At 32.7% G+C, this 144,179-nt stretch overlaps 8 protein-coding genes and 1 pseudogene across 8 annotated transcripts in view; 2 read left to right on the top strand and 7 right to left on the bottom strand.

Moving 5' to 3' along the window:
- Positions 1 to 16,007: 16,007 nt before the first annotated feature.
- On the bottom strand, positions 16,008 to 25,075 carry LOC128172467 (uncharacterized). The gene is made up of 6 exons (XM_052838264.1): positions 25,034 to 25,075; positions 24,854 to 24,945; positions 23,935 to 24,076; positions 16,750 to 16,893; positions 16,330 to 16,476; positions 16,008 to 16,079 (listed from the first exon to the last, which is right to left on the bottom strand). Exons 2-6 carry the CDS (start codon positions 24,899 to 24,901, stop codon positions 16,045 to 16,047), a joined length of 516 nt encoding a protein of 171 aa, XP_052694224.1. The 5' UTR covers positions 24,902 to 24,945; positions 25,034 to 25,075; the 3' UTR covers positions 16,008 to 16,044.
- Positions 25,076 to 40,526: 15,451 nt separating this feature from the next.
- Positions 40,527 to 46,324, top strand: LOC128172475 (uncharacterized). Its single transcript, XM_052838270.1, has 5 exons — positions 40,527 to 40,750; positions 40,927 to 41,163; positions 43,796 to 43,882; positions 44,899 to 44,998; positions 46,107 to 46,324. Exons 2-5 carry the CDS (start codon positions 40,974 to 40,976, stop codon positions 46,195 to 46,197), a joined length of 468 nt encoding a protein of 155 aa, XP_052694230.1. The 5' UTR covers positions 40,527 to 40,750; positions 40,927 to 40,973; the 3' UTR covers positions 46,198 to 46,324.
- A 1,664-nt stretch (positions 46,325 to 47,988) lies between these two features.
- LOC128172481 (uncharacterized) lies at positions 47,989 to 49,719 on the bottom strand. The gene is made up of 4 exons (XM_052838274.1): positions 49,536 to 49,719; positions 49,185 to 49,271; positions 48,370 to 48,469; positions 47,989 to 48,193 (listed from the first exon to the last, which is right to left on the bottom strand). The coding sequence occupies exons 1-4, from the start codon at positions 49,717 to 49,719 to the stop codon at positions 48,106 to 48,108; spliced, it is 459 nt and encodes a 152-aa protein (XP_052694234.1). The 3' UTR covers positions 47,989 to 48,105.
- A 3,649-nt stretch (positions 49,720 to 53,368) lies between these two features.
- On the top strand, positions 53,369 to 57,669 carry LOC128172388 (uncharacterized; annotated as a pseudogene).
- Positions 57,357 to 59,612, bottom strand: LOC128172442 (P2X purinoceptor 7-like). The gene is made up of 5 exons (XM_052838239.1): positions 59,340 to 59,612; positions 58,413 to 58,643; positions 58,028 to 58,276; positions 57,677 to 57,941; positions 57,357 to 57,496 (listed from the first exon to the last, which is right to left on the bottom strand). The coding sequence occupies exons 1-4, from the start codon at positions 59,352 to 59,354 to the stop codon at positions 57,678 to 57,680; spliced, it is 759 nt and encodes a 252-aa protein (XP_052694199.1). The 5' UTR covers positions 59,355 to 59,612; the 3' UTR covers positions 57,357 to 57,496; position 57,677.
- A 1,947-nt stretch (positions 59,613 to 61,559) lies between these two features.
- LOC128172441 (uncharacterized) lies at positions 61,560 to 79,443 on the bottom strand. The gene is made up of 3 exons (XM_052838238.1): positions 79,367 to 79,443; positions 62,497 to 62,665; positions 61,560 to 62,193 (listed from the first exon to the last, which is right to left on the bottom strand). The coding sequence occupies exons 1-3, from the start codon at positions 79,415 to 79,417 to the stop codon at positions 61,652 to 61,654; spliced, it is 762 nt and encodes a 253-aa protein (XP_052694198.1). The 5' UTR covers positions 79,418 to 79,443; the 3' UTR covers positions 61,560 to 61,651.
- A 7,272-nt stretch (positions 79,444 to 86,715) lies between these two features.
- On the bottom strand, positions 86,716 to 103,463 carry LOC128172440 (deoxyribonuclease-2-alpha-like). Its single transcript, XM_052838237.1, has 6 exons — positions 103,365 to 103,463; positions 102,213 to 102,381; positions 98,030 to 98,114; positions 97,765 to 97,932; positions 87,068 to 87,226; positions 86,716 to 86,818 (listed from the first exon to the last, which is right to left on the bottom strand). Exons 1-6 carry the CDS (start codon positions 103,460 to 103,462, stop codon positions 86,724 to 86,726), a joined length of 774 nt encoding a protein of 257 aa, XP_052694197.1. The 5' UTR covers position 103,463; the 3' UTR covers positions 86,716 to 86,723.
- Positions 103,464 to 105,215: 1,752 nt separating this feature from the next.
- LOC128174335 (multiple epidermal growth factor-like domains protein 10) lies at positions 105,216 to 118,892 on the bottom strand. The gene is made up of 8 exons (XM_052839907.1): positions 118,770 to 118,892; positions 117,580 to 117,717; positions 116,525 to 116,662; positions 116,251 to 116,388; positions 115,872 to 116,009; positions 115,590 to 115,727; positions 112,456 to 112,561; positions 105,216 to 105,306 (listed from the first exon to the last, which is right to left on the bottom strand). The coding sequence occupies exons 1-8, from the start codon at positions 118,867 to 118,869 to the stop codon at positions 105,216 to 105,218; spliced, it is 987 nt and encodes a 328-aa protein (XP_052695867.1). The 5' UTR covers positions 118,870 to 118,892.
- A 21,694-nt stretch (positions 118,893 to 140,586) lies between these two features.
- The window catches only part of LOC128172426 (uncharacterized), a 4,885-nt gene continuing 1,292 nt past the window's right edge, over positions 140,587 to 144,179 (bottom strand). Inside the window, exons 2-6 of the mRNA XM_052838226.1 lie at positions 143,987 to 144,179; positions 143,258 to 143,512; positions 142,271 to 142,369; positions 141,290 to 141,407; positions 140,587 to 141,186 (exon numbers count right to left, since the gene is read on the bottom strand). The exon at positions 143,987 to 144,179 is cut by the window's right edge and continues 41 nt beyond it. Of these exons, the coding sequence (XP_052694186.1) occupies positions 141,015 to 141,186; positions 141,290 to 141,407; positions 142,271 to 142,369; positions 143,258 to 143,512; positions 143,987 to 144,179 (837 nt within the window). The 3' untranslated portion in view covers positions 140,587 to 141,014. The remainder of the gene's footprint in view (positions 141,187 to 141,289; positions 141,408 to 142,270; positions 142,370 to 143,257; positions 143,513 to 143,986) is intronic.

Consider the following 144,179-nt stretch of genomic DNA (forward strand, 5'->3'; position numbering starts at 1 on the left):
AAAACCAAAAAATAATGTGTAAGTTATTGCACATATCAAAAACTTGGTGGCAACTGCTTGATAAATGTCTAGTTGCAATGTTCTGCAATACTGGCATTTTTAAAAATTAAACCATAAAATGTGGAACTGTCTCTCTCAACTAAATTGTACATATGTTTATCTCCAAAAACATCAAGAATTACTTTACAAATTTCTTGAGCTATACAGAAAGACCAATTGGAAATTTTTCTACAATGTCTTCTGCGATAAATAAAACCTGACAATTAGCAACAATCTTTTGACTATTTCTTTTGTTAAACCATGAACCACTTGAGGATTAATAATTCCACTTGTTCTGTCAAATAATGAAAACTGTAACGATTCCAACTTTTGGTTCAGCAAAAGCATTTCTTCAGATAATATTCAGAACAGAGTTATCGTTCGTGTTCAACCACGTGCAGATTGGTAGAAAATATAAACACTGGGTTGTTTAATCAAATCATAGCCATGTTTGATGCTTATGGTGTGCAATATCATGTTTTTAGAAAAATAATGGGTGTCTGTTTTGCATAAAACTTAGTATATCGAGCCATTTTCAAGGAACATTCTGCATAAAATAGTATAGTTTGTTTCACTATTGATGCTATTACTATGTCGGGCGCGGATCAAAAATTAATCCTCGAGGGGGGGGGATCTCTACAAGCATGTTAATTGTTGCAACAGAAACAACAAAAACTATTTTTTGTAGTGTCGCATTTATTTCTAGAACACATTTTATCCACCAATTAATGAAGATAAATTTAAAATCAATAAACCGCTAGTTTTTATATTTGACTACAAGCACCTAGTACCTAGAGTCTATGAAATAGACTATTAACACGAGGAATGATTTTTACAGCGAAACTTAAAGGGTCAAATAAAATCACGTGGTCTGAAATTTAATTGACAATAACATTCGCAGGGGTGTTTTGGTGTTGTCGTAACGTGTATCACCGTGGACTTGGGGCTCTGGTGATAATGAATGCTATACAACCTGAAACACAGGACAGGAGACATGCAATGTAAAATTTAGATGTTTATTGGTTGATGTCCGGCGCGAAATGTGATCTCAAGTATAATTATAATAAAAGATAAAAAAAAAAACAATGCTACACTGCAAAATCAAAATGAAAGTGCATAATGATGCCTCAGATTCATGTTCATGTGTTAATTAAACGCGCAATTCATTTCACATGTACAATAACATGTCTACTATACATCTTTATTATAAAAATAATCAAATTCAAAATGTGTAATTACATTTGAATGGGGTAAATTAGCTAATAATATATTTGCTTGGCTAGAGAGGGACTTGAAAGAAACAGACCAAAAATAGAAAATGCACGTGTGATTGTTTACAACTCAGAATGAGTGACTACCGGTTTCACAAAAAGGGGGAGGGGGAGCTGGCTTACAGAGAGCAACAATACAAAACCCTAACTTCCGGTTATATCCAAAAAAAAGGGGGGCTAACGAAAATGACAAACATCATTGTAAAATCTAATCTACTATAAATACAAATACTGACTATGATGAAGCTTAACACACCTACATCTCAACTCGTACTTTCTGAATGTTGAGCATAAATGCACAGGTACTCATATAATTCCTCAATTTACAATCAATATAATACAAGTAAAGCATGATCAGATTTTCATTTCACTTCCATTGATACTTTCTCCGTGTTTCTTCTTGTAACGAATAAAAAGGAAAACAGCAAGATTGACTGCGCCATTGCACGAAGCGTAGTGATTTCATAGCTAATTGTAAAACCTGTATATGACAGATATACAATATCCGAAAAGTGCTTCAACTTAAAAATCAGTTTCTAATCAAAAATATGTACAGTAAGCTAAATAGAAAAAACGTTGTTATTTGATTCTTACACATTACCTAAGTGAGATAAACCTTACTGGTAATTTAAAAATAATACAGCTAATTGCAAAATTCTAAAATGTGACAAAAATTAAAAAAACAAAGTACAAACTAAATCTACATACTTGAAACACAGAACAGGAGATAATGTAAAACAAGGGCACCGCTAGCGGAGCATCCCCTCGCGACATGAGTTATTGTGTGCATGGATGCATTAATTAGCAATATTTAGTTATGTCAATGAGAAGACCACATTCTACTAACCCTCCATTACTGCAAAAACTACATTTTCTTTACCTATACTAGATCTAAATCCAAAAAATATCAAGTTGTTGATTTGAACTGCTTACTTTCATTTTGGTTTGAAAGAAGTGAAGCGGAACTTTGATAACTTTTACTCAGAAATTTCGATTGATAACTCGTATACAACATTGATTATGACATTGATTAAATGACATACTAATTTGTAATAGTATTAATAGTTTGGAAAGGCACATGCATTTTTTATTTGTTATTTCAAAGAAGTGTGCAATCTATGATAAATATTTTTAGTTTTGAACGAATTTTGTCATAATGTATGCCCCCCCCCCCCCCCCCCCCCCGTTTACAATGGTGTAATTTTATCTAAGTTTTTGCTTAAAATTTGACCAGTTAATATGACATTGCATTTGTTTTAATCTTTTACAATGAGGCATATTTGTGCAAAGGTTGAGGAATTTCTATTGGAAGGTTTTTTATTAATTTACTAGAAAATTGAAATGGAGTGCACACACACACATACATACATACACACACAAATTCGAACACACACACGCACGGTAGCGATGCTATATCCCCTTCGCAACAAGTTGCGCGAGGGGTTAATTAACATCTTTATTCGTTGATGTCCGGCGCAAAAGTGATCGGACAAAAACCTTCTAGCATTCCCTGCCCCGGTGTTGAGTTATTATTGCCATTACCATTAATTGTTCCAAAAATCCGTGAGAGAAAATAAACTCTTTCTCGACATAAAAGAAACGGATTGACACGAGGCTTTGTATTACAATGACTATTACGTAATAAAGAAAACGGGATTCTTTCGACCGATGAATCTAAATAACTTAGTTTTGATTATTTGAAATGGCACTAAATGATTTTACAACTTTTTACGAAAAAAAGTTTTTTCTCTAGGCCATCATTAAAAATATCTATGTTTCCCCTAACCCTACCCTAAATTTTGAAGTTGGGTAGGTAGGTGGGGCACAATATAAATTACATTATAAATCAAAAATGAAAATAAAAATCAATTTTTAATTAATTACAAAACTAAAAAAATATGACAAGTTGTGAACAAATTTTTAAACTTGTGCTGATGGAATGTTCAACAAATTTAATGTCGGCTTTACAATTTGATATTGTTCATCTAAAATTTTAACATGTTTGATTCAATGACTAGGTGTGCATGAATATATTCATTATCATTTGTATGTTGATGTACACCTATATTTAAATACCATTTTAGTGATCATAATGTACCTCCTTCGAAGTATCGATTATTTTTTCAAAATTTGGTATATAAAATGTCTAAAAGTAAGTCGATAATATTTAATAAACTTAAGGTAATGTAATAAATGTAAATATTTGTGAAGTCATAGTCAATGATTCGACAACAGTAAGGTTACACAAAATCACTACACTTGCTGAGAATGTTCTTCTTTGACAAAGAAAATTTGAAACATAATGCTAGGGAAGAAAAAAAATTTAGATACTAAAGATTTTTGTAAATTCACCTGCATGTTATTTCATTTTAATTATACATGAAGTCATAACCAAAACCAACTCTTTTGTATCTGTTGATTTGAAATTTAACGAAGTTCTGAGAAATTTTTCAAAACGTAAAGAGTCTTTTAATTCATACAGGTACAAACCTTATTTATGGGAGATTTATTTCTCACTAACAGAAAAGTAGGGAGAAGTTTGACATAAGGGAGACTGTCAATATTTTATACAGCATAACCTACAGGAACGATGGTATACACAGATCCAACCTTGCTTAAAATTGGATTAAACTTTAAGCAAGTTAATAAAAATAAAACAACTTCTTAAAGTTTTAAAAATTTATCCAATCTATTAAATTTAATTTTTTATGTATTTATACATTTTATTGGTGAAATGTTTTGTAATTGTGTCAGCTAAAGGACAAATAAATTAGTCTCTGTACGTCTGTGTATTTGGAGGCATTATTCCAACCTTTTGACCCAATGACAACCATTTTGTAGAGAATCATTTTAATTTTTAAGACAACTGTATGGGCAGATGGTTTTATGTTATTTTAGCACTAATTTTGGTAGAGTTATTAACTAATTACAAGTTTCCAACTATTTCTAATATCAACACTAGAAGTAATAATCATCGTTTGTAATTTTCAATGCAGAGTAGACTACATGTTGCATCACTTGTTTTTAAACCCATACAAGATAAGACAATCGATTAATCACAACAGTGGTTAACTGAGGCTGTGGAAACGCCTATTGAATTAAGTGATTATCATTTTAACGTCTCTGGGGTTTATTTACACGATCGTGAACTCAGAACACATTCTCTTTCGGAGGAAATTCCGGTTAAGTTACCGATACTAAAGCAAGTATTTCGCCCATGTTAATGATCGAGGCTTTCAAAATATTTTGAAAACGAAAAAGATGTGGGTCTTCTTAAAACGATTTTGGGTAAAATCGGGCTTCTTTGTAAAAAATAAATTGTATTTTCAATGTGGTGAAAAAAATATTTCAGTCGGCGGAATTTAATTGGGTCGGTCGCGTTAGGGGAAACATAAATATTTTTTTAATTTTGGCCCTATGTATATCTGCGTTGACACGATTTGCAAATAATATATCTAATCTGGTCAATATAATTAAATGTAACCCATTATTTCATTTGACAAAAATAGGAGTGTGCAAGGAGCGCAACTCAAGTTGTTCGCTAGATGGCGTGACTTGAGTTTTCGTAATAAGATTAGCGAAGGGTTAAAGGGGAGCAAAGTGGACCTAAAACCCTAAGCTAGCAAACATAAGTGATGTTTTTAAAATAATTACAGAAAAAATGAATCTGAAATAAATTTATGATTTATGATATCGGTGTTTTATATCTTAGTTTTAAAAAGAAGATAAATTCAAGAAAAAGAGAATATAAAAGAGAAGTGTGACCCATGTAAGCAATTTTGCTGATGTGCTTTATGTTTTGGGCTGTTCTGTCCCCTAAAAGCCAGCATGAAATCCTTGTCTGCAAACAGTAACATGCTCATCATCTTCAGACGTTCCGATGATGGAAATCAGGGTTCCCTCAATGGCACCAACTACTTTGGAGAGGTTTGCCATCCTCAAGAAATTTTCTTTGGTCTAAAGAATTTCCTCTTGCTCCATCGGAAAGGTGATATTGTCAGGGTGGATGTCATCAGCTTCAGACTGGTAGTCTCCTTTGGAAAGATATCTCAGAGTGGCCAACACCTGTAAAAAATAATTTTCATGTGTTGATGTTATACTTAATTGGTACGTATTTAGTTTACGTCTACGAACTTCAGTAAATACAGGTACAGAATCGTAAGATTCAAACAGCGGGTGCTGCTGTTTCTCTATCAAAACAAACTTTTATTCGTAATTGTGATTTCCGAAATAAGTCGAATTATTTTGTATTAAATTTCGTCAGCAGAAGTATCTGCGAAACGTATAAAGTCATAGACAGCCGTTTTGAAACCAATATAAACAAAGCATGGGAAGATAACTCTTGTACTGACTTTGTATTAAAAATGTTTCTCGAACAAATAAGCAGGAGGTTACATATACAATATCAAAGAAATAATAAAAACATGAGTATGAGACGTTCGATCGAGACTGAACTGTTGGTAAATCTGGGGGTTGGTTTCCATGGATTTAGCAGTGTTAACTTTCATCAATTTCTTATACAATTTGTGTAGGTGCATACATCATTTCAGAGACTTGAAATGTATCAAGACATTGCGACCGAGCTAAGGGGGCCGACTTTAATTTTAATTGCGCATGTTTTTGAGCACAAGGTCTAAGAGTCGACGCTAGCACGATAAAAAGTATTATTTAGCTATTGACATGAAGTTCCATATGAAGTCTTAACCAAGCGTCTTCGCGAACGCTTCTCTGCACTAAGCAATTGAAATCAGGCTGGAGAGTGATAAATTTTGTAGTTTGTGAACGTGTTCAATTTATTATCCATGGTTATAAAAAAAAAACAAATCATATAAAAAAAACCTTATGAGAAACCTTCATTTCTACAGAGACATACTGACTTCTTTTACATGTAGTAGCCCTTACAAAGGGTGCGTAGGTTCACACAGTCATTCCTTACAAACATTTGTCATCAGTTTGTCAAAATCTTCAGCATATTGAAGCAAGTCGTACGAGATCATAAAACTTATATAAAGTTAGAATGTTCTCTTGAATAGGTCATAACCGAACAAATGTCAAAAAAGGATTTGACTAAAATGTTCGATCTGCTAAATTAACCCACAGCCGATCCCATTCAGTAAAATTAATGTGCCTACAAATTTACAATGTGTTACAGGGTTGTCTCTAAAAATTGAAGTAGAAGGGAGAAATAAGAAAGTAGAAGGGGATCTGAAGGTCTAGCTTATAACTAGATTGTGTTTGAAATGCAATAATAGCCGGGTAATTACGTCACTTTAGGCAGGGGAATTCCCCGCCTCCCGGGTCTTAGAGACAACCCTGTGTTAATACTGCATAGGCGTCAAAACCATGGGGGAGGGCTAGGGTGGGCTTAGCCCCCCCCCCCCCCCCCCCCTTTTCACTTTTCTTTTATAGTTATAGTTTTATTTCCTTTCAGAATATTTTGCATCGTCTGTGGAAAGTGTGTCATGAGAAAAAGGCAAAATCTAGGTTTTGATTCTGAGGTCCTCTAGAACTTGAAGTAATTCTTGAAACCCATGATCTACATCCATGACGACTTCTTCCTTGACTAACTGGTATATTATACTGTATCCGTATTTTTCTCCCCATTAAAAAGTTTTTGTCGATTTTCTTATTCTTCTTATTAAGGTCTTCCGTTTCAAACGATCTACATCTATGAGTATGTCGTCTTCTTTCTTGACTGTTATATTATACTGTATCCGTACTTTGTTCGTCTTGGTGTCTTCAAGTAAAGTTTGCTCCTAAAATGGTGAGGAATCACCATAGGCTTTACAAAAGGACGACCTTTGTGCTTGCTGTAAGTCCGCCTTTGTATGTGAAAGCTGTCGTTCTTTTATATGTAAATAAAGGTTCCATAAATGACAGGAATGGACCCGGGGTCCCAATGGTCCCCAGACGATAACTGTGCAAAAGGCCTTGTATGGTCAGAAATGTCAGACTACCTTGCTATGGAGTTAAACCAAAGTGTATAGGCACTAATGTGGTCATCCGGGCAATTCGTTTATAAGATTTTGCTGGGCACAAACCTCATTTTTAAATTGTATAATTAAGTTGCCATGGTTTAATTGGGTAGGCCAGATTTCATCTTTAGAAGAAACATAATGTCCTGATCCTTCTTGCAGGTGAGTTTTTGCATGATTTGTGGTTTACGCGGGGGTGTTAAGGAAGCATATGGATTCTGAGTTACATGTAATTTCGTGATATCACAAATCTTAGTTATTATGTACATATTCAATTATCTAAGCAACGAAACGTAGACCAAAAGCAAATAAAAATACTGAAGTCAATTTTTTTTCAGAAATCAGTTTGTATTACGTAGATTTATACATTGATGACGTCATGACTAAAAGTTGAATGTCGTGTGAATTTGATCGGAAAGTAATCTAAGAACTCTAATAAAATATTGTGATGTGATTTATTGAGAATGGGACATAAGAATACTATAGGATAGATGTTAGTTTCATCAATCATTCGCTAAAAGGTATGTAAATTTGCTTTTATTTCTCGGCCAGGCTTTCCTCTGTCGTTGTTTACGATATAAAAATCCGACTAGAACAACACTACCCCGCATATATTGAACTTTGAATTTTATATGTATCGTTAGTTTGATCAATGCTTAAAATGAAAAATGCTGCTAGAATCCCATGCTGTGTGTTGTTTTGATGCAACTTGCCGTTTTCCGTGCAAACTTTATAAAAGTTGGGAAGGTTTTACGAGAACTGGATGAATAACTATTGAATTAAGAAAAACATTGGATTCTAGCAGCAGTTTTGATTAAACTGAGATGTTTTGCCTTCACTTGGTTTATTTATTTTATTTTGTAAACCGCGGGGTAGTGTTGTTCTATCTCATTTTATGTAAAGGAATATAATGTGGCAGTAATGTACTACCCGATTTTTTTGCACTTACATCTATTTCAAAGGATAATACTTAGGTTTTGATCGTATTCAAAATAGTTATTTAATTTCACGATTTTGAATATAACAGTCAAATTAAGACGCTAAATTGCCCATATGCTTCCTTAACACCCCCGCGTATATTGACAGAGGAACGCACAATAAATCTGGTTCAGTCATACATTTGTATTCTGATAATCTTCATCTAACAGTTCTCCGTCAATGTAAATAATTTTGAGGAGTACTTTTATTGATTAGGTACATTTAAAAAGCATCTGTCTATTCTATTTTGCTAGAGAAGAAAAAGCAATCGCTTTTACAGTCCTATGATTAAAACCATACTCATTATAATTCAGTTAAACATTCATTTTTTGCACCTTTGAAGGGTTAAGATTAAGGTGCTGCACGACCATACTAAATAATAACGTCCCGTTGGGATGGGAGCAGAAGACATATGAATGCATGGTTACTAGCAGTTCCTCATTTAAATGGATAATTGTCATCCAATTAGCACGCGACTTGCAAGAGGCATCATAACTGTTTATTAAATATAGACGAATTTTCATTTTTACAACGTTTTTTCGGCGGGCTTTCCATTAGTGGAAAGTAAAAGTTGCCGTTACCTTTGGGTATCCAAGGACGTGCTAACAGATGCCGAAGGGAATCGGTTTGTTTGGAGAAAAGTGTCAAGGCATTTCCATCTCTTTATCCGGGCATTTGCATACCCCACTACCCATCGCCCCTTTCAACTAAAACATTAAAATACAACTGTATATCATTATACAATATTTAACACGTTTTAAGGACAAAAAATAATAACTAAACAAAAAATATTTGGATGGATTAATATGAGTGGAAATTTACAAAAGTAGGAATTATAATACTATTAATCTAATTAGTGCGTATATAAACATTTAAAACTTTAGCTAACTTACTAACAAAACGACTAGCATTAGCATCCTGTTATTTATCACTTAGTTTTATAAAGCATGGTATTTCTGTTTTATTCCAATCTCCTTCTGTAGACCTATAGCATCTCGAAAACCCCAGTTTGATATCTTCCAAGTTTGACTTTAACGTATGGGTAATGATGTTTGCATCATTGTTCTTATTGTCTGCGAGGTAGAGTTCAACCGCTGATACGAAATGGCCTGTGGACGTAACAGCCACCATTGCTTTCACTAACGGCCTTCTTTGTGGACAGTGTAAGAATTTCTCTGGGAATGGAAATTGTTACTTTTTGGATGGAAATGTAAATACCGTCTTATACTAGAATTAGCTCTCAGTTCGTATGCATTTCAATGACCTCTTCTTGTGAGATATGCTGGAGTGGATTTTTTGTTCAAGCTTCATCATAAAAAAGTTTTACAACTTTAAAAAAATAAATATTTGACAGAACACTTGTAATGAATGGAATAGGGCCTAATAACTACCATTACTACATAAGATCAAATATCAACAAAATATTGTTGTTCTCAATCAAAACTAAGAAAAAAAAATAAAACAATTCAATACACTTATAAATTGAGGCATTTTGTAAATAAACTACAAAATGCTTGCACCAGAGTACTTGCGTACACCATTGATATTTCAACAAATGTTAGATGATGTCTGTAAGGTATAATTGAATTTTAACTCGTAAGTTATTATTGTGAACTTAATAAAAAAAAACTACTTTTATTTTCGATAAACAAACCTGAAATAGCGAAAAATAATAGTAAGGTGGTGGACACGCTTTGGCGGATCCAAGTCATGGATAGTCTCGATCAAAATGTATACTGTACTTGCAATGAAATAATATTGAATGATTACGTAAAGAATGAATATATGTACTGGGCGCCTCTGGTGAGGGAATGGGATAGAACTTTCCAAAACGGGGTAACCAATAACGCGGATGGACTAATTAACGATAAGTGTAGGAAGAGTTCATCATCCATCGCGGGCAGATACCTTAGATTTCACCTCGAGTGATACCAAAAGGTCAGGCACGTAGCATCAGGGGGGGCCTGGCCCCCCCACTTTTTCTCGCAGCAGCCAATTTTTTAAAATTTACATATAAAAAATTGAATTATCATGGAGTTGGCCCCCCCACTTTTTTGGGAGTATGTAAAAAATTGATATGAAAATAAGGAAATGAGGAGTGAAATTGAAGTTATATACTTCGCCAGCCCCCCCCCCCCCGTTTAGGATTTTGAAGATTTTGAAAAAGTTTAAATTTCCCTTTTGTTGTTGTTTTTTTTTTTTTTTTGCTTGTCAAGAATTTTTTGGATGAGTCTGGCCCCCCCCCCCCCCCCCACTTTCAAAAACGATGCTACGTGCCTGAAGGTTATAAATAAATGGAACAATTAATTTTGACATCAGGGCGGAAAGTAAAGGGCGTGTTAACCATCAGGCAATACTTTGAATCTGACAATTTTGGTTTCAAATATGCATGCAAATGGATAATAATGCATTACCTAGCTTGTTTTATTTAGGTCTTCCGTTTCCAACGGAAGACCTTATTGTTATTGCTTTGTTTCTTCTTCCCTATTATTATTATTTTTTTTCTTACAAATTTTGTGCATGCCATTTCTCAGCAATGGCTCATTTAATATTTATGAAACTTTTAGATCTAATAGGTATTGATCTGAACCTTGTTGCAAATTTTTTTCATTGATGACGTCACTTCCGTTTTTGAAATATCGTCGATTTTATGATTTTTATAGGGGTATTTTGTCGGTGGAACTCCTCTTTAACTATTGCAGATATAAAGTTAAAATTTTCAGAGATGGTAGACAATAGACTGAGGTTATGCATGAAGGTCTTAAATCATTTTTATCTCGAATAGCGCCGACGCTCGCCTGGACCCGAAAATTGAAATTAAAAAAACATCGTGAATTTTCGTGCTTTTCTTTCTTTATCTCTTTTCTGGAAAATATTTTATTAAGACATGTAAAGTAAAAAAGGTTTATATTTACGAGACCTTTCAGCTGATATTAGGAAAAAGGGGCTGGCCCCTCAAATTAGGGACCTAGAAGACTCTAAAGTCTTTTACCCATAGCGCTTCACTGAGGGATATTTTGAAATAGATTATAGAAGCAAATATGTTTATCTTACAGTTATGAATCCCAGCAGTATAACGATTTTCTCATATGTTACGTAATTAAGGGTTTTTAGGGGTCAAAAGTCCAAAACTTTGATCACCTATATTTCAAAAAGGAAAAATAATTTGAAATGCAGTATAAAAGAAAAGATGCTCAAAATGATGTACTTAACAACATGAAACCTTAAAATTTTGGCTCAGTGGCCCCACTAAGGAGATAAGGGACCGGCCCCTAAAACATTCTTTCTCAGATATCTCAAGAACGGTAACAAATTTCTAAACACTTGTTGAACAAAATGTCATTATAATCAAACGACCTTTCATTCGATACCAAGAAAAAGGGGCTGGCCCCTAATATTAGGGACCTAGAGGGCTCTAAAGTCTTTTGCCTATAGCTCTTTACCGAAGGATATTTTGTAATAGATTATAGAAGCAAATATGTTTATCTTACAGTTATGAATCCCAGCAGTATAACGATTTTCTCATATGTTACGTAATTAAGGGTTTTTAGGGGTCAAAAGTCCAAAACTTTGATCACCTATATTTCAAAAAGGAAAAATATTTTGAAATGCAGTATAAAAGAAAAGATGCTCAAAATGATGTACTTAACAACATGAAACCTTAAAATTTTTGGCTCAGTGGCCCCAATAAGGAGATAAGGGACCGGCCCCTAAAACATTCTTTCTCAGATATCTCAAGAACGGTAACAAATTTCTAAACATTTGTTGAACAAAATGTCATTATAATCAAACGACCTTTCATTCGATACCAAGAAAAAGGGGCTGGTCCCTAATATTAGGGACCTAGAGGGCTCTAAAGTCTTTTTGCTATAGCTCTTTACCGAAGGATATTTTGTAATAGATTATAGAAGCAAATATGTTTATCTTACAGTTATGAATCCCAGCAGTATAACGATTTTCTCATATGTTACGTAATTAGGGGTTTTTAGGGGTCACAAGTCCGAAACTTTGATCACCTATATCTCAAAAAGGAAAAATATTTTGAAATGCAGTATAAAAGAAAAGATGCTCAAAATGATGTACTTAACAACATGCAACCTTAAAAATTTGGTTCAGCGGCCCCAATAAGGAGATAAGGGACCAGCCCCTAAAACATTCTTTCTCAGATATCTCAAGAACGGTAACGAATTTCTGAACACTTGTTGAACAAAATATCTTTATAATCAAATGACCTTTCATTTGATATCAAGAAAAAGGGACTGGCCACTAATATTAGGGACCTAGGGGGCTCTAAATTCTTTTTCCTATAGTTCTTTACCGAGGGATATTTCGGAATAGATTATGGAAGCAGATATGTTTATCTAACAGTTATGTAGCTTAACATTATAATGATTTTCTCATGTGTTCCAAAACTTTGCTCACCTATATCTCAAAAAGGAAAAATATTTTGAAATGCAGTATAAAAGAAAAGATGCTCAAAATGATGTACTTAACAACATGCAACCTTAAAAGTTTGGTTCAGTGGCCCCAAAATGGAGATAAGGTCCGGCCCCTAAAATATTTTTTTATAAAATATCTCAAGAATTTCTGAACACTTGTTGAACAAAGCTCTTACACCTGAAACAAAATAGTATCTGGCCCTTAAAATGTAGGCCCTCTTTTCCTGTTTTAAATCATGTTTAGCTGTTAAATAGCAAAATCAAGATCGAACATAAATCTCAATTTCTAAAATCAGACGGAAGACCTCCTCGTTGCTCGCAACGAGATCGTGTCTAGTTTTCATACTTTTTTATACCACGACAAATTGGTTGTAATCCTTAGACATTAATTTGAAGAAAAAAATTAATGAATAAATGGTGTTCGTATGCATAAGATGAGAAGTTTCATTGGAATGCCCCACCCTCTCCTGATTGTTTTTCAAAATAGTCTTATTAAGGTCTTCCGTTTCCAACGGAAGACCTTATTGTTTTTCTTCGGTTTCTTCTTCCCATTATTATTATTTTTGTTTTTTTTTCTTACAAATTTTGTGCACGCGAGTTCTCGGAAATGGCTCGGCCGATTTTCATGAAACTTTCAGATCTAATAGATATTGATCTGAACCTTATTGGAAATTTTTTATTTTGATGACGTCACTTCCGTTTCAGAGATATTGACGTTTTAGCGATTTTTAGAGGGTCAGCTTGTCCGTCGAACTCCTCCTGAACGATAAAAGATATCAAATTCAAATTTTCAGGAATTGTAGACGAATGATTGTAGTTTTGTCTAAAGTGAGCCATTTATGTTTGGCGCAAAAGGCGCCGAAGCTCGCCTGGACCCGAAAATTGAGATATAAAAAATGTAGTGATTTTTCTTGGTTTTCTATAATTATCTCTTTTCTCGAAAATATTTTGATAAGACATGTAGAGCAATTAAAATTTATTTTTACAAGAGCTTTAATTTGAGATCAAGAAAAAGGGGCTGGCCCTTCAAATTAGGGGCTGATAAGGCTCTAAAGTCTTTTGATGATAACTTTTTAATGTGAAATATTTTGTGATACGTTATAGAAGCAATTATGTTTATTCTAACGTTATTCACCTATACATGGCAATCATTTACTCCTATATTACGTAATTAGGGATTTTAAGGGGCAAGAAGTCCAACACTTTGATGCTCAATATCTCTAAATGGAGAAACATTTTGACAAGCAATATTGAACAAAAGATGCTCAAAATATTGAGCTTATTAATCTGCAACAATAATTTCTTTGTTATGCGGTCCCTGAAGGGAGTAACAGGGTCGGCCCCTAAAACGACCCTCTCCAGATATCTCCAGAACAGTACATAATTTCTAAACACTTGTTGAACAAAATGTGTTTGAATTGACACGAGCTTTCATTTAAGATCAAGAAAAAGGGGCTGGCCCTTCAAATTAGGGGCCGATAAGGCTCTAAAGTCTTTTGATGATAACTTTTTACTGTAAAATATTTTGTGATACCTTACAAAAACAATTATGTTTATTCTAACGTTATTCACCTATACATGGCAATCATTTAATCCTATATTACGCAATAAGGGATTATAAGGGGCCAAAAGTCCAACACTTTGATGCTCAATATCTCTAAATGGAGAAACATTTTGATAAGCAATATTGAGCAAAAGATGCTAAAAAATTAAGCTTAACAATATGCAACCATATTTTATGTGTGATACGGTCCTTAAAAGGAGTACAGGGTCGGCCCCTAAATCGACCCCCTCCAGATATCTACAGAACGGTACAGAATTTCAAACACTTGTTGAACAAAATGTGTTTGAATTGACAAACACATTCTTATGAAATCATAAAAAAGGGGCTGGCCCTTCAAATAAGGGGCTGAGAGGGCTCTAAAGACTTTTAATGATAAATATTTACTGTGAAATATTTTTTGATCCGTTATAGAGGCAATTATGTTTATTCTAACGTTATTTACTTAAACATGGCAATGATCATTTACTCCTACGTTACGTAATTAGGGATTTTAAGGGACCAGAAGTCCAAAACTCTGATCCTCTTTATCTCAAAAGGGAGGACATTCCGAAAAGCAGTATTTAACAAAAGATACTCAAAATAATGTGCTTAACAATGTACAACCATATATTGTTTGTTATCTTGACCCTTAAAAGGAGTTTAGGACCAGATATTGAAACGATTTTCCACATATATCTCAAAAACGATAACCAATTTCTAAACACTTATTAGCAGTACACAAAAATACCTTTTAACTAAAATGAATGAAAAGGAGCTGATCCCTTAAAAAAGGGACACAAAAGGGGTAGATAGTCTTTTACCCATTACTCTTAGACCCCGCTTCCATTTCCAGATACGTTTCGTTGACGAAGATCAAGAGCAAGGTCATTCCGTATTCTAAAAATCGGACGGAAGACCTCCTCGTTGCTCGCAACGAGATCGTGTCTAGTCTGAAATTCTTATTTGGGACAAAAATTTACCTAAATAACCAAATTTAGAGAGAGCGACACTTAATACGCAGTCACCGGTTTAAAATAAAAACAATAAAAAAGTTTTTTTGGTCAGCTGCAACAAATAGGATAAAGGACACGTACATGTATATATTATCCATTTCAGTTTAGATGAATCATTCTGCCAGCTCCTCCAAATGTCCAACAGATAAGGAAAAAAATCGGAAAAAGTATATACTAAATGAACGAAAAATGGTTCAGAATATTAAGCATTATATCACGATAATGTGTAATTAATAATTTCCGCGCTCGCGCGGGCTGTCATTAAGTGTGTAATAGAAAAGTTTTTATTACGCAAGCATTGTAAAGCTACTATTGTTTATTCAAAAGTTAAGTGGTTTCTCCAGATTTTCGACCTAAACACACCCATCGAACAAACTAAAAGTGTGCAATATTCATGCTTTTGTTAATTCTCTTTAAAATGGCATTTTTTTTAGACTTGTTTTAAATAATTTTGAAGAAAACACCCATGTTTACGAGTCACAACATTTAAATTTCTATTAATAATACAAATCTAAAGTTTCCTATCTCTCAGGAGACTACATTTAAGGATCAATACTGTTTGTGTATAATAGTGCCAAACAGTTTGACTACGCAAGTCCTCGTAACAACAGCACATAATCTGAAGAACCATTGAAAGCAATTAGGACATAATAATGTGTGGAAGTGCATATTACGAGATTAGTTCAAACTGTGAAGATGTGCACATTAAATAAAAATGTGCTAAATGATATTTTGAGTAATAACAACCATTTGTTTTTAATTTAACATTTATTCATATCAGTACATTTACCACTGTGGGTAGTTTCCATAAAATCGTGGCCCTGCAAAAAGTAAATGTTTAAAAAGCATGAACAGATCCTACTTGTGTAACAATTTAAGATATAGCTTGCATTTGATTAATTTGGGTGAAAAATTCACATTTTTATTTTACATTTTTAAATCAAGTATAAAATATAACTGCAGAGATATACATCACTACAAATGTAATTGTTTAGAGAAACAAAACATGTTAAGAACTTAAAACGTTATTTTGATATAAAAATGTTGATAATAGAAGTTTAAATGCCTTACGTCTATTTCTACAGCACACTGCGTATCTATCAGTAGGATGGATGTTACAGGAATACCCACGTGGGCAATCTTGTCTGTTTGGACCACGCCCACAGAATACATTTGGCAGAGGGACACCAATTTGGCACTTTGGTTCGTTTGCGATATCTGAATTTTTACATTTAAGAAATTTTTTGAATTGTATGAAAAAAAAAACCCGAAGAATTTAGACATAGTTTTGAAACCTCATTCAACAGTTACTTTATCGAAATAGTTGTGAAAGTATTTGATTTTTTGTATTTGATATTTGAAAAGTATTTGATCAAAATAAACACTTAATTACATATGCATGTAGTTGTACAGTGGATGCAGAAGTTTTACGTTAATCATAAGTAATTATCAGTAAAAATAAGGATATGCTAATACACAATCAATACTCACTTGTTTTACAGCAAATGGCGAACCTATCGACCGGGTCTATTTTACAAAAATAGCCACTTGGACAGTCCTGTCTGTTAGGACCACGCCCACAAAACACATTGGGTAAAGGTTTACCTATGTCACATGTTGCGATCGGTGGAGCCCCTAAAATAGAAAACGTAATATTCAGATTGCATAGCATTATTAAATTTTAATATATATTCTTACCTAAATTACGCAAATTTAGACACGGATAACGAATTTAAAACATACTTCTGGGAAATTCCTTCTTTACAACTTTTAATGCAATCGTTCATAGAGTCCCTTAAATACGAAGGAAAATTCGGGAATTATTTTGTCTAAGCCATGTTTTGATGTGATCCTATGGAAAAATAGTGTCGTGAGACCTGCAAGAAATCTATTATTTTACACCAGCAAAAATAAATTCTGCTAACACAATAACATTTATATTAAATATATGTGTACAGTTTTACAGAATTCTGTTGCTATATGAAAAAGTTATGAACGTTTATTAAAACCATGGTGCTCGTGATGGCCTCTGATTTAAGAAAATTTGTTAAAAGTTATACGATACGTAATTTCACGGCGTGTTAATTTTGAATGATTTTTGGGGTTTTTATTTCTGCAAATATGCACAATGTAAACTGGTTAATATCATAACGACCCGAAGATATATACATGTACAAGTTTAGTGAATACTGCCTTTTGTGGGAGGGGTTGAAAAACTGTCGTTATATCATTCAATTTTAAAGAATTGGCGTGCATTTTCATCGAAATTAGCAATATCTGGTTCTATTGAAACTAATACGGGTGCTGCTAAATTAAAATTTCACTTTAATATTGCCGTTTTCGCGGCATTATTTATAATTTCTGAATACCATACAAACGTCTATAATACTTATTTTACAAAAAAATCGTATTGCATAGAAGTGTTTTGGTTAAAGACCAGAAAGCCAATTCGGTCAGGGAAAATTTCGATCTAAAAATAGACAAAAAAACCAAAGAATTTGAATGTCAAGTAAAAGAAGTGTCAGATGGTTTCAATCTGGATTTCGACACTTTACGCGAAAAATTACATGAACAGAATAAGGAACTCAGATCTTTGAAAGAAACTATTAAAGAGTGCGAAGAAATTTCAGTAGACGCCTTAAAACTGGCGAACCAAAACCTCCAATATTCCCAGAAAAATAACATAAAGTTCATGGGTTGGAAAGAACAAAAAGACGAAAATCTTAGGATGGATCTATGTACCATTCTGAAAGAATAGGCCGGTGTAGCTCTAGACCCCAACGATGTGCTGGAGATACACAGATTGCCTCAAGGGAATCGCGGTGGAATAAGACCGGTGATTGCAAAATTTAGGTCCACAGAAGTTAAGGTCAAAGTCATCAAAAACCGATCAAAAGAAGAAATCAAAAAATGTTTCACCATGTACGACCACATAACCCCAATGAACGCAAAACTTATTCACGATTTGAACAAGAACCCACAAATTCAATCCGCATGGTTGTACAATGGAAAAGTTTTCGCTCTTGATAAAGACAATAAAAGGCATTGATTTGACATATTTGACAATGTGAACATGAAGGTGAAGCATAAAATATCAGCGATGTGCCAGCGGAGCCTTGTGTGAAGACATTTCGATCGGGATCGATTTTGGGTGACCGGGATCGGAATGCACATAAAATCTTGTAACTTTCGTTTTTGCGTGTGTAACTTTCGTTTTTGTGTATGGAAGTGTGTGAAATGGCGATGTGTGAGTTTGGGTGAAAGAATAATTTTTGAAAAGGTACTTAGGATATGTTGTTGTTTACATAAGTTATCTTATTACTTTTTATTTCTTTTTGATGTAACAATAAATGGCTGATTTGATAAAAATAGCATCAGTGAATTGTCAAGGTTTACATACATCTTCGAAAAGGCAAGACGTACTAAATTTTTACAAGAAACAAGGGTATTCAATATTATGCTTACAGGATACACACTTTACATCTGAAATTGAACCATTTATTGAAACGCAGTGGGGATATAAATGTATATTCAATTCATTTCGGTCGAACTCAAGAGGTGTCTGTCTTCATTTTAACAATAATTTTGAATTTAAAATACACAATGAAATTAAAGATAATGAAGGAAATCTTTTAGCGATTGATATAACCATCGAGGAAAATCGTGTTACTATTATTAACATATATGGTCCAAATTATGACAGTCCATGTTTTTACGAAGAAGTCCGTGATATTTTTTTGAACCTAGATAATGACTATTTTATACTTTGTGGAGATTTTAACCTTGCTTTAAATCCTGTGTTGGATACAGAAAACTATATCAATGTTAATAACCCAAAAGCAAGGGACAAGGTTCTTGAACTGATGAAGGATTTACAATTAGTTGATTACTACAGGATTCTAAATCCAAGCAAAAAAATATTTACTTGGAGAAAAAGAAATCCTCTAAAACAAGGCCGACTTGATTATATACTAATATCTGAAAGCCTGTCAAACATGGTAGAAACAATTTCTATTAAACCTGGTTATAGATCAGATCACTCTGCAGTACTTTTAGAGTTAAAATTCAATAAATTTGTAAGAGGCCGTGGGCTATGGAAGTTTAATAACAGTCTTCTGACAGATAAAACTTACATTGAAAAGGTTAAACAAACTATTCATAAAGTCCAAGATCAATATCTACATGATGATGATATAAATCACAGTATTTTTCTGGAAGTTTTACTTATGGAGATCCGTAGTATTACAATTTCATATTCTTCATTTAAGAAGAAAGAAAGAGATAAAATTGAAATTACCTTACTGAAAGATATTGAGAATATTGAGTAACAGTCTGATATTGATTTTGAGCTTTTGCATGAAAAAAAGTCTGAACTTGAAAAAGTTCGAAAAGAAAAGTTACAAGGTCATATTATAAGATCCCGGGCTAAGTGGGTAGAAGAAGGAGAGAAACCAAGCAAATATTTTTGCTCACTAGAGTCTCGAAACTTTCTAAATAAAACTATTAAAAAAGTTGAAACACACAACAATAACACTATATATGATCAAAGCAGTATCCTTCATCAGGTCAAAACTTTTTATGAATCTCTTTTTTCTTGTAAAGACTCAGATCTTCTAGATATTAATCTTGAAGATATAATAAAAACTGACATTCCAAGGTTAGATACATCCACTTCAATATCCCTTGAAGGCGATATATCGGAAAGTGAGATTTATAATGTGTTGAAAAATATGAAAAATAACAAATCTCCAGGGAGTGATGGTTTTACTGTTGAATTTTTTAAGTTTTTCTGGAAGGATTTCAAACATTACATTGTGTCTGCGGTTAACCATATTTTTGTTAAAAAAGAGCTCCCTATATCTCAAAGGCTAGGAATTATTACATGTCTACCAAAAGGGGACAAACCCAGACAATATTTGAAAAACTGGCGTCCAATTACCTTGTTGAATGTACTATACAAATTAATATCAGGATGTCTCAGTTATAGAATTAAAACTGTTTTAAATTATTTGATATCAGAAACTCAATCTGGTTTCATAAAAGGTCGTTATATAGGAGAAAATACCAGATTTGTTTATGATCTAATGTCTTTTACTGAAACAAAAAATTTACCTGGTTTACTTGTGCTTATAGACTTTGAGAAAGCTTTTGATTCCATATCTTGGAAGTTTATAAAGTTTTAGAATATTTGGGTTTTAGGGAAAATATGATTACATGGATTAACATTTTAAATACACGGATCAAAGCATCAATCTTGCAGTGTGGTTTCCTTTCAGAACAAATTGATATAAATAGAGGATGTAGACAGGGGGATCCTATTGCTCCATATTTATTTATTCTATGTGCAGAAATTTTAGCAATTCTAATAAAACAAAATACAAATATCAAAGGTATTGTGGTTAATAGTAAGGAACATAAGATTATCCAATATGCAGATGACACAACTTTAGTACTTGATGGTTCACCAAATTCACTTTTTGCTGCACTTGACACTGTAGATTTTTTTTCTACTTTCTCAGGACTAAATATCAACAGCTTGAAAACAAAAATTGTTTGGATTGGTGCTAAAAAATTTTCTAAGCAAGTATATCACCATACTAGATGGAAACTAGTGTGGGGATGTACAACATTTAGTTTATTGGGAATAGAATTTTCTGTAGATTTGGAAAAAATAGTTAACTTAAATTATGATATCCAAATACCAAAAATTAAAGCTATGATACAACAGTGGAACAGGAGAATACTCACTCCCATTGGTCGAGTCACTGTAGCCAAAACATTACTTTATCCAAAGCTTAATCATCTTTTTATATCTCTCCGGATAAAGAAACATTATCTTTTTTAAGTAATCTTTTCTATGAATATATATGGAATTCAAAGATTGACAAAGTGAAGAGACAAATTATCACCCAAGATTATTTAAAAGGGGATTTAAAATGCTAGAAATTAACAATTTTTTAAAGTCATTAAAATGCTCCTGGATTAGGAGACTTTTTAAAGATAAGAAACCATGGATGGACATCTTTTTTGAAATCCATGGCAATGAGGTTACAAAAAATATGCTTGATTTTGGTGACAAATATATGCATAATATTGTGAAACATAGTAATGTTTTCTGGAAAGATGTATTTCAGTCATACTTAACAATATTTCAAGCTTCGGATAACATAATATTTAAGCAAAAATTCTTTTCTATGCCAGTTTGGTACAATACAAATATATGTGTTGGTAATGAAACAATTTATGTCAAATTGTGGTATGAACATGGTGTAAAAATAGTTAGTGACTTTTTGAATAATGATGGAACTTTTTTATCACAACATGATTTTGAAAAGCAATTTAGCTTGACAAATATTTGTACCATGCAATTTAATAGTGTTATCAGTGCAATATCTAAGTTTCTCAAGACCATGTCAGTTAATAGATCTGATGTGAGTAAAGATTTTTCACCATTTATTCCTTTTTATTTTGAATATATACTGTTGAATGAAAAATGTTCCAAAGTTTTGTATCAACTCATTAATAGTAAAGATATTGTTCCAAAGGCAATTCAAAAATGGAACACTGAAATATCACTTCACTTAGATATAAATGATTCTGTGAAAGATTTTTTTTAAAATTTGTTTTAAGACAACAACTGATACTTCAATACAGTTGCTACAATACAGAATTCTTCACAGAATTCTTCCAACAAACTATTATTTAAAAAAGATTAATGTTATTTCATATGATGTATGTACTTTTTGTAAGGAAAATGTGGAAACAATTCAGCACGTATTTATGACATGTTTAGAAATACTTCCTATATGGAATAATCTTAGTATGTACATTTATAGGAAAACTTCAAATAGAATTGGCTTTAATGTTAAAAATGTACTATTTGGTGAACTTCCTTTCAATGGTTACAACAAAGTAGTTAATTTTATAATTCTGTACTCCAAGCAATACATTTTTAATTGTTCAAAAGCAGACAAAAAACCTGACATTGTTGGAATGTTACATCATCTGTCATTCAAATATAAAGTTGAAAAATATATAGCTATCAAATCATGTGAGATTACAAAATTTAATAAACTCTGGGTAAATTGGAAAAACATATTTGAGATATAATTTTTAAACATGGTAAACAACTGTACTATTTATATTTGTATATGTGCGTTTATATATATATATATCCTTTATGTTTGCTCTTGAAGAGAAGGTAGTATGTAAGAGAGGGAAAGAGTGTGAAAGTGAGAATGCCAAAAAAAATTCTTATATATATTACCTTCTTTATGAAATCATATATGATTGTGAAAATGAAAACAAAAAAATTAATTATAAAAAAAAAAAAAAGAAAGCCAACTTTCTGAATAAGCTGTTTTTTCATTTTTTTTTTTTCATTCATGTTTTGTATTTTTTCGAGGCAGTTTGAACGGCCCCTTAAACTATAAGCGGGTCGCTGTTAGATGTTCTACGAGATTTCTGGGCTAATTTTGTATGCGCCATTGACAGCAAAATAAGAGAGGTGTCGGCCACAATGGCCCATTGTTGGCAATTTCTAATATACACACATCTATAGAACGCCAAAACACTCCATTTCATGTCTTAAAACATATAACAATTTTCCTTCATGTTGCACAGCGCTGTTAATTTTTACCATATATTCCTACCAAAATGACACGCATAGGGAGTTTTAGAAAAATCCCTCTTTATAAATTACAACTTGTTAAAACGATTGTTCCCAACCAATTTAGTAGCAAAAACACAAAGCCATCCACAAAGGCACGAAAATCTGTTGACATTAAAGTTACGCATGTGCTTGAAAATCATGTCCGAGCCTTTTCACCTCCTGCCGAAACAAGTGGCATTAAAAATATTTTTTACAAAAAATATTTTTATAAAAGGGGGAAATCGCGCATTTTACACGTTGTTTTTTATCTCAGAGAAAAATACAGCCCCTATCGCTCGCGGAAATCCACCAAAAAATGAAGGGAAATTCAGGAATTACTTTGCCTCAGCTATGTTTTGACGTGAACCTTCGGAAAAATATGCTGTGAGATCAATAAGGTTTCCGAGCTTTATGTATTGTATCCAGTTATTTTTGACGTTAGCATTTTCCTGATTTGATAAAGGGCGTAAACCTTGATAATTTCATCCTGACCGAGTAAGTGATATACGTCTACACAGGTGAGACCTCTACAGCGAAATACAACCTGTAAGAGGTCTGCAGCTTATATAGGGGTTGTAGGGATAACGGTGGTGAAAAAGAAATATGGCGGACAGTGCCTATTTAAGAGCAGTGTTCAGTTTTAAAAATCACCAATCAAAATTGGGTATCACAATCCATGACGTAGATAAGGTTTATAAATCATTTGAAATGACGACGTTGATGTTTACAAGACATTGCTTAGGCATCATCGAAGGGCTTGCCATACCTACCTACAGTGCTGCCATCGTGAGAGTTAACAAGGATACGCTAAGATGCAAGATACATTTTTACTGCAATCAGATTTCCGTAATAAATTTCAGGGTGAATTTACAAACCGAAATCAACGTCACAATACTTTTAATACTTGTAGTTGAGTATACAGGATATGAAAGGATTGTTTTGTCAACTTTCAAGATAGCAGCATTGTATATACCCAATCACGACCATTTATTTCGACTTTGTAATAATAGTTTATGCCAAATTACTTTCTGGACAGCAGACGGCGAACCGGTCTGTAGGATCTATGTTACAGAAGTAGCCACTCGGACAGTCTTGTCTTGAAGGGCCCCGTCCACAAAATACATTAGGCAGTGGTTGTCCGTTATCACACTGTTGACTGAAAACAACCTGAAATAAACCCCCATATATTTGATCTGAAAAAAGTAATCTAGTTAATATAACAATAATTGGTGATTTTTTATGTATTAAGTATTATTTTACTCCCCAGTGTCTTTGTATATGATAACACTAAATACCGACTTTGTAAGAGATAGTCAAAAACATTTCATCAAAATCAATTTTTATATGTAATCATACTATCGTTGAAAATTGTAGAAATATAAGAAATAAGGTATCTTTCTTTGAATATCCTGAGATTGGAGATGATCAAATGTATCCATCATGAAGCTCTCGAGCCTTGTTGGATTTGATCATCTGTACAATATTCGATCATCTCATATATACATGTATAATACTCAAAGTATGACCTCGAATTTCTTAAATATTTAAAATTTATGTATTTCAGATTTTAAAAAGGAATAAAATATAACTCTGAAACGATCAAAGAGGTAAGACACAATCATGTACATGTACAATAAACAGAATGATGTCATTGATTTATTTTTGTTTACAATTTTAAAAAATAGCATCGCTCGCTTCAGTATACAGGTACCAAAACAAATGATCATGAACTCGCTTTGCAACTAAAATTAAATTCACATGCATTGTTTAAAGCCTTTAATAAACATATTAATAGTTATGTTTATTTTAGTTTAAACCATGGTATAAAGTGTTAAATGTACAAATTGTTTTGATACCTAAAATATATTTTAGGAGATTAATCCCGTAGTTCTTTAAAAGGATCTAGATTATACGGTATAAACGGAAATAAAAAAAAAAACTTACTATAAATGATCCAAAGAGGCAAACGGCACAGTAAAGTGTACGCTCCATATCGGTGAAATTCCAAAATACTTCAACACCTTCCACACAGACTACTACAATTAAAAGACAGTACTAAAATAAGAGGAAAAACAAACTCATTACATATTTATATTAATCTGACAAATTTGTGTTTTTGCATACATCATTGTTCCATGCGTAAATATCAAAGCAGTAATTTATTGCGGCTAACAAGTGAATAATAATCCGTTGAAAGGTAGCCACAGGTGTTACACTGCTCGAGGATCACGACCTATGAATTAGTCATTCTGTGTGCGTATATTACACACGGATGTCCCGTTTATAGGTCGGTTCTAAATACAAATAACCCCAAGTATTTCAAAGCCAAATTAAATTTATGAATTTTTTAGTGCATTACCTACGGTCATATTTATTTTTCTGTTTTTGTTTTTCTAGTGCATCGCTCATTTGCACGTAATGAATTAACAATGATGACTGTTTTCTACATACACCTATACAGGACTTCACTAATTAGGTTGTCAAGACAATATGTATAATACATGTGTCACAACCTTTGTTTAGCGTAATATTAAAGGAACACAATAATAAAGTTGAAGTATTGTATTTCGTTGAATGGCCAAATCAAAAACAGAGGTAATGAAAATATCCTCGCTTTCTTAGAAAATGCACTCGTACTATTCACATTAATTTTGTTACTCGGAATTGTCCAGAGTTAAAAGACTTAGTTATTTCTTTGATGACGGAAAATCTAAGTCCATCTAAATCACGTCCTGGAATCTCCACGGTGGAGCTTAAACTGACTCTTTCACACAACGCGCATCTTTCACTCAAACATTCAATTAACACAATTAAGGAATTATAACACCGGTGACTCTTTGATGGAAGGAATGACACTAATCTTAAGCAAAACAAACAACACCTATACTGTTTAGCTTTGTCCTCGGCCCTCGAGGGATCTGAAGTAATTTTTTTTAATTAACAAAGAATTAGAGAAAAAATAAAATGTCATGTTGGAAATTCAGATTTTCATTAAATTTACAATGTGACAATTCCTCCCCTCTCCGAGTAAGACTCTGACCCCGAGTCTAAGAAAACTTGGATATACGTACTATTAATGGTATACACACATTTAAGATAAAACAGCAAATAAAACGAGGACGATATTACTGCCTGAGAAGTACATGTAACAATTTTCAAAATAGCGCATAATAACCGGAAGTTTGGAACATCTGGGGACTCTGGTATATGGGAACTGTATGTGGACTGGGCCGCGGATGTTTCTGCGATCTGTATGACTTGGACGCGAATGACTGTCTCGATACGTTAACACGTGCATTTCATTGTTGATTTGCGGATGATCGGGTGTGGTGGTTCTGTCCTTCATGTGTTCGTTGTGTCTTTGTCTCTGTTTGAGATGACACCTCCGTTAAATGTAGAGTTTCTGTGTTGGTCTCCACACTCCTTTTCCGAATGGGAATTGGTACAAAAGGGGGCGCAAATCCCAGCATGTTTATTTGTCCTTCCTTGTTCCTCAGACGATCCATAAGCGATTAAATCTCACTTTCCAGTTTAAAAATGTCGACATCCTTTCTTGAGATTTTCTTTTCAAGGGCCTTATTTTTCGTCCGCGCATCTTCAAGTTTTTCTTCCAGCGTAAGAACTTGTGTTTGTTTTCTGGCCATGTTTTCTTTGTTCTTCTTCCATGACATTGAGAGCTTTTGTTCGAATATTTCAATATTTCTCTGCTGCTTATTGTTTAGTTCCCTCAGTGCTAAAATTTTCTTTCCAACTGTAGTTCACTTTTTCTGGTCCGGAACTGTCGGTCTTGACACTTTCAAGAAAGAAATAAGTTCTGCGTCAGAAACATTAAAGAATGAGAATTTTATGGCGGTCTCATGTCGAGCCATGAACATGGTCCAGCGTTTTTGGTCGCGCTCTTTCTTTTGAGTTGATTTCTTTTTGACAACCATTACTTTCACTGTTACGATACAAGAATTCCGGCACTGTGTTGAAAGATGGCCGATTTTCTGGCATTACTCAAAGCTTTACACTTTGTCAGGTGTCTTTTGTAGAATACACCTCCGCAACGGTAGCAAGCTGTGTCGGACATGGTGCGCGGTATTAGGGGAATTAACTGCTTGCACAGTGGTAGAACTGAGGTACTGGGATCTGGGTATTACACAGGAAATGCAATACCCCCGGGTTAATTACCATTAGGATTCTCCACCAATTGTGACCGCGTAGATTTTACGGTGCTAGGGAAATTCTTCTGGTTCTGCATCCGCCGTGTGCAGTACGAACGTGGTGAGTAAATGTTGGCGTAAAAGGAACAAGTTATAAGGTTGAGGCGCGCTGTGGGCCGTAAGTTAAAAACAAAGGTTATGCACAGTTGTATGCCATATTCCCAAGGGTCCACCAATATGCAATTCAAGAGAAGTAGAACGAAGTGATGAAGGATTCCGTATTTATTATCAATCGAATTTAAAAGATGAACAATAACAAACAAATAAGCGACACAGACGGAAGTGGCCGGTAATGCGTCAGGCCTCCGAACTGAAGATTGACAAATACAATTCAGTATATATAAGAATCTAAACAATGAGTAAAAGTGACAATTTGATGACATCAAATGACTTGAGTGAAAGATTCACAGGTATTAGGTAATTAGATTAACTCAATGAGTCTTTGATGGCCGAGACATGAAAGGCATATAATTACACAATGTTGTTTCAAGAGATTAGCAGTTCTTGGGAGAAACATCTGTCTGATTTGTAATAACAATTAAATAAAGAGTCTGCCGAGTGTCAATGGCTAATTCACTTTGTAAACATTAAATTCTAAGAATATATGACAAAATAAATGTTGTATTAGTAAAGTCCGAAATAAAGATAATTATAGAACAGTCAATTTTGCACTGTGATACATGTATGTGTGCAACAACGTTTTACACATAAAGAAGGTAGGTTGGCGTAGTAGATTTTTACCAATCCTAGCAGTCACTGTATTAGTTCAAATTCAAAAAAAAAAATCAGTATTAGGGGTGTACTAATTTGCAGACATATAAATACACTACTTTAATTGTATACGGCTTTGGTTGTGAAAATATGACATGACATGGGAAGCAAACTGTTTTTCTGTTATGATACCACATCTTTCTAACTGCTTATCTAAAGAATAAAAAAACGCAATATGATATAGTGTAGACATTTTTTCATAATTGAGATGGTCCACTTATTACAATGCTTCTTAAAATGCCTTTTGTTCTTTACTTTTTTCCGACCACAAATACAACTTGGTTCATTTTTAAGATATAATTCATGATATAGCAGAATCTGAGTGAAGAAATTATCAAGGCAGATTTCATGAATATTTTGATAAAAATGAAGTTTTCAAAGTGACCTGCGCCCTTTTATCAAATACAAACTAGACGATCGCGAAACTATATTGAAACTATCTGCAGAAGAAAAATTATTAAGTATTCACAGAGGGAATGAACTAGTAAAACTTTTCTTGAAAATACATACAATTATACATGTCTTTGCTCGTTTCTTGTCAGAGAAAAACTCCCTACTACAAGGTAATTTACAATTACATGTATTCAGTATTCTTTAGTTTTTGTAATTGTTGTTGTTTTTTTTGTTGTTGTTTTTTTTTGCTATATCCATTTTGTTTTCTGTTGTCAACACAAACACCTGTGATTATATTACTTGTACAATAATTTGCACTATCATTCAATATAAACAATGGCCAACACCTTGTGTAAAGTAAATACATGTACCCATAAACATTTAATCCTTCATCTACAATTAAAATCAATTGTATATGTGTAACTGTGTGACCGTTGGACCCGGTGCAGATTTAGTTAAAACAGAGTTAGTCTACTGATTCTTGACAAGTAATCAGCTAGGATCATCATATGATTATCGTTTCGAATATAAAGTAACAAAAGTTGGTTTATCAAATTGTTTTGAGCAATAACTTCTTTTGAAAATTGTGTATTCAGTCTACATCACTACGTCGGTTACGCACACCAAATGGCAGCCAAAGAAAGTGATTCTTATCCCTTTGTTTATGTTTATGAATAAAACTCTGATTTGTTCAAAGATTAAGAATTAGATAGCTACCTGTGTGTAATTTATTCTTAATTTAGAAATATCAAAAGGAAGAACAAGCTGTATGAATTCTTTAATAAAAGTGATATGTATAGTATACAAATAAACACCACGTCCGAGGTTCGATGAATTTATTTTTTTTAAACCCTGTAAATATCAATAACAATAATGAACATAATGAATACAATATTATTGATTAACATATAAATTGACTTCTTTAAAACATTAAGTGATAAACCGAGAATTTCACAATTGTTGTAAGAATTGCTTCCCTTACATCATAATATTTTATACATGCGCATCCGAGAACATTACTGATTTACAAACACATTTATAGAATAAATATGTACATTCGCTAGAATATGAATACATATACATGTGTACCTGATTATGGACCCAGGGTTCGTACACTTGGTCTGGCCCAATACAAACTACGAACTTGATAATATACACTTAAGTAATATTTCATAAGTATAATTCAAATACGCATTAATCTTGATTTTTTTTTTTACACATTTGAAATCGGTATGTTACACTTGAAAATGATATAAAAAAATTAATAGAAAAAAAAGAAATAAAATTCATCCTACAGTCGATATTGTCGATGTATTCATCAGTATCGTCAAATTGTCATCAGACAATTTGATGAATTATATGTATAAAAAGGAAAGTTTTCTTATTTATTAACATTTTCCTGCACAATGAAGGGTCATGTTGTTAGCATTTTCTTGATGTGTTCTTTTAAGTATCTCTCTTTGGAAGAAACTTGTTTCCACAAGTTTTGGATGTTTCAGCTGGTTGTCTTAACATTTTGCAGCACTTTGTTTCATAATTCTTAAGTCGACGGAAAACACACCACAGTATTTGCAAATTGCCTTTTCTCTTTTTAAATCTCTTATCACATCTTGAAACATAAGAAGCCTTCGTTAAGATGTTCCTTTTTTTTTAGGTCGCTCAAAGCGCAAGTATTGGTATACATGTACATTGTGGCATCGCAAATTAGGCTGAGGTAACTGTAACGAAAAACAAAGGAAAAAAAATCACTCAACATGTTAAAAAACCATAAACACATAACAGTCAAATATCTCGTTTTATATACATGTATGTATACGTCATGACAATCAATATGATATTTGTTTGTAAATAAATTCTTTTTTTGAGCAAACTTATAGTAAAAAGTCCACTAAAATCACTTAAGAACTTTAATTGTAAAGAATAAGGTACAATTTTAGCAAAGCTTTAAAGTTCAAAATGTGTTAAATCTTTAAAAGAAAATTAATATTGAAAATTGAGCAAGCCTGAGTACTTAAGCTTTTCTCTTTTTTAAAAGGGAATATAAGCTTAGAACGATATTCTATAATCTTAAATATAGTGATATTCTTTTTAACAAAATCGAAGTAAAATGGTCTATAATTTTTGACGGATTTCTACTTTTTTAATTTAATATTGCATGATAAAGCTACAGTTCATTGTGGGCTATTGCTACAGACAGTTTGATTAAGTTGAATACTTCATCGAGCTATGATGTCTTATAGGACCCGTGCTTATTTCCAGGTTTCGAGGTGCTATGCAATAGAGATTTGCCTTCCTCGGTATCCAGATACATCACTCTTTTTTAATTTGTTTTTTGATATTTTCATGTTTTACACTCGCGTTCCATCTACTACTTCAAGATAAGTGTTTCATTTTACGACAACTCAGCCGATCGAAAGATCGAAAGAACTATTTTATTATCAGTGAAATAACACATTGCCGTTTTAGAAGAAATACAACTCGGGTGAATATAAATGTTGGCAGAAATAGTTTCGTATGTGCTGTTGTCTGGTTTCCGTCTATCTGTTTGTCGAAAACCATTTTATACAAGCATCCATTATGTAACATTGTATATTTTTTTGTATGACTCCTTCCGCGGACTTAGTAGTGGCTATTGTTCCTCAGGCGAGCGATGTGACCAACAAATCTCTTGTTTAGTTTGAAATTAAACATGCCAATAATACGATATGTTTTGCGTCAATACATACAGAATATTGTGCTTCTTAAAGTATATTTGCAAAAAATATCGGTTAATATATGTTCTTTGATGTTTTATCAGGTAAAAATTCCCCTACTTTGGACACTATTATGCATGCACTAACATATAAAAATGCATGTACCCTTCATAAAACACTACGACACTTTGATGTTAAATAGTTGTTCGTTTTTATCAACATTATAATTTATTTCAAACCCCCCCCCCCCGCCTCGTACCTATGTACAAGTTTTAATAATTAAAATCTAAAATCAGAAAACAACTATGTAGTTCGAAGAAATGGAACTGCCAATAAATCGTCGGCAGAGATGAATAACGAATCTGACAATTTGAAATTTATCCACATATCGTTTGACAACAACGCAATTACGTAAAACACATAATTTTATTTAGTTCTTGACAATATCGATTTGTTGGTTACTTAATTAAACATAATGGTGAGTTAAAAGTATATTGAATATTTTAGCGGACAGTTCCAATTTTATATGTCAACATAGTATATAAGAGGAAAACTTGGACAGGATTCAGGAGAGACTTAGACAGATCTTGCCAATACTAATCAACATATTGAAAGCTACATATCTAAAACTTTATGAAAAAAAATGTGAATTGACATACGACATGCAACCCCGATTTCAAGACTACAGCTCTTAAGCTTTGTTTCATCCTAAACCTGTTTTACCAGGACTGAGTCTTTAAAGCGATCCTGCTGTGTCCTTCTACGTGAACAAAACAGTGGTTTCTTCTTTGGTATCGGCATGGTCGTCTAGAACGCACTTTGGGCATGCATGGAGTTCGTGCTTAGCCTCTGGGTTCTAATTACACACATAGTGAAAAACAAAGGTAGGATCGTCGTTATAGTGTTGTGAGGTTACAAGCAGCCCGACTAGAGCTCCGCTGGTGCGATCAAGTAGCGCTTATAAACATCGACTTACCCTTTAATAAATAAATTTATCCAATTCTTCGAATACTTAGTTTTTCATAGCATGCCTATGGAAATTCCCAGATATGAAGATAAGATATGAAATCAAACAAATGATTTAGTCTGATTACAAACACCGGATATATTAAATGAGATGTTGGTTAATCCTTCTATGATCAGACAGATAAATAATGATCATGCCTAATGGATATTATTTATGTAAAATAACAACGAAGAAATATGTTACATGTATTCTATCCTACTGTGAAATGTTTTTCGTGCTATCTGCCTATGGTGAATAGTCAACGAAAATATTAGAAACGGAATTCGGTTTCCTTTGTTTTTAAACTCTGTCAGAGAACACATCTGTCAACTTTCGAGTCGCTGCATTAAATTCAAAGTCTAATAAAAATTATTTGTTTTTCTAAAAAAATAACTGCATCGCCGATGAAAAAAGTTTTCTTTGGAATAATAAATTCTTCTTCAGTGACTATTCGGACGATAGCAAATTTATTGTCCCCTGCGACAGGAACTAGTTCTGCGACTTCGGCCCTTGATGTAGTTGCTGATTCTGGGGATAATAAACTTGCTATCGTCCTCATAGCCAGTAAATAGGTATACATGTATACTATTGTTACATGTATTGATCGAAAAACAAAAAGAAAACCGTTAAAGTTTCTGAGAAAATTCATATTTCGCTCCTGCCACGACATCTGGCAATGATTTTCTCAGGGGTATTCACCTCAACTTATGCATATTTTTTTGATATTGATAATAGCGCAATTGTTTTCCGATCTATTGCACTTTACTGTATTATCATTAACGTCACAGAATATACGGACTGACGTCAAACCTCCATAACTTGTAACGTATCCTTCAATTTATGGAACAAATTGCTGTTTTTTTGTAACCTATTAATCGAGATTACCGATAAGTACATTGGTGTTTTTGCATAATTTTGCATCAATCGTATCTGTAATGATGACAGAACGTTTGTTGATTAACTCGTATGTTTATTTTATGTATGTGTTTATCCTTAAGTGTTTGTTTTTCTTTTAAGAAATAAAATACATGAGTGACTGAATATCTGGTTCTTTACAAAGTGAAAATTAATTTCAAGAAATGGAACATGTTTTTTTTTTAATTGTTTTGGTTTTTCTCATTGCCATTTTTTGTTTTCAGATATTTGTAGTATAAATACGTTGTAAAGGAAATAAGTCATTTTAAAAATCGAGAGATAATAATTACGTTCATGCATACATTGTGCCTTAAAATGAATTGATGCTTCAAAATTTATTTCAAATTTACTTTGGGTACGCTTAATGTTTTGCTCAGTTAAGAACAAAAAAAAAGGACTTGACTCAAAATAGACAAGTAACGGTAGAAAAAAATAATAAAAAGCTAAATTAAAAATGTTGATTTTGAGAATAAAACCAAAAAATTACTTTACAAACTTTAAACAATATTTTGATTGTCATCAAACAGAAATAGCTTCTAGACATTTGCAACGTTAAACATTATCTTTAAGCTTACCATAATCTGCTTATAAACATGGGCCTAAAAATGTACAGCATGCACATACTGAATGACAATTTCAACAGTTTTTGGAGGGGGATTTGTGTGCACTTTCCAGTTCCGGTTTCTTACACACATCTATAGCTCACCTTTGTTCGCAATTTTTGTTGCTAAATTTGCAATTCATTGCACTAAATTTCAAATTTTGACAAATGTTCGTTAAGGATAATTTTTATCAATCAATCTTGTTCGAAATCCAACTTATCAGATAAAACGTTTTCCACATCGATCAATCACATTCGGGTTGAATGTACCCCATGTCTTCATTTCTATCTATTTTAAAATTGTCATTCATCTACTTATCAAAAATACATGTTTTAATATAATGTTTTTTTACATGCACTATTAAGAACAACATGATTAGAAATACGATTCATAAACCAATTTCACTGGTGTTAGATGATTTGTCAACGTAACTTGAAATGTTCAATCAATTTAACACCTTCCTCAGCAGTGTTTCAAGTCTTGAACAAACCTATTAACTTTTCAAATGTTCTACAAAGTATATGTAAATTATGTTGAAAATAAAAAGCAACTTTAAGACGAAAACACTATTGACAGTTCATGACTGGTGCTCATAATCCTTTGTTGGAAATAACATACTTGTATGACTCATGATGCATATCAGCTTTCTTTAATTCCAATGTCAATATATGGAATTTACACTATATTACATGGCATTCTGAAAAATCTGTAAATAAATACAATTATGTATATGGTATAACGTTTTGATTCATTTTCAAATCTTGTTTTGAACTAGATCAAATTATAGATCAAATACTTGCACTACAATTCATTTATATCTGCACCTTAAATAGGTATACACAAAGTGTATTTGAAAGTATACTTTAAATTCAAATTGTGTTAAGAAATTCTCATTAGTTTGATTTAAAAACAAAAACACGATTATTCAAGTGAAAACAAGATGCCTTTTCACAAGTTGTGAAAACATATGAAATTAATACGTCTAAGTACTATGTGTATTCTTATCATGATATTAAAAATATAATATGTGGTATGAAAAGCATTCCTTAAATATTCTTGATTTTTTATTGAGGAAAAATATTTAATCAAAATCTATATCCATGGTAATCAGAGTGATTGTGTGGAATATAAAGGGTTTACATTTAAAAGAGCAGAAACAGGTGCAATTACAATATGCTCTGATTTTGTTATTAGCCGCAGATCAAAGGAAAAGAATCGACTAGTGTTCAATTTTTTGAGAGATATCAATACCGTAGATACCGAATTATTGCTTAAATACAAAAAAGGAAAATAATGCTACTAAACAATCACAGTTATGTAAATGTAAAGCTCGGCCCGGTTTTTCGAAAGGTTGCTAAATTTAACACAGTGTTTAGGATAACGACTTGTTTAATCCTAATCAAGCGATTAGCTAACGCAGTGGTTAAATTCTGTTGAAGCAATTTAACGCAATGGTTAGCTAACACTGTGTAAACTGAGTTATCCACTTGGTTACCCATAATGCATTCGTACTTCCTATGTAAACATGGAGGCTTTAGATGTCTGCTCCAAGCCCAAGAGGGCAAGAAGTCAAAATTTTAGCATTATGGAGATGAATATCATCCATAATGAGCTGAAAGCCAACCCTGTTTTGGAGAGTTAAGTTTTCAAATATCATTACAAATCAAAAGAAACAATCTATTTGGCCGGATATTACTGAAAAGGTAAATGCTGTTGGCAATACAAAGAGAACAATAATGAGGTCAGGGACAAATGGAGAAAAATGTGTAGGGATGCCAAGGACAAATTTGCAGGGCATCGGAGAGAGACAAAAAGGACCGGAGGGGTCACCGCCTACACCACTATCACAGTCGGTTACAGACATTGTGGATAGGTATAAAGACTGCAGCTCTTTAATGGGAATTCCTGGAGGAATGGAGACCCCAATCTTCAGTGAGACAGATGTGATATTGAATAACTTATACATGACACATGAAAAAAAATGATGAAAAATTATTTAACTAAAAAAGTTTGATTGTAAGTAACCCCTATGTCTGATTCAAATTAACCCATTTAATCACTTTGTCTACCTTTATCCAATGAAAATTACAAAAACTGATCTGTTTCAGAAATGAAACATGATTCACATTATCACAAATTAAAAAAAAATAAACAATCACTTTAATATCCATCGTCGTACATTATTGCCTATTGAGCTATAAAATTTATATGTGCAAGTAGAAAAATCTCGTCTGCTAACGTTTTCAAAACCGTTCCATTTATAGGCGATTCAACTGAATATTAATTCATTGATTTCTTTCAATAATATCAATTATATTAAGTTAAAAGAAGTTTTAAGCTGATATACATAATTATTTTGCAATTCAATTTGATTGCACAGCAAAACTAAAATGTTTTTATTAAGAACAACCTTGACCCTTTGACACCCTTTTTAAAACGAAAGAAGCTGCATTTTAAAAAAATAAATTTTAAGGAAGACAATGGCTCCACCTTCGCGTTTACTACCTATAGAACGTACTTAAAAGACTCTTAATGAATAGTGTAGAGATACACATTACCTTTCAGTAGTTCTTAATATCAAAAATAAAATCCCATCATCACCCATGGCGCCATGTACGTTTCCCGCAATGTAGGTGCGTCTGATTGCATTAACGCATGAAAGAATGGCAGAGAATGATATAAAATAGGATTCTTTTGCAAAATGATTCTTTTAAATCAAAAAGTTTTGTCTCATTAAAACTTTGTAGCAACGAGTATTCATCATTATGGTTAAGGGATCCCCCGTATTATCATGGAAAAGGCTTCAGACTTAGTGTGGTTTAGTACACCGCAAATATGAGAACTTAACACACGCCTAGATAACTCGTTCGTAAAATATAGTACAATCTACGATATTTTTGAAACACATTGATTTTGCAAATATTCATGTCATGCATGTCTACACACAGATGATATGTGAAAGAGAGAGAGAGAGAGAGACCTTTGCGGATCTCGAATTTTTACCACCCGACCCCCTGGAAAATTCATTTTTTTAGTAAATACATATTAAAACTAACCAAAATATGCCATGGACCCACTTGCACTATGGCAAATTTATATATTCTTCAGATCCCACCATCTTCGAAATTTTGCTGTTTTTATTTTAATCTATATAGTATTACATGCTTTAAATCTTAATTTAAAATTAAAATATATAATTCGAAGGATAATTACCCCTGAGTGTAGGACGTGGAATCTTCTTTTAGGACGTCCAAATGCTTTTTCAATTTGGCTTCTTGTCTGTCCATGGGCTCTATTGTACCTCTCTTGTGCATCATCCTGGGGATTTGGGTAAAGTGTCAATAGGAATGGGCGGACGGCATAGCCACTCTCCCCGAGGAGAACACCATGCTGAAAGCACCTAGCTTGGTATCCTTCTTTCATATATGTCCTTACCTGTTGAATCGATGCCTTGAACATATTACCGGTATACCATGACAAAGTGACCTACCTATTTTAGAACTAGGCCCAAATAGGCAGTTCTTAAGCATGCAGTTTTCATATTATAGGACAGAGTTCTTAAACAGTTCAAAGCAGTTAGGGTTTTAGTGGCAGGTCAAATTTCTTTGCAGTATTTGAAGTATTAGAAATTATAGATTAGTACTGTCACACCTCACACTTGGGACTTGCATCATTCTAGAATTCATTTCCAACCAGTTAAAAACCTGGGTCATTGGCCACTGCCATATAAACTCATGATCACTCAGAATCAAGATCAGAGATAAAAATGCACATGCAGAGTAGATTCAAGTTGGCTTAAATTAATCTACTGACTCAGTTTCATTTGGAATCAAATGGTATGTGTATATATATATATATTTTTGTGTTGTAATTTATTCTTTTAAACTTAATTATTTAAAACTCACTATTGGAATCCAATTGCTAAGAAAAGTACAAATGTATATGGAGAGCTAAGGAACTGCGACAAAAATTTGTAGATTACAAAAACTGGTACTGCTAATTTATGGAACTGTCAGAAACTGTCCTCCACTTTGGCATGGGATGTATATAATTTATACTGTTGCACATACATTGTGAGAAATAAATTTATTGGTTTTTAGTTATAAGGGTGGGCATATAAAATAAAATGCATAAAAATTAATAAAGTATTTTAAAATTAAATTATGAAAATATATAATAAAAGCAATTATTAACTACTCACATCTATTCCTATATTCTACCAATAATGTGCAGAACACACCAAAATGAGGAATATATATTTTGGATTATATCAAAATAACATGAATGACACATAATGCACGATTACAATAGCATGCATATGATCATGCAGAATTATTTATGAATCTGGATTAATATACCTGTGATGTTCTTAGTATGTGAGCATCGTGAACAGATCCAGTCCAGGAAACATTGACATTAGTAAATCTTCCTGTAACATATTTTTTTCCATTAATTTATGAATACATGTACTTGCAAGTAAATTAATTTACATTTAAATCTGCAACTCTTTTTGTATAAATATATATGTAAAGTTAAAATTTCATAAGCAATATAAATACATATATATAAGCTGCTGTCTACTGACTTTCATGCCTGTACATATTTGATTATATACTTTATTGAAATGACAGTGAATTAATTAATATAAGAATGCATAAAAAAGTGTTTATATAATTCAAATCTTATTTCATAAAGAGTACTAATATTTTTTTTTTAAATACCAGTAACCTAGTACATCAATAGATAGAATGGGCACTGACTTATAATGAATTTTCACCTGCTGTAGCTTATTTTCACATTATAATTATTGGTGTTTTACAGTTTCAGTACATAGCCCGTTTTCATAATATATAATTAGATCAATCACTGCATTTCACAAAGGAGAATAAATCTTTCGTTCTATAATATCATTAATAAATATTCTACAAAAGTGGTAATTTACCCTTCTGTTATCCATTTTTAGGTTGGTTTTATTAATTCGTTCACAAAACTAAACAGAGCTACTAAAAATGACTCGAAAAAATAATATTTTCCACTAGAAACGTGAAACGTTTTAGAGTGATGTAAGGGGTACTGCATACAAGGTCAAGGCCCATTTATTTACCATCGTGATCGCAGACTGCTTGCACATTGATGCTGTGGAAGCCTTTCCTATTAACAATTACATATGCGTTTTCATCTGTTGATAGTGCTACAATATGGACATGTGTTCCGTCGATGTTCCCGATTACATTTGGAAATCGGGCCTGCAGATAAAAACCATTCTTGATGGCAGCCCTTGCGCCTGATGTTACTGGCCACTTGATGAACTCTCCGGCCCTTGCAACGATAGCATCCGTCACATCCTTGACAGTTTTGGATACGGTGCTCTTCTCAAATCCTAAGATTTTCAAAGGTGGGGGAGTTAAAACTTAGAATTTAAACCAGACTATGTTGAATATACTTTAGATTAAAAAATCCCCACAGTTTTCGGTCAACCTATTGCCCGATAAGCAGAAGAGTACTACATGTATAACTCACAGTAATTAAGACAAAGAATTTAATATTAATTGAATTTCTTTAACCAATTAAGTGTACATACCTAAAGTGTCCCCAATAAATTGTAGAAAACTTCCATTGCTATAGAACCTTAACGCTATTAGTATTTGATGTGTGACTGATATGGCATGGCTTCTTCTTTTTGGCCTCTGAAAGTCATTTACCAACAATTCTTTTAAAAATTTAGCCCCCGCTACCAATTCTATACCGTTTCCGCAATTCTTCATCTGACCCGCCTTGAAGGGGGTGAGCAGCTGCTCGAAAGCTTCTTTTTTGTCTTCAGGTGGCTGAAGTGCCAAGCGAACGGTTATTTTGAAATCACTGCGTTAGTAGTTAACCATTTCTAACACACTTTGGAAAAACGTTTAACCATGTGATTAACTTTAACACCGAGTTTAACACAGAGTTAACACGGTGTTAGAGTTAACCACCTTTCGAAAAACCGGGCCCTGATCTGTAAACTTAGAAACACTTTCAATTTAGCATTCTGACAGAAAAGCGTTATCGGAGACATGTTTACATTGCATTGTTTGATTTCTTTTGTTTGTTTTATTTTAATATGTTATAAGCAAAGGACATAGTTCACTAAAGCAACTGAAAATTTTGAGAAGAGGTAAAAACCATTTTTGTAATTGCGAAGTTTTACAATCAATAAAAGCATTTCGAAAAAAAGTTTTGAAGTTTTGGTGCTACACAATTACGTTAGTTACATATACTCAGTTCAGTATAATTTTTATTCCAGTTGGCTTCACATATTTCTTTATGTAGGATCATTTAACGAAAGCCCGGTTAATTGACTTCATCTGTATTAATTTTTTTAACAAGTTTACTGTTAAATGTAATAAGTGAATGAAGTGACATGCTCACAGCTGATGTTAGCTCTGAACATGTGCTTGGTTTTTCTATAACGTATTTTTCAGTATGTGCTCATGTATGTTTATGATTGGAAATGTATTTATCATTTTTCTCATTGATACAAACTTGTAAACAACAAAACAAAACACTTGTAACAACGGGGGGGGGGGGGGGGGGGGGCAAAAAAAACAACAACAACACAAAACAAACAAAAACAAAAAGCCAAAATAAAAATTAATTATTAAAAAAAAAGCAAAGGAAAAAAAAACCAACAAAAAAAACAAATATTTTTTCACAAAAATGAGAAACAGACTATTTAAACGAATCTGTTTATGTATAAAAGTATTTTCATTACGATTTTATGCGAGAAAAATTGTGTAGAAAGAATTGTCTTAAACTGGTTTTGGTAATCATAAAGTAACACATGGAATCTAAGTGCATTTTATTATTTATTTTTATCGTGAAAACAAGCGCGCATTGGTCTTCCTTAACGTGCAGGCATTCAAAACAAATAGTTTTGCAAATTTAATTTTGTATCAATCATAAATCGCGTGGTGTCATTTGGCAATTTGTTTTCTAATTTTGAACTAGAAATGCTGTCAACTGATGGTTGAATTATAAAAAAACACATACGTAAAGTGCGCTCTTTGAAGACATAAGGTCTTTGAATTCTTATTGCACGCTACACCTGAAAATTAATAAATTCGATCTATATCGATCAATCTAACCACGTTTGGAATTTCATTGGCTTGTAGAAAGGCATTCATTTATGTTTTTTAAGACATTTAGATGTTGACCTATATTTGAGGATATGTATAAATACATAACGTTTTCGACAAGTAGAATTTAAAATCGAATGAAAGGTAAGAGAAACTATTGATTAACTATTTAGAAATCATGTATTTCGATGAAACTTATCTTCACTGATCTTATTTACCTCAGATAAATATTTTTATTTTTCCATCAACTAGCAAACATTTGACTCGGATGTTTTAAAGTAACCGTCTTAAACAGGTTCAGACTTATTTTTTTTTTTCAGATTGAATCAAGAAAAAAAAATTGATTTGTTTTCCCGAAAGTATCAGGATGATTTCTTGCGTTCTACAACATGTCATATTTCTGGTAGCCCTGATATCAGTGATTGTCGCTCAGACGGAGTTCAGACGAGTCTGCCGTAGTTACCAGTTAGACGTGGGCATCCGGCGCTGGCCGGGCGACCTTGAGGCTACACACACGTGTGTCCCTGGCCCACGTAATGGGAGATGCTTTATACAAGGTTTGTGTTGTCGATTTACTTAGGAAGTGTACATACACGGGTGTCCCTGGCCCACGTAATGGGATTACTTTATACAAGGTTTGTGTTGTCGATTTACTTAGGAAGTGTACACACACGTGTGTCCCTGGCCCACGTAGTGGGAGATGCTTTATACAAGGTTTGTGTTGTCTATTTACTAAGGAAGTGTACATACACGTGTGTCCCTGGCCCACGTAATGGGAGATGCTTTATACAAGGTTTGTGTTGTCGATTTACTTAGGAAGTGTGCACACACGTGTGTCCCTGACCCACGTAATGGGAGATGCTTTTTACAGGTTTGTGTTGTCTATTTACTTAGGAAGTGTACACACACGTGTGTCTCTGGCCCACGTAATTGGAGATGCTTTATACAAGGTTTGGGTTGTCTATTTACTTAGGAAGTGTGCACACACGTGTGTCCCTGGCCCACGTAATGGGAGATGCTTTATACAAGGTTTGTGTTGTCTATTTACTTAGGAAGTGTGCACACACGTGTGTCCCTGGCCCACGTAATGGGAGATGCTTTATACAAGGTGTGTGTTGTCTATATATTTAGGAAGTGTACACACACGTGTGTCCCTGTCCCACGTACATATATAATGGGAGATGCTTTATACAAGGTTTGTGTTGTCTATTTACTTAGGAAGTGTTCATCTGTTTTGGGAGTTTTTTCTGGTGATTATATAGATGCAATATTTATGTTTGAGCATATAATATATGACAAGGTTCATCGAAGAAACTGTTAACACATTTACTATACAGCATAGGTTTGTTTTAGTTAGTGTTTGCAATCATTTTTTTTATAATAAACAATGGCAGATATAATTTCTGCGTACACAAATTGAATAATTGGTTAAAAAAGATATCAAAATAAATAACAAAGACTATTAACGTCTTCGAAGTTCGTAACTATATAGCAAAACTAAACAGTATCAATGCGTTTGTTTCATGCTAAAAGTGTGTCGGTACATGAAAACCCTGTGATAAAAACTGAACAGAGGCCTTTAAAATCTTAACAAATGCTGCTATTCAAACAAGACATAAAAATGGACCGTCATGAAAAATGCATTAAAATTTATCTTTGGCCACATAACGTTTAGTTATAATTAAATACAAAACTAGCGCATATTAAACAATCAGTTGACGCGACTACACAAAATGAAAATTAACAATTTGTCAAACACGGAGTTTAAACTAGTTTTCTTATAACTGTATAATGATCAATTTTATTTATGTAGACCGTTCATCATAAATCTAACTTTGTAACCATTGCATGTTTTATATGTCATATAATCATCTGAGTTTGCAGGTGAAGTGTGACATTTATAAATCCTAAATGACACCTAAATGTCAGCGAAGAATAACATTCATTTCAAACAAGGACCACCTAGTAGGTATAAAAACCCCGCTTCACTGAGAGATGACACAGTGGCTTGATTTTAAAAAAATGTGCCAGATCTTCATAACTTGTTTTAAAAGTAGAAATATTGGAACAAGATATGTATTGATAATTATTGGTCATTATTAATTTTTTTTAAAATTCTGTAGTAAATGCATATCAAATGAGGCGGAAACAAGAATACAATTAACAATTAGATACATGTACATGTTTCTTTTTTAAACGACGTTTAATTCTTATGCAATTCGGTGAATTTATCCTTTGTTAATTTATTTTTATCGGCAAAAAGACTCAATTTCACGACGACAATTTATTCGAACAAAAAAAAATTGTTTAAGTCGAATTGAATGTAATTCGTAGAATATAAAATAGGCAACATACATCGATCAGTGCGAATTTCAAATTTTTTTTACAGCACCTATACAATAACCAATCAATCTTATCAACTAACATGACCCATGGATTTAAAAAAAAAATAAGGAAATGTTTGGATATATATTTTTGATGTGGGGAATCCGTCACTAAAAGTGAATATATTTACTCAAAAAGACAATATATTAAGCAATGTGTAACGGTATACAATCAAAACAATGTATTTTTTTGCATAATGATTGTGCTATATAACGTACCCATTTTACAACTAATAATTACCAGCATTTGTGCAATGTTGAGTGCTTTGGTTTGTTCGAAGTTATTGAATTTTCACAGATGGACGATTTTTACATGCAAAATACATACCTCTAAAACAAAGAAAAAGTTACACCGATAAAAGGAAAATTATCCAAGATATTTTTGTTGACAGATGATTATTTCTTTTTGGGAAAAAATAACAAGATAAAGAAATATCATACTGAGATTAAAATGATGATTGTTTTACATCTTTTCTTACTCAGTATACAGCAGAACTTTTTTAACGTTATCATCCGGGTACTTTCAACGTATGTTGCAGAGTAATATCCCGTAGACATCATATCTTAGCCGTGCATATAATCTTGATAAGCAAAAGGGGCGTTTTTCAAAAGAGAAATCTTGTTATTTTTTAGTACCTTTGAATGAATGCATTTAAACGACGAGTATTTGGGAATATCTTAATCGACGGTACATGTTTTTAAGACATATTTAAAATAAGGGTGTCTTTGGGCAAACTAAAAGATCAAAGCAGTCCAACGCTTATAGATAAATTTTCTAGATAATACGAACTCTTTCTTGTCGCAGATGCAAGCATGGGGTTCAATTGTACTGGAAACTTTCAACTTCAGGGAGGACTGGAAAATCGACGATCTCTTTGCTGTGAAAAAGCAGGTAAGGCATATCAAGAAAAAAGTCGGTGATTCGCATGTTCAAAAATAAGCATTTATCAAATATCTTAATGTCAAATTACATTTTATCTCATATCAAAGATATCTATTTATATTTTCTCAATTAAAATCAAAAAGCGTAATATGTCAGTGCAAATCCCTTTTTGTCGTGATAAATTAATGTCAAATACCACCTGTATGTCATTCATTTACGAATGTCGTAAGTTCAAAATCAATCTATAATAAACATTGTGCCGGATAATTATGCCAGTGCCAAGGTGGCATTTTTGCACCCGCTTAAGCTGCATATATCGAAAAATTCAAATATGCCATATGGTAGACCATTGCTTAAAGAGTTAACAACCACCTTTGTTATCAGTGTATCTCACCTAGCTGTCAGGTAAGATATTTACCTTTTAAAAATAAATTCCTGTAGGAAAATAATTTTTCCCATAGGAAAATCGATATTCCTATAGGTAATTTGAAATTTCCTATCGGAATACAAGAACTTCCGATAGGAATTTTAATTCCGATAGGATTTGATAAAATCCGATAGGAAAACTTAATATCCTATAGGAAAACTATATGTCTGAATCAAATTCCTACAGGAATTACCATTCTCCTATAGGATATATAATTCCTACAGGACTTTAAAAAAATCCTATAGGATTGTCAATATTTCCTGTAGGAGAGTCAATTCTCTAATGGGAATTATCATTTTCCGATGGGATATTAATCTTTAAAGGTAAATATCTCACCTGTCAGGTAAAACACACTAAAAACAAAAGTGGTTATATACTCTCTAGACAATGGTCTATCATTTGGTATACATGGATTTTTCCGAAACTGCATCTTAAGCGGGTGCAAAAATGCCACCTTGGCACTGGCATAATTATCCGGCACAGTGTTCATATTGCTAACATTTTTGGTAGTGGCTACGTGTATATTCTTACTGAATAACACATCTAAAGGCATATTAAAAATGAAACTGATGTTCCCATTCTGATAAATCTTGCGCAGGGTTTGATCTAGTTGGATGCTACATACCCAGGAGACTATTTTCATTCAGAGACGGTTTCAACATTCAACGTACACGCACTGTTCTCCGCAGCATCGTCAGGTGATTATTTCGTTACAGTATTCGATTTTAATGTTCGTTGGCATCGATATAAATATTCGTAGACAGTAGTACTTGTAGAACCACGGTTCAAAATAGGTCTACTGTTGAGTTTTTGTGGATTCTGGTTTTATGTGTATTCGCGGGGATGAAATTTTGTAGATGCGTTCGTTTTCAGTTTCATTAAAACAAAAACTCCTCTAGATTTCTTTTCGTTGAGGATGTGAATTCGTAGCGGAGGGCTACGAATACCACAAAAACTGATCCGCCACTAATTCTAATGATTCTACACTATAAATAATCTAATATATTTCTCAACGACCCCATTAATACAAAACCATACAACGTATCGTGCTTCAGTGCAAACGATTTGAGACAGCCAACAATACAATAAAATACAAGCAAATTGTTTTTCGTTATATATTGATTAAACAACAGCACACTGTAGTAACAATTTATCTAGAAAACAAATAACATGAATAATCTAAAAATTTAGCAAATGTAAATGTAAAGCCTGTGTTGACAATATATCTGGTCGTCGTTGTTTGAACAAAGAATAACTCGTAAATTGCAAATGTACAAAGCGTTACGAGTTAAGCGTATTTTATTTTGTTGTTAAAATATACATGTATGTACAGTTCATCGCTTGAAAAGCATATCGGAATTTAAGCGGGACACGAATTTGACGGTAGAATGCAAATGCAAACATTTGATAATGAATTAAAACAGCCAAGTATGAGATTTTTTTATTTGTAAATGAAATCAACAATTTGTAATTTTGTTTTCCAGCTAACGGTTTTGGATTTAATCTGTACAATGCACATGATAAAAAATATTTCTTAAGATGACAATTACATCTTCAATGTATAAAAACCGTTGTAGATACAGAATAACATTCTATGGAATAAGCTCGATTTTTTGCAACAACTATCCAGTTGAATAGAACAGGTGTATGAATTTATTTTCTCAAATGAATCTATCGAACAAATGACCTTACAATCCCTTTTACAAATAAATGTGTTTTTTTTTTGTTTCAAATTACATGTTAACTTTTCTGTGTGAAAGGTACAGGACATATGTTATTATACTTTATGCTTTCATTTCTTTTCAGCAATCCCACTCAAAATGATGAAACAACGTTTGTAGTGGAACTTTGTTTTCTTCGCAGAAGATTATATGATTTTTATCCGAAATATTTGTAATTCTCCCAGTTTTGAAGGAAAAAACGCAAGCCCGAAAAAGTGTTATCTACGCTGTTCTTGTTTCATTTTTTTTTTACATTTGTATTCTTTTTTTATGATACTGTACAAATAAATATTAATAAATTATGTCAATTTCTTATCATATTTCACTTCATAGCAATGCGTGCTTTATTATTTATCATTCAGCCGATATTATCGAGCGCTCAGAGAAATGCTTTGAAATTTATCGAGTAATATGTTTTCTAGCAATACATTAAACTAAATATTAAGAGAGAATTTCACATTCATTACACCAAACAAAAAAGTGCGCAACTTTAAATAATCAGTTGTAAGCCAGCGACACACATGTATAAGTAAATTAGATGTTATTAGAACATTCAAATAACACACTGAATATTAAAAAAAAAACTACAGTTACATGTAGTATCGGTACATAAACTATCAGGTTATTATTCAGTTATCTAAATTTAAGTAAATATATTAAGCTGTCTATGCGTTACTGATTACTTTTCACCTGCTAAAGAATAGTCGCAGCCATAGGGGTTTCAATGTGTTAAATACTTTGTGAAGTGATGGTACATAAACGATTTTTTTCTAACGCACCTTTAACCTGATATATCCTTAATATGTTCATTGTTTAAATGAAAATAATTCATCTTACTGAGCTTAATACATAAAACATAAAATGATTTATCATTTGTTTAAATCCCTTGTATACTATCTATGACGTGTATAATCTTAGGAAGCTTAAAGCTTGTTGCAAGATCTATGTTCGCTTTCGTACAAATTATATTCAAATTTTTAAAAATCAACTATATAAACAAAAAAAATCTTAACTTTGTTAAATTGGTTTTTATAATTGTACTAGTGTATAAATAATTTCTTCTGTTACTTTTATTAATATAAAGTTTGATAAAGATAAGGCTGACCTAGACCAGGCATTTTTTCTAATTTCTGAATTTAAGGTATTCGATGTATAACGACCACATTTTGTACCTAACAAATGAATGGTCCGATATTCTTCACCACAATATCGTTTTGAGGTTGATATCAAATAAAAATACTCCACCAAAGGAATTTTCAAAATTGTGATTATGGTCCAACTTATTACACCTTGAATTTTGCACTGAAGTATATGGGAAACATGTTTTTTGGAGATATTGTTTTAAGTACATGTAACTTAAAATTCGTAAAACTGTCTTGGTTAATACATGCATAAACCTTCTCTTTATTTAAATACGAAATAAAATGAATCGTTTACCGAAGATTTTTTGACGAAATTAATTTTTTTCTTTTTTTCTCATCTAAGGGAGATAACTTTTTCAATAAATTTAGGGTGAAAACGACCGGCTTCTTATATGTTGTCAGTCATGTGAATAAGGTCATTTCACTTTCATTGTTATCTAGCAATACATGTCTAACTAGTTTAAAATGATACAAAATTGTTCAATATCCCTTCAATATACATTGAAAACCTTAACTCTCTTGTGTAAAGTTAGTATATTGGTCAATAAATGTACGTGCACAAGTAAAATGCTAAACAAAAATTTGAATAAAAGGAATTCATTCGATCAAACACAAAAAAAGAATCCTTATATCAAATTGTAGTATTATTTTTATTGGTCTTTGTCGAACTTCTAAAACGTTGAAAGTTTAAAAAAAACATGTTTTGAAGCAAGAGTCATCTTTACTTAAAAACACAAGCCATAACAATAGGAATTATATATGAATAGATAGTACAAGATCGAGGCATATCCAAGAATTTCTTTAAAAAAACATTTTTTTTTTGCCATTACTGATGTATTTTATGATCAAACATTTCCAAAAAGTTTTGCTGATTTTGATATTGGTCGTCACACTTCACTGGTTTCAGAGTTGTTTAAAAACAATTCAGTATGCTTTGGCTGTTCACTTCTTCAAAAACGGGTCATATGCTGGAGGGAAAAGACTACAAATCTCTACCCGAAATGCCGTTATATCACTCTGTGTTGGGCTCCTGAAATACAGAACTGAAACTATAAACCTTACTTTACAAACAGTAAAGCCCTGAACAAGCTTCCATTTTGTCAATTATAATAAAGAGCATACAAAAGTCTAAAGTCGAGTTCAATTGAATAAATTTATGTTAAGCCTCTAAAAGCTTTTAATATGACAGTATACGAAAGTACGTACGGTTTGATGCTTCTAATTACTTTGGTTCCAAGTTGAATGTCAAAGCCCCGTTGAAAAGAGAAAGATCTTAAAGGCAGTGTACACCCGACCAATTGGTGATCTACAAGAAAAATAACCGATTGATAGGGAAACAAATCACCTTACTGATAAATCACGTTCCTTGATTCTTAACAAAATGCATATAACAATGTTCTAGTTTACCTACTTTGAGAAAGTTTTTACTAATGGTTGATGTGAAGAAATTCATTTTTTAAAAAGAAATAACAAGCTTCCTTGTAGAATTGGATTATTTCACATAAAAATATTACTAACGCCACAATTATCTAACGAAAAAAACTTAACAGCCCATCAGAGGTAAAGTTTTAAAGTTGTACAAAGTCAAACGAACGTTTTTTTTAAACAATTAATAGCAACGTAAAAAATATAAGGACAGATTCAAATAGCTTATCATTGTATACTACTGTAATTTGGTTGGAGTGTTTGGAGTAGTTTACGCTTTTGCGATTTACAAAGCGTATATTTTTTGTAACAACTTCTATTTTAGTGTTAATAATATAATAATTTAAGTCATTCTTAAATTAAACAAGATATCCCATGCAAGTTGTTTTTATTGAAGTACATCACATTGTCCAAATATATTGTACATAAATGAAAGCCTTACATTGTGTCTTTTTTAAATATATTGTGCAGGACACCCTTATTTATAATATGACATGTTACATGTAATTTATTATTGGGCTTTAAGTGGATCAACGCGATGACCCCCCCCCCCCCCCCCCCCCCCCACCAAAAAGTGGAAGTTTTTCGACACTTACTCAATCTGTTACAGCACATGCTGCGTTGATGAGGCAATCCACCCTGCAGATGAAAATCGCCTGTGCAGTTGAAACCATCAGTACCCACTAGAAAAAATATCAAACTAGTGTTATCAGTTACTCTAGTGAATAAAAAACACAATGTACAAATCACAAGTAAATGTTTAAGTCTATACTATCTGAATTATGTCAAAAAAAAATTAAGCTTAATTTATCCTGTTACATTCAAATACATTAAGCGATAAAATTATCAATTTGTTTTAATTTGCAAATAGACAACTTCATATATGTACTGCATTTAAAAAACTTTATTGTTAAAACATTGTGTTTCTCTGAAATTCCATAGCTCACCAATTGCAAAACATTCATGTGTTCGAGGGCCAGGTACACACGTATGGATCGCAACAGGTTCCCATGATGCCTTGCGAATTCCAACATCTACCTCGTTTGAATGGCATATACGGCGATGTGTTTCAAACGCTTCAAGTCCGCTTGATGTCATTACCAATAAAATCAAAGCCAGAAGAAGGTCCATTGTGATACTAATTTATCTCAAGATTATGATCAAAAATATTTGGTCTTGCAAATGATGCTGAAATATAAAATAAATGATTCATACCATATTGATCTATGTGATTCAATTTATACTTTCGCAGTCTAATAAATGTTATTATTTTTTTGGGGGTGGAGGGGGGGGGGGGGGGGGGGGGGTCACAATATCCTAGATTTTATCTCAAGTCAACACATTATTAAAATAATTTTGAAGATTTTGAGTTTAACTAAACATTTGAACGTAATAAAATGCGAATAAAAAAGTAGACGTTAATAGTTCGGTTTTTACTACTTTTTTGAACATATTTTTATAAACTAACAGTTTACAAACATTAAAAGACTATTTAAACGTCACTTATTTTCGATTCGTTATTACTTACATTTCTATTTCACAATAGGCAATCCTTTATCTTCCTTGCCAGTGTTCTTTATTTATATAGGAGGAAAAAAGGATGATTTGTATAATTACCTCTAATTAATCTAGAAAAATTGTAATTTGTTTAATCAAAAACAAAAGTACAAATGTACGTATCCTTAAAAGTTCAAGCTTAAAGCAATGGGGAAAACCATCATTTTTTCGGTTTTTTTTTCTTTCAGTTATTCTCTATTTCAACACCTCATTACTGTCTGATGCAAATATCTTATGCACTTTTACCATTCTCATCAAAAACTGATTCTATACATATATTTGTATCGAGTACAACTGTGAAAAAAAACACATTTGATTTGTGCAACATGTACAAGCTTTATCATTCTGAATTAAGTGAAAAACATTTGCATGCTGTTTTTTAGTTTCTATTTTTTTTTCATACTTATTTTTCATCAATATTGGGAATAAATTTTTTTATATATAAACACTTTAAAAAAAATCATATTTCATAGTCAACATTTTATTCTTAATCTGTTTTCTTAACTTGCATACAGCATTCTTTTCGTGAATTAGGAAAAAGGTAAAACACGATAATCAGTCATTATTTATTTTTAGATTTCTCGTAGTCTGTCAATCATTTGTGGAATGTGGCTTGGTATCAAAATCGTACATTTATAGTGCACGAGAGGATCACCTGATCAAAGTGTAATGGCACTCTGAAGAGGGGATTTATATAAATTATTAATAAGAAGTAAAGTTCTTGACACGTGTTAATAATTTTTTATTAATTTTTTTTTATTTATTGCTTCATTTTATTTATTTTCTAGTAAAGAATTAATAAAAATATACCTATATTTTTTTTTAAAGCAGTCACGTTAACAATAGATCGATACAAACAAAATGAAGGAAAAATTTAAGACAATGAAAGAATGTAAAAATATAATTGCAATCGGTGCCGTATACTTAGAACGCGCCGTTTTTTTTTTCATCTTGCTTTACACGTAATTTTTCGTACAAATTTAAATATTTTTAAGGGCTTTGCATCAGTTTATGGATAAATACATCAATAATATTTGAACCTGTTTTTTTAAAAAACTCAATTGCGTTAAAATTCACTCTGCTCTGCTCAATTTATCATCTCATATATGTTCTACTTGGACATCGACTGTCAGCAAGTATCGTAATTAACTTATAACTTGTGTAAGGTTTTTATGTAATATTATGTGTGTATGTAAGTTATGTTGTTATGCCTATATATTATACAAACACTAATCAGCTATCATATACGTTAAGGGGTGTTGGGCTGCCTACCAGAGCGTCTTGCCATGGAAGGTATGTGGCATAGACCAGTGAATCTGGCTGGTGGTGTTGGTAAAAAATTTGAGGTGTGACATCGTTCATGGAGTTCAGGGGTATTTGAATAGACCCATTTCTCTATAAAACAATCTTTTGCATAAAACATATTGTACAGGTCTAAAGCTTTTTTCTTTTGTTTTTTTTTAATAGATCCCCTGAAGGGTGGTGGATGAGGCAGCAATGTTTTGCAGCTAAATATGTCAGAGGCCCCTTTTTAATGTTTAAGATGATCTTGAATGAAAATGAATGTATTTCCCTATCAAATCAGCAAAGCTTAATTCATACTGATCGCATTCTACTTTTTGGTGTAAAATCCTTGCCGTCCTCCTTATGGAAAGGGATAGTGTACTCGTGGTTTCAATATTGAGTTCCGACCGGTCAAAGTACAGCTTCGCCAGCAATTCATGTTTAATCATTAAAATCGGTGCAATAATTCAAATAAACAATGATAGAAATATTTAGAGTAATATTTGAGCTCGTTCATCTTCTGATGCCAGTCTCGGCCATTTCCGCCCCCTCGTTTAAAGGTACATCTTCTCTACACACAATACGTTATATAATACAAAAACGTTTACCTGAGGAATATAAATGGTGAGCGAAAATTTTGTCATGTTGTCAGTTGTCAGTCGTCAAGTTCAAACCGAGATACAGGGTCCCAAATGTTATATAAATAATGCTCGTTTACACTATGAAAAAAAAAGTTGACAAATACGCAATGTCAAAATATTGGTGTTATAAAATATAAATTACAGATATCATTGTTGACCATTATTCAGAAAAAAATGACATGCATATTTTTTATACTCCTACGCAATTAGTTGCAGCACTTGCTGCGTTAGTTTGGTTATCCACATTGCAGGCTAAAACACCTGTGCATCTGAAACCATATGTGGCTAGAACAAAGATGTCAAACTTGAGTCATGAAAACCTTTTGTTACAAACTATATCAAATCAATATGCAATGTTATATTTGTATCAAAACTTGATATGATAACAAAAGTTAATGGTTATGCTCTTTTTATTGTATTTACAAATATTCAAAATATAATTATTCATTATGGAAATACGTTAAATGATAAACATGTGTACATAATAATGCATTTTGATAAACTGCAGCTCTCTAAAACGTGTTTCTCTTAAATTTAAAATGTACTTTTAGAAAAAACAAAAACAAAACAAACATTCATGACAGTTAGGTTTGTTTAAACGTTTTACGGTTCTATAATAAGATTTATTTTCATTGTTACTTTTTTGACATTCAACATCCTGAATGTATATATTAAAAAAACGAAGAATGAACTCCAAGCATCAGTCATGCTGATTTAATTTAAGATTTTTACCTAGTTTGTCAATCACTTGTGGAATGGAGCTCCTTTTGCTGAATCATACAACTACAGTACACAGGGAAAGACAATTAGAAGAGCATCTGTTTAAAGTGTATGAGCACTCTATTCAAGGCATTTTTTTTCCAAAAAGTACACAATGACAAAGATAAAATCGCATCTTCAAATTATGACAATACAACTGGGCCGTAGAATCCTTATTTATAAAAGAACTTTATTTTGTGATTCCAGCGTTTTTTAATCGTATTGCGAGGTAATGAATCACGAGCACCAATATTTATTCAATATTCCTATTGTTCTAAAATGTAAAAAAAAAAACAACCGCGAGTAGAGCTTTTCTCAAACTCACATGGACGTTTGATTAAGAATCTACAGTAGGTCTTCATAAGTGCACTAATTAAGACTGCACTTAACAAGTTTCCCCTTTTCAATGTCGTTCAAGCTTTAAGAATAAAATGTTAATTGATTTGTATACTACTTGGTCCTCTCCATTGTTAGTTAGTATGGTGGCTTGGTAAATTGCTAGGCATGGCATACTGACTTTAAAATCAGTTAAAGGGATAGTCTCTAAGGTTATATGAAAAAAATAAGATTCATTTTTTTGCATTTGGATTAATAGTCCATGTCTAAAAACACTGATATGTCATGGCCTGCACCAAAAATATTACCTCTATCTTTTTTAATTCAATAAACAAAGTGCCGGATTGAATTTTTGTCATCCACACAAAAATTCGGCATTTATCTATGCTCTATTCACTGAGACCCCTGCTGACCCTGCTCGTAGAACACAGTGCGCAACACTGACCGCCGGTCATTTAGATGAAGATGTCAGAGGAGAAGAGATCAACACGTGGGAGAAAGCGAACTTTAACCGATTCAGCCAGAAAACGACACAGGAGCCTGGTTGTTTCGAAATATAATCAAGGAAGAATAGCTATAGGTGAGCAGTATGATCGGTGGATGGAACTTAAGGAGACTTTGCAGCTAAAATCACATGCTGATGTTGCAGAGTACTTGCTTGATCGGTAAGTTTGAAAAACCAAATTTCCACAAAATTGTTGAATAGATACTTATCTGTGAGCAAGGAATTAAGACTTGGAAAGCATCTTTATCTCCCATTTTTATCTATGAGTGCAATTATTAAGAGTCTAAGAGGATTAACAAATGAAAACAAACTGTAAACACATCGGAGATAGCGAATACAGTTGAAGCTGATTGAAAGGGGCCCATAGAGGGTAATCGCTAATAATAATCCAAGGAGAGAGAATATGTCTGTAAATAAATTTTAAGTGCATTTTATACATGAACCAACAAACACATCTTTTACTTAAAACTCTAAATGCTCAATCTGTCTGTGTTATTATTTTTTTTTGGGGGGGGGGGGGGGGTTGGTTGTATGGTTTGGGTATTTTAATGGAAGGGGTGGGAGTGGGGTGAGTGTGGTTTCATAAATTCATTATACAAATTAAAAGTTTATGAATTATGATTTTAGAAATGAAAACTTTGCAGTAGAAAACTCTGCAAAGAAAATGAAAATCCAGTTGAATGCTAAAACATCAACTCCAGGACCTAGAGCTACAATTTTTTCACCAAATTTCTCAGATGTTTCTGAAATTTCTTCAGACCAGGAAAAGAACAGGTACAGATATGATGAACTAGATAGTTGTTTTCCCCCCAATAACAATTCGTAAAGACAATCTTGAAATAATGATTTTGATTTTTTTTTCAGAAATTCAGATTTATCCGGTGTTGAAGAATTCAACAGAATTGATAAAATACAGAAAACTTTAAACAGTTTTTTAAATCCTTCAGAGTAAGTATATATAATGCAGAATGAGTCAATTTTCTGTCTTGTAGTGATATAAATAACAAAATTATTTTTTTTTTGTAGTCTTTCAATTTGCTGGACAGAAAACTTCACTAGTGAAGATTCTGAGGATTCCTCTGACGAAGAATATGAACCGAGCTACATTATGACAATAAGGTGTGTTTTGGCAAAAGTTATCATGACATTTTCAAAATGATAATAATCTTTTCAATCATATTTATAATAAATTTTATTACTAATTTTAGAGAGGACACACAAACTGAGGCCATGATTGAGGAATCAGAGGATGAGGAAGGTTTTGATGAGGAATCACTTGATTTTGATGTTCAACCAGGTCCAGGTGTTAGTAAAATTTTATCACAAGAGGATGTTGAAGACGCCAAAGAAGATCAACCCTTCATTGTTTATCTGTCACAAATACTGACACTGGCTAAAATGCATTACCTGCAAAATTGTCAAATTAAATCGTGCAATAAACAAGTGTCTGTGGAAAAAGCTATTGTGGGATCAGCACTCTATTTAAAATGGGTATGCATAAAATACTTTATACAGTAGTATCATGGTTTAAATGTGTTTAATTTCTGACATACATGTATTAATTTGCATTAAAATTTTTGTAGGTTTGTGCTGAAGGACACCAAGTACAACAATGGTGCTCACAGCCTGTCCTAAATAGAGGAATGCATCTAGGAGATTTTATGCTCTCTTCTTCAATTTTACTTTCCGGAAGCAATTTTCAGAAAGTTTCAATGATGGCCAAATTCATGAAATTTCCTTTTATCAGCAAAAATTCTTTTTACAAAATACAGAGAACCTACTTGATTCCAGCTGTTGATGAATTTTGGACAGAGCATCAAGAAACGGTCTTTGACCAGTTTCGCGGAAGAGATATAGTTATCTTAGGTAAATATGTGCGTTACCTTTTAAGGTACCTCACTACACTTATACTTTTTGAGACACTACATCACAAGATGGCGATTTACACGGTTAAACTGTTTATATCGTTCAATTGGGTAGTATATAGTTGTAGCTCAGTGGTTAAAGTATTGGGCTTTTGAACCGCAGATAATGAGTTCGAATCCTCATGGAGCTTTTGGTCATGTTAACTAAATGAAAATTTTAAAAATGTAATTTTTCATCCAAAATTGCACATTTTTTGCCGAATAGACTAATATACTCCTTATCCATTATGATATCTATCATAATCAAGTAATTTTCTTCTGATTTGAGAAAATATTTCACGGTGTAGTGACCCACCTTAAAGAAAATTATAGGTACATTTAAACACTTTATTATTATTCAAATGCATTTTTAATTTTCTTTGCATTGTAATCATTAAAGGGGATGGTAGAATGGATAGCCCTGGTCACACAGCTCAATATTGTTCATACACTTTTATGGAGTATGATACAAAGACCATATTATACATTCTCACCATGGACAAGCGTGCTACAGAGAAGAAAAGCACAAATCTTGAGAAGGCTTGCTTTGTTCAAGGTTTGCGCTTTCTTCTCGATGAGGGACTACGGATTGTTGAGGTTGTGACTGATGCACATGTCCAAGTGGCCTCAGTAATGAGTAAGTTGTCATATTATTATGTGTCATATTTATTGTAAGATTAAAGTTTCATGAACCTACGGTACTTTATTATGCATTAAAAAAAAATATATACCTTATATTTTTCAGAAAAAGACTTCCCAAACATAAGACATTCTTTTGATATTTGGCATGGGACAAAAAACTTGGGAAAAAAAATCATCAAGGTAGTTATATTATTCAATGTACTATACTTTCTATTGTTTATTGAATAATACTTTTCATCAGAATTTTTTAAAACTTCTTTTTGCAGTGTTTGAATACTTTAAATACCTTTTAGGTTGGCCAAGAAAAAAGCAAGAAAGATCTACTGTCATGGACAAAGGATGTTGTCAACCATTATTGGTTCACAGCTAGCATCTCCAACACAAAGGAAGAGTTTATTGTAAGTTTTCAGGTACATTGTATTAAATTTGATGACTTTTAGAAACATAATTTAAAATTTGGTCTTAATTAATTGACTAGAATTTTTTTTGAAGGGGAACTGGATAGGAATCCTACACCATACAGTAAATGTTCATAGCTGGGTTTTGTCCTACAGCAACATTAATGAGTGCAGTCATGGACCACTGACTGAAGAGCGGACAAAAGGATGGTTAGAAAAAGATTCTCCAGCTCATGTGGCCCTTCGCGAGATTGTTTTAGATAAACGTCTCCAGAACAATGTAACCTACTATCTAAACTGCAGGTTAGTTTTCTAATATCTCTTGATTAAGTTTTGAAATTTGCTGGCAAAACTAGTACTTATGCAATTTCTTTATTACAGAAGCACAGCAGAACTGGAAAATTTTCAGAATCTTGTGAATGCATATGCCTCCAAGCGACATTCTTATAACCCACCCACATATAGATGCAGGAATCGACTTGCTGCCCTGGACCATAACCACCATATCAACAGAAACATTCTTGTTAAAAAAGATGGCTCAACACAGTAAGCTACTTGTAAACACATATGCTCAGTATTTTATTATTGGTTTAAGATTGTAATCACTTTTTCATACACTAAAATAAAAATCAAAGCCAGATAATTTTTATACATATGTTTAGATTTCAGAGGAGTTACAACAAAAAAGTGGCAGGTGGGCGGTTCACCCTGTAAAGGAGAAGAAAGCTTTTGAATATATGCCATCACTGCTTAAAAAGATTCTTCTGTCCAGGGTATCAGATGAGATGGGGATGAACCAGCCAGTGGTACTGGAAGCAGATGATCCAAGAAGGTTGTCCTCTCACCTGGCTCCACTCCCACCACCACCAACAGATCAGCTTGCTTTAGAACAGAAGTCAAGATTCATTTAATGACTAGACATTAATATTGGAGAAACATAAGATATAAAGGGCTACATGTCAATTTAACATTATTGTATGATTACTTTATTTTTAGTTTTAAAAAAATGAATAAATTTGTACTGATCACATGTGTAAGTTATTGCATATTTAGATTGCTTACTTTATCCTAGTCTGCCCCCAATAAATCCTCTATACTGACTAAAAGTATCAGGAAATTTGTCCCTGATTCTCCAGACACAACAGCTGGGAATTACCCTACGGTTTCTTGCACCTAAATGGCCATGGTGCCAAAGGATAAACTGCCTATATGCTGCATGTCTATTCCCTCTGTTCAAATCTGCATCAGGGGCTGCAGCTATGATGTCTTCTCTATAGCGTCTTGCTACAAGTAAGACAAGGTCATCAAGGACAACCCTTTGAAAATCCTGAAAACATGATAAACATTGTTTAGTACAGAGTTTAATTAAGTTCAGTATATTCAATCTATGGTACATAAGTTTTAAGATCTTACAGGAACTATTGAAAAGCAGTTTGTTGGAGTTTGTCCACAACAGAGTTTCTCAATTTCTGAGGGCATCTCTCGACAGTGGTTGCAGGTGCACCAGCTCGGAACACCATCTGATGGTTGGGGGTGGTATCCTTGTCGTCTTTCATTCTGTGAGGCCTCATTTAAAACATCAAAAACAAAAGTTGGGTCCCGTTCACATATCCTTCCAACAAGGTTCCTCAGAGTTTGTTCTTCAAGTGTGGCAATAGTTGCCTAAAGATAACAATAGAAGTGTGAGAATTGTACAAGCAATAAAAGATGGCATCTCTTTAATGCTTTTGACATTTATGTGTATTATAAAATCAGAATTAAGGTGAAAGATTGCCTTATATCTTCGACTTCAACACACCCTGAGCTGAATATCTCTCTGCTCCCTAGCAGCAGCAACTCTTTCAGCAGCGGCTTCTTGATTAATTCGTCTTCGAGCACCCACTCCCCTTACACCCCGCACACCTCTTCCTCTAACACCTCCAGGGCGTCTTCCTCTTCGGCGCCCTCTGCCACGCCCCCTTATCCTCCTAAAATCTGAGGAAGAAGAGGACTCTGGGGAGGAAGACCTCTGGGATGATGCATTGAAATTCTAAAAGAAATTGTTTATATATTCTTTGGATATAAAAAATACTACTGGGTAATATATACATGTATATAAAAATGTACATGTCTACTCTACAATGTCATTATTGATTGCATACATCTTTTGATTTAATCACCAACTTTACATGTTATATCAATTAACACACACATACTTTATATCCATGCACATATATAATATCATAATGTATATATCAAGTATTTTGTAATACTTTCAGAAATATTGTCCCTTTTTTAGTTTTATTATGTAGAGTAATTGTTAAATTGATTTTTAATAAATAACGAGAATTTAAATATAATACATCAGCTTTTCAATCCATTATTTATCACAGAGTAATGTTTAGATTTTTAAAATATAGCAGTAATGCAAAATTACTCAAAAATTTACCATACTATCATGATCACAATCTTATATTTATCATGTGTATTAATTTGAAATGTAGCAGGAATGTAAAATTATCAAAACTTTGCTGAAATTGTATGTTAAAAACCCACAAGCATTGTATTTAAATTTTGTAAACATTGATGTATTCATTCAGTTCACCCTTGTGAGGCCCCTCACATATTTAAATTAATCGAGGTCACCAAGTTCAGAAAGAGTTGTGTTTTAACAGATATAAACCGTTGTTTAAGGTTTATTTTATAAAGTTTAGACTTGAATAAACTTTTATAACAAATTTCTTACCTCTTCTGTCTCCATTTTGGGCTTCTCAGCAACGAAAGTGCAAATGATAACATCACTTTGTCGGGGGTCAGCATCTTCACGCGAAGTCGGCTATCTTCGGAAATCATGCCGAGCGATAATGAGGTTTAAACAACTTCACACACGGGTGATAGTATTTACTTAATTCTACTAATTAACAAACATCTTTTGATGTAACTGTCAATAAATTGTGTCCTAATTATGCATTCTACACATGAAGTTTCTATTTTCTTGCCTTAAAAAAATACACCTAGAACTTAGAGACTATCCCTTTAAATGAGAATATTTTTGTGTATTGATGTACCTTAAACTGTTTTTGATATATATTGAACTTTTCGACTTTACCATTGTAGGTAAGAAAAATCCTCAGCTCTGCTGATTAAAAAAAAAATTCTTAAACAGATTAAGAAACGAATTCATAATTTCAAGAAGAAAATGCATATTAAATTTCAGTTATATATTGCGCATGTCATAATTCATAATTCCAGGATAAATTAAACTTCGAATTTCTTGTTAGCATATATCTATCACTCAAGGAAACTTATAAAAGTGAAGTTGTCTTCGTAATGCTTATATTCATAAAACATATTTCATTTTCAGAGTTAAAACAAAATTCAGTTGACTCATCATCATCTTACTGTTGTATGCAAATAAACATCAACATGTATTAATATTCGCATTTATGGACTGTATTTTTGATAATTTAATGAATTCTTTTTTTTTTATACTATTGACGTTGTGCCTAGCTTTTTTTCCATATCATATCAGAACTATTTTGTTTTCTTATTATCTGATAAAACTGATTATACATTTGCAAAATTTCGTACTAATTATCTGGGATTTGAACATGGTTATTGTAACAGTTACTTGTAATATCTGAACCCCTCCACAACATGATATTATGCATTTAAATTTTGTCTATCAACTTGTTAGGAATGTATAGAAGGTTTTTATTCAATGGGTTTGATTTTCTTTCTAAGTACTGACTTGTTCATTTTTTATTTGTTGTTGTTTGATCAATAAAAGTACTTTACTTGTTTATTTCAAGTTCGAATAATTCTGTTCAGAAATGTTTACAAAAAATAGTCGAAAGAAAGAGTATAAGTTATTTAATCCATACAAAATTAAAATTCCTGAAAGAGGGGGGGGGGGGATGTCATGCAACCCAAACGAAGGGGGGCTTTTTCATGCTATAAGGTTTAAGGAGAATTCTTTTTTAGGGAAATGCTGGTAAATACAAGATTGCATTGACAAGTCTTTAACTCCTTTTATCAAACTTTGTTCAAGTATCTTGACCAGGTTGAAAGTGTACAGTTTAAAGTCTAATGATAATTTTTTTTTTATTTAGCTTCTGAATCATTATTTTGATGAGGTTTCAGTTTTATGGTAGTTCATTTAATTAATGGTTGTTTATTTCTAAAAGTAATATATTTTCTGCACTGAATTACTGATAGGATCTTGCAAAATTCAATTTATTTGAAGTGTAAGTATATACAGATATCGTGCCTTTTGTACAATTGCATCAACAGGGGTTATAAATATATTCACAGCTTGTATTAAAAAATATAATTTCATCATGTTTTTGTACTTTGTGAACCTGTCAATTTAAGATAATGTACGTGTAATATATACTCGTATATATCGCGATTAATCAAAACTGCACTGGACAAGTCATTTTTTCATAGCAGTTGTTTCAGATCAGTTCACGAATTGCAAAACAATGCATGGAATAATTAACTTTGTTTTCTATGTAATGCACTGGTCATTAAAACCATTAGCTTTATTTTACTTCTTTTACATCAATATTTAACGAAACTGCCAAAGAGAAATGTAAGTGTTATATCAAATTACTTCTTTATAGTATTGTTTCAAGGGCTATGATGGTAGCGAATGTTAAACCCTCATAAATGGGGTTTGGGAGGGTTTAGTGTCAAGAGTGGATGGGCATGTTTTTTTCCCCACAATCCTGGCTAACATGTTGATGTCCTTTCAAACGCTATTAAGAATATTTTGTTGCTGAAAAATAACACTCTGATATTGTATGAACTTTGCACAATTTAATGTATTTTTGTTATCCAACAGAATATTGGTCTTTAATTAGAAATATTTATCTTTTGACAATTGCCGATTTGCCCATAAAAACAAATGCACTACTTTTTACAGATTTGATCACCGTAACCATCGTATGAATTACTCTGCGTAATCCGTTCAATTTTATTAAAATGCAATGTACATTCAAATCATGCAACTTTAATACAAAATGCTTTATGTCGATACAAAAAACTCCATACTCTTTATATAATTCGGTATTTTGATTGAGCAGATGCACTTCCAGAAGCATTTTGCATCATCGGCCACGTCATCAGTGAATATTCAAGTTTCTTGATGACCACTAAGTCTGCGTTCATCGCCTTTTGATCGAAATCAATGGAGGCGTACCTGTCAAAAACCTCACCTGAACTGTAGGGGGATGTATCTTGTACTATTCTCATTCCAGCTCCGAAATCTCTCTCCATTTTCAAAGAAAAGAGACTGAACGCACGGAATGCACGGATTTTTGGTTTGATGTCAATGGCGTATCGTATTCCTTTAGGAACTGGGTAGCTGTAGATCATATAACTGACCGAATTATCAAGCGTCGTTGGCCTAGTGTTGATATTCAAAGGGAGGTAATCCAATTTAATCGAAAATAACAGCGATTCGTTTCCATAAACCAAATCGAGTCCAACGTCTTGGATAGCAGAACTGTTGAAAACTTGCACAGAGGCATGGTAAAGGTTATCGCTCCCTGCTTGTTTCTCAAATGGTCTGGCCACCAGATTTTCAGCTAATGGAACTATATTACATGTTTTAGAAGAAGAAAAAAATCAATGTAATTTGCTTATAATTGTATAATATGTGTTAATATTTAATTTCTTCAATATTTGGACATTTAAAGAAATTTTTCATTAACACCATAGTTTGTGTCAACATATTGTGCAACAAGTTTTCATTATTAAATAAAAGAATCGGAAATATAAGTGTTTCTTTTTATTTCCCTTGCAGTTTTTGATTGAAATACGTAAATCCTCCACTAACTCCGTAACGTAAATAAAATGTGTTAAGTTATTAAAGCATTTAAAAGTCATTAAATAATTACAAAACAAAATTCTGCCATTGAAGGTTTCTCCAGGTTCTGCTTTTATCTTGATTACAGCTGTGACAATGTAGTCGGCACCACCCGCGTAAAGAGGAAGTGCCTTTTTGATAGATTGGATACGAAACACACTTGGCGAATGTTTCCGTATAAGAGATGCCGATGTGTAACCCTGAAACAAAATAAAACAACTTATAAAATAGAACAGAAATTAAATTTCAAATTGATAAAGATGAACTTAAAAATATTGTAATCCCCAATAAGTATTTCGTAGTTTAGACTTTAATCCATATTTTGGTTTTCGGCATGAAGTATGGAGAGGATACCATGATTGCCGGTGTGGTGTTATAATGATTTAAAAATGGTTTTTGATTGTCGCAATGAAACAAAGAATTGTTAATGCTATACATGTAGGCTAACAATACTTTAAATATAAATCATTTGATTTGGTACTGATTGGAAGGAGTACAGAACATCCTTAACAAAATTCTTTATATTCAAAAGAACGTGTATTGCTAGCACAGGTAAAACTATTAGCATCATCAAATAGGATATCGTAATGTTTTTATTTGTAATGCATATCATTTTACGTTTTAAAACTAAATATGTCATGTGTACGACAAAATTACCTTAAGGATGTTAGATGCCAATAACACTGCCCAGAAGATTAAAACGTTCATCATTTCACGTGTACACTTCAGCAACACAGTATGTTGTGAAACGAATAATGCAAAGGCGATTTATATAGAATGCAATATACTATAGAAGAGCGTAACAGTAATGATTTTGTAATGCTGCTTTAAAACATCTGTCCCTTCTTTGACTAATAGCTTATCACTGAAAATGCTCTTCAAAGCATTCGTTGATTTATTATCAAATTAAATGCACTGTATGTGTCAATTAATGTTATCAATCTATAAATTATGGTGAACATATATGGGGCAGATGGTGATTTGAAATTAAGTAATCATGACAATTACTTGTACTCATTCAAATTTATGAAATAAAACTTATTGCCTGTCTACAAGTCCGTCCTTCCGTCCGTTCTACTGTGTGACCAGCCGACCATGATTACATACATTTTTTATTTTTGTTTTAATTTTAATCTAGATTGTAGGAGCTATTTAAATTAAGTTTAGTAAATATTAATGTACAGCCAATATCTGTTCTGTCGTAAAACATTTCGTTAGTTTCACTCAAATTTTTTGCTTATATGCAACATAAATTCTAACTTCATCCATTGCAAAAACTGTACTTATTCAACATGTGGGGAGATTAAAACAGTATTCATACATAACATATTTAAACTACCGATTATCCTTTTTTTGCGTTTAACACACTTGAGCTCCAAGTAAGATTTTTTGAAAAACTTTTATTTCGGCCACAGTCCTACTCTTTGCGAAGAGTTTCTCATAATCCTTGGCATGTATTGTTTTGAGTTAATCCTAACGTGAAAAAAAATTTATATGTGGGACTATTTTATTCCTATATAATTGTAACTAGCTCTTTCTGTACGGTGTAAAGATTTATGTGTAAATGTTAATAAGAATAAATGTATACATTTTCAAAGGGGACGCGTAATTCTAAACACTTTTATACCCCCGGATTTCTGAACTTACACGATAAGCTTCTCTCTATTTTAGCTTATCATGTTAAATAATGAAATAAAATATCGTCTATTTTTATTCACACCATAATTACTTTTATGCCTCCTCATTCTCCTATCTACACATTTAACAAACTCACAAATGTGTTGAAAATTTTATTGATAAGAATATGATTATATACTGATCAAAACACATAAACATTGATGTACATCATATCTAGTACATACCAATAATTGAAGTAGAACAAAAATCAAAATACTTTAACTGTAAAAACATATGTTAAAACCAACTGCAACATATTTAATATGTAGAGCAGAATATTATAAAAGGTAAACTAGCATTCAAACACATAAATAAATTATTTATAATACAAACTGATGGCAGAAGGTAGGGGACTTTAAAAATGATGTAGAAATGTGCACCGTCACAATTGTAGTTATAATTTAAGTGTGTCAAAACTTGTTTATCCTCGAGTTCACTTGACTAATTTGGAACGAAAGTGCGTCTTAAAATTCAGGTTTCACATCTTTATCATTTTTCTATGAATCTGGTCATCAGCTTATAACTTCGTATTAACTTCTTTTAACTTGAAACTGAACTTCCGGAGAGTCTCGAGGACAGATTCTCTAAGGGCTTCATATTTTGGGTCCTTTTCTTCTATCAAATATGATTCAAACATGTATGTAAAGTTGTAATATGTTTGATATATTAAACAATGTTTCAATAATATGTTGAATAAATAATTTTCGTACAGCAAGTCTAGAATTTCACAACTTACATGCAAAAGCTTCTCTATATCTTAGCTTATTATGTGAAATAACGAAGATAAATTATCGACTATTATTAATTATATCATAATTACGTAAAATATTAAAAACAGAAAAATATGCATAAAAACAATCGTAATATAGTTATGATTCAAGTGTGTCAATATAATAAGCTTTGGGGAAAGGGTGGAATCAAATGGATGGGACTGTAAAAAAAAAATCACACTCTGGTTTGGACCCTTTTGTTGTCAGTAAAATGTCAGTAATTCATGTTACGCCGAATATAATATTAGGGAGAACAAAAATATAATTCATTCAACTGACAAGCATTAATTCTTAAAGAGAATTTGTCATGTTTTGTTGGAATATTTCTTATTCTTTTTTAAAGGAAAGTTCTCGTAATACATTTTGAATAGGAAACCAGAATTTGAGTGTCAATAGTAGAGTTCTATGCAAGCTACAAAGCTCACAATTCTTTGTTATGTAAACAAGACTCGTGCCATGTTTTTGTTGACTGTTAAAAATATTCATTCGAAGATGAAAATAAATGACCGAAGTTATGATCATGCCCCTTTGAAATATATACATTTAAACCGTATGGAACAAAAGGAAGAAGCATGCTCAATCTTGTGTCTTTCAAAAACGCTATTCGCTAAACTACCACTTACGGTAGCTCTCCTCTTATATCTAAACATACGGGGAATGAGTTGTATTATCATAGACACACAGTGTACGGAAAAGAGTAAATTAAGAATACAAATGCAGTTGCCATACGCTGAATATTCTTAACTTATATAATGTGCTTAATGATAAAAAAAGATAAAAGTTCAAATACAAATTTATTCACACTTCTTTCTTTTGAAGATTGAGTTTTCATATAATAACTCAACAGAACAAAATAAGTGTCTCAATATATTAAAAAAACGAAAATATACAACACATTAAAAAAAAACTTATTCTGATGATCTAGAACAAAAGATATATTAGGATTTTAAGACGAGTCCAGGAGAAAGGTAAGACTTGCAATAAGAAACGCAATTAAAATCAGTACAATTTGAAGGTCTTCTGCTGGAAACAGTAGAACTTCAAATTTGCATTACAAAATTATACATCAAAGGATTTTTTTCGAATTTCTCTTTCTCAACACATGTAGTGTATCTCTAATAGGAATGTAAACAATTTTGTTTTAAACATATTTAAAAAGATTTTTTATACATATTTAATGTATATAGCCATTCATATATTGTTACAGAGACTCTGATTGCCTTTTGAACCCGTTACCTTTGGCATGTCTATCCAACACTCTAACGATGGAACTCAATGGTTAACCACTAGCCACAGCTTATGGAAATACCATATATACTCTACTCAATCACACTGGATCAAAAAAAGATGAATCAAAATCAACTGTGAATTTGAAAATTTGCCAGAAAGTATCAAAAATCGAATTTATGAAAGTTAATTGTAACAGTTTAAACCAAGCCTCTAGCATTCGTGTTGATATATGATGGCTATCCTATTTCCATATATTCGATATTGCACCCATTGTTGTGGAAAACATCAAAAGTGTCGTTATACACAGCTGGAACCATTTCCTTATTTTGCTGTTGTCTTGCGTTGTTTCTCGCTATTGATATCCTTTGTTTAAAAATATATGTTTCAAGGTAACAATCATTTGCAATAATGTATAGGAATGTAACAGCGCTTATAAAAAAAAATCCACATTCTATTTTCGAATCTTACCTTGTCAGTACAATATATAAGATCAGAACTCCAATGATGATAACCAAGAAACATACATGTACTACACCGATCAGGCCATATAGAGAAGAAATCGCCATGACTTTTTCGTTATCAACTGTTAGTGAAATAGAGGACATACGTAAAAAAAGAGAATCTGTAAAACAATATAATAATACTAAAGAGCAATGAAACATTTTTTTTAAATATATATTATTTGAAATAAGAATAATTTTAATTAAATTTGCATTACAACTTTTTTTTGGCCTCACAAAACCATTTATTTAATTGGTAAAATACATCTTTGAATATCTTACGAAGAAAATTATTTTGATGTAAAAAAAAAGAAAAAGATAATCAATAGCTTAAGGTAGTACAAAACAGATAGCGTAAATTTTCCCCATAATTCATTCTCATTAAAAATTGCACCAAATGTTAATCATATTGAACTGTATACGTATACAAAGTTTTTAAAAAATTCCACCATTAGTTTTCTCGTAATCCAGGTCTTAACTACGCCTTCCGACACCCTGTTTTGTCTTAATTTGCAAATAAACAACTTCATATATGTACTGCATTTAAATTACTATATTGTTAAAATATTGTGTTTCTCTGAAATTTCATAGCTCACCAATTGCAAAACATTCATGTGTTCGTGGGCCAAGTACACACGTATGGATCGCAACAGGTTCCCATGATGCCTTGCGAATTCCCACATCTACCTCGTTTGAATGGCATATGCGGTGATGTGTTTCAAACGCTTCAAGTCCGCTCAATGTCATTACCAATGAAATCAAAGCCAGAAGAAGGTTCATTGTGATACTCATTTATCTCAGGATTATGATCAAAAATATTTGGTCTCGCAAATGATGCTGAAATAAAGAACAGAAAACTCATACTATGTTGATCTATGTATTCGAAGTCTAATAAATGTTGTTTTTTTTTTGTTTTTTTTTTTTTTGGGGGGGGGGGGGCAATACCCTAGATTTTATCGCAAGTCAACACATTATTTAAATAATTTTGAAGATTTTGAGTTTAACTAAACATTTGAACGTAATAAGATGCGTATAGTAGAAGTTTATAGCTCGGTTTCTACTACTTTTTTAACATATTATTATAAACTAAGAGTTTCCAAACATTAAAAGACTATTTAAACGTCACTTATTTTCGATTCATTATTACTTACATTTCTATTTCACAATAGGCAATCCTTTATCTTCCTTGCAAGCGTTCTTTATTTATATAGGGAGAAAAAAAGGATGGTTTGTATAATAACCTCTAATTAATCTACAAAAACTGTAATTTGTTTAATAAAAAACAAAAGTACAAATGTACGTATCCTTAAAAGTTCAAGTATAAAGCAATGGGGAAAACCATCATTTTTTGTTTTTTTTCTTTTAGTTATTCTCTATTTCAACACCTTATTGCTCTCTGATGCAAATATCTTATGCACTTTTACCATTATCATCAAAAACTGATTCTATTTTCATATATTTATATCGAGTGCAACTGTGAAAAATAAAAAAAAAAAACATTTGCATTTGTGCAACATGTACAAGCTTTATCATTCTAAATTAAATTGAAAAAAAATCTGCATGCTGTGCTTAGTTTCTATTTCTTTCATACTTATTTTTCATCAATATGTGAAATGCATATTGGGAATAAACTTTGTTATATATAAACACTTTAAAAAATCATATTTGATAGTCTAAATTTTATTCTTAATTTGTTTTCTTAACTTGCATTCAGCATTTTTTTTTTGTGAAGTAGGACAAAGGAAAATGACGATAATCCGTCATTATTTATTTTTAGATTTTTCGTAGTCTGTCAATCATTTGTGGAATGTGGCTCGGTTTCAAAATCGTACAGTTATAGTGCACGAGAGGATCACCTGTTCAAAGTGTAATGGCACTCTGAAGAGGGGATTTATATAAATTATTAATAAGAAGTAAAGTTCTGGACACGTGTTAATGATTTTTTTTTTTATTTATTGCTTAAAGAAAAATAAAGTTTGTCAAATGATTTACGGACAAATGTGTAGCTTTTTTTTTTTTTTTTTTTTTTACTTTTTTGGCTTAATATATTTGCCTAGGATATATACTGGCTTAAAAATCAATAATATAATGATATGTTCAAACATTCTGATTATTTTTATTAAAGAATTTATATATATATATATATATATATATATATATATATATATATATATATATATATATATATATATATATATATATATATAATAAAAGAAAAAAAGCAACACTAACTGCAAAACATAAGCGCTTTCATTGTTAAAAATCTTCAGACACTGAGAAAATACTTTTGTGATTTGGATATATATATATATATATATATATATATATATATATATATATATATATATCTATATATATATATATATATATATATATATATATATATATATATATATATATATATATATATATATATATATATATATATATAAAAGCAGTGACGTTAACAATAGATCGATACAAACAAAATGAAGGAATAATTTAAGACAATGAAAGAATGTAAAACTGGAATTGCAATTGGTGCCGTGTACTAAGAACGCGGCGTTTTGTTTTCTTGCTTTACAAGTAATTTTTCTTACAAATTTTAATATTTTCAAGGTCTTTGCATCAGTTTCTCCTGCTGAAATATCGTTTATGGATAAATACTTCCTCATAATATTTGAACCTATTTTTTTTTTAAACTCAATTGCGTTAAAATTCACTCTGCTTTGCTCAATTCAGTGTGTACTAAGTATTTCATTTCAATTGAAATCGTTTCAATGCAATTTGATACTTAATCTTCACAAAAATAGGCAAAATATAGTGAATTGCATTAAACTATGATACTAAATACACTATCTAAAGAATTTGTACCTAAGTATGTTATAGGAAAGTTTGGGCAGATGCACTTTATAAACCAATAAACGTAAACATAAAGTCAAGTAACACCTTATAACCAACGTCAAAATCCAATGTATTCCGTATAACTTAATTTGTAGAACCAAATAATTCTTGAAGTAATATCTTTATTGTTTTCAATTGTAAACGATATCAAAGCAAAAAAGAACATATTAAAACGAAACAAGGAGAGGTTGCTATATAAACATTTTGTGTTTAGATGCTGGGCCAAAATAAACGTGCCATTATTATCAAACACTGATCATATGACTATTATCTTTGATGTGCTTACTCTATTATGACGTCATAATTAATTTGATTGTATGATGTCATTAACCGATTGTGGCGTCATTCAGGATTTGATAGATCTTTTTCCCGTACTTAACTACTCAAAAGTAGTCATTGTCACAACATAAATTGGGGGAAATTTAACACTTTTAATTTTAGAATTGTAAATGTGGTTAATATAATCAGATATATTATGATAATGATCTGTTCATGTTGATTGATAACTCAAAATAATGCATTACCTTTTCGATGGTTCAAGATTTTGTCACTAAAAGTCATAATTTCAGAAAAAACCGGTAGGGGTGATTCCTATTGTAGTATATCTCTTGAATGCCAAGAAAGTTGCTGATTTATGCAATATTTTGATTAAATTATGATATTGCTATGTAAAGAAACTAGTCTTGTAAATAATTTTGAAATTTGTTTCCATTCGTAAAATTAAAGATATAATTTTTAAATAGATTCCATAAAAAAAATAATTATTGCAGAAAATTGAAATTGTTAATTAAATTTATATTGCAAGAAAAGGGATATAATTTCTTTCAAAAGATTTATCTGTAGTGGTCATCACTGTAGATATGTTTAAAAAGCAAATAAAAAAAAAACAAAATAAAAAAAAAAAAAAAAAAACCGAAAAAAGCATTGACAAATAATTTTACACTGCAACGTCCTCTTCCCCCTTAACTCCTAACTCCTATCAGAAGACCCGTTCTTGTGTCCAGGCATGTGCTTTTTGTGGCGAATTTCAAAACCAGCATCATTCATGAAAATGAGCTGAACACGATTTGCTGCATTAGCAAACACACCCTCTTCTGCATGATACCACTAAGGAATATCTCTCTCCACAAATTTGATCTGACTGACTCAGGGGACATGAACAATACTGACGACATTCCGTTTTTGATACCTGTAAAATCAATACACATCTACATATTTACGCGAATCCAGAAAAAAATATATGTATGTATGTTGGTATATATCATTTGATATGTTTTGATTTACGTAAAATTACTGTTCAATCATTTTACATGTAGATCTTGGAGATGATATTCAAATGATCTGCTCAGGTATTCATTGCCCATAAAATAATTGGTTCCATTTGCAATGCTTAAACAAAGAAGACGATGGTATTCCAGATGAGGAGTTTTACTGTTCAGATGACTGTAGAATGCACACTTTATATAAATACTGCAGCTGCCATGTAAATATGAACCAATGGGGGGGGGGGGGGGGTTGTGACAATCAGCAATGCAAGACTGAATGTTTCATTTAAAATTAGATGGCAAGATGCCCAACGTTCATCAACTGTTTATAACTGTAATATGTTTTAACTGAAACAGTTCTGTTTCGTCAGCTATTTAGAATTTGTAAGCTGTTTCATTATGTAGCATTATTGAAAATTCAACTCTCTTTTAATATTACAATTAAAGATGGGGAATGATTCTGTTGTAAAGAATGTTATATAGCAAGTTCTAAGAAATCAGAGCCACAGGAGGATGGCGATAAAAATTATGTCCCAGCACTGATGTTTGTTGGACTAACGTACCTTGTTCGCCATGATGCTGTACGGGATAATGATTGACAGGCCATGATGTCACATTGGAAACTGGACATGATCTTTTTCCACAACAATCATCATCCCAATCTGTTCTACTTGGACATCGACTGTATGCAAGTATTGTAATATATTTTTAACTTGTATAAGGTTTTTATCTAATATTGTGTGTATAATTTTGTAATTTATATAGTCATGCCTATGCATCATACAAACGCTAATCATCTATTATAAACTCTAAGGGGTGTCGAGCTGGCCACCAGAAAGTCTTGCTATGGATAATAGGTGGAATAGAACAATGAATCTGGCTGATGGTCCTGGTAGAAATTTGGAGTGTGACATCGTTCCCTGAACTCTTGAACAAAGAGTTCAGGGGTATTTGAATAGACCCATTTCTCTATAAAGCAATCTTTTGCATAAAACAAATTGTACATGTTTAAAGCTTTTTCTTTTCTTTTTTTAATAGATCACCTGAAGGAATTTGGATGAGGCAGCAAAGTTTGATATCCTTGTTTTGCAGCTAACTATGTCAGAGGCATATTTTTTTAAGTTTTAGATGATCTTTAACGAAAATGAATGCATTTCCCGCCCAAATCATCAAATCCTAATTCATACTGATCGCATCCTACTTGTGTACTCGTGGTTTCCTAATTGATTTCCGACAGGTCAAAGAACAGCCTCGCCAACAATTCATGTTAGATCACTGCTTTATTATCAAAATCGGTGCAATAATTCAAATAAACAATGATACAAATATTTAGAGTAATATTTGAGCTCGTTCATCTTCTGATCGGCCATTTCCGCCCCCTTGTTGAAAGGTACATTTTCTGTACAAACAGTAGTACGTTATATAATACACAAACGTTTACCTGAGGAATAAAAATGGTGAGCAAAAATTTTGTCAAGTTGTCAGTTGTTAGTTGACAAGTTTAAAACGAGATACAGGAATCCCAAATGTTATGTAAATAATGCTTGTTTACACTATGAAAAAAAAGAGTTGACAAATATGCAATGTCAAAACATTGAGGTTACAAAATGTAAATTACGACATGTTAACTCGAATTTTCTCATAGAGCAGACTGGAAATCGCCATATCAAAGCTACGGATCATTATAAATAATATGTTCTACGGTGCGACCGTTGGGGCGAGCACAGCATGTGATCAAACAATGAATTATAATAAATTAATAAAATAAAATTAACAACGTGAAATTTGAATGCAAAAAAATAAAACATACCTATTTTTCAGTAAATTTTCATTATTCATAGTTTATAATATTTGTTATAATTTATTTATTTATATGTAGAACAATAGTTTAATCTCAGATACAATGTTGTTAAATAATAAAGATTTTAATATATAAATATTCATTGCACTGCATCTTCTCTTTAAAAGTGATTGTGATTATGATTGATTGATTGATTGATTTCCCCCTTTTTTTTGCAGTAGACATTTTGTCTTAAACTTACATATAAAACTTGACTCATCATAGAGCTCCCCCCATGCTAAAAATTTTTTCATTTTTGTCAATTTATACATAGAAAATCGACTTACCATGGATTTTCCCCTCCACTTAAAAAAAAATAATTAATGTTTAATTTTATTTTTAATTTACGCTTAAAAATATTTGCTTATCATGTTAAAAGAACATGGTGTTGTCCCCCCCCCCCCCCCCCGCATGTAATAAATGGAAGTGAAAATAAAGAAACCATTGAACTGCTAAAGAGCTGAAGGATAAGAAATTTCATGATTTATTTTTCTTTTTGCTTGCAAAGATTTTTTGGATGAGGCTGCCATCCACCCACCCACCCCCTTTAAAAAAAGGCGCTGCTACGTATAACGTTACGTTTCAGGAAATTACCGTAATTATAGTAAATAAAATATTTGTGAGCATTCATCCAAATTAGTGCAATTTACAACTGTTTCCTGTATCTGAAGAAATGTCCTTATTCGTCAGCTGTTCTTTATCTTAGCCTTTGCAAGATTTTAAGAGAATTTTGGTCATTTCAGCAGATTTACAATAACTTCAGTTAGAGTAATTTCCCCTTATCAGTGCTTATTGTGACGTCAAAGCTGACGTTGGTTAAGTGTCGTCTTACTCTTTAAAACTCCCCTGAGAAATAAAAGTATGCGAAGTATACTGTTTTATTTACTTAAAAAGCATGATGTTCTTAAAATTACACATCTTATAAGCTTTTCAAAGGTTTTACTTTGATTCTCGGGAGAACGTGATGTTGGAACGTGAGGTTGGAAACCATTGGTACTATGAATTGTGGGTCAAAATTTACTGACTCCGAAAAAATATATCGAATCAATGTGTAAATGTTTGTGACGTCACACGATTATTTTTTATTGAAAGTGTACTGAGGTGAACTTTAGAGGTAACATTGACTGTATGTCGCTTACATCGTTATTGTTTTTACTGTCTAAATTTGTCTTGCTGATTCTCGTGAGAGTGTGAAGTGATAAAAATTGCCATGATTACAGGGAACTACTGGGACGATTAAAACGATGCATTACTGGTCCGATTTACTGACGCCAAAAAAATCCGTTGAATGAATGTGCAACTAATCCGAATTTTCTATTCACACACGCCTTGCCGGTAAAGCTCGCTTCGCGCCGGCGCTGCGCGCCGGCGAGCTGCGCTCGCTATAAACCTGATATATGGAACTTAAATTTGACTTCACTAATTCCTTACACGCGCAATATATATCACTGGATAAAGAGTTTATTATATAAATAGTGCCTGTTTGGGAGGGTAACAGTTGAAATTGACACCCCTCAAAAACCATTGTCAACCGACGCGAAGCGGAGGTTGACAATGGTTTTCAAGGGGTGTCAATTTCAACTGTTATCCTCCCAAACAGGCACTATTTATTTTGTTATACTGAATGTCTTTTTTAAAATTTTTAAGAACATTTTACTGCTTTTATATAGGAATAACGTGAATTCTACAGCGAACCGTACGCGCATAATTTTCGCGCATGTAACATTTTTTTAATGTTACCCGTTGCCAAGTGCGTTGCTAACGCTTAGGGTAATAGTAAATATTATTAACTGCGTCTTAACCAATCAGATTTCAGTATTTAACATTAAAGTATAACAAAAAACTATATTTCTAAAGTTTAACACGCTTATAAAATACAAATATTTAATAACGGTATTTATGGTATATCGTATTTATTCGAGAACTAAATAATGAAAACATCTGTTTCATCAAAAGCTTAAAATTGAAAATTTAATGTTAAAATCAAGTTGCAATGGAATGAAACAACCTTTTGTTTACATAATTCTGAAACTTACATGCATAAGGATTTAATTACTGTCTCCCAGGATATCATTGCTGACCATCATTCAGAAAAAAAATGACATGCATATTTTTTATACTCCTACGCAATTAGTTGCAGCACTTGCTGCGATAATTTGGTTCTTTACCTTGCAGGCTAAAACACATGTGCATCTGAAACCATATGTGGCTAGAAAAAGATGTGCAACTTGAGTCATGAAAACCTTTTATGACAAACTATATCAAATCAATATGCAATGTAATATTTGTATCAAAAATTGATATGATAACAAAAGTAAATGGTTATGCTCTTTTTATTGTATTTACAAATATTCAAAATATAATTATTCATTATGGAAACACGTTAAATGATAAACATTTGTACAAAATAACGCTTTTTAAGAAACTGCAGCTCTCTAAAACGTGTTTCTCTTAAATTTAAAATGCACTTTTAACAAAACAACAAACAAACATTCATGACAGTTAGGTTTATTTAAACGTTTTACGGTTCTATCATAAGATTTATTTTCATTGTTACTTTTTTGACATTCAACATCCTGAATGTATATAAAAAAAACCCGAAGAATGAACTCCAAGCATCAGTCATGCTGATTTAATTTAAGATTTTTACCTAGTTTGTCAATCACTTGCGGAATGGAGCTCCTTTTGCTGAATCATATAACTACAGTACACAGGGAAAGAAAATTAGAAGAGCATCTGTTTAAAGTGTATGAGCACTCTATTCAAGGCATTTTTTTCACCAAAAAGTACACAATGACAAAGATAAAATCGCATCTTCAAAAAATGACAATACAACTGGGCCGTATAATCCTTATTTATAAAAGAACTTTATTTTGTGATTCCAGCGTTTTTTAATCGTATTACGAAATACTGAATCATGAGCGCCGATATTTGTTAAATGTTCCTATTGTTCTAAAATGTGAAAAAAAACTAAGAAAAAACCGCGAGTAGAGCCTTTCTCAAATTCACATGGACGTTTTTATTAAGAATCTACAGTAGGTCTTCATAAGTGCACTAATTAAGACTGAACTTAACAAATTTCCCTTTTTCAATGTCGTTTAAGCTTTGTAAATAAAATATGAATTGGTTTTGTATACTACTTGGTCATTTCCATAGTTAGTTAGTATGGTGGTTTGGTAAATTGGTAGATATGGCATACTGACTTTAAAATCAGTTAAATGAGAATATTTTTGTGTATTGATGTACCTTAAACTGTTTTTAATATATATTGAACTTTTCGACTTTACCATTGTAGGTAAGAAAAATCCTCAGCTCTGCTGATTAAAAAAAAAATTCTTAAACAGATTAAGAAACGAATTCATAATTTCAAGAAGAAAATGCATATTAAATTTCAGTTATATATTGCGCATGTCATAATTCATAATTCCAGGATAAATTAAACTTCGAATTTCTTGTTAGCATATATCTATCACTCAAGGAAACTTATAAAAGTGAAGTTGTCTTTGTAATGCTTATATTCATAAAACATATTGCATTTTCAGAGTTAAAACAAAATTCAGTTGACTCATCATCACCTTACTGTTGTATGCAAATAAACATCAACATGTATTAATATTCGCATTTATGGACTGTATTTTTGATAATTTAATGAATTCTTTTTTTTATACTATTAACGTTGTGCCTAGCTTTTTTTCCATATCATATCAGAACTATTTTTTTTTCTTATTATCTGATAAAACTGATTATACATTTGCAAAATTTCGTACTAATTATCTGGGATTTGAACATGGTCATTGTAACAGTTACTTGTAATATCTGAACCCCTCCACAACATGATATTATGCATTTACATTTTGTCTATCAACTTGTTAGGAATGTATAGAAGGTTTTTATTCAATGGGTTTGATTTTCTTTCTAAGTACTGACTTGTTCATTTTTTATTTGTTGTTGTTTGATCAATAAAAGTACTTTACTTGTTTATTTCAAGTTCGAATAATTCTGTTCAGAAATGTTTACAAAAAATAGTCGAAAGAAAGAGTATAAGTTATTTAATCCATACGAAATTAAAATTCCTAAAAGGGGGGGGGGGGTCATGCAACCCAAACGAAGGGGGGCTTTTTCATGCTATAAGGTTTAAGGAGAATTCTTTTTTAGGGAAATGCTGGTAAATACGAGATTGCATTGACAAGTCGTTAACTCCTTTTATCAAACTTTGTTCAAGTATATTGACCAGGTTGAAAGTGTACAGTTTAAAGTCTAATGATAATTTTTTTTAATTTAGCCTCTGAATCATTATTTTGATGAGGTTTCAGTTTTATGGTAGTTCATTTAATTATTGGTTGTTTATTTCTAAAAGTAATATATTTTCTGCACTGAATTACTGATAGGATCTTGCAAAATTCAATTTATTTGAATTGTAAGTATATACTGATATCGTTCCTTTTGTACAATTGCATCAACAGGGGTCATGAATATATTCACAGCTTGTATTAAAAAATAAAATTTCATCATGTTTTTGTACTTCGTGAACCTGTCAATTTAAGATAATGTACGTGTAATATATACTTGTATATATTGCGATTAATCAAAACTGCACTGGACAAGTCATTTTTTCATAGCAGTTGTTTCAGATCAGTTCACGAATTGCATAACAATGCATGGAATAATTAACTTTGTTTTCTATGTAATGCACTGGTCATTAAAACCATTAGCTTTATTTTACTCTTTTACATCAATATTTAACGAAACTGCCAAGGAGAAATGTAAGAGTTATATTAAACAACTTCTTTATAGTGTTGTTTCAAGGGCTATGATGGTAGCGAATGGTAAACCCTCATAAATGGGGTTTGGGAGGGTTTAGTGTCAAGAGTGGATAGGTATGTTTTTTTTTTACAATTCTGCCTAACATTTGATGTCCTTTCAGACGCTATGATAAATATTTTGTTGCTGAAAAAAAAACACTCTGATATTGTATGAACTTTGCAAAATTTAATGTATTATTTTATCCAACAGACCTGGTCTTTAATCAGAAATATTTGTCTACTGACAATTGATGATTTGCTCAAAGAAACACATGCAGTACTTTTCACAGATTTGATCACCATAACCATCGTATCAATTACTCTGCGTAATCCGTTCAATTTTATTAAAAATGCAATATACATTCAAATCATGCAACTTTAATACAAAATGCTTAATGTCGATACAAAAAACTTCATACTCTTTATATAATTCGGTATTTTGATTGAGCTGATGCATTTCCGGAAGCATTTTGCATCATCGGCCACGTCATCAGTGAATACTCAAGTTTCTTGATGACCACTAAGTCTGCGTTCATCGCCTTCTGATCGAAATCAATGGAGGCGTACCTGTCAAAAACCTCACCTGAACTGTAGGGAGATGTATCTTGTACTTTTCTCATTCCAGCACCGAAATCTCTCTCCATTGTCAAAGAAAAGAAACTGAACGCACGAAATGCGCGGATTTTTGGTTGGATGTCAACGGCGTATCGTATTCCTTGAGGAACGGGGTAACTATAAATCATGTAGCTGAGCGAGGTATCAAAGGTCGTTGGCTTAGTGTTGATATTCAAAGGGAGGTAATCCAATTTAATCGAAAATAACAGCGTTTCGTTTCCATAAACCAAATCAAGTCCAACGTCTTGGATAGAAGAACTGTTGAAAACTTGCACAGAGGCATGGTAAAGATTATCGCTCCCTGCTTGTTTCTCAAATGGTCTGGCCATAAGGTTTTCAGCCATTGGAATTAAATAACATGTATTAGAAGAAAAGAATTCAATGTAATTTGCTTATCATTCTATAATATGTGTTAATATTTAATTTCTCCAATATTTGGACATTCAAAGAATTTTTCATTAACATTATGGTCCGTGTCAACATATTGGGCCAATAGCTTTCATTATTAAATAAAGTTTTGCTGGTTAACTAAGGTTTTTTGGATATACGTGTCTTAAAGAATCGGAAATGTAAGTGTTTATTTATATTTTCTTGCAGTTCTTGATTGAAATACGTATATCCTCCACTAATTCCGTAACGTAAATAAAATTTCTAAAGTTTAAAAAGCAGCTCAAAGTCATTGAATAATTACAAAACAAAATTCTGCCATTGAAGGTTTCTCCAGGTTCTGCTATTATCTTGATCACAGCTGTGACAATGAAGTCGGCACCACCCGCGTAAAGAGGAAGTGCTTTTTTTGATAGATTGGATACGAAACGCACTTGGCGAGTGTTTCCGTATAAAAGAAGCCGATGTGTAACTCTGAAACAAAAGAAAACATATACTAAAATAGAAACGAAATTTTATTTTAAATTGATATAAATCAACTTAAAAATATGGTATTCTCCAATAGTTCGTTGTTTAGACTTTAATTCATGTTTGCCTTTTCGGTGTGGAGTATGGAGAAGATATCATGATTGCCCGTGTTATAATGATTTAAAATGGTTTTTGATTGTCGCAATGAAACAAAGACTTGTTAATGTTATACATGTAGGATAACATACTTTTAATATAAATCATTTGATTTGGCACTGACTGGAAGGAGTACAGAACATCCTTAACAACATTCTTTATATTTAGAAGTAAATACCTAAGAATGTGTATTGTTAGCACATGCACAACTATTAGCAACCTCAAATGGGATATCGTAATGTTTTGATTTGTAATGCATATCACTTTACGTTTTAAAACTAAAAATTTCATGTGTACGACAAACTTACCTTATGGATAGTAGCTGCCAATAACACTGCCCAGAAGATTAAAACTTTCATCACTGCATGTGTACACTTCAGCAACAAAGTATATTGTGAAAATAATAATGTAAAGGAGATTTATATAGACTGCGATATACTATAGAAGAGCGTAACAGTATTGATTTTGTAATGCTGCTTTAAAACATCTGCCCATTCGTTGACTAATAGCTTATCACTGAAAATGCTCTTCAACGCATTCGTTATCAAATTGAATGCACTGTATGTGTCACTTAATGTTATCAATCTATAAATTATGGTGAACATATATGGGGCATATGGTGATTTGAAAGCAAGTAATCATGACAATTACATGTACTCATTAAAATTTATGAAATAAAACTTATTGCCAGTCTACAAGTCCGTCCTTCCGTCCGTTCCACTATGTGACCAGCCGTCCATGATTACATACATTTTTTTTTTCAATCTAGATTGTAGGAGCTATTCTTAATTTTAGTCCAGTAAATATTAATGTACAGTCAATATATGTACTGTCGTAGAACATTTCGTTAGTTTCACTCACATTTTTTGCATATATGCAACATTAATTTTAATCTCATCCATTGCGAAAACGGTACTCATTGAACATGTAGGGAGATTAAAACGGTATTCATACATAACATATATCTAAACTACCGATTATCCTTTTTTTGCGTTTAACACAATTGAGCTTCAAGTAAGATTTTTGGAAGAACTTTTTTTGGTCTCAGTCCACCTGTTTGCCGTCCATTTGTACACTCTTTACCTTTTAGATTTATTCGTCAGAAGCACAAAGTCAAATTAAATCAACCTTGGGATGAAACATGTCTATGTCAAGGGGATTCTAGTCTATTAAAATAAAAGGCTATGCCTCTTTCAACGGGAAAGAAAAAGAAATTATTACATTTTTTTATTTGTTAGCATTTCTCAAAACTCTCCCCAAAACTACTGTAGCTTGCGTATAAACATTCTCAGGAAGGGTAAATACAAGTATATTCAAATCATGGCTGATGAAGGTAGGGTTGAGCCTGAACGGGGTAGGGGGTGACGGGCCATTTTAACCTAGAAATGTAAAATACATTAAGGTAGTGTAGTTTTAAGCTTGTTTAAATTATATTCTTCGGGGATAGGTTAGGTCCTCATTGTGAAAGGTGGGTACATTGTATAACGGAAGAAGATACATGCTTTTTTTAAAAATTTTCTTTTCAATAACCAATTTACAGGAAAGGCCAAAACTTGGTTTGAAGCATTCTTTGGTGGTGTAAATTTACGTTTGTTCAAGTCATAATCTCATGGATTTGAGCCACCTTTGTTTTTGTTTGTTTGGTTTTTTTTTGGGGGGGGGGGGGAGGGGGGGGGGTGACATTTGTATAAATTTCAAACCTTTTTGAACATGCACCCTAGTTTATTCCACAAAATATTCATTTAATGAGTCGTAACCAAGGCATTGTGTTAAAATACGCGTTTGAATTTGCCTGCCATTTTGTCAGAAATCGCACTCGGAATGTCTCGGATTTTATCGTTAACATGACGACCATAGGCAGCGAATTTTCAACCGTGATGTTAAAAGTGGCAGTGATTTCGTTGCAGAAACAGTTAACGTGGTAATATAGGATTATAAAAGAGCAACATTGAAGGCATTTGAGACCAATCATATGAAAATTTCGGCGAGATACAGCGCGATACAATTTTTTTTATTTGCTTCGAAGCGAGTATATGGGACGAATTCTATCGTTAAACCGGGTCTGTAGGACATCTATAATTTTAGCGATAGAACATTCAATGTAAGAAAAAAAACTGTCAGTTGGTTGGAAGCATCTTCAGATATGGAAAATTTATGTTTAATCAATCATGACCTCCGGGGTTTGGTGAGATCATAATGAGAGTTCAAACTAGCTTTAACTCAGAATTATTGAATTTTTTCAAATTTTCGTTTCAAAATTCATTTTCCATAAAAGCTGTTACTTGTGTGTCATGTGTGGAAACATTAATATAAATGGCAAATTCAAGATTGTTTTACATAAGAGCTTCTTAAGTAGATTATGGCTCAAAAGGAGGGGGTTGGTGGAGAGGGGCTTGTTAACTTCGAACTTTTATGTAGGAATGTAAAGAAAGCAATCTTAATTTTTTCTTTAAAGCTATACACGCTATATTTTGCGTCAATTTTGAATAAAGGGGAACATGTATGTGTTTTATTACTAATAAAAGTTACCTTTATGCTGTTAATTATGATGCTCAATTCGATCAGGTAACAAATATATCAAATATTAAACAATAAAAAATATTTATTTTCCTGCCAGGAAAGTAATGCCTCGTCGTGAATATCAATCTATCACGTGATATCGACAGCTAAATTTAGTCTATCTATCATGGAGTGTAATTGGAGTAACTGTTATATATTCATAAATATACATTTCCCTTTGTACAAGACAATAATTCACTTCAGTTATAATTGCTTAATTATTTTATTAACTCTTACACCTCACCTTTGATTTAATTGACTCACTCATATTGAAGTTTTACTCTATGACATATGTCACTCGTGCTTAAGTGCTAATTTCTATTGTTTTCAATTCTTATTTATATTGTGTTATACACCAATGTCGAGAGAGAGGAATTAGGTTTCGGATTGTTCGGGTGTTGTTTTTTGATTCCAGAAATCACCCATACCGACCTAAAGTTCAAATAAAGTGCTTTTTACTATCTAAAGCATTTTAGTTTTATTGTCGCCGGATATATAGAAACACCTTATTTTCCCCGGTGATAGTTTGGTGGAGAAACCGGGTATTTTACCCGGGACTGCTACATATACTTTGTAGCAGCTAGATCCTGCGTACCAGCAACCGAGCGAGTTTCCAAGAGCATCAACAAACGACGATAATGCAACCCAAGAGCAGAAGATTCGACCGCCTTTTACGACCATATACCAACGTCGCTGCTTTTCGAGTTTTGGACATCCCAGGACTTGCACGGACATACTATACGCCTGGATTCCATGCAGCATGTAACAAGAGATGGATGACGTCACCCTGTGAACACTTGTTCTCGATCTGTGTGTTTCGTGGGTGGATTTCTTTGCCATTATGCTAATATGTTCTTTTAGGCGACCGATTTATTGCATTCGAATCCTAGGAAAATTTTCCTGGTGTGGCGACCGACGACAAAGGTTCGTTTTAAATATGGATCAGCCCAGAATGCCGTGTTGCAGTTGTGGATCTCCGCAATGTAGAACACATTTTGCATATTCCGGCCAACGAGGCTGAGATACAGACCGCACATTCCCTACAAATCATTCCGGTGATCTTCTAGACGAGGTTGTCTCATTTTTAGCAGCGCGAGGGAATTATCGTGGAGTGAAATTTGAGTAACTGTTATCTATTCATAAATATACATTTCCCTTTGTACAAGACAATAATTCACTTCAGTTATAATTGCTTAATTATTTTATTAACTCTTACACCTCACCTTTGATTTAATTGACTCACTCATATTGAAGTTTTACTCTATGACATATGTCACTCGTGCTTAAGTGCTAATTTCTATTGTTTTCAATTCTTATTTATATTGTGTTATACACCAATGTCGAGAGAGAAGAATTAGGTTTCGGATTGTTCGGGTTTTGTTTTTGGATTCCAGAAATCACCCATACCGACCTAAAGTTCAAATAAAGTGCTTTTTACCATCTAAAGCATTTTAGTTTTATTGTCGCCGGATATATAGAAACACCTTATTTTCCCCGGTCATATATCTAACACAACTGGTGAAGGGTCAACATCTTCATTATTGTGATAGTTTTACAAAGGAAAGGATATTTTCAGTAAAGAATAAATTTGTCCGATGTACGAGTACAAACAAAAGAAAAAAATACAAGCCTGTAAGTAGATATGAGTACTTCCTTTAAAAAAATGACGTAGACCTGTGTTTTCCCCTATGTGCTATTTATAGATTCTATAAGTGTTAATGCAGAAGTAAGGGTATCGTGAATGACAAACGTATTTTACTCATTATACATGTATGTATTTCAAATTAACAACTGTTAAGCATATTAAAAATCAAGTTGGATATTCAATTAGGCTAACAATAACGACCACCTAGTTCTCCGCGGACATGCCAAATGAGGTCGGTTTCGCTCTTCCTTCATCAATATTCATGAAAAGGTATATTTTCCTGGCAGGAAAATAAAGAATTAAAAAGCTATATCTTTGTAACGAGATGGAATTCACCATTGTAATTTACAGATTAAGTATAACTTTTATAAGTAGACTAACACATGCGTTTTCACTGTCACTCAAAATTGACGTAAATTATAGCGTGTATAGCTTTAAAAAAATTGAAATCTCGCATTTCACCGCATGCACATGGTAATGTAGTCTCCATTTAGGTATGTCAAAAAATGTGAGCTTTAGGAATAGGGTGAAACATATGGGGAGGGGGGGGGGGGGGTTGTTGTTAAAAGGGACGAATTTAATTTACTATTAAAACCTCAATTTTAATAATATGGGGTACATGTTCTGGTATATGCGGGAATATGTAAAACTTTTATGCAAGCATCTTAGCGCATTGTTGATTCTCAGATGTTTAGACTGTGGCATGTAGACATTTTTATGGCCCCAAAGAGGGTTCAAAGTTTAATGAAGGTTTATATAATAAATCCCTGTCAAATATTGTCTAAAATTTACTTTAAAATTGCAATTATCCATTATTATATGTGATATGAATATGGAGATAGCCAGTTACAAGAGTTGGGTCAATGATAAATATATCTAGAGAGAGAAATATTTGTTTTTTGCATCATTTTTTTGTCTTGACTTTTTGTACATGACACTTCATAGCAGACTTAACCCATATTGCTATTGTCGTTCAGTTGGCAACTGGGCGATGATATCAAACACGATTTTTTCTGCAAAATTCGCCACCTTTATTCATAAATGAATCAGCAGACAATTATTCTATTGTTTAAATATTCCTAGTACACACACACACACACACACAAATATAAATATATATATATATATATATATATATAAAGAGAGAGAGAGAGCATGCACGTAGCATCATTGGGCCCCCCCCCCCCCCCCCCCCCCCCCGACACACACTTTTTCTCGCATCAACTGATTTTTAAAAAATTACATATAAAAAATTGAGTAATCATGGAGTTCCCCACCACCCCCGACTTTTTTGTAATGAAAAAAAAAACCAGAAGTTAGGAGTGAATATGAAGTTATAGACTACGCCAGTCTTCCCCGCCCCCTTCCCATACGGATTAGGATTTTGAAGATTTTAGAAAAGTCAAAGTTTCCCTCCTTTTTTTTTTTGCTTGCCAAGGATTTTTGGATGAGTCTGCCTCCCCCCCCTTAAAACGGTGCTACGTGCCTGGAGAGAGAGAGAGGGGGGGGGGGGGCAAGCTTTACGCAATTAGAAAAAACATAATCAGTATGACTTAAAAAAAATGAACGACACTTTAATTTTAATACATGTTCAAATGACAAACACTAAGCGTTACAGCATGGCCATTCATTACTACAAATACAACAATGTTACGCATGCATGAGTAAATGACGTATTCATGTTAGAAGAGAAATGCACAATAAACAAAAACAAAAAAATAAATATTTCAACTACAATAAACGGCTTCTGAAAACCATCGATCATGAGACCGTACTGTTTTAGTATGGTATATTTATTTCGGCGATGAAGAAAGTTATTGTAGTTGCTCCATCCCACATTCTGTCCTGGTTCTTCTTCTCTGATTTCTTCTCTGGTTTCTTCTGTTTTCATTTCTGCAAGTGTTTCTTTGACTTGTCACGGGTGGTGGATTCCTTTTACCCCTACGATAGAGATTACGGAATGCAGCTGCAACTCTTTCATTGTTCAGACAAAGTGAAAGACCTCCTCTTTTGAACTGAGTTTTCTGTTGGTAAAATAAATGATGTAAACAAAAAAGAAGAAATGTACATGTACGCTCTGGGTTAATATTTATGGTTGATAAGTTCTCATGGATTGTGTAAAATGACAATGATAATATACTTAATTAATGCCCAATGAATCTATCAATACAAAGTGTAACAATATATTTTACGGCGATAACCCTTTTTGTAAATCAACTGAACAACAAAGTCCATGTGTATTGGAACATTGGATATTAATAAAACCATTATACTTAATAAAAGGGAAAAAACCTCTTTCTTCTATTTTGTTAAAAACCTAAATCTTTACATAATATTTCTTTTGATAGGTGAAAGTTAAAAAATGATAATTTCACCACTAAATTATCTGCACAATATAGGCTACAGCCGAAGCTTTCCGTAATACACTTATTTTAAATGCAAAGTTTAACATTTTCTCAAATCAAGGGATAAAGATCCCAATTAAAATCAATTAAGGGAAGGATTTCTATTAATAAATAGATGTAATGATTTAATATTTCAGGATTCATAGGTCTTTTTTATACAAACGTACGCGAGTATATTACATTATATGAAGATGAAAGCCTTTTAAAAAAAATTGTGATTGAGTAAGTGTGACAAGTCTAAAAATTATATATACGTATACTTTTTTTGAAAATAACTGTATATGTTATTTTGGTTTTGTTCTCCTAAATAATTAAAATTATACATCTCTATTTAGGTCTCCAATACATGTCCATGGTACACCTCGGGTACTAGCAACTGCCCACTTGGAATGATCCACATTCGTGTGGAATGCAAGTTCATTGTCAAAACGAACATGTTTTACACCTTCCACCTATTGAAATAATGTCAATTAAAAAGAAAAGGAAAATGATATATTGAATATGAAAAAAGTATCACTTGTTGCATTGCATGTCATTACTAAATCAGAACAATCAAATAAGATGTCTTGTTTTTTTATATCACGTCTAAGCATTTTTAGCTTTGTTTCGCACAGACTTAAAATAGTTTTAACCCATTAACGACGGCGATTCAAATTCAAGTGTATGTAACTTAACATTGTTTAAGTTGTAGTTTATCAATTGCTATATCGTATTTCTGACTGTTAAATGCCACATTGCATTAATGATATTTTTATTAGGATATTGTTTAACATGTATATTTATTTTGCAAACTCCTAATATATCTATCTATCTATATATATATATATATATATATATATATATATATATATATATATATATATATATATATATATGTGTGTGAAAAAAATCACAACACCGAAATAAACTCAACTAGTTTCATTTTAAATCATCAGGAGTTTTCCTGTTTATATATTTTAAGTTTATATATATATATCATTTACTAATGATTTGATACATATGTTAAAAAAGGCATTTAACGTAATTACTATTTGACAATTAAATTAGTGTTTAATGTCATAATACCCAGTCATCATCGTCTAGTTTTGCCATCCATGATTGAACAAGTAACCTTTGATGAAGCACTGGAGCAATAAAGTGACTGTATATGTCTGCAAAAACCATAAAACATACAAAGTGTCAACTAATGTGTACGTCGACGATATAATAGTCCAGTTAAAACGCACTAAATTCTGCTTTCATAGTGATACAAAATGTATTGCCATCGCCATATATTTTTTCTTCATTTATTTAAAAAAAAAAGAACCAGCTATCGAATAAATTATTTTAAGTTTATATGAACATTATATATATTTAAACATGTTTATGTAACTTTATAAACATATACAAGATCGGTATACCATCTTCACAACGTTTTGGCTTTGCAAACACTTTCAGTTGATCACCGCCAGATGTTCTGAAATCCATATACAGGTACGAGGGGTTATTTCCCCTTCTCCTCTCCAATGTGAAATTGTTTTCATCATATATGAACGGATTTGTTGTCTTGAATATTTGCTCTAGCAATATAAAAAAAAACTATAATGATAAAAATTACTGCTGTTAGTTCCAATGTATCGGTTGATTACAAGTTTTGCTTCAAATGTTATTTGTGTTATATAATATCCTTAACTCACCCGATTCAAAAAGCAAAATGAAGGTACATGTAACACACCTTCAAAGTGTTATTCAGGGTTTGAAATACATGATTTAAAGGACTAAGTGCGGTTTTATGCAATTTTTGCCCCCCAAAATCAAAGTTTTAGAAAGAGCTTTAAAATAAGGTGAAAGATAGTTAAAATCATATTGGAAATAAAGGTGTAAAAGGTTATCACCACAGTGACGTCATAATGTAGAAATGACGTCATGAATATTGCATTATTTTGATAAATTGATGTTTTGTAGCAAAATATGGGTGTTTTCCGAAGGTTTTTCGACTGGGAAACGTCGAGCGCAGGCTTGCTCAAGTACCATATTTTAGTATAATGTGTATAACTATCTGAAGAAAAACATATGTTAAAATCGCACTTGAGCAGACCTGCGCTCTATCCTTCCGAATGCAAAATATAGAGCAAAAATGAGAATATTTTCATTTGTTTGCAAATTTGCGGGAATTGGGCCATTTAGGTGACGTCATAGATACACATCGAATGAGCAATGATGACTAAAATCATTATTAAAGTTATAGGCATCCTCTATACAATAATTTGTGAAGATTTTATTTTTATACGATACTATTTAAAAATTGGTTGAAATCGGGGGCAGATATTTGACCATACCGCACATAGTCCTTTCAAAATCTATTTGTGAATTGCGTCATGGTATGCTGTTTAAGATAAATCTTTGAGGTACTTTGAGGTACTGACTAATGGCTGAGTCAAAGGCTTGCTGGGACTAGAAAAGACATCCAGGTAAGATCTTTTTGGGTTTTGGATAAAGGAAATATACTATGGAATCATTTCAATTCGTGAGGGCCAATTTTCTAAGATTGTGGCGTTTTTGTTTATTCTTGGAGATGTACTTTGGTGGATGCGTCAGTTTTCAATTTCAAGAAGAATGATTACTCTAATTATACCCCCCGCAAACAAAGTTTGGGGGTGGGGGGGTATATAGGAATCACCTTGTCCGTCCGTCCGTCTGTTCGTCTGTCTGTCTGCCTGTCCGTCTGTCTGTGCAATCGTGTCCGGTCCATATCTTTCTTATGGAGAAACATTGGAAGTTCTTACTTCACACAAAGATTGCTTATGACCTAAGGGTGTGTCTGACCTTGACCTAAAGTCATTCGGGCAAGGTCAAGGTCACTGGCAGAAAAAGTGCAAAATTCGTGTCCGGTCCATATCTTTTTTATGGAGAAACATTGGAAGTTCTTACTTCACACAAAGATTGCTTATGACCTAAGGGTGTGTCATGACCTTGACCCAAGGTCATTTGGGCAAGGTCAAGGTCACTGGCAGAAATAAAGCAAAATTCGTGTCCGGTACATATCTTTTTTATGGAGAAACATTGGAAGTTCTTACTTCACACAAAGATTGCTTATGACCTAAGGGTGTGTCATAACCTTGACCCAAGGTCATTTGGGCAAGGTCAAGGTCACTGGCAGAAAAAGTGAAAAATTTGTGTCCGGTCCTTATCTTTCTTATGGAGAAACATTGGAAGTTCTTACTTCACACAAAGATTGCTTATGACTTAAGGGTGTGTCATTACCTTGACCCAAGGTCATTTGGGCAAGGTCAAGGGCAGAAAAAATGCAAAATTCGTGTCCGGTCCATATCTTTCTTATGGGGAAACATTGGAAGTTCTTACTTCACAGATTGCTTATGATTAAAGGGTGTGTCATGACCTTGACCCAAGGTCAATTGAAAAAGTCCAAGGTCATTGTTTCAAAAAAGCTAAATTCTGTCTGTGTCATGTCTTGTATTAATGGAAATATTAGAAGCTAAAAATTAACAGTTTTCAAAAATAAAGCGGTTGTTATTTATAGAAAATGGACAGTGAAATAGATTCATCCAATATTTTCTATAATAACAAAAATACACGCGTTATGATTTTTTTCTTAGCGGGGGGTATCAATTTAGTTTAATTTGTTTTCGATTAGGATGTAAATTTGTGGGGTAAGGCGACTAACGAATACCACGAAAATCGACCCACTATAAATTCCTGTAAACGTCTTTAATTCCACGGGTCTAAAAGTTCACTGTTCACTGTTTACCCAGTTGTTACCTTTCGCAGTTGTTTTAATTTCACGGAAAATCGACATTTCTATGATTTACGGTACTTGTCGTCTTTCGGTTAAAAGATGTCAGAATAAATTTCCGTACATTGTTTATATCTTTGGTTTTTTTCCGGTTTTTTATCCATAGATTAACTACTGAAATCAATAATAAATCATAGTGCCAATAAAAATGAAGTCTATTTAAGCAAATTAGTTAAGTAAACAGCCTGTCCTCTTAACTGCTACTGAACAATACTTATAAAACACGCTGTTTATTGTCCTCCGCCGCAACGCTGTGCGGGGACATAGAAATGCCGGGCGTCCGTCCGTGCGTCCGTGTGTCCGTCCGTCACACTTTTTTGTAAGCGCTCTCATGCCTACAAATTTTGACGGATTTTCATTAAATTTATACCAAATGTTTATACCACTATTACCTTGGTCAAGTTCGAAAATCAGCATTGGTCGATACTTTTTGTTGGATGAGACTTTGACCACAATAATGACTCTGTTTTATCCAAAAATTGACCTTGTAAGCGCTCTCATGCCTACAAATTTTGACGGATTTTCATTAAATTTATACCAAATGTTTATACCACTATTACCTTGGTCAAGTTCGAAAATCAGCATTGGTCGATACTTTTTGTTGGAGTTATGAGACTTTGACCACAATAATGACTCTGTTTTATCCAAAAATTGACCTTGTAAGCGCTCTCATGCCTACAAATTTGTCGGATTTTCATTAAATTTATACCAAATGTTTATACTACTAATACTTTGGTCAAGTTCGAAAATCAGCATTGGTCGATACTTTTTGTTGGAGTTATGGGACTTTGACCACAATAATGACTCCGTTTTATCCAAAAATTGACCTTGTAAGCGCTCTCATGCCTACAAATTTTGACAGATTTTCATTAAATTTATACCAAATGTTTATACCACTAATACTTTGGTCAAGTTCGAAAATCAGCATTGGTCGATCCTTTTTGTTGGAGTTATGGGACTTTGACCACAGTAATGACTCCAGTTTATCTGAAAATTGGCCTTGTAAGCGCTCTCATGCCTACAAATTTTGACGGATTTTCATTAAATTTATACTAAATGTTTATACCACTAATACCTTGGTCAAGTTCCTAAATCAGCCTTGGTCGATAGACTCGATACTAGTATAGTGCTCGACCGGCGGGGGACCCAGGAATTCTATTCTTGTTGGCATCATTATTGAATTAAACTATCAAAGTGTTTACGATATTGTTAAATTCACATAATTCACAACCGTGAACATAGTGAAATTAAAAACACCGTAATGTTTGCAGTGTCTACAGTATAAAGATTTCACAGTAGTCGCATAGGGTAATCTGGAGTTTGTGAAAATGTTTTGCAAGACCCGGCTTCACAAGCTCATATGTGATGTAGAATTTCTAAGAAGACGAACAGGCATATATACTGACACAGGGCGTCATTTATGATAATATTTTTCGAGTTATTATTTTTTTTACATCCCATACCGACCTGTAGCACTTTTGTCAATTGGCACCGATCTGTACGGGTATACAATTAAATGGGAACTAGACTTTGACCCGTGCACGCACGGGTTGACATTGCATATGATATCTGGCATTTACAAAAAAGAGACATCGAAACACCGTATATTATTAACATTTGCATAACAAAACTTCAAGCCTACAATAATGTTTAGGCTATTAATTTCACTACACTCTGCTGAGTTGGAATAATCTAACTGTGTCTCGGGAAAGGCCTTCAACACAGTTAAAATGCCTCCCATATTCCCGTAATGTAGCAAAAAAAAAACGATTTTGGAGAAAACAGAGACATAGATAACATTTTATTTATATGTCTCTGGAGAAAATTAATAAAGTTGCATTGAAAATATCAGTCAAATTGTTCACAACAAACCGTGTTGAAGCTGTAAATACCTTTCTTTAAAAAGTTTAATTCTATAATTGCAGAATTCAACATATTTCAACAACGTTTTTTACACACCATGTTGACATTCGAAACTCTCGAGATTTTTTTTAATAAATGCACTGTGTAAGAGTTATCTCCCGTATTTTTTTTGATAAGCAGAAAAATTTCCAATGACAATTAACACGCATTTGCTTTATCGTTTCCATGCAAATGTGATATTGTGGAAACATTAAAAAAAAGAGTCTCCGTGGTTTAGTGTGAATATAATGCGCATGCCCAAGGTTGTAAAATCCAAAAAACTCAGATTATTTCCGGAATGTTTTGAGGAATTTTCGTTGATTATTAATTAACGAAGCTTGATTGAGAAAAAATAAATACAAATTGGTAATCTTCAAGTACCAATGATGTTTAAAATATATAAAACAAAAGACAGTACTCTTCCGATTGATCGGTATTAAAGCTAAAAAATTCGAGTTTTTTTTTTTTAATATAGTAGCATAGATAATAAATAATGAAAATAAAATTCTTATGCATGGTGCTTAAGGTTCTTTTGGCAACAATACGATTTCTACCGTGTTACGTTAGCCATATTGTGTTTCCATTATTCGAAGTGGTGAACCCATGTTTCGCCACCAGTAGTAATTAATTGCAAATTGCCGTCGAATATTGGAAACAACTCTAAGCTGGTTTACTTCTTTTTTTTCTTTCAACTATTTATAGACCATTTCTTCTAAACTTTTACATCACCAACCCCCAAGAAAAAAACCCAACAAAAACAAGAACAAGACCTCCCCAATACCTCGCCATCGAGCATCTCGAACGAGTCTGGTTCTTTTTTACACTTTAACTATAGTCCCGCTAGACACATCATTGCCGGTTGAGTAAAACTATTCAATAAATAGTCCAACCCTGATCTTTCAACTGGCTTTATAACTATATACCTATTACGAATTCGGTAGAAAAATACGCCAATTAAAGAGCGGTATGAACATCATTCACCCCTATTCATTTAGTGGTAAACACGTGGAAAAAGAACTCGATACATTTTTTGATCAGTTTGTATTAGTCCCTACTGGCAAAGCAGGAAACAACATTGTCTTTAAATTACTTTATTTATGTTGGACACTTACCTAACAAAGACTAGACTTTGACCCGTGCGTGCACGGGTTGGCACTGGACATTTGGTGTCGGGCATTAACGAAATAGATACATCAAATTTGCACACCATGTTGACATTCAAAACTCTCGGAAATTTTTTCATAAAAAACGCACTGAGTTTGAGTCATCTCCCGTATTTTCTTTATTGAACAAAATGTATGGCATATTTTCAATGAAAATTTACTCGTATTTGTATTATCGTTTGTATGTTTATCCATGCAAATGTGATTTTGTGGAAACATAAACTTATTAGCAACGTGATTTAGCGTGAATATAATGCGCATGCGCAAGATTGTAAAATCCGAAAAATTCAGAGGATTTCCGGATTTTTTAAAGGAATTTTCATTGATTATTAATTAGCGAAGCCTGACTGAGAACACATAAAAACAAATTGGTAATCTCCAAGTATCAATGATGTTAAAAATATATAAAACAAAAGACAGTACTCTTCCAATTTCTCGGTATTAAAGCCCCAAAATTCAAGTCTATTATTTTAATATAGTAGTATAGATACATATTCGAGTCAGGTAAATGTTCTACCAAGCCTTTATCTTAACTCCTTTCTAGATTTTTAAGACCAGAAAAGGAGAAACTTCAACAGACTGTGCTGCAGTGTAATAAAAAGATGTAAATTGGATGTTGATACTAAGAAATTGTAAGGAACTTTTAGAAAATTACAAATCAAAAAATTTTATTACAATCAATATCACCTCGACTTACTATTTATTTATATTTTATACAACAATTGCCCACAATAGCTTAACGTCCAGGCTTTTTGACATCTCTGATATGCCTTTTTCAATAAAAAAAATTGATCTCGTATATTAAGTTACTTTTTCATGGGTCATTAACAAAATATATTTTGTTAAAAAACTAATCAGGGTGCGTTTACAAGTACGCTGAAGATAATACAAAAATATGCTTTTAATTCTGATTGACAGCATCTATGACGTTTTTGGAAATCAGGTCTTCCAACAATCTGTTGATATTTCTATGGCGCGGGTAGGTTAAGGCAACTCCGAGTTTAATGACCGTCAAGATTATGATCAATTTAAAAACTGGTTTCTTTTTTAAAGAAAACAGTGCGGAATATTAATACTAAGGGCATGTGTTTACCAAGATATTATTTTTCTACTTCGGAATCGACTCGATCTTTGAAGCTGCCGTGTCATGGTATCACGTGACAGTTAAAAATAGAACACTATTTTACCTTAACAAACAAGTGAAAAGCATGTATTTTTTTTATAAATAATCAGAAATCAAAATCCTTGCAATATGCACACCTCTGATTTATGTACAATTGATCTGCAAAAAAAAAACTTCCTATCTTGAAAACTGTAGGAGGAGTTATCCGTACAATGAGGGTACCCTATATGTAATTTTTGGCCAAAAAATGACTAAGTTCAAAAGCTGGTATTTTTTTCATAAATAATTAGAAAATCAAAATCCTAGCAATATGCACACCTCTGATATATGTACAATTGATCTGCAAAAGAACAACTTCCTATCTTGAAAACTGTAGGAGGAGTTATCCGTACAATGAGGGTACCCTTTTGGCAGCCGCCCGCCCGCCCGCCAACCCGCCCGCCATTTTCACCATTTTAATAACCGGATTTTTCCGTTGGAAAACCCGGTTAAAAATCAAAAAGTGTAACACTACCCCGAAGTTTATTTGTATGTTTGCTACAATAATTCGATCGGCAATTAGTTCATGTTTATTAGTATTACTGCTAGAATCCTATTGTTAATCGCATAAAAAAAAATATTGTAAATATTTATCGGAAACCCTCTCAACTTCTATAATTTCATTGTAAATACTACGTTTATTTCATTTAAAACAACGAAGCACAGGATTCTAACAGCACTGTTCAGGTAGTTTAGGTCATATACCGTTGATATTTACCAAAGTCATCTTTCATAATATCCGGGTTTGTCTCCCGACATAATCTTCGCTATTAGACATGCTTGTGACGTCATCAATGATAACTATACGTAATAGAGAGAAATCGAAGAAATATTCAGTTAGAAGAGTTTCTAGTGGTATTTTATGCCTGTAGTTTTTATATTTTAAACCAGAGATAAAGTTAAAATCGACATGTTTCTGAGTAAAATATGACATCATGCTGCTTATTGTGACGTCATATCGATCCGAGGAATTTGATCGGATTTTTTAAAAATATAATTTCGTTCGCATTTATAAATGAATAGTATTAATTCAGTTGTTCAGTTTAATATCGGGCAGAAATATACGTGCCTGATTTTTGGCACCTAAGAAATTATATGAAACGTAAAAACACATTTTAACAGCGTAGGATGCTATATTTATCTATTTATATGTCGAATTGTTCGTCTTTAAATTTTATTGTGTTTTCAACAGTTTGCTGACGTTAAAAACACGGAGAAATCTATTTTAGTAATCATTGTGTTGCATCAAATGCTCACAATTAATCTATATTTACGTACGAATTGCCAAACATGTAAGGCCGACATCAATGTTCTGCATTTTGTTAATATAATAGCTAAACAATTAAGTATTCCTTTTAAAGGAATGATCGGCAATTATGATATGTAGAAAGCTAGAAGCAATCAACATGATCAGTTTTATGTAATATAATTTAAAAAAAGTACTGTTTTTGTTTTTGTTTTTTTTGCTACAAAATATAGAATTATAAATATAAAATTTTGAATCTGTACACCATAATTTCATCATTAAAAACCGTCAACAAATTTAATTTTGAAATAAATTTGGGGAAAGCCGTTCGTAAACTCCTTGTCTAGTTTTATATTTTTAACGTAATTATTAACTGTTAATGTATCTTCTTCTTCTTCTTCCTTTTCTTTAGAATACTGAGTAGGGCTCTTCAAAGAGCACTAAGGACGTTGTTTACTCAGGGTTTGAGTTCTCAAATTCGGATTGTTAAAAAGTTCAATGTCATGAGTAAAATTTGTTCTAAACACTAAATGTATTTATGAAATGAATTATTATTGACAAACCATTCGATATTTTTACTATCTTATGGAATTAGGATCAAACAAAGTTGGACTTTTAGCAATAAAGAGGAAATTCAGATTAAAATTTTCAGATTTTGTTTTTTACTGAAATATTTTTGGTAGTATTGTACTATTCAAGGTTAAGATTTTAATTGTTAGTCAACATAATTTAACATATTTTCTGTTGGTTTTATCTCACTTTTTCGCTTAGATATTAGAATGACACAAACTACAAACATATTGAAAAATGCTTAAAAACGATAAAAGACACCATATCTCAAAATTTTAATCATTGACCTCATATAACTGTTATGCCTTGAGAGCAAGGTCAATATACCTACTTTAATGCTATAAATGTTTAAGGATTATCCTCATTCAGGTTTTTTTTAAATAAAATTGAATAAAAAAAAGATTACGAATTTGAAAACTGATAGAGGAGATTCGGACTGGAATATTTATAAAAATTGTGAATGAAAACTTAATGCTTTGTGTCTGTTTAGTGTCACTACCATTCATAAACTGTATTTCATTTTTAAGAGTTTAGCAATTTGTATTATTTTCACAATTAATAAAATTTCAATCATAGTATAAAATTTTGAGGGACTTATCTTAAATTCCCAAAAAATATTCAATGGCCATTATCTCAAAAAGTAGGTAATTGACCTACTTTTTTGAAAGTGAAAAATAGCACTACCATGATAGGTCTTTTACACTCAATAGATGGTTTTTCATTACCATCAGTGGAATTTTTTTTCATTCTGAGTAAACGTATACCTTATCACGTATACAAAGAGTTGTATTAAAACAATTAAATGTGACTGAAAAAACATTGAATGCCAACCTAACTTGCTATTCAGGTCGCATTATAACGTAACCTTGCTTATAAATCAAGCCGTCTTCCTAACTACTATTATGCAACATCAATAGATCGAGGCCAGTTCATGGAGCATCTTCTTATGATCGAGGTCTGTTCATCGAGGTCAACTGCATAACTGAATGCATCTTTCGATAGAAATTCTTACGCGTGAGACAAAATGTGCATTCTTGAATTAACAGGTCGAACTGTATTTAATGTATGTTTGCATCTCTTAAGGTAAATGAATTGAAATAAAAGTGAGTTAAATGTTATATAAATACTAAACCAAAGCTTCAAGTTTTTATAAGAACTACTTATGCAAGCGGAATGTGTGCGCACGTGGAAGCATTTGCCAAATGCCTCATATGGACACAACAGTGATCGGCCGAAGCCGATCACAAAAATCATTCTTAAATGTTTAAACTTATAAAACTTACTAAATTTACTTTGTAAATGCATTGTTACTTTGATTTTCATTTTGCAAAATCACTCGAAAAATTCATACTCGAATCTGATTGGCTACAGGATAGGACAGAAATTAACTTTTATATTGCCATCATGCATCCTCCATCCTATCCTATCCTTTACTAGTCAACTTTCAGGATGGCAGCATTTTAGAAACAATTTCAAAACAAGACAAAGTACTGACAAATGACAAACAAGTTGATAAAACACGATTTCATTAAATATTTTGTAAGCTCTATGTTCAATACAATGACTTTCTCAGCAACTACAATCTTTCGCTAAGACAAATACTGACTGACGTGTTTGATATTTATTGCCAGGCAATATAAATCAACGCATTGTCTATGGATTATTTCCCCTATTTTCCCCGATTACGACAAAAAGCGCATGTGACCGATCAGCAGAGGATGCTCAATTTTCCATGGCAATTGATTCTACATATACCTCTAATTTTTGTATAGGTACTTGTTTACTCTGCTCCTTCATCTTTTCCCCTGGGACTTTTGATTTTAAATATTTTTCCGTATGACAACAGTTTTATTCGGTATAAATTGTGTAGCGGTTGGAACTCGTTATTGTTTTTCGTCATCTGTCAATAGCTGCTGAAATCATCTGGCAGAGATAGTTCTGTTATCAACCCACGAACGTCTCCAAAATTAGTAAATAATATTTATAACAAAATGCTTCATTTTTGTGTACATTTTCATTAATGCTCTAAGATCTTAATTACTCTTAACCTGTTTCAAGTCTGATTCACAGCGTTGGTTACCTTTAGTTTTTAACTTTGTGAAGTTAAAGACTATGCTTTAAACAGATTTAAAAGATAAGATAAAGCTATCAAAGAATACCATAATCATCATAATCGTGGAAAGCGTTACTGCACTTTGTTATAGTACATAACATAAAAAACATTCTATTAGAAAGGAGGTCACGTGTACATTGGAACTTACTTATTTTGTCTTCCATGTTTTCAGGTACGGTTACACATAGTATGATTTGTCCTTTCTTTGTTTGACTTTCACCGTAATTGTATCCAGTCGACCCACTTGCTGGCCATGGAAAACGTGGAACACTAGATATGATCCAAAATCCCTCTGTTTCGCCAAACGCAACTGCTCCTGTAATCATGTAATTACAAAAAATAACAAAAAAAACATCATGTTTAGCATACGAAAACATACATCTGAGTTAACTGATGTTATTCATGTAACAAACCTTTTGAATGGGCTCTACTTGATTTGCTTCCGGTGTGCATTGGTGGTTGATCATTGTACATCGCATATGATTGAATCCCTGATTGCTAAACAAAGCATGTTACATGAACATAAGACTAAACTTTTATAAATGCATTGTTTATCTATCACTACGATGAACATTACTGTCGAATCCTGTGGAAAAACTAAAGAGATCATTTGGCTGCTTTAAAACATTTCCATAACGAGTAATGGTGTTTCTTTCTGCATTAGAGCCAATGATAAAGACTTTGTCTTTATACTTAAATAGTCTATAAATTTTGTGTTATACATCATATTTTGCTATTCCCGAACACAAAAACAGATTCATGATACTATTAAGATTATTTTTACTGCCGCTTATACCGAAATAGTATATTTTACGATGTGACCGTTGGGGCGAGCGCGGATGAAGCCACACATCTGCCATCATTGTTGAATGCAACCCGTGGACTTGCCCTAACTAAAATACTTCGGCTTTGTCTTGAAAACTTTTACCACCGCAAGGAACCCGAAGTTATCAAACTGTTATTCCAATGGTCCGTTCCTAGGCTTTTACATTTAAACAAAAAACTACCACTGTGCATTAATAAAATGTTAAACATACTTATTGAAATATTTTGATACACACAAAGCCGTTTTTTATGTAAATACAATTATGTTTTATCTTTTCTTTAACTTTTGATAATGATCATTAAAGGACATATCGCATGTTTTTCAATTTTCGGAATTTTTTTAAATAAAATCATTCTATACTCATTAAAAATGAAGTTTATTAAAGTTTTCATAAAATATTCTGCCTAATTCGTGAGTTTGAAAGCGATGAAATTCAAATATCGCGATATGCATATTTTCTCTCTCGATTTACCCGCCATGATGTGTGACGTCATATGCGACCTCGAGCGAGAAGGTGCTGTTAGCCATCTTTGTAATTGGATTAGATTTAAACGACAATTAAACTAATTATCACCTATTAAATTGCCGATAACAGGACATGATGGTGTTCGCTGCCTCCTGCAGGTGATTAAGCCGCCGAAAATGGGGATTTGGACTATTGTTTTTTTAAGTTCCCCTTACGAAAGTATGCGGAAATCTTGAGACAAATAGGGGTCTATCTGTCGACGAGAGGATTTATACATATAAATAAACATTCAATTCATATCTTATTAATTATATGGTACATTTTGGTAATTATAGTTTCATAAATAAATCGTATTCATTTCTCAAAAAGAAAAAAAATAGAAGTTTATGCACAGGGGCCTGTGTACAAAACGCAAGTTCATCGGAGAAAAATAACGTGAGGGGACGCCATTTTGGATACCGCCTCGCTTCATTAGCTGTTTTCTTTTTCTTATTGTTAAACTATACGTTCATGTATGCATCGGTTTTGTATACATAATTTCTTCATTCATACATGTAGCTCACCTCTGCAGAAATCATAATTTTAGTACGGTAGGTGAGATTTCTGTGAGTTTTATTTTTTGTGGGAGAAGTCATGGATCGAGTTGTCGATATTGATTGTTTACGCGAGAAATAGACAAAGTTTGTTGATATACATTTATACGTAAATGGATAAAAAAATACGGAGATGGGATTTTACAGAAATAAACAATAATTAAGGAAAACGTTTTTGCCTGCTTTTATAATCCAGTGTATTATAGAGTAAACAACCTTAGAAAGTTGTGATCAGTTACTGCCGAAGAAACAAACTTCTAGTGCACCACAGTTTTACAATAATGAACATTTTGAGTCGTTAGGAACGCCAAAAACCAAGACTGTTGTAGATTTTAATAAATGAACACCTTTAACAGATTTATTTGAGCTACAATCCTTACTAAGTTGTGTTTACACGTCGATCAATTTGATCGTCATTGCCGACTTCATCGTCGCTTTTTCGGCAATATCATCGTTTTTATCCGTACTAGTAGCTCAAACATGTACGACTGAATAATAAGATTCTTTTAATTTAGTCAGCATGTAAAAAAAAAAACAACTTACATGGTGAATGAATGTCAAAATTTAAAGAAGATAATGCTAATCCTACAATTTGTTTACAATCAGCTGTTCAAAGAAGGTCGCATTTGACGTCACTGTACCACGTGACACGCTATCTAATTAACGAGTTTTTAAACGATCGGGGCTATAATTTAAATTGATATTATGGCTAATTACCCCTTTTTTACCGTTAACAAACTGTTAGGAGTAATTATTAGATACAAAAGGAAGCCAAAAAATGTAAAATGTCGTATACTTTAGAAACATGCGATATGTCCTTTAAGATCAGTAAACAATACATTGTTTTATTTCTCATTTTGTTCCTTGTTGTTACCTGTCTTTTAATTATTTTCCTCTGTGACATCAATTTTTTTGGTAATCTTTTTCATTTTTGTACGCTATATAAGCGTTGTAGACAGTTAACAGTTTAATTTTTTTTCTCTTATTTATTCATTACAAAATGACGTGGCTGCACGTAGATCTAATAATGATTAGACTTTTCTTTTTTTAATAATTTGTTGTCACATACCTAACGTATACATTGATTGGATCAATACAGGCACGTAGCATCGTTTTTGAAAGTGGGGGGGGGGGGGGGGCAGACTCATCCAAACTAATCTTTAAAAAAAAAGGAAAATAGGAATTTCACAACATCTTCATAAAATCCTAATCAGTGGGGGGAACGAGGGGTCAGAGGCGTAGTATAAAACTTCAATTTCAATTCCTACTTTCCTAATTTTCATACCATTTTTTTTAGAGATCCTCGCAAAAAAGTGGGGGGGGGGGGGGGGGGGGGGGGCAACTCCATGATATTTCAATTTTTTATCTGTCAATTTTAAAAAAAATATGTTGGTGCAAGAAAAAGTAGGGGGTGGGTGGGTTAAGCCCCCCACTGCCCCCCCTTCTCTCCCCCCCCCCCCCCCCCCCCCCCCCCCGATGCTACGTGCCTGCAATATGACAATAAATTTAGCATGGAACTTGCATGTGTATTTACTGAGCAAAAACAAATCATCAGAATAAAACTAAACAGCCAAAGAGTCACCGTTAACACTAATAACACTGATACTTAGTACCTCCTACACGTTACATTCAGTACAGATGCTTGATCCACCTCTAAATGTATCGCGGGAAATTAAAACGCACTAACACTGTGACGTCATACTAAACTTTCTTTTGCGCTCGACAGTTTTCGTAAATTGTCGGACAAAGTCGGGTAAGGAAATGATGTCATATGTCAGCAAAGGTTCAGATAGGTACATTTTATGTAAGCATATGTGTTGTTTACTTTGATGTTTTTAGAAGGATTTTTTATTCTTAAATGAAAACGATGTATGCGATTAAGAGGTAAGAATTTTCCGTAGAAACGCTTCCTGTTCCACTTTGTTGATATGCACCGCAAAGGATAATTGGGATATTTTGAACAATGTGCAGATTTCAACTCGAATTCCTCCGTTCGTACACGTTTTCTATGGAGCTCGCTACGCGAGCGACGCTTCGCGCCGCCTCGCTATAAAGCTATTGCTTTCAATGGCTTATAAACTCAAGTTTTCATTTTATGTTGTCAAACGATGACTCTCTGTAGTACACAACGTTTGCACTTTGTATTCAGAAAATATTTGAAATGGGAAAAAACCAAAAAAATATTAGTAAACTTATATATAACTTAAATATATTTCACGATAATTTTAAGGGCTTTTTAAGGTAATTAAAAAACTAATTGCAGAACAACGTTTATATTGTCTATAGACTATTTTAAAAGTTTAATTGTAAGTTAGCGTCTCCAAGCCCTTCTTCGGGTCAAAGCACACATAATAAGATTTGTTTAAATTACTCAAATATGGAAGCAGTAGTTGAACAGCTTTTTGTTCAATAAAAACAGTTTAATTATTCTAATAAAAAAATGGAAGTCATGCATATTTTTGCGTAAAAATGTCTATGAGACTTGTGAAACAATGATAAGAATAGCCATTACAATCACAATCAGGAAATGCCATCTATTGGAAACGAATGATCTTGATAAACAAACAAACAAACCCAAAACGATAACATTAAGAATAATAAGACAATAAATTTACACAATACTAAGGACACTTAAACCGTGTTACCTGATGGAACATAATCCGATTTATAAATATCTGTATATACATGCATGCCCTTCATCCTTTACTTACATCATCCATATACAATGGTCGAAGAGTGTTATATAAAGGGTTGTTATATTCACTGGAAATGTTTAATTGACTGTTTTTGAAAGATGGTGAGTTTCTATCCATGTACAAGAAATTGGTCCCGCTTGACGAGTCGCCTGTTGTAGTTTTTGGCAATTTGTACATGATGAACCTATCAGAATTGCGAAAAAAGTTAAACAAAAAGTCGATGTTTCATACATTTTAGTTTAACTTTTAAAGCAATATGAGCTGTATTTTTCAGAATTTTATTTTGCTGCAAAAACCTGCAAGTGTGATAAGTCTGTCTGTAACTTAAACTTTCATGATAACTAAGATTTGTAAAAATCATTAATTTTTGTCAGGAAAAAGATTTCACTTATAAGGAATATATAGCAGATCAATTTTTGTACAGGACGAGAATAATTCAATTTTGCTCCAATTAAGGCTTCTAATGGCTTTTCCCACAAAAACAGAGCTAACAGAAATTTAAAACCTAATATACTTTTTGTCAATTTAGTAGAAAATAACATTTTCTTTAAAAAAAAATTCAACATGAAAATTGCAGCTCATAATGCATTAATATATATATTCTATGTTGTCTACATAGAATGTGTTTTTTTTAGATAAACACGTTACATTTTTTGAGCATGTTCGACCAAGGATACTCTGACAGTTTTAAAAATGTTGATATTGAATTTCTTCGTATTTGTTTGCGGAAACAAGTGATATTTGTTAATGCGTTGTTGAGAACGTGATAAAATTGCACTGAAGTCCAGTAAATATTAAATTCATAGTTGTGTGAAAGCAAGAAAAAAGTTTAAGTTTAAGCTGGTGCCGTATGGTACATGTTTTAAATTCACTATTGAACAATTGATTTTGATAATTCTAATCATAGATGTCAAAACCTCCAAATCAAATAATTTGTACTCTATAATACAAGTACGACGAAAATAACAATATTATACTAATAATAAGGTTTTGACTCGTACCATTTTATGAAAAAAAGACCGTATTGATACTGCTTCTTTTTAAAATAATTTTTTATTTAATATTTTACAATGATAATAATAATTAATATATTTCAGAAATTATCAGCAATGACTGTTTTATTAAAAATAGAAAGAAGCTGAACACACTTTTATAACAACCTCTTACCAGTCAACGGATCCTCCACGTCGATTTTTGCATGTTAAAGCACAACAAATGTTGCTTTGGTATCCAAGACAAACTATCAAAAGAGTAATCTGCTTCATTTTTTAAATGCTACAGTTTAATGGTTGATACATTCGTTCGCTTATATGTAGATTTATCTTCCGTATTTGATGAATGGTTTGCTTCTACGATTGGTACATTGTCGAGCTATTCACATAATGCACAAGTACCGGGTTTTTACTTAATTAATTTGTTGATAATTCAAGATTCGTTAATAGCTTAAAATATTGTTTTAAACGTTGAATGACTTATTGAGTGCATTATTGAGTGCATTATAGGGATGTAACTAAATGTTAAATTATGAAAATACCAATTCGCGTAAAATAAAAAAAAAATGAAATAAAATAAAATAACTACACCGGATCATATGTATTCAATTATAACCATCTTTTGTAGAAATTTGTGATTTATGGCTATAAGTGGGAAAAAAAGTTTCCTTTATTTTATTTAAAATTTCAGGGACGAACACAACAATTTTATGATGAAAAACTATACCTAGGCTAAGAATCGGAGAACCTTAATATATTTGAAAATATTATGAGATCAATTTATCTTGAAAGCAATTACTAGCCACTTATCAGCGACTTTGATTGAACACACGGCATCGTTTGAATGTAGTTGTATTTCATGTTTTATTGGTTCTTTTATCTCACCTATTACAAAAAAAGTAAGTAGTTATGCTTATAGTAACAAATTATGTTTAAAAAAACCTAAAAAAGTTCTTCCCGTTATATTTTCCGATTGATGTCGGATAGGAAGTTTAATTAATTAATAAAGGGAAATTTTCAAAAATAGATTAAACTGTCGTCCTTTATTTGTTTCTAATTAACGCCAATTAACGCATAATTCTAACAACGGATTTATCATGATATGATAGGAAGTATATTGCAAGTGGAGCAACAATTTGTGACTAAATATAGTTTGAAAACCGTTTGAATGTCTGCAAATACCAAATATCTTAATAAGCCGTAAAATTTATGTTTCGCTTTGATCTTTTTTTTTTTATCAATTTATTAAGAACACAATTTAGACATCTATGATTATTCCTGAGACGTATGTTAGCTGCAAACAAATAAGAATCAAAGTTAGAATGGGATTCAAAGAAGAAACATTGATATTACAAACATATTGGCATGTACTATAGAAGAATGTTTCGGAAACTATTTGGATAATCATTTCATAATACATACTAGATGATAACCAGTGCAAGCGCGGGAATTTATCAACTTACACATTAATACGATACAATGCTTAATATGTTGAACCATTTTTTTTTGTTTATGTTCTGTATACTGTTCTCGAATATTTTTTTAAAACCAGTAAAATGGTAATTAGTGCGTCCCATCTCTATTTTTTTTTCTTTAGGACATATATTGTACTATACTATTTATTTATGTTCCAAACATGCATGATATTCATATATGCGCAGGGTACAATATGTTCATTGTATACAAATTAATGTATTAAGGTTTACAACTAATCTGTCGTCGTATAAAAATGTATGTAATAAAAAAAATTCCAGGATATACTTATCTATTTGCACATCATAAACAAAAAATATCAGAAAAAAAGTATCTGGTCAACTTGCCCTGTACTCTCCGCCATGACATTAATTAGTTAAACCGTGTTCCTGAGCACCCCGTTGTGGAGAGGTATTTCCATCAAAACCAAACACCTATCAAATTGTTCCATTTTATTTATTCGCCTTTTTGTATTAACCAAAGATGTCTGATCCAAAGTGTCTGTCAGCGATGCATAATAAACTCGTCCTGCATTTATCGCAATGATAATTAGTCAACCCGCGTCCTTGGTTGTCCCGTTCTCGAAAGTTCTGCCCCATCTTCTCACCAGACGCCGTGCTTCGCAAGCCTCCAATACATCAAAACTAAAATCACGCATTCAAAAAATGAATTGAATTATTTTTTTTATTCAACTTTTGTTTAATCTGAATGCCCTTGAGCACTATAAGTACGTTCCCAGTAGATAATTCACTCTTTACGTAATCATTCAATATTATTTCATTGCAAGTATATATTTTGATGCAAACACCCACTGATTTGGATCCGCCCAATCGTGTCACCGCCTTACTCTTATATTTGCTACTTCGGGGTAGTTTATCGAAAATGAAAGTATGTTTTTGATTAATTTCAGACTAGTTACTTATCAGGTATAATTCAATTATTATAGCTTATGGACATCATCCGATACTAGTCAGAATATCAAATGTATAAGCCAGTTACAATATTGCAGGCATTTCGAAGTTTATTGGCAAAAGGTCTGAATTCATACGTATAGAAATTACAAGGCTTCGAGGGCGACAATACCAGGATATTTGTCCCTAGGTGACAGGAAAGCCCTATAATAGTGTTATGTTGCCCGATGCCGAAGCAATGTAATATATGTAACATAAGGTTAGCTTTAGAAAAAGCTAAGAAAGTCACCCAGCGGAATATTAATTTTCAGTTCAAAAGAAAATACTGTATATGTCGAAATACAATATACAGAGCAATCATGGCATGCAGGTGTACTATTATATTATTCTATACTATAATATACGATATACTATGTATAAAGTAATCTTCAACAACTCTGCAATTATAACTTTACAAAGATTGCCATCTGAAATCCAGGGTCCCCCGTCGCAAGCAACTGTCAATATAAATGTACATCCTCTCAAATCTTACTGACACAGTCTGGTGAATAAATACATATATGCAAACTTCGGACCGTGGCTGCAGACGATACCCGTGGAAAGTCAGTGTGACTGACGATGCGCAGTTCGACCTGCAAACTGATCAGTTTCATAATTAATTCGAACTGTCTAAGAACTGCGAACGCTAACGCCCGTTTCCCGCCTACATTTTACATCCAAATATTTCGGAATTTCTGTCATATATTCAAAAACTAAGTTTTCTACATAAAAGTATTATCAAATCCTAATCAATTTATATCAAAACAAAATTTGTAATAAAATTATTTATTTTTTGAATAAAAGTTTTGCGAGGTCTTAAATTTTTTTCATTGAAATCGGTCTCTATAGTGAGGAAAATTTTTTTTAGCGGCCAATATGTGCATAAAAACTTAATAATAACATATTTACGATAATTATTAAAGTAAAATTTCATTTTAATTCATATCTGTTAATTAGTTTTCGAAAATTTACAAAGCAAAATTCTTTTTTTGGAACGTATTTCGGTCTGTAGACATATGTCGCCCCCCCCTCCCGTGAAACAATAAACCCTTTGGTAAAAACATGCTAAATAACAATAATTAAAACCTCTCAAAAGGAATTTTTGTTTCACGGGGGGAAAGATGTTTTAAAAAACATTCCCGTTTCCCGTTATTTTCTATCATGAAATGAGCTATTTTAACCCAAAATACAAAGTTATCTCGCTTTGTTTGACCAAATCATTTATATTTAATGAAAATATACATAAATGTTTACATTATTAAAAAAAATTAAGTTTAATTAGACAACTTTCAAAAAATGACTTTTAGTAAGGCGGCTAGACAATGCTATCGTTCGCAGTCCTTCCCTCCCAGAATTCAGAATTACACAAGCGCATTTGAAGTTTAATCCAAACCTAATTAGTCAGCCCACGGGACTAATAACATTTTAAGCAAATCGAAGCGGTTTACAAACGTATTAACAACTGTATTTTTAGGTCACCTGAGTAAATTCATTGCTATGACCCATTGCTATCCGTTTTCGTCCATCGGCGTGCGACGTGCGTTAACAATTTTACATTTTTCTTCTTAAAAAACTACAAGGCTAATGGTTACCATTTTTGGTGTGAGCATCTCGATGGTAAGAGGAATCTAAATTGTGAAATTCATGGCTCTACCACTCCCGGGGCGCCACAGGTGGGGCCAAATATGTAAAAAAAAAAACAAACAAATTTTTCAAAAATATTCTCTACTCCCACACATATTATGAAAAAAACGTGTTGCATGGTTATGATGTCCATAAAGCCTTCTACCGAAACTGTGAAATTCATGGCCCCTGGGTCAAGCGTTCTAGAGTGGGGACAATATGGCCATATAGTAAAAATGTATTAAATCTTGGAAAATCTTCTTTTCTGCTCCCATACTACGAATTTGTTAAAACCTTAATGCATGATTATGATGTCCATGAAGCCCACTACCAATATTGTGAAATACATCGCCCCCGGGTCAGGGGCTCTGGCTCTATGGTGGGGCCAATATGGCCAATAGTAAAAAATGCATTAAATCTTAGAAAATCTTCTTTACTCCCATATATATCTGTTAAAAACTGAATGCATAATTATAATGTCCATGAAGCCCTCTACCAAAATTATAAAATTCATAAGCCCTGTGTCAAGGGTTCAGGCTCTGGGATTGGGCCAATATGGCCATATAGTTAAAATGTATTAAATTTTTAAAAAATCTTCTTCTTTACTCCCAAACATGTGGGCAAAAAACTGAATATATAGTTAAGATGTCCACTAAATCCTCTACCTAAATTGTGAAATTCGGGGCCACAGGACCAGGGGTTCAGGACATTTGGGGGGGGGGGGGGATATAGTGTTAATGCATATAATATTTTAAAATCTTCTTTTCCATTCTCACACATCTGTATAAAAAAACTGACTTTAACTGTACCGATCAAACCCAACCTAACAGTCAAGACGAACTTTTTTCATCGTAACAACAGGAGTAAGTAAATAACTTAGAATCTTCAAATTGTTATAGTTAACAAAACAAGTACAAGTAGGAATAAGACTAAAACCATTCCTGCTTCACTCCCCTCTGCTTAAAAATAAATGATATCATCATGATTATAGGTATACATAAACATAGCCAGAACTAATCATTTTTAAATACTAACAGAATCTAAAACTCAACAATGCTATCACTTACATGTAACATATGACCAGTGATTATTTAATCTTGCAAAAAAACAACAAACAATAATAGTCATATTTTTATCAGGCACGTAGCATCGATTTTGAAAGAGGGGTGGGGGGGGGGTAGACTCATCCAAAAAAAAATTTTGACAAGCCCAAAAAAAAGGTAAAAGTCAATTTCCCAAAATCTTCAAAATCCTAATCGGGGGGGGGGGGGGGGGGGGGGTGGGGGGGGGGGGTTCGCTGGCGTAGTATATATCTATAACTTCGATTTCTCTCACTTTCCGTTCCAATTTTCCAGTAAAAAAAGGGTGGGGGCAACTCCACACTAACAATTTTTTTTTAAAAATCCACTTGATCATATGGTATACCACTTAAGCACAGATGAAACACAGTGCATTCACTATCGATACCCTTCACTGTAAAATATACATTAACGCAAAACTACTTTGTTTTCTTTTTTATTCTATTCCGTTTATTAAATCAAATTAGACATCTGTCTCGTAAGTTATATTTCCCCAAAAAAGTTACATATTATTTAGCTCAATCAAGTATGTTTTTAATGAAGAAGTTAGAAATGGCATTTAATCAAATATACTTTAATCCTTAGTTAATTTTTTTGTCTCGAACCGTATCAACCAACTAAAATAAATAAAGCAAAACATACGCCTTTCGATAATTTTATTATACACAACAATTGTAATACCGTCTTCTCAAGACACAAATTGTATTAAAAATAAAATCTGTTTAAAAAAATGAAAATAAAGATAATAAAGCCAAGTTGTTACAAAGCAACAAACATGTATCTCGTTGCAGCTGAGATGCAAAAACAAAACACGATAGAAACTTTTTTAGAAATATTATTTAGTTATACAATATTCATTCTATCAAAATATTTGTTAATTACGTAGTCAATTTATAATTTGATTGTTCATGATTGCTAGAAAAATTTTAAATGGAATGTTAAAGTATTTCAGGCTATATTTTAGGCTGTAGAGGGTATGGAAAAATCTTTACAATAACAAATGTTGATATGAGCAAACCAGGCAAAAGTTAATTGATCTACACGTCAATGTTTACTGAAATGCAATATCCTTTAACAAAATTTGATACGTATAAATTTTATAGATCCTTAGAATAGTAATTGTCACTTTACCCAAAAAGATCAAACAAAAAGTTTTATAGTAACACTTTAGGGTTTCTGTGACTTTATGTCTGTGCACTATTTGCCTGTAATATCAGCATTTAAAAAGGCTGGGAGTTTTAATACATACATATATTTCATGCAAAAATATAAAGGACGAGTGCACTTATGGGCCCCGATAAAAAGTGAAAAAATGAAGAATCAAATTAAGTACATTTTCCCCCTAACATTATCTATTGATATCTATTCCATAAGAATTAACAAGTTTTAGCGCTGAATTTATTGTTTATAAAAAGCACGAAGCTTTAAAACATAGTAGGGGTCAGCAGACATTCGTGATTGTGTATAGTAAATCGAGGACAGGCATTCATTTTAAAGCCTTTGTTTACTGTCAGCCTAACCGAGTACAAACTTGTGGAAAAGACAAAATACGCATTATACATTTAGAAAACTCCTGTGAAAGTAAGAAGTTTGTACTCGGTTAGGCTGGTACCTAAAAAATGAAAAACGTATGAAAATTCAAGATTTTTCCTAGAGCAAGCGAAAGCTATTACCTGCGTGACCCATGTTTGAACTCACGCATGGAATAAATTATGTCAAACAATCACATGGTTTCTATCCAGGTAAACGTTTGTCAAATGTGCTCACTGTAAAACATTGACACGTTTTAGATCACTTTCCATCATCTTTGTATGGTCAGGAATGTTTGTTTGTCACTATGGAATAATGCAACTTCAAAGCTTCATTGGATTTTTTTTAAACGTAAAATAATACATAAAGTTTAAATCAGCAAACGCGCCAATCGATCCACCAACAGAGCAATGTTGATTTAAATGTCTCCTCCCTCTGATTTAAATAGACACAATTCAAATAGGTTCGGTTCGATTTTTCCGGATTTAGATTATTTATAGGCATTTAAAAATCCTCAATTTTTTAAATTGTATGCTAATTTTGTAAAATTAAGCATGCATATAAATCAGCAGTATCCATGAGTCCTTAACTATTACGAGAAAAAAGCAATTTGTTGATATTTTCTACATATAAACGGCACTGAAAAAGGGCCCATTCCCTATAGCTTAAGTGCACTTGTTCTTTGTGGTTAAGTAAGTTGGTACATGTAGCTAAACCTTCTGTTCATAAGAAAAGAACTAAAGTCCTATCCATTGAAAGAGTACTCCAAGTATCCTGAATAATAAATTTTAACGGGAACAACAATATAAGGCTAGTTTCAAGGTTACAATTAAATCTTACACGAGTATAAATTTGGTGATCCTGGGCTGCTTGCCCCCGCCCCCCCCCCCCCCCACTACCCACCCCTACCACCCACCCCTTGTAGGACTTTTACGTGAACATTTCTAGACGGTCCGTTTGTTTGATTAAATACAATTTAATATTTTTTTTTAAATAAAAAAAATTAACGTTAATTAAAAAAAAGTATTGTTTGCTCAAATTATTCCCAATAACTACATGTAGCATTTGCTTTAGAGTGCCTTTTATGCTAGGTTAGTTCTGTATTGTAACCAAATAACAAGCTCAGAAGACCCTGCAAACCGCTGCGGAAGAAGTGCACTGATCGAACGGCAAAAACAAAACATGTGTAAAGCAAATAATCAAAGAATATGACTAACATAACATTAAAAAAAATAAACGAATGTACACATATTTACAAGGCACTGATACGGCGCACATTCCGTTTAAAATTATTGCATGGAATAACAAATCACAAGCTCGGAAGACCCTGCAAACCGCTGCAGAAGAAGTGCACTGATCGAACGGCAAAAACAAAACATGTTTAAAGCAAATAATCAAAGAATATGACTAACATAAAATTAAAAAAATAAACGAATGTACACATATTTACAACGCACTGAGAGAGAGAGAGAGAGAGAGAGTAATCAATTAGCATCTGCATTTACACTTATATAACTATATTATTAGAGTTGTTCATATAATAATTTGGAAGGTAAGTATCTTTATTCGGGTTTTTTTCTAGGTATAGTTCGGTGCATTATTACACATCATATTTTTTGGTCCCGTTTCCTTTGGTATACCAATCCAACACTCTACCGATGGAACTAAATGGTTAACCCCCTAGCCACAGCTTATGGAAATATCCATATATACTCTTACTTCATTACACTGGACCCAAAATAAGATGAATTAAAATCAACTGTGTATTTGAACATTTGCCAGAAAGTATCAAAAATCGAATTGATGAAAGTAAATTGTAACAGTTTAAACCAGGCCTCTAGCATTCGTGTTGATATAAGATGGCTCTCCCATTTCCATATATTCGTTATCGTACGCCTTGTTGTGGAAAGCATCAAAAGTGTTGTTATACACAGCTGGAACCATTCCCTTATTTTGTTGTTGTCTTGCGTTGTTTCTCGCTAATGACATTCTTTGTTTAAAAATATATGTTTCAATGTAACAATCATTTTCAATAATGTATAGGAATGAACGCAACAGTGTTTATAGAAATACAGCAAAACTCGAATATAACGAACACGGATATAGCGAATTTACGGCTATAACGAATTATTATTCATGTCCCGGCAAATTTCTTATATAAACCTATAGATAATTGATGTATTTAACGAACAGGGTTATAATGAATTTACGGCTATAACGAAGTAATTTTAAGACCCCCGCTGGCAAAATTTTAACGTATTTTATCATTTTTTCCATTTCATATTCCATTGAAGAAACATGCAATTTTAAGATGCATTTATAAAATACTTAAATTGAAATAGTAAACGGATTTAAAAAAAAATGAAATGAAACAGTTATATTGACATTTTTTGTAAATGACGGTTATACTAATTTTATAACTTACGATACTTTAGAAAACTGTTAACCGGAAAAACCCTTAATTATTTTATAACGAATTCGCTATAATATTTTTTACGAATTGGTTATAAACGTATAGCAAATTACGGCTATAACGAAGTTTTTTCCATGGTCCCCTGAAATTCGTTATAAGCGAGTTTTGCTGTATTCACTTTCTGTTTTAGAATCTTACCTTGTGAGTACAATATATAAGATTAGAGCTCCGATGATGATAACCAAGAAACATACAACACCGATCAGGCTGTATAGAGAAATCGCCATGACTTTTTCTTTATCAACTGTTAGTGAAATAGAGGACATACGTAAACAAAGAGATCTTGTAAAACAATATAATAAAACAAACTAAAGAGGAAAGAAACATTTTTTTTTTGAAATTATATATTATTTGAAATTAGAATAATTTTAATTAAATTTGCATTTCTACTTTTTATTGGCCTCACAGAACCACTTATTTAAATGGTAAAATACATCTTTGGTAGACATCGAATATCTATAAGAAGGAAATTATTTTGATGTAAAAAAGGAAATATCAATAGTTTAAAATAAACTGTGTTCGATCATATCCAAAACAATATTTTATGGAATTATTCGGTTAAAACGAAAATGTAAAAAAAAAACTGTTACACAAAGCATAATAGTTTCAGTAGGGCCAACCAAATAACTATTATAAAAATCATCGTAAAATGACAAGGCAATACTGTTAACATATACAAATTGGTGGTTTATTTAGCGTTTTGTTTTTTTTTGTAGAATGTGGCTTTTGCAAAATCAGGTACATTTCAACTTGCAATGTATGTACTGTAAACCAACTACTTCTCGCGACGGCTATAATTCGCCAATTACCTGAGATGAACTGCGCAGCTATGTTAAGGCTGTCCGAAGCTAAATATATATATATCGAAAAATGATACTATTATAATTATCGAAAAATACTTTAACCGAGCGAGTTTCTTTAAACTTTTATTACATTAATTAACAGTGACATCCAACACTATAGTTGATGTATTTTTGTGACGTCATATATTTCTCTTAACCACGTGACGGGTGTATTCTAATACGGTAAATAATCTATAAAAATCGCATCGGTGCAAGTGAATAATGACATTATATCAAAAATATTCTTATGAAAAATCCTTCGATAAATAATTTATTTTGCAGTTCTTGCTGGGGATTCATATAAATATTTCGTTTATTTGAAATATTGTCAAAACATTTCGCACCGCCATCGAATTAGGCACATTTTTACCTTTTAGGCTCGATTTACACAAAATCGGGTCAATCGGTAGATTTACCCCAGCAAGATTCACATTGGTACTTATTTTTTCTCCCGATTACACGTAAAATATACTAAGATTGTTTTTATCTTTCACTTGCGCCTAGCCGTTTTTTATATGCAAATACATATCACCATTCATTAGATTACACGTAGCAAGGGGAGTCTCAAAACCAATAGTTTATGAATAGTTATTTACCTATTACGAAGCTTTAATACGGTTGATTTTTTATACTCCATATCGGTGATATTGAATTTAGTATCACTAATATATTTAACAGTGTCTATGTAAGGGAATGAATCGGTTTTATTAGGCACAATGAATGTCACTTATGACGTTACGATACATTCCCTAAGAACGATCGAAAGGAATGCAGATCGTGACGTCAAAGTTAACTATGACGTCATATCTTATGAAGTACAGACACGTGACTTCCTACATATCACTGTGAAATTAATCGGGCAGCCTTAACATAGCCGCGTGGATCGCGGCGACTAATTTTCGGAACCAAACCTTATCCACACCTTAATTATAAGCGAACGCAGCGAGGCGGCGCGAAGCGCCTCTCGCGTAGCGAGCTCCATAGACAACGTGTATGAGCGGAGAAAATTCGAGTTGAAATCTACACATTGTTCAAAGAAATTTTGATGAGGCCACGTGAAAGGTTCTATATATCCCAATAATCCTTTGCGGTGCATAGCAACATGGTGGAACAGGAAGCGTTTCTAAGGAGAATTCTTACCTCTTAATCGTATACATCTATTTCATTTATATCAACAAAAATCCTTTAAAAACACTAAAGTCAACAACACATATTCTTACGTAAAAAAAAAACTGTACCTATCTGGAATTTTGTTGACATATGACGTCATTTCCTTCCCCGAATTTTTCCGACAATTTACGAGAACTGTCGAGCGCAAAAGAAAGTTAAGTATGACGTCACAGTGACTTCGCGAAATTTTAATTTAGAGGTGGATCAAGCATATGTACTGGGTGTAACGTGTAGTAAGTACTCAGTATCAGTGTTAATGATGACTCTTCGGCTGATTTGTTTTGTTTTGATCATATATTTTTTGCTTAGTAAATACAGATGCAAGTTCCATACTTAACTGTATGACTGTCATATTGATTCAATTGTAATATGCACGCGTGAGGTAGGTGACAAAAAATTATTTAAAAAATGTCTTCAACGCATATATTTATAGCATACAAAAATTAACAAAATTATAAACGAATTGGTGATACTGAGGAAAATAACAACAAGGAACAAAATAGGAAAATACACACTCAGACAAGCAATTCATTGTTTACTGATCTTAATTATTAATGTTAAAAAGTAAAGGCATGATAAAACATGATTGTCTTTTAATAAAAAAAAAAAATCAAACAGCTTTGATTCAACATATTTTAATAAGTCTGTTTTACATTTAATTTAGGTTCAGTGGTAGTTTGTTTATTAAGTGTATTAGCCTAAAATGGACAATTGGAATAACTGTTTGATAACTTCGGGTTCCATGCGGTGATAAACGTTTTCGAGACAAAGCCAAAGTTTTTAGGTTGGGACAAGTCAACAGGTTAAAGTTGCATTTAACACTGTTGAGAGATGTTTGGTTCCTTCTGCGCTCGCCCCAACGGTCACACCGTAAAACATATTATTACAACTACATGGCAAATACTGGTCTGTGGCGAGAACTATTCGTGACAATGAGGCTCTCGCGCACAACGAGAAAAGTTGTCACTCTAGAATAAAGGGTGGTTACAGTAACAGTATGCATTACGTTAGAAACCTACAGGATTGCGCTATTGAAGTTAAGGACAACTTTTAGCTTACCATTTTTCACCAAGTATCGAACACCATAAATAAAATACTTTTTGCAGTAATTTGTTGATGCTTATTATTAGTAACAAGCCGGGAATGAAGTTTATTACATTTTAAGTATAAAATGACAGTTGGTTCTCTTCAAAATAGTTCGAAATTTAAAATTCTACCCAAATTTCCAGAAGTATTTAAAAGAAAAAAAATAACACGAACCGTCCTTGCACAATCTTCCTGAATATCCAGCTTCACATCCAGTTCGACAGGTTCCAGAGACACTAGAACATTGTGCTGGTTCATAACAGTGGCCACATGTCTCGTTGCAATTGTACCCATACTGACCAATGTCACAATCTGAAAAACAAAACGAACGCCATTATATGTAAACATTTTTTTTTTCTTTAAGAGATTCTGCCTGATATTCAAATACAAATTATTAAATATACAGTTAATTAGATTTTTTAAAGAATTCAATTATCAATATTAATAGTGATATACGTTCTATGCACAAACGTCCGCGATATCCAGCTGCACACCCTGTGCGACATGTTCCAGTGACATGGTTACACTCTGCTGGATCAATGCAGTGGCCACACGTATCATAACAATCATATCCATAGAGACCAATGTCACATTCTAAAGAATAACCCATATTTACATATTATAAAATGTATAATGGGAATTTATCTTCACCCCCTGTTTTTTTCGCACCCTTCTGCCTACGTTGTCAGCGTGCGAATTTAAAACTAAGCGAATTCAAAGTTTTTCTTATTATTTTTTATGACATTTACAAATGTGTCAGGGCGAATTAACCCCCCCCCCCCCCCCCCCCACACACACACACATTTAATGTTTTTTTTCTTCAAATTACACAAACCGTTCTTGCACAATCTTCCTGAATATCCTGCTTCACATCCAGTTCGACAGGTTCCAGAGACATTAGAACATTGTGCTGGTTCATAACAGTGGCCACATGTTTCGTTGCAATTATACCCATAATGACCAACATCACAGTCTGAGAAAAAGTAATACTATTAACTGTATTAAGTTTTATATTAACAATGTGGTGACTCTACTGAATATACAAACAAGCATTACTTTAAATACAATTAATTGACTTTCAAACATCATCAATAGTAATAGTGATGTACGTTCTATGCACAAACGTCCGCGATATCCAGCTGCACACCCTGTACGACATGTTCCAGTGACATGGTTACATTCTGCCGGATCAATGCAGTGACCACACGTATTATAACATGCATATCCGTAGAGACCAATGTCACATTCTGAGGAATAAAACACATTTACAAATTATATACTGTTTAGAGGAAAATTGTCGTTGTCCCCCCCCCCCCCCCCCCACACCAGAGTTACCTGTTTGGCAAGAAAGGACAGTGGAATGACTTTAAAGGAACATTTTTACCAACAAAAAAACAAAACAAAAAAAAACCTCCCAAACCCCCCTCCCCACCCACACCCCCCCCCCAAAAAAAAAACAACAACAACAACAACAATAAAAACAGAAAAGAGAAAAAAAAACCAAGAAGAAATGTGGAGTTTGTACCGTTTGAAACAAATGAAAACACACTGCACCAATTTACTTGTGTCCGCCCATAAAGATGACAAACAATGATTTATACTTTGCAATGCGTGTTCAGTTAATACTTTAAGACCTCCTCCGACCCGATCGTGATTGAATATTTTTAGGCTAATTATCGTAAATTTATACTCAATCAAATTATAATATCTCCAAATGACTTTAAAAAATTATCAATAGTAATTGAGCCTGCCAGTGGAGACATTCATAATTGAAAATCTATTCCAGTTGTGAACTGCCAACTTAGTAGCTGGTTTTCTTGTTTACACAAGTCATTCATACATCAAAATAAACCAGGTTTTATGAGTAAAAGACCTAAGGTAATTATAAATGAAACATGTTGTATTAATTACCGTTACACATCAAATTTAAACCAGGAGAAACGCTATGTGGCAAAACAACACGATGATTAATATTTTGAACGAGCGCAGATTTGGCGAAAAATATAGTAAAGTGTTGCACAACATTTTTGAGGTTTAATCATTATGAATAGTCTTATACAAAAGCACACTAAACTATTATGGTTATAGTTACGTTGTCCACAACTTTTTAACTTTAACGTTTCCCATTTCTTTCTTAAAACAAAATGCTTCAATTCAAACGTACCTTTTTTGCAAAAACCTCCAGTGTACCCATTAGAACATCCCGTATGACAGATTCCACTCGTAGTGGAGCATTGAGAAAGATCCATGCAATGACCACATGTCTCATTGCAGTTGTGTCCATAATTACCAATATGACACTCTGTAAAAAATGATGACGATATAGATATCAATCAAGTCCATGACATAGATGTATGCAATGCATATTTTCTATAGGCCAATTAACACGACAAATTTGCAAAAACAACGAATGACCAAATAAAACGAGCAACAACTGTTATTTCTAATAAAGGTTAATATCTATTTTGTAGAGCTATAGAAAAAGAAAATGGCGAAAATGAGACTTTTCAAAAATAATTTCTTTTTTGATCAGAATACCAAAAAAAAAAAATTGGTCGCCAAAGAAAATGAAATTTAAAATGCAATTGTATTATTAAGTTATACTTTAAATTTTGTTGTACACGGCGAATGTGAATATATTTTGCTGTTTTGCTGTATATCAAGTAAAATGCACAATAAATACCCAAATCCATGGCAACAAAACGCCTTTACAAATATAAGTAAATTGACCTTTATTGAATATCATAAATACTTCCGGCTTTGATGGGTTTCGCCCAGAGCTTTCGGAGTGTTTAATGTTGCCGATAATAATGACGATACACTTATAAAAGAGAACAATTATGTTTTAATAACGACTTTTCGATTGCTTTATATTCAAAACAATGTTCAGGGCAAAAGAAACAACAGATTGAAAGTGAGTACAATATTTAAGAACAATCGAGACTTTAACATTCCAACAATTTCAAGGGGTTTTCTTTTGGAACTAAAGATTAATACCAATTGTAAAAGATTGTCGATTGAATTTAGCACGCACAGAAAAATAGTATGTTTTTTTTCATTTGACGTTTTGTTCGGGTTATGGTTTTCAATTGATATTGCCTTATTTTATCTGTACTAATGATGAGAGTACATATCAGTTATGAAACATTAGACAAGTCACATAATTTATTTTTAGATATTCAAAGTATTATGTTTTCAGGATGAACAGTTAGAAGTTTTGTTAATTTTATACTACGCCGTCAATTTCTTTTTCTATTTCAAACAAAAGTAAAACGGCTATAATCTCGAAAGAAACATATATGTACATTGAGTCTTCTCTTACTAAAGAATACGTATAACTCAATAGACTGAAACCTTCTTTGCACGATGGTCCAAAATATCCAGCACTACATCCTGTGAGACATATCCCAGTAACAGGAGAACATTGAGTCAGATCTTTACAATGACCACACATTTCATCATAGTAGTATCCATATGAACCAATTGGCCAATCTGCTGAAGAAAGATACAGAAGAAGACAGATAAAAAGTCATTTTAATGTGCATCATTAAGTGAAACCATCATTGATTATTAATAAACACTGTATTTAAAACACCTTTAGAGAATCACAGAATAGGCGTTTTATAACCTTTGTGATAATGAATTCCATTGGAAACAGAGCAATTTGTTGTTGCATGCATGTTAAACTGGTTTTAGGTTTTGATTTCTTTACGATTTAAAATATTTTTTTTTTACAGAGGTTGAAATCTATACATGTACTGTGTATGCACTTATAGATATATTTTATTGTTATGAATTGTCTGAATTAAATACCTTCAGTATTTTGATACAACGTAATTTACCTTTAATTTAATGACAAAATATCAATGGCTTTTGTTTGTTTGTTTGTTTGTCAATTTTAAGCTCACCTGAGCCAAATGCTCAAGTGAGCTTTTCTGATCACAATTTGTTGTCTGTCGTTGTCGTCGTCATTGTCGTCGTTGTTGTAAACTTTTCACATTTTCATCTTCTACTCAAGAACCACTGGGCAGATTTCAACCACATTTAACACAAAGCACTACTAAATGAAGGGGATTCAAGTCTGTTCAAATGAAAGGGGACACCCTTTTAAAGAGGGAGATAATTGAGAATTATTGAAAATTTGTTGGTATTTTTCAAAAATCTTCTTCTCTAAAACTGTTCGGCCTGAAAAGCTTAAACTTGTGTGGAGTCATCCTCAGGTAGTGCAGATTCAAGTTTGTTTAAATCATGGTCCCCGGGGGTAGGGAGAGGCCACAAGTACATAGGAATATATAGAGAATGTATAGAGAAAATCTTTTAAAATCCTCTTCTTAAAAACTATCAGGCCAGAAAAGCTCAAATTAAAGTGGAAGCATCCTCAGGTAGTGTAAATTCAAGTTTGTTTAATCTGGGGTAGGGTGGGGCCACAAGAGGGGGATCAGGTTTTACATGGGAATATACAGATAAAATATTTTAAAATCTTTTTCTCAAAAACTATTAGGCCAGGAAATCTCAAATAAAAGTGGAAGCATCCTCAGGTAGTGTAGATTCAAGTTTGTTCAAATAATGGTCCCCGTGGTAGGGTGGGGCCACAAGAGGGGGATCAAGTTTTACATTGGAATATAGAGAGAAAATCTTTTAATATCTTCTAGTCAAAAACTATTACGCCAGAAAAGCTCAAATGAAAATGGAAGCATCCTAATGTAGTGTAGATCCAAGTTTGTTCAAATCATGGTCCCCGGGGGTAGGGTGGGGCCACAATTAGCAGATCAAGTTTTACAAAGGAATATGTAGAGAAAATCTTTAAAAATCTTCCTCTCAAAAACTATTACGCCAGACAAGCTCAAATTAAAAGGGAAGCATCCTCAGGTAGTGTAGATCCAAGTTTGTTCAAATTATAGTCCTTAGGGGTAGGCTGGTTCTACAAGGGGGGGGGGGGGGCAAGTTTTACATAGGAATATATTAAGAAAATCTTTAAAAATCTTTCTAAAGACTATTTGGCCAGAAAAGCTTTTACTTGTGTAAAGGCATCCTCCGGTAGTGCAAATTCAAGTGGTTGGGCGGGGCCGCAATGGCGGGATGATTTTTACATAGGAATATATAGAGAAAATCTTTAAAAATATTCGGGGAAAGTTTTCAGTCCAAAACTCAGTACTTAGTGTGAAAGCACAGGTTATGCAGATTTTAAGTTTGATGAAACCATGATTCCCTAGAGAAAAAAAGGGCCACAAAATTGGAGGGGGGTATATAGTAATAGAGAAAAATCTTCTTACAGGTACAACAACAAAAGGGGCTTGGTATTTACAAATGTACCTCCAAAAAAGAGGTGGATAAAAATTGGCAAATTTTACATTTTTTAGCAAGATCTTCTGTACTTACATGTAGTTGTCAAGATATTTTGATACTGTAATGCTAATTTGATCAGAATTAAGGCAATTGTTGCGCAGGTGAGCGACGTGGCCCCCTGGGCCTCTTGTTGTTTTTGTCACTTAAAGTTGTTTGGTGGTAATAAGATAAAAAAAAAGACTATAAAACTTGTGGAAAGATCATAAACGTGCTTACTTTTACATTATTTTTTTAGGATTTTTTAACACAAAGAATTAAAAAATATTACATTCTAAGAATAAGCCACTTAAACATGAAAACTTTTACTTTTTCGGCATTTTTTGGAAAGAAGTTTGGTTTCGTTTGTTTGTACGGTTTTTTTTTTTTGATTCGGTTTGTTATAATTATATTTAGTTAACAAAAACTGTTTTGGTTGGCTGATTAAAATCGTTTATATTGTATAACATAGTTTAATACCTCAGAATGCAACGGAAGTATTGATGCGCTTCATTATACATATAAATATTGTTGTTGTTATCCTCTTTTCTTTAAAATGAATTTTTAATAAGCTTAACTAGTGAAATATTCATTTATTGGAAATGAATCTCTCCTAATCATGTTTTACACCAGTTGCATAACATAACACACGTTTATAGTCAGCGTAAACTCTCTAAAATTATGTTATGGTCGTAAAACATTGGTAAAAAATGAACTAAAGGATTTAGATTTAAAAAAAAAAATTGCCTTGAAACACTGTATCAATAATTGCATAATATTGATTTCTGCTGAAAAAAGTTTAAGGAATTACTGGACAAGGTATCGTGTATATACTCCTAGAAAACCTAAAAAAAATATGACGTGCAATTGGATGGTCTTTTAATCACTTTAAAAAGTAATATTTTAAGAAAAAAAAGAACTATTAATATACATAATTCAATAGAAAAGAAAATAAGTTGCAATAATAAGACACATCATGAAAAGAATAAAAAATCTGGTTGTAAACCTTGTTTATAGAATTACTTGTTTCATGGTGTGGTTTCATGTCCATGTAGCTAGGTTTACAAACCAGACAGGCACACATTATTGGATCCCATACATCACAATCCGGGTTTAGCGTTGGGCACCCTTTAACAAAATCGTCATTGGTATTACGTGTACTATATTGTATTTCAGTACTATCATTTCTTAACTGTTCATTTTATTTTCTATAAAAGTGTTTTAATGTGCATTTATTTTGTTATGCAAATATATTTTTTTTGTTAAAATGCTTAATAAAAAACTTTGCTTTTTATTTCATGACGATTGAGAAGCAACATCTATTATTTATATTATAACGTGTATATCTCGTTTGCATATATGTTAGCGCAATGGGGTCTTAATATGGGGGTAGCAGAATACACTAGAAAACTGTCACACTATATAATTCATCTCACATACATCCAGAGCCGATAACAGGTAACGATGTTCAAATTTATTATTAAATATTCTAATAAACCGATAAAGTTATCCTTACCATATAACCGATAAATTTATCCTTACCATATACCTCTACCTCACAAAGATCGTTCTCAGCATCATTGTTGTAGTCGCTTGGATAGTCAACTCCGGGTAATCTCTCATTGTAGTAGATGATATATTGTCCAAACATACGGCACGTCGTGTTGAATACCTCTGGTATAGTATTTTTATTGAATTTAATGTCTTTGAAACACAGTTTTCCATTTAATCTATCTGTTGAGTTGGACACATAGAGCGAAAATCCTAAGAAACTAGATATCCATTTGTTCCATTCGTCTGTGTACAAAGTAATATTCAATATAGTTAAAAAAAGTATAAAAAAAACAACAAAATTATAGAAATAATCAAACAAGGTAAAGTTTAAAAAAAAGTATCGCTGATGTTCAATACACAGTACATTTGATGCACTTCAATTTGGTACATTGGTTGAATTAACATGTGTACTGTTATATTTTTATAGCAGATCTACAGACAAAATATTGGTGGAAATAGATCAAATGTAAATAACCACACCTATATCAAAATATTAAGATGCCCTTCTTAGATTAATGTTACACATCCAGTTAGGTATTTGTCAGCCGAACTATGTAGCTTACAAAACTACGTTTCAGATTATTTAACTATTAGTCTAATACATCACATTGGTTTGGACTGCTTTTATTATACTTTTGTAAATGCATATGCAAAATAATACAATATCAAAATAGAGTAGAAATCATTGGAAATCATTGATTTTGTTGATATTTAACACAGACCTTTATATACGTGATGACTTAATTTGTTCTATGGTCAACTCGCCTAACCTATGTAGCACTATTCCTTTATCACATGCATGCAAGTACATACTCTACATGTGAACAGTTTCTAACGCAAAGCAAGCTTCTGAAAAACAAGTTGAAAAAAAAAACAAAAAACAAAACAAAAGTTTTAACAGTCTTGAATCTTTTAGTGAGTTCTATGATCGATACAACGACCTTGTCGGCAAATACAGTGTTCCACTGGGTCACATGCTGATACTTATTATTTGACCACAATTAGTCACCTACATGTACATGTAATTGTCTACTGATTTTTCCGTTTTCCCGATTACGATAAAGAGCACATGGCGTGTGAGAGCGTTCGGCGACCGATTACCCCCCCCCCCCCCCCCCCCATGGCACCTGATCCTACCTCTATTTTTTTGGAGGTCCTTGTTTGCTCTGCTCCAGTTTTGTATTTTTTCTTTGGACTTATGATTTTGAACAATGTTCGATATCATTTATCCAATACTTAGTATATATTAATAATATGAATAATAATGCAATAGGGGTCATATTTACATATATATTTATTTGTCAAATACCTAGAACGTAATTACTTCCATTTGAATTCTTACTGTTTTCCCAAAAGAGTTATCTCTTTGGTTATTGAGTACACGTGGATCGATATCTAAAATATAAGGAGTTTTCTGATCACTTGATTTAAATAATAGTATTACGTATTTACCCAGAAATTACACCTGGTCAAACCAGTTTATTGTATTTTGCGCCATTTTTTTGTATAGTGTTCACCGCAGCGAGTGTCCATTTTGTTGCTTACATGTACATCTTTCATTGAAATTTATTCTGATCACCGGCTGTGGGTTGTTTTTTATTTCACAAATAGGTATTTATGTTTCTATGATCATTTTTACATTATTTAATTAAGATTAAAGTTTAAGTACCTTTTGTGAAGATGCTGAGGAAACAATATATCACTTATTATGGGAATGTCCAAGGGTACAACATTTATTAGCAGAATTTGTTAGAGTTTGCAACTCTAAAGGAATTAGAATAGTCCTTGATAATAAAACTTTTATTTTTGGTGTCTTAGATGATGTGAAGTCAAAAGCGTTCAATATTGTACTCATATTGATAAAAAAATACATATACAGAAGTAGATGCCAGAAAAACCAATTAACAGTAAATGCCCTTATGAATGATTTAAAACAGTTACATAAAGTATTCCAATTCTGTGCAAAAGAAAGAAGTGAAATGGATAAGTTCAATACAGACTGGGAAATTTGGACCCCTGTGATTAACTCACTCTAAGTGCTCTCTCTCTCTCTCTCTCTCTCTCTCTCTCTCTCTCTCTCTCTCTCTCTCTCTCTCTCTCTCTCTCTTCTCCCCCCCCCTCTCTCTCTCTCTCTCTCAATAAAAAAGGTGCTCAATATGTATTTTTTTATCTCTCTTAGTAAACGTTCATTATATATGCATTATTGATGTAATTGTTTTCGTTGCTTTCTTAAACATACTTTGTGTCCTTGAAAATTTCTGATGTATGTACGTGATGTATGTAGAAGCAGTTGGCTTACTAATAAAAAAAAAAAAAAAAAAAAAAAGATTAAAGTTTAAAGATATGTAAAGTTATAATAAGTGTGATTTAGATTTGTTTGATTTAAAACTCCAAATTCATTCATTACCTAATTATATATGAATATATTGTAAATCGATTATAGAATTTATATACGGATTATTGCCAAATATTTAGTATTGCTTATATTTGTTTTAAGACCTGTTTTCTTCTTGAATAAATCAACGAACCCAGCAGTACACTTCGTTTGTTTATACATGTACAAGTGACCCTGTTTCAGTGGCGCCCACTTTGGGACTCTCGCATTTACATATTTATTCTACACAATACAGCCAAGTTGGTTATTCTGGTGATCTTTAAGGTCTGTGAACATTACCATTTAATTTATTGATTTTTTTTGGATCGAACTGTCTAATGCCAGCGATTCTTATTCCGGAACTGGACATCCTGTTTTGGTTTCTTCGGACTTAAGTATTCGACTTTCTGTTTCCGTCGTAATTTGTGAATCGAATGTAAACAATAACTATTGAGACTTCAGAATCTTGGATTGTAGCGAACTGTTAGACTTTTTGAAATATTTAACGAATCATTTATTCACCAAATATTTCATCATATAATAGCTATATGATTTTCGTTTTTTACACGTTGTAAATCAAATTATTGAATATGTCCAACCAAGAAATAGACAGAGAAGTGAACGGGGAAGAGGAAGAAGTTAAAACAGATCCACCCAAAGAGAAGGTTAGTCAGGGAGAAGTTGAAAAGATCATAGATTTTCTGAATTCTAACACAAAGTACAGAGTTGTTACAGAGGAAGAATTTGAACTACTGAAAGGTCCACAACTGAAATCCACACCAAAGGATACTTTTCCACCTAAAATTCAACGACCTCTCCAAAGACGGCTACTACCCAGTGTTGCAGATATTACCCACATTTTCTGGTGAACATAAAGCTGGTGAAGTTGTGTTTGATGTTTGGAAATATGAAGCAAGATGTGTTATTAGAGAAGCTGCATTTCCCAAAGCTGTAATACTTCATTCGATCAAAACTCAATAAGGGGCAAGGATATATCTTTTTTTAATAACAATAGCAGAAGATACTTCACCAATGGGTATTATTGAGAGATTTGATGAGGTTTTTGGAAATGTCTGTGAAAACGAAGCAGTTATTGAAAACTGTTATCAACAATCTCAAAGTGAAACTGAATCTGTTGCAGAGTATGGTATGCGATTACAGTCATTAATTCAAGTTGCTTTTGAAAGAAAACAAGTTTCAGCTACAGCACGTGATGAGATGTTGTGTTCCAAACTATTCACAGGATTGAGAAATAAACAACTGCGATAATGTATTCGATACAAATATGAACAAATTTTAATTAAAAGGACTTTGACAAAATACTACGTGAAGTAAGATCCGTTGAAAAACAGATGGGGAATTCAACACCTGTGAAACCGGAAAGAGCAACAGTTCGACAACAATCAACTACAACTATCGAAGACATTTTTAAAAAAATCGATAACCTATCCACAAAAGTTGAACGAATAGAAAATGAGATATTCACAATTAGAGACGGAGGAAATCGCAGTGCATATCATGGTACATATAATTTCAAAAGAAATGGACAGGATTTTCCGAACCAGAGACCAAGATCATCTTTTGAGGGAAATAGATACAGAGGGATACAGTCTTCCAATGGAATTCCAGACAATATGATAGAGGAGATTCAAATGTGTACAGAGGCCGTGGACGAGGACAAAGACAGTTTTGCTCCACTTACAGACATTTAAACGCCTAGAGGTTTCTGATAGAGGACAATCTAGTGACCTAGATTTAGAAGAATGTTCCATAAAAGAATGTAAAAAAAGGAAGACATCAACTCTTATTGGATCAACAAATGAGACTGTTGTTATTTTGAATGATGAAAAAGTGAGTGCTTTAATTGATACTGGATCATCAGTGTCTACCCTTAGTGAACAATATTATGATAAACATTTGAAACATCTACCGATAGAACCTGTGACTGACATCATTAACATTTAATGTGCAAATGGACTGAATCTTCCATATTCAGGATATGTCGTGTTACCTTTGAAGATGGATGAATCAGATGTAACTATTGATGCATTTTTCCTGATAGTCCCTACTACTTCTTATCATCAGCAAACACCAATACTTATTGGCACCAACATCTTAAAAATTCTACTGGAAGACACCAAAGAAAAATATGGAAATAGATTTCTACAAACAGCCAATTTGACAATTCCATGGTATCTATCTTTAAGATGTATAGCACTTCGGGAGAAGGAGTTATTACACAACCAAAACAGATTAGTTTACATCAAGTCAGCGGAAAAGAAGAAAATCATTATACCCGCCAATACTGAAGTAATTTTTCAGGGAGCCATTCATGACGCTATACATTACCATCCAGTTTGTGCTATTCTTCAAGCTACTCCGGCATCCAAGATATCAACTGTTGTAGACATTTCACCTGTTCTCATAGACGATCATGAGGGATTTTAAGACACTATTCCTGTTCTTGTTAGTAACATTTCAACAAAGACCGTTACCATCAACCCTCGAGAAGTGATGTGTGAAGTTCAACCAGTGAAACTACAAGATCTCCTAACAGCTGATGACTCGACAACTTATGATGACATCTTTAGCCAAGTCAATATTCCTGACAATGAACTGTCATCTACTGAACTTGAGAAAGTGAAAGCCCTACTAATGGATTATAAGGACATTTTATATACCGGCGATGGAGATATTGGTCATAATCAAAGTGTACAGCATCGAATTGAATTGAACAATGAAATACCCTTCAAATAGCGTTATAGAAAAATTCCACCCTCTATGATTGATGAAGTCCGTGATTATCTACAACAACTACTGAAAGGAAACATCATTAGAAAATCTCACTCACCATTTTCATCCAATGTTGTTTAAGCAAAGAAGAGAAATGGAAAATTAAGACTCTGTATCGATTATCGACAGCTGAATGCAAGAACCATCAAAGACAATTACGCATTACCAAGAATAGATGACATTTTAGAAAACCTAGCTGGAAACAAATTCTTTTCTGTATTGGCTATGAAGGCAGGATACTACCAAGTTGAAATAGCTGAGGAACACAAGGAAAGAACCGCCTTCACAGTAGGATCCTTAGGATTTTATGAATATAACAGAATGCCATTTGGATTAACCAACGCCCCCGCTACATACCAACGTTTGATGGATGAATGCCTGGGTGATTTACATTTAAACATCTGTTATATATTCCTGGATGACCTTATCATATTTTCTCGAACATTTAAAGAACATTTACAAAGGATGGAAAAAGTGTTCCAAAGACTGAGAGAGTCTGGAATGAAGCTAACACCTAAGAAATGCTCTTTACTGATGAAGCGTGTGAAGTATGTCGGCCATGTCATATCTGAGGACGGTATTGAACCGGATGAGGAAAAGATCGACAAAGTCATGCAGTGGCCTCAACGAAAAAGCAAAGAAGATGTGGAAGGCTTCTTAAGATTTGACGGATATTACAGGAAATTTGTAAAAAACTTTGCTAAGATCGCAAGACCATTGACAGATTTGTTACCATCAACTAGAAAGAAATCGAAAGGCAGACAGAAAATTGGTACAAGCAGTACAGAGAATCCATTTGTCTGGAATAAAGAGCAAAAAGAGGCATTTACCAATTTAAAGACACAGCTTTCCTCACCTCCAATACTAGCATATCCAGATTACTCTATTCGTTTTGACGTACATACAGATGCATCAGGAAGGGGATGAGGAGCTATACTATACCAGGATCAGGCAAGACAGTTATTTCCTATGCTAGCAGAGGGTTAGGCAAGGCTGAACGCAACTACCCCGCGCATAAGATGGAATTCTTAGCACTTAAATGGGCCATAACCGAAAAGTTCAAGGATTATTTATACGGTCACAAGTTCAGTGTCCTTACATATAACAACCCATTGACATATGTATTGACCACTGCACAACTTGATGCGACAGGGCATAGATGGGTTGCTGCTCTTGCTGCATTTGACTTTGACATACACTATAGACCTGGAAAGAGGAATGCGGATGCTGATGCCTTATCCAGACATCCTACAATTACAGACAATGTGTGCAAAGTACCACAGGATTCAGTGCAAGCAGTATGCAGTGCTCACATCATCATTTTTCCACTGATTGAAAGCTTACCTGTTTCAGCTTCATTGATTGAACATCCTGAAGTCAGCATTCCAGATCTTACATCAATCGATATCAAGAGGGTGCGATGTCAAGATCCTAACTTATTATTCTGGATTGATGTGGTAGAGGAAGGTAGAAAACCCAGGAAAGAAGAAATTCACAAGTCTTATTTCAATACGGTGGTGCTACAGAACTACCGCAGATTACCCCTTAAGGATGGAATACTTCACAGAGAAATAAAATTTGAAGATGAAGGGAAACATCAACTTCTTGTTCCCAATAACATTGTGGAAGATGTCTTGTATTTCTCCCATAACTTCTTAGGACATCAAGGCAGAGACAAAACTATTTCTGTAGTACAAGACAGATTTTTCTGGCCTTGATTAAGTAAAGATGTTGAGTATTACATCAGAACCTGTGACAGATGTTTGCGTCGTAAAACTCATATCAATGTTAGAGCTCCACTATTCAACATCAAGACTTATGAACCGCTCGAACTTGTGTGTATGGATTTTCTTTTCACTGAACGACCAAAGCCATACCAACTAGGAACATGACGGCCAAAACAACAGCTCAAGCATTTTACAACAACTTTGTCATCCCATATGGAATACCTTATAAGATCCATTCCGACCAGGGTGCAAATTTTGAAAGCAGTTTGATAAAAGAACTCTGTTTACTATTGAATATTCAGAAAACTCGCACAACACCCTTTCATCCCATGGGGAATGGAATCTGTGAGCGATTCAACCGAACATTGATTAATATGATTCGAACTCTTCAGCCATATCAGAAGCAGGATTGGAAAACATACATTGGCCCCATTGTGCATGCCTACAATAGCAATAAACAGGATACTACTGGATTTCCCCCATACCAACATATCTTCGAAAGGAAGCCTAGATTACCCATAGATCTAGTGTTTGGAACCAAGCAACCAGTGATGAATAAGAAACCATTACACAAGTATATTGAAGACTTGAAGCAGAAACTTAAGGATTCTTTTGAACTTGCACAGAAAAACACTGGTAAATCCCAAGATGCTCAGAAAAGGAATTATGATCTTAAAGTTAGGAGCACTTTTATTCAACCAGGGGATAAAGTCTTAGTGAAAATTGTGGCACATGATGGTAGACACAAGATTGCGGACAAATGGGAGCAAGATGTTTATGATGTGATCTCAAGACCTAGTCCAGATATACTTGTGTTTGTAGTTAGAAAAGAGGACAATACAGGTCGAACAAGAACTTTACACAGAAATCTACTCATGCCATATAAAACCAGTAACCAAAATGAGTCACCTCCACCACCAAAGCCTAAACCAAGGAAACGCATGATTTTCATTGAGGCTGAGGATAAAAGAAGAGTGAAACCAGTTCCTATACAAAGAAGGACAACTCTTGATGAGAGCTTATCAACGAAGGAGTCTGAAGACCACATCGATGATGTCGTTGAAGATTCAGACGATGAAGTCATTATTATACAAACGTGAGACCAACTGGCAGTGTTAGTAGATCAACTAACAGTACAGAAGAAGAAGAAGGAAATGTACCGGTACAAGATTCAGATCCAAATACTCCAAATGAAAAGGATATCTTGGAACCTGAAAACAGTGATTCGTCGACAGTGAGTGAACTCAACAAATCTGTGATTGACAATTCCATGTCAAATGATACATCGACGGAAAATGAACACCAAAATGTAGATACAAGTGGTGACAGTAATGACGCACAGGACAGACCTCGGCAGCAACCGAGAAGATCAACAAGAGAGAGAAGACAGCCGGAATGGATAAGACTGGAGACTATGTTTGTAAAACTATGAACGTTGACTGGATGTCACGAGCTGATTACCTGAAGTCATTGATTGATATGATATGTATGATATCTACATGATATATGTGTTAATTGAGCAGTATGGATTTATGAAATAGGACTGTAATAGGGGTCATATTTTCATATATATTTATTTGTCAAATACCTAGAACGTAATTACTTCCATTTGAATTCTTACTGTTTTCCCAAAAGAGTTATCTCCCTTTAATTATTGAGTACCTGTGGATCGATATCTAAAACTATAAGGAGTTTTCTGATCACGTGATTTAAATAATAGTATTACGTATTTACCCAGAAATTACACCTGGTCAAACCAGTTTATTGTATTTTGCGCCATTTTTTTGTATAGTGTTCACCGCAGCGAGTGTCCATTTTGTTGCTTACATGTACATCTTTCATTGAAATTTATTCTGATCACCGGCTGTGGGTTGTTTTCATTTCACAAATGGGTATTTATGTTGCTATGATCATTTTTACATTATTTTATAAAGATTAAAGTTTAAAGATATGTAAAATTATAATAAGTGTAATTTAGATTTGTTTGATATAAAACTCCAATTCATTCATTACCTAATTATATATGCATATATTGTAAATCGATTATAGAATTTATATACGGATTATTGCCAAATATTTAGTAATGCTTATATTTGTTTTTATGACCTGTTTTCTTCTTGAATAAATCAACGAACCCAGCAGTGCACTTCGTTTGTTTATACATGTACAAGTGACCCTGTTTCAATAATTCTATATTCATTTGTTAAATTTTACGAAATTGAGTGTCCATACAATACATTGCAATATGTAGCAGCATTTGTATATATAATATCAGTGCCTACAACTTTAAAAATTCTTAAAGACTGTTCTTTTAAAAAAAATCATTACCACATGTATGAATTAAATTGTACATTCCTTGCTGGTCAATGGTTATACGTTTTTTATGTTTAGAATTATACTTTCGTTTAACCTATACGTGATTTATTCGTACACATTTTTTTTTGTATTCAACAATGATTAAATATTTACCCCAAGGTTGGTTATCGGTCATAAAATACAATGTGATGTGATCGATGTAGTGGACGCTGCCAAGGTCTACTCTCCAGGTGGCAGTTGCCTCCTTAGCTGCTGATACAACGCATTGACCACCATTGATGCTAAGGTTTGACTTTAATCCATCTACTGCATTGGCTGCGTCATATATAACATTGCATGTATATGGGTTACTCTGATATGATGGCATGTTAAGGGCAACATTGTCTGTAAAAAAAATATACAGGAAAATTAGGGAAATGAAATTTTGACCCTATGATTCATATAATAAAAATGTTTTATGTATCAAATAATAATTTTGAAAAAGAGTTGATTCTTGTATGAAAATCCTTTAAAAAAAAAACCAACAAAACATTTGTGCATAATGACAGTGTATTACATCAAAAGTTCAACGGTATTTGTAATTCACTTAAAATCAGATTGGATATTCATTAATTATAAACATAAATAGTTTTGACAAGGAAATACACAGACCAGCTTGAACAAGTAAAATGAATGCTCTTTTTGTTTAAGGTACATGTATAAGGTATATTAAAGATATTTGTGAGACGCGCTCAAAATAGTTCTGAACGAAAACTGCAGGAAAATAGAATATTTCTGCTTAAAATGATAAAATGACAGATACATGTAAATGTTTATTTTAAAGTTTTCATAAAATTATTAAGTTAAAAGTATTTGGATCAATATGATTATAATGAAGAACAAAAACCCATGTTTTTTTTTTGCTTCATAAATATATATGTACAATTTAATAATGAAATTAAGATCTCAATTTTCTTTTTGGAAGGAGGTGGGGTGTCCATTTAAGCCCCCCCCCCCCTCCCCTCACCATTGTATATTGTCGTTTTACAATATTCCACAATCAAATAAATTTATACTTTTTACGTAACGTACTATCAAAGCAGACACTATAATTAAATAAATGTACGTAACAGTTTCTCTTACATTGTTACTTATTTTCTACACTCGTGAGAATGTACTCAGCAGAGTTGAGAACGTAAACAAATCCAACACTACTTAGTACATTCTTTTATATGGTTGGTTGTTGCGATTTGAAGAATTTCTAAGTTGAGGACGTTATAAACACTTTATTTGAGAATTGAGGCTGAGTTGGTCATTTTTTTTTTGTGGCGGCGGTGCCAGAAGGAAAAACATCATTTGTTTCCAATATGTTAAGAGGTACACTCTGTCAATTAACTATATTATTGATGTGTGTATTGGTTTACCATATTTCTTAGACACATATATGTACCATGAAGTGTTAAGGTGTTGACAATAGAATTTAGTCTTATTCGTGATGATATAGAAAAAATGACTAATATTAGCGCTCTTAAAAGGTTATCACTTTGTGTATACTATCACCGTGTGAAATGTACCCCTTGGACATGACACCTTTTCTCCTGTCACTGGCTATGAGTGACTTTGATCCGGACACCCTTAATTGACTCACAGTTTATCTTAGTAATCTGTTAATTGAAGTAACTCTTTATATTTACTTTTCTATTATTCTCTATTATTAAACATGTTTTGTTATCTATATTTATTGTTGGCCATGTTTAATTATTCGGCAGTTGGAGAGCGACGGTCAAGGCGCTCGTACCACCGACTCCCGAATTCGCAGAATATTGTTATAAGTTTGCGGAGTTTTAATAAATCTTGTAAAACGAATACCGATCGACTTGTACATTTCCGTGAGTCACAATTGGTGTTAGAATCCGGCTTGATTAGCTTGATACACGATCCCATGAAGTACCTCCCACCTAAATTCCCCCAAATGGATTCGTACCAGTGCTCGTATGGACCAGCGTGGACCACGCCTGTAATTACCAGACGCAGTTTACTTCGTACATAAGAATCCCGCTTGTAGAAGATGTGGACTTGTTCACAATGTAGGGTATTGTGTTGCAAGATCTTCTATGTGTTTTAACTGCGGTAAGAATGGACATTTTGCGCGGATGTGCAAGACACAGAAAATTAACCGCCGAAGTGACGTTCACGCCAATAAAGTAGTAGAGACTCGGAGAACAGATCGCGCGACACAAACAGAAAAAAAGAAAATTGGAGAGGAAATTTCAACGCGACAGAGAACGGATCATAGTTTTCAACGAAAAACGCTTACTACTTGCAAAACTTCCGTTTTCCAGAATTAAAGACTATCAATACTTTGAAGATCTTATTAAGAGTCAACTGGGTGATGCAAGGCAAAAAATCAGCGTTTTGCGTGGAGATATTGACCACCAAACTGCAAAAGTAAAGTTCTTCGAAAACCGCCATTTTGTAGTGCTGGCTGAGTTACAGAAAAGAGACAGAAAAATTCAGCAGCTGGAAGAACAAATTACACGCCCAAGTAATACACTACGTGACAGAGAAGAAGAACAAAAGGAACAGGCAAAGACAAGTCATTCAAGGGGACACTGTCGTAAAACTGCGATGAATTCGACCTATGCTCAGAGACGGTTTGAGTCTACATGTACCAGCAATTGGAAGCGTGATCTACCCAGTTCCAGAATGGGCCGAGGAGGAACAAGTACCGGGTTCCACAGCAGTACGTTTATTCGGAACACGGGGACGTGTTCATCGGAAGTAAGAGTCAACTATCCCCGTGTGAATGTACCCCTTGGACATGACACCTTTTCTCCTGTCGGTGGCTTTGAGTGACTTTGATCCGGACACCATTAATTGACTCACAGTTTATCTTAGTAATCCGTTAATTGAAGTAACTCTTTATATTTACTTTTCTATTATTCTCTATTATTAAACATGTTTTGTTATCTATATGTAACTGTTGGCCATGTTTAATTATTCGGCAGTTTGAGAGCGACGGCCAAGGCACTCGTACCACCGACTCCCGACCTCGCGGTGTGTAATACGTTTGTGGAGTTTTAATAAATCTTGTAAAACGAAACTTGATCGACTTGTACATTTTCCGTGGGTCACAGTAACCCAAACAGCCAAGTGAAAAGTTAAAATAAATATTTAATTCTGATAAATAATATAAAAAATAATAATTATATGATCTTTATATAAAGTAAGTTAAAACATTAACTCACCATACGCCTCTGTTACCTCTAACATACTGGACAACATGGACAGGACACCAAGGAGACACATAGAATGACAGAACAGAAAGTACATCTTAGAATACTGTAGGCTTGGTATTCTCAGACCTTTCTTAAAACTGGCGATATTTAAAGAATGAAGTGATTTTAAATATGTAAAGGTTAAAGGGTTCTTCTTTAAAGGGGCGTAGTATTGATAAGGAAGATTAATAATAAAAAAAAACCAGCAATAGGACTGCGTGATATTTTTTTCCTCGAGACCAATGCAATTGCAGAATTTCTGTAATTTTTCCTTCGGTGAGAGACATAAAAGGTTCTGTGTTACTTTTTTATCTTCCTTTTTATAGATATAAATAGTAAATACTAATAATGTAAGCATTGCGATTTCTTACTGTTGCTGTTCTTGGATTTTAAGAAAGCTTATTACTTTAATTGTGATTCAATGATACACACGTTATAAAAATTCAACCATTTTTTTTAATTTTCATAATCGGATGTATAAGTCAATCATGATTTTATCTGAATAATGAATTTAAAAGTGTTTACCATAATTGCAAATGTATAACATTGTATATCACGCACACGCTTTTTATTGTACACGTACATGATAAAATATGTTTGAAATCGATATACGAAAGATTTCTAATTTATTATTTTTAGTTTTAATGGATAAACAGCATACGTTTAGTTCAAAATAATTGCCAATTTTTCATTGGTCTTAATTCCTTAAGATAGAGAAACATGTACATATAGCTCTTAAAGTTTGTAGGTGACAATACTCCAAATCATATAATTATTTACTTTGTTAGAATGGAAAGAAAAATTGCTTCATTAATTCATAAGTTGTTGCTACACTAGTAGTGCTTTAGTACATAACGTTAAAAATCCTTACATTATCTTTATGCGTCAATTTTATAACGTAAAACAAAGTTAGTTCATACATGTCAGTTAATATGAATGTTGGACAATAATATAGTTTACATAAAATGAGGTATCTGCAGCACCACATTCATATTTCTTTGATCTATTTCGGTAATATGTAAAAACATATCTGATGACGCCGTTTTTCCAGATACGTGTGTCCTCAAGGAAGAAAAAACAACAGATTAGAGAAGTTGTACAACAAAGTAACATGGTTCTTCGTTTACACAAATACTATTTTGCTTTTTGTTTCCACAAATATCTATTTCAAAACAAGGAAAACGTAACAAACTGTATCATATGGTAACAGGAGATATCGCCATCTCCATTCGTATTTACAATTATTGGTTTAAATTATAAATGCTTGCAATTTTTATTGGCATGACTTGTTACTAAAACGATGAGTCTAGTACTCCTTTCTGTGGGTTTTTGCCTTCAATCAACATTATTTAATCGTACTGTCGAGAATGGGTATAATTTCGTACAATTTATATACAGATTGTACGTATATTACGCTTCAGTAAAATGTTTACAGTGACACATCTTTGAAAATATAAGATGACTGATTTAGCAGAAAGAAACTGTAAAGTTAGCAAAAGTGTTCTAAGAAATGATAAATGAAATACAACTGTAGATTTCATACTTACTCGTTTATGACTCGTAAAAAAACCCTCAAATGAACAATAACCTTCATTAAGGAAAGTTTATAAGTGGCTCTCTTAAAACACTTGTAAGAGGCTGTAAATCAGAGACTTCACCCCCCCCCCCCCCCAACCTCCCCTTACAAAAAAAACACCCAAAAAAACCCCAAACAAACAAAATCAAAATCAAATTTTGCAACGTTACAATGCAATATGCATTTTTTATAATGTATTTTGACCTGTAGACATATCACCTCACTGAAAACAACAAACCCTTTGTTATGAATATGCTTAATAACAAGATATAAAACCCCCCAGAAGGATTTTTTGTTTTCAGATGATTTTTAAAAAATCCGTTTATCGTTAGTTTATATTATGAAATGAGCTATTTTAACCCAAAATTCAAAGTTATCTCTCTTTTTTTGTCCAAATCATTTATATTTTACGAAAATATACAATAATGTTTAAATTATGTAATAGAAATATGTTTAATTAGATAGTTATCAAAAATGACTTTTAGTTAGGCGACTAGGCAATGCTATCGTTTGCAGTTCTTGTTGGTGTTTTGTGATCAAAACAACTGATGTCCATTGCTATGCAAAACATCCATCAGTAGCTTTGCGGAGTTAAAACGAAATTTACTCTTGAGTTTATAAGTGTCTGCAATATTCTGAAGTAGCGCCAATGCTGTGTGTGATGAAGGTCACACAGTAATGAATAAAATAATTGCTGCAGTCTCTTCATTCGTTTCGCTTTGTAACGGAAAAATAAGATTGCCACAAATACATCGTGTAATTGGACATGATTTGGATCATTTGGGTTTAATAGTACAGGTATATAAGTTATTTTTTTCTAAGATGATAAATTCCAAGCAATACTTTTGTATAGAAAAGTACTGGACCAATCATTTACTAGTACACACTTCAAGAATTGAGAATATACTTTATATTCTCCATCACTCTTTTCGTTCGAATATAAATAAAATTATACTCAAATATAGTATGAATACGCTGAATCAATTGACAAAAAAAACCAAACTCATGAATATGTATTGCTGGTTGTTAAAATTTTTATTCAGTAATTCCATTACAAAAAACAACAACAAACCAACACTATAATATTGAACACACATATTACATTTATAATTATAATAGTAATTTACTGGTAGTCATTACACCTTCACTTCGTCCTAACGAGCGGTAGAATGCCCACAAAACATGCGCTATTACCATTTATATCCTAATGTCATGTTACCTAAAAACCACACAGATCCACCACTTATAGCACACAGCTCAAACAGAAATATACCCAAACGAACATAATTTTAAGTAGGCATGCCTCCCCTAAAAAAATCATTAAGCTCATTATATTGATGCTGTAAGTTTGTCTAGAATTTGACTGTAATCGTAACAATGTTTAATCTGAAATATGATCGTTTCAAACAATAAATTAGAGTTCACATGGCTTTTCCTACTTATAATCGCTTTAATACATTAGCATCGCCTCAATTGATATACAGTAAATGTTATGTAACGCCATGGTAAAGATATTTCAATTATCATTCCAATAAAAGTAATCTAGCCAGAGTATCAAAAACACGAATTTGCAAGTATAAACTGCTATTAGATAAACATCTTTCGCACATAGGTCAAAATCTTATAATATGTATATGTCATATCAATACATTTTTCTGTAATGTACCTCTGGTTTTTTTTTTAATGTTCATATCCTTTTTGGTGCCTCAAATTTTGTCACTTCAGGTATTTGTCAGTAATGGACTATACTCGGGCTGTTCTATTTGTTTACTATAAAACCATTTATATTGCAGTCAGATGCAGGTGTTGGTGGAGTGTTGTTGCAAGAGGAAGATGAAAATGAAGAAAATCGGTTTTTTTACGCAAGTCAGAAGCTGAAGTCGCATCAGTTGTCCTACTATACCATCGTGAAAGTCGCAGCTATCCAAGAGTTTTGAACACCTGCCACTACGAAACAGGTAAGGTCATTCTTGGGACTTGTTTGTTTTTATAGAATATGTTCAGCTAATGCAGCGCCGCTGACAGATTTGACACGGAAAGGACAGCCTAACTAGGGTATCTGGCGACAACAGCAGGTAAACACGTTTTCGTCGCTGAAATGCGCACTATTGGTAACACCTGTGTTAAAATTACCCGATATGAGTAAACCATTTATAAAAATTGTAAATAATTTTCTTTATTGCTTGACTGATTGGACACACGACGGCTGTCGTGAGAGTATACTCCTTAAATTATGTGAATTCCTTTTTGCGCTATTTTGTCATTTTGTTTCATACAATGAAATATTAACCTGAACATTTCAAAATCTATGAGTAAACGTTTGATCTGCCCATGAAACACATAGTTATAGATAGATGTAATTATACCTCAGTTCTGTCATTAGTTTAAGAGTTTTCAAATTAGGCACTTATGACTAACAACTACACAGCTTATTGAAAATAAGTTACCATATTGTTTATCTTTCTTCATTTATTCGACAAAATAAAAGGATGTCATTACTCGTTTAAAATCAGAGGTATGAATGAAACAAAAAGAATAATGAAATTATCTGAAAAGAGATACCAATTTCTGTAGATTTGTTGGATTGATATACGAAATTAAATGTACCTGAAAATGAAGAAATAATAATATTTATAATAAGGTAATATACTCAAAGAATCATTGGTCACAAACTGACCTCAATTTGTTCTTTAAACATTAATATTCATTCAATTTCGATCCTGATAAATTGGATGCACACGCATTTTGATAAACAAGCATACAAGTATACAGACATGTTATATGTATATATAACATTACATCACTTTTTATCATTTTGTGTGTTATGGTATGTAACGACATTAGCACCAGACGACACGTGAAATATATGCTGCAAGTAATTTATAAGATAAATGTTGTATTTAAAACCAATCTGTGTCTTTGGACATTGTTTTAATATTTGCGAATGATCACAGCGGGTGTGACCAGTCAGAAGAGGATTCTAACTCCTCCATGGCACCTGATCCTACTTCTAATTATTTTAGATGTCCGTGTTTGCTTTGTGATCCTGCTTTGTATCTTTCCTTCGTAATGTTGATTTTGAGCACTGTTCGCTTTCACCACAGGTCATGTTTGATTAATTCCTAGCCCTCTAATTGGCTGATATTGTGATGATAAAATTCAAACTTATATTCACCTCCACTTGACTTACGAGGTAAGATGCTATTAGATGTTTTCATTTTCCAAACATAGATTAGGATTTTCCAAAACGCTACAATAGGTTATTATCATTTCTGTTATATAAAGAAATTTCGCGATTTGTCTGTGTTTAATTTTGACTTCAATCCTATGCTTTGTGCAGGTGTCACTCTTAACATAATTGAATATCTCTAAAAATATTTAACAAAAACAATGCAACCTTTGATACACATTATTAGTTCCAATCAAAGTTATGTAAAGCTTGCCCAGAGTATTTCTTAGAACAACACTTGATATGCATTTTAATAACCCCGCTCCAAAAAAAGACAATAGGGTTTGTTTACGTCGAAGTTACACATGTGATTGAAAACAAGCTCAGGTGGTTTTTTAACCCTACTCCGGCAACAACAGGCATCAATATTTCAAAGCACCTCGTATTATTTCAATAACGGAACAACAGACGTCTTACACATGTTTTGACACCTTAAAATTTTCCTCGCAAGATAACATTCAGTTTGAAATGACAATTTGTCATTGAATCATAAAATGAAATCAATTTTTTCAGTTTTCTTCGATTTGTGCGAGGAATTGATGTAGCTACCATCGAAGCACAATATTTGTCCGACTTCTGGGCTTAGTGAACATTATCCTTTTCAGGAGCATGTGCATGTACCTAGTCATATAAAAATATTTCTGAATAGCAACAAAAAAATAAAAAAATAAAATAAAAACAGAAAAAAAGAAAGAAGGACGTAAAATCAACACCCAAGTTCATAGTAAAGATATTGAGAATAATTTTTTTTGTCTGATATGTAGAAAATAGAGCAGAATGTCTTAACTATTCACCATTTTGTCAGAGATATTTTTTTTTCGGGTTTTTTTTTTGGATTTTTTTTTTTAACAAATTGTAAAAATTTGGCTTAAGTATGGAATTAAATTAACATTTAAGATATGGAATTTACACATCATTTAATTCAATTGATATATAATAATCTCAATGATCAGTAAATAACAATGCAGCATAAGAAAAAAAACCGACTTTATTATATTTCAGAACTCATACACATATGTCGTTATTATCCTTTTTTATGAAAGCAAATATTCAAACATCTTTTTTGACATACATTATTAATTGGTTACTGTAATAAAAAAAAAATTAGTACTATGACATTATTCGTTATTTTCAAAATACAGAACAGTTATATACATTATCAACATGAACAAAACATCAATTAAAATTCTAGTTGATCAGTATTTTTTTTTTTTTACATAAATCACAAATATCAGTTGTTATCCGTTGCAAGAAAGTTGTGTACAATATAATCTTTCTAAAATATCATAAATATTTGATTGATTAATCAAAAACCTCCAAATCAATTTCAAAAATACATGACTTTTTTGTATATTTGCTGAAATTATCATTATTCTTCAATTTCCTTCCATTTTCAATTTTTCTAAGGGCAAATGACTTGAAAAACTTTCGATTGTGTTAAAGAATAAGTTCTAAACTACACCTGTCATCTCCGTATAATACTGGTCAGTCTCCCTGGACCATCCGAACTCAGTGTAACTATTCCCAGTATAATTGCTTCCAGTAACAGATGAGTTCGTTGAGTTGGCGCCATTTCTTAATTCTATTGCATTCAATATTTGATGGTTCCTTCTCATTGAAACTCTTAAATAATGTAAGAAACAAATCTCATTTATAATTGATTTCAAATTGATAAATTGTAATATAAAAATAAAATAAAATTCACAATTTTGATTTTGTATTTTACCTTGTCTGTACAATATGGAGAATAAGTACAACTATGATCAAAATCGAGACACTGAGACCACCGATTAGACCTTGCAGTACAGGTGTCTGGCTTTTAACTTCGACATCAGTTGAGGATGCTATAACAAATTTTGAATAATATGTCAATTTCAAATAAAATGTAAAATCTTACATCAGATAAACACACCATGACATTCGCACAATTAATACCAAAATCTAACAAACTAGAAAAATAAAGCTGGGTTTATTTTTCAAATTTGCTTTTATTGTTGCTTTTTTTTTCAAATCAAGGTTAGGTGACATGGCGTACATAAATATATGCACAATCAAACTTATTTGGAAAGATTTATTTTAAGTTCATGAAGACAGAAGATTGATGTATGCAATGTGTTATGTTCATTTTGAATGAGCAGATAAGATTTTTTAAGATACCATTGCAATAACATTAGCATTGTATAACATATTTAACTAAGCATTCAACACTTTGATCATCTAAAATGCATCATTTTCTTTGTAAATTAATACTCAATGCATGATATATAATTGTATGGCATTACGATCGAACATTGCTTATTTTTACTTGTGATCATATTCATTCTATATGCTACGTAAATTTTTAAAAATGGTTTATGTTTCAATCGAAATAGTTATATGAGTCAGACGACAAATTACCTTTCATGTGGAGATTAATCATGTATTTGGATATGTGCATTTGCTAATGTCGTGTTTTTTTTTGGGAAGTTTTTGTTTTTGTTTTTGTTTTTTGTTTTGCTAATAAAAGCGTAAACTGTATACATTGTTTAATAGTGTGTTGCATGCGTTGAGCAAGAATACCTGAATTTATAAGTAGTAAATACATCTTTTAAACTGCTAAAGTTGTTGTCTTGAAATGAAAGTAGTGCACCATGAATGTAGTAGTACACCAAGTATTTAAATATGAACGGCATTACGAAAAAATAAATATATATATATAAAAATTTACCTCCTTTACACGTGTCACCATGGTAACCAGGTTTACAGGCCAGACAGACACATTCAACTGCGTCAAACACATCGCAATGAGTCGTTTGTACCGGACAACCTACAACAAACGCTTTTATTGCAGATGTATCTCAAAATAATTGATTATAATTTTACTTTTATGTTGTGTGTATAAATTATTTTCATTTGTATATAATTATATCATGCGCTGATGCACACTGGACTTAAAATCACTTACCAAACTATATTTAATATGAGGTTTGTATGAGGTGATTTTAACTTTAAAAAATTGTAAAGAGCAGAAAATCGAATTAATTGTTTAAAAAAAAATCTTTTGCTTCAGCAGCAAATTTAATAGCTAAAAAAGCAATGTATCTCAAAATGACTACCGTTAACAATATATATTTATGTTGTAACACCCCCCCCCCCCTCCCCTCCCGAAAACAGACGTCTTAGAGAAGATTATAAAAATGATTTTAAACGAGAGTTATTTGAAATGTTAATCATCTGAAGATGCACTTTTTTCATTAATAGTTGAACCTAAAAGAAATAAATTAGTCACTAATCCTATTGAAAACAAATTGGAACAGTTTTAATTTTCTCTCAAATAATGTAAATTATTCTTTTCCATTAATATTTAATCAAACATTCAATGTGGATTTGAAATTTGCGTTTAATTGCAAAATATGTATTTACTAACATATTCTGTGGTAAATATACATGTATTTTGAACTGATCTTTTAAAATAGCAGAACAAAATCTAGATTCAATTTCCAGAAATAGCAGTGGATAAAAACAAAATTTAAAGTAGCCAGTTGTGCCACTGAATATTTTCTAACCAGATGTATGTTTCATAATTGCGATTTGAGAAAAAGATTACAACTAATCATATTCCTAGAATTACAAATTAAATAACACTTCGGTTTTCTTTAAGAGGAAGCCATGCCAGACTAGAGTAGCCACAGTAGCCACAGTAAGCATATCTTACCATACACCTCGACTTCACATAAATCATTTTCAGCATCTGAATTATAATCGCTAGGATAGGTAACCCCTTTCAATCTCTCGTTGTAGTAGATGACATATTGTCCTTGTACATAACATATTGTGCTAAACACTGCAGGAATAGTGCTTCTGTTAAAGTAATTATCCTTGAAACATAATTTTCCTTGCAATCTATCTGTTGTGTTGGAAACATAGAGTGAAAATCCTAGAAAGGTGGATGTAGCGTTGTTTGTGTTATCTGCAAAGGATATATACTATTACAAAAATGATTAGCTAACCTGTACAAATGTAATTATTTACTTCAAGCACCGCTTAAGTGTCAATACTCTAACACTTAATTGATTCTCCCATTTCCGCGACCATTGACTAATTACCAAGTGAAATGGTCTGTCTGAACACATAATTTCTAAATATTCTCCTGATTTCATTTAGAACCATGAAATATTATGTTGTAAGTACGCAGGTTTTGCACAAACGCCAAGTTTGTTTGTTCCCATAATCATTGAATAGGAATCTGAAACCTTTGAGAGCTTCTATTAGCTCTTATAGAAACATTAAAAATATCTTTTTAAAAAAAAATCTGTTACTTAAAGATATCCTAATCAACTTAGATGACGGTTTTTTTTCAAAGTTTAATGCAGGTATTAAGAATTCAATAATTTGGTTTGATGACTGGTTCGAAAAAATTAAATAAACTATAGGTATACCCTACCCCAAATGGCATTTTTTGTCTTGAAATACAGGGTGATGTGGTGGATGATGTGAAGTCTGCCAAGGTTTACCCACCAGGCGGCGATTTCTTTTTCAAGAGCTGATACAGCACATTGACCTCCCGTCCAAGATAAGTCAGACTTTAGTCCATCTACTGCATTAGTTGCGTCGAATGTTTTATTATTTTTGTCATA

Source organism: Crassostrea angulata, chromosome 2 (assembly GCF_025612915.1).
Source record: "Crassostrea angulata isolate pt1a10 chromosome 2, ASM2561291v2, whole genome shotgun sequence".
Classification (NCBI taxonomy): Eukaryota; Metazoa; Mollusca; class Bivalvia; order Ostreida; family Ostreidae; genus Magallana; species Magallana angulata.

Bases quoted from the DNA above. Each gene is read 5' to 3' on its own strand.
- LOC128172467 (XM_052838264.1), bottom strand. From the start codon at position 24,901: ATGGAGCGTACACTTTACTGTGCCGTTTGCCTCTTTGGATCATTTATA. The intron at 16,894-23,934 runs GTAATTTGGCAT...TTTCTATTTTAG, and splicing joins CGCCGTCTGCTGTCCAGAAA to GGGCTCCACCGATCGCAACA. The intron at 16,477-16,749 runs GTGAGTATTGAT...GTAAAAATTCAG, and splicing joins CGCCATTTGCTGTAAAACAA to ATATCGCAAACGAACCAAAG.
- LOC128172475 (XM_052838270.1), top strand. From the start codon at position 40,974: ATGATTTCTTGCGTTCTACAACATGTCATATTTCTGGTAGCCCTGATA. The intron at 41,164-43,795 runs GTTTGTGTTGTC...TTCTTGTCGCAG, and splicing joins TGGGAGATGCTTTATACAAG to ATGCAAGCATGGGGTTCAAT. The intron at 44,999-46,106 runs GTGATTATTTCG...ATTTCTTTTCAG, and splicing joins GTTCTCCGCAGCATCGTCAG to CAATCCCACTCAAAATGATG.
- LOC128172481 (XM_052838274.1), bottom strand. From the start codon at position 49,719: ATGGACCTTCTTCTGGCTTTGATTTTATTGGTAATGACATCAAGCGGA. The intron at 49,272-49,535 runs GTGAGCTATGGA...TATTTTTTCTAG, and splicing joins ACATGAATGTTTTGCAATTG to TGGGTACTGATGGTTTCAAC. The intron at 48,470-49,184 runs GTAAGTGTCGAA...TTTTTCTTGTAG, and splicing joins CATGTGCTGTAACAGATTGA to ATCACCAATTGGTCGGGTGT.
- LOC128172442 (XM_052838239.1), bottom strand. The intron at 58,277-58,412 runs GTGTGTTGAAGT...TGTTATCTTTAG, and splicing joins AGAGAGATATTCAGCTCAGG to GCAACTATTGCCACACTTGA. The intron at 57,942-58,027 runs GTAAGATCTTAA...TCATGTTTTCAG, and splicing joins ACTGCTTTTCAATAGTTCCT to GATTTTCAAAGGGTTGTCCT.
- LOC128172441 (XM_052838238.1), bottom strand. From the start codon at position 79,417: ATGAAAGTTTTAATCTTCTGGGCAGTGTTATTGGCAGCTACTATCCAT. The intron at 62,666-79,366 runs GTAAGTTTGTCG...ATTTTGTTTCAG, and splicing joins TGGCAGCTACTATCCATAAG to GGTTACACATCGGCATCTCT. The intron at 62,194-62,496 runs GTAATTATTTAA...CATGTAATATAG, and splicing joins CAATGGCAGAATTTTGTTTT to TTCCATTAGCTGAAAATCTG.
- LOC128172440 (XM_052838237.1), bottom strand. From the start codon at position 103,462: ATGAAGCAGATTACTCTTTTGATAGTTTGTCTTGGATACCAAAGCAAC. The intron at 102,382-103,364 runs GTAAGAGGTTGT...CAATTCTGATAG, and splicing joins CGTGGAGGATCCGTTGACTG to GTTCATCATGTACAAATTGC. The intron at 86,819-87,067 runs GTATACCGATCT...TGGTTTTTGCAG, and splicing joins GCCAAAACGTTGTGAAGATG to ACATATACAGTCACTTTATT.
- LOC128174335 (XM_052839907.1), bottom strand. From the start codon at position 118,869: ATGTGTGGTCATTGTAAAGATCTGACTCAATGTTCTCCTGTTACTGGG. The intron at 116,389-116,524 runs GTACATCACTAT...ACTTTTTCTCAG, and splicing joins CGGACGTTTGTGCATAGAAC to ACTGTGATGTTGGTCATTAT. The intron at 115,728-115,871 runs GTATATCACTAT...TTTGTTTTTCAG, and splicing joins CGGACGTTTGTGCATAGAAC to ATTGTGACATTGGTCAGTAT.